Genomic DNA, 126,594 nt, shown 5'->3' with positions numbered 1-126,594 from the left:
TAAATTTCTAAAGAGAGACAGAAATTACAGATGCAGGGATTCAAATTCCCTGCTGCTGAATTCATCAAAATGAACAGATTGTAAATTGCCCATTGGAAATATGATGTGCAGTAATTCAGTATCATGTTAATACTTCATAGCCATGGTTCCTTACATTTATATGACTTTTCTCTCTAGAAGCTTTCTGAAATTGCTTCTGTAGTCATTACGTATCCCAGAACAGTCCACATTTAATAGGAAAATTATAATAGTTCGTTGGCTATGTGTCTTTGAAGCCTTTTATATTTAGCTATTGTTTAAAATTATTATTTCCTCTCTTGGGGTCATCTCTTCACCTGTAACTCTTTTCTCTTTGGAATAGTTGTACCTTCCTGGGAAAAGCAAGGAAGTAAAGCAGAAATGAAGGGGGTGGTTAGCTTTATTTGACAAAAAAATCTTTGTTAGAAATAATTGTCGAGAAAGACGCACGTACACATAGCTCCGAACCCACAACCCACAGAACGGCTAGAGGGGACCAACCCAGGGCGAATTCTGTACCCAGAGACCACGGAATATTGGAGCAAGGGAGATTTCTGTTCCCGAGAGACCTGCAAACCTCTCGCCGGGGGTCCTTCGCGCCGTGGACTGGGTGCCAGGACGGGGAGCAGAGGGCAGCCCTGCCGCAGCCATGACACCATGAGGAAAAGATCCGAGAGGGCTACGGGGATGGGATCTCCAGCGGCCACATGGGTCCCCCCACCCACAGAGGGACCTGCAAACCTCTCGCAAAAGGTCCCTCGCGCTGCAGACGCGGAGCCCAGCCCAGACCTGCGGCGGCCTCGGCTCCGAGAGGCACAGATCTGAGAAGGCTCCAGAGACGGGATCTCCAGGGGTGGCACAAGCCCCCCCACCAACAGGTGACTGACGGGGGTAGGTGAGAGAGTCTCTTTGGCGGGTTGAGAGGGGAGTGGGGTGCCCCCATGGCTCGGGCCCCCCGGGAAATAGAAGCTGAGAGGCGGCTGCAGACAGGGGCTCCCCAAGCGGGCGGGAGCCTGGATCCATTGTGGAAGGTCTGCGCATAAACCCCCAGAGGGAACTGAACCAGAGAGGCGGCCCTTCCCCTGACCACCTGAACTTAATTCTCACACTGAATAGCAGCCCTGCCCCCACCAAAAACCCTAAGGCGGGAAGCAGCATTTGAATCTCAGTCCCCAAACGTTGGCTGGGAGGACCAGGAGGTGAGGTGGGTGTGAGGAGAACATTCAGAGATCAGGTCACTGGTTGGGGAGAATGCCCAGGAAAGGCAAAAGAAATAAAACTATTGAAGGGTATTTTCTCGGAGAAAAGACACTTCCTCCCTTCCTTTCTGATGGGGAGAAACAATGCTTGCCATCAGGCAAAGACACAGAAATCGAGGATTCTGTGTCCCAGCCCACCCAATGGGCTCGGGCCATGGATGAGCTCAAGAGGAATTTTGAAAATCAAGTTAGAGAGGTGGAGGAAAGACTGGGAAGGGAAATGAGAGGGATGAGGGAGAAGCATGAAAAGCAGATCAGCTCCCTGCTAAAGGAGAACCAAAAAAATCTTGAAGAAATTGGCACCTTGAGAACTAGCCTAACTCAGTTGGCAAGGGAGGTGCAAGGGGCCAATGAGGAGAAGAATGCTTTCAAAAGCAGAATTAACCAAATGGAAAAGGAGATTCAAAAGCTCACTGAAGAAAATAGATCTTTCAAAACTGGAATGGTACAGATGGACACTAAGGACTTTATGAGAAAGACAGATATCTTAGAACATACCGCGCAGATTCGAAAAATGGAAGATAATGTGAAATATGTTATTGGAAAAACAACTGACCTGGAAAATAGAATCAGGAGAGACAATGTAAAAATTCTGGGACTACCTGAAAACCATGATCAAAAGAAGAGCCTAGACATCATCTTCCAGGAAATTATCAAGGAAAACTGCCCTGAGATTCTAGAACCAGAAAGCAAAATAAATATTCAAGGAATCCGCAGAACACTGCATGAAAGAGATCCAAAAAGAGAAACTCCTAGGAGCATTGTGGCCAAATTCCAGAATTCCCAGGTGAAAGAGAAAATATTGCAAGCAGCTAGAAAGAAACAATTCAAGTATTGGGGAAACACAATCAGGATAGCAAAAGATCTGGCACCCTCTACATTGAGGGATAGAAGGGAATGGAATAGGATATTCCAGAAGTCAAAGGAACTAGGACTGAAGCCAAGAATCACCTACCCAGCAAAACTGAGTATAATACTTCAGGAGAAAAAATGGTCTTTCAATGAAATAAAGGACTTTCAAATTTTCCTGATGAAAAGACCAGAGATGGAAAGAAAATTTGACTTTCAAACACAAGAATGAAGAGAAGCATGAAAAGGTGAATAGCAAAGAGAAGTCATAAGGGACTTACTAAAGTTGAACTGTTTACATTCCTACATGGAAAGACAATATTTGTAACTCTTGAAACATTTCAGTATCTGGGTACTGGGTGGGAGTACACACACACACACATGCACACACGCACACACACATAGAGACAGAGTGCACAGAGTGAATTGAAGAGGATGGGATCATATCTTTAAAAAAAAATGAAATCAAGCAGTGAGAGAGAAATATTGGGAGGAGAAAGGGAGAAGTTATATGGGGCAAATTATCTCTCATAAAAGAGGCAAGCAAAAGACTTATTAGTGGTTGGATAAAGAGGGGAGGCAAGAGAAAAACATGAGGTCTACTCTCATCACATTCCACTAAAGGAAAGAATATAATGCACACTCATTTTGATAGGAAAACCTATCTCATAATACAGGAGAGTGGGGGACAGGGGCACAAGCAGGGTGGGGGGCAGGATAGAGGGGAGGGGAGGGGAGGAGAATGTAATACGAGGTCAACACTCATGGGGAGGGAAAGGACCATAAGAAAATAGAAGTAATGGGGGACGGGATAGGATGGAGGGAAATATAGTTAGTCCTATACAATACAACTAGTATGGAAATCATTTGCAAAACTAAACAGATATGGCCTATATTGAATTGCCTGTCTTCCAAGGGGAAGGGGTGGAGAGGGAGGGAGCCAAAGAAGTTGGAACTCAAAGTATTAGGACCAAATGTAATGTTCTTACCACTGGGTAACAAGAAATGCAGGTTAAGGGGTCAAGAAAGCTATTTGGCCCTACAGGACAAAAGAGAAGATGGAGACAAGGGCAGGGAGGGAGGATAGAGGAGAGAGCAGATAGGTCACAGGGGCAATTAGAAAGCTTGGGTCTGGGGGGGGGAGGGGATAAAAGGGGAGAAAATTAGTAACCCAAAATTGTGTGAAAATAAATGTTAAAAGTTAAATAAAAAATTAAAAAAAAAAAGAGAAATAATTGTCTTACCAAGAATTCCACCTAGCCTTGAGTGAATTTAGAAAAAAAAAGATTTTTATTTCACATCATCATCTGATGAGTGACTTGACCTCTACCCCTTCTGAAAAAGGGTCAGAAGCAAGCACATGTTAAGCTAGTTACAAAAATCTTTTTATAATTCATCTAGATTTGAATATTGTATCTTGCTCTCCATTGGCTAGATGCAACTTGCTGAACATCCCCCTTCATGTTCTCCTCCCTGATAGGTTCTCCTTCAAACAGCTCTGAATGCACACAAGCTTCTGAATTTTTATCTGATCAGAAGCCTGGTTCTGCTAGTTCACAACTTGATTAGAACCAGTCACCTCTGACTTATCTGATTGCTATCACTCAAATCTGGAAGAAGTTTTAATCCTATGGAAACAGAATTCTTCCTTTTGTTTCCCACATCTTGATGCAAGGGAAAGCTAGAAGGCTAATAGAGACTGAAAATATGGTTTTTTTCTATCAATCTAACCTTAGGTTAAAGTGGAATCAAAGTCAATTCCAGCAATCATAGATTGAGGGACAATTCCTATTTGATTGTAAACTCCCTGAGGGCAGAGATTTTTTTCTATTTTGTGTTAATATCTCTATACCTCCAGGACCTCGTACATTTAAGGGAGGTTCAGATCCATGATTTCATCAGTATGGGAATTAATGCAGGAAGGGTCAGAGGTGGGATTTGAATTCTTATCTTTTAATAAAGAAAGAGTGGGAGAAAAGAGAAGGAGAAGCTGAATAAGAAAAAGGGAATCATGTAGATAAGTTGAAAGTAATGGACAATGGAAGTAAATCAGAGGCTGAATTTATGGAAGAGAAATTTGGTAAAATTTAGGAGAAAATGAAAAAGATCTAGAGAACAATCTCCAGACCCACATACTAGACCAATTTCTAATTTTTCTCCCAAATTGAAAGAGGAGCAGGACTAAGGAAATTTAAAAAGGATAGAAAAGTATTAAGAGAGACCAAGAAAGATTAGAAAGCAGAATTTGAAGAATAAACTTTAGGAGGATAAGGAAAAAGTAGTTTGCAAGGCAAGAGAAAGGTAGGAAAGAAAATGTACGTGAAAAAATTAAAAGGCAAAGAAAATTGATAGGTAGGGTGCTTTGGTGAAACCAACAGAAGATTGGTTCAAGGCTGAAAGAAAAGTGAGCATGGCTATGGGGTCACTGAAACTAAAGAAATCAAATTGAGTACAGTTGTCAAGTCATTAAAAGGTGATAACTGGTTGTAAATTACTTAGGGTTATACTTGCTTAAAGTTAAAATGCAAACACCCAAAAGTATTTTTTTAAAAAAACTCACAAAAACTGAAAATCTCTCCCATTATGTAGAATAGTTAATGGAGTAATGACTTGTATTGAGTGTGCAGTATTTGTATTTTTTATTTCTACTAGACTTGAGCGTTTTCTATAGAGGTACTAGACCATGCCTGACCAAAAAAAGGAATAAATGTAGAGTTTGGGAAACAGATTGTAAGCCTGGTGTTGAGGCATCATATTGTAGTGATAGGGCACATGACATAGTAGTTATGAAGATAATTTCAGTTATCTAGACTTTCTGGAGCTCTCTGCCAAAAACAGAGTAGCTAATAAGTTCTTGACTTGACAATGATAATTTGACTTAGTGATAATTTTATCCTCCAAAAACTAGAGGATAAACAAGGAGAAGTTTGATTTTGTATCTTACTGCCATTAAAAGAGAAGAGATGATTGTTGTAATAAAAACTATGGGAATCCTGGGGAGAAATACCTGCTCCCTTCTGGAATCTGTGAAAAGAGAAAGAGGAAAGCCATGCATAATCTCTCTAGTTTTAAAGGTCCTGGGGTGAATGCTGGGTCAAGGAAGAGAATCTCAGAATTACCCCAAGTGCCTGCACCTTGTACTTTGTGATGTTTTATAAGAAATTCTCAAAAGTATTCATTTTCAGTATCTAATCTCTTTGAGACCAATAGAACAGGCAGGTCTGTCAAATGAATCAGCAGTGACTATAGTGATGACAAAATCTTATTTCTTTTTGTCTGATAGCTCTTGGGGAGAAAAGTGTTCTGTGATCTAGGTCAAGGTAAGTACATTTAAATGCAGAATACAGGATTTGGTCCCTCTACACCCAGCCCCTGTGCCCAAACTGTTTTGATTATAGATGCTAGTCATGTTATTGGAGGTACCGTTAATAAAACTACTAATACAGGTTGGAGTCATTTATTGTAATGGAAAAAAAGACCCATGTAATTATGCAGAAGACTAATTGAACAGGTTGTTTGAAGAATTCAAGAAAAAATGAAAATAACAGCTCCCTTATTCAGTTTTGTTCAATCGACATGGTACAGAATAAATTATAGAGAAATGTTCAAGTCCAATCAAGTCAACAGGCATTTATTAAGCACCTTGTATGTGCTAAGATAATAGGGCTGCAAGTACAAAAAGTGAAACAAGTCCTGTTTCCAAGGAACTTACATTCTAAGGGGGGGTGGCATTTGGGGTAAGGGGGGAATATATCTAGTTATAATACTTCTGGAAAAAAACAAATCATTAACTTAGTGTGTGTTCCCCTTGTGCTGGCCTCCACCATTTTGGTGAAATAATTTTAAGTATAAATGAGAGAGATGATTCATGTCTGGCAAAACTTTTTTTCAAATCAACTCCCGTGACATTTTGAAATTTGATCACCTAAAAGAGATGTCATGAAGTATGATTTTAGAACGTAGAGAACTGCTTTTGATAATGTGTTTTTTTAAAACCCATTCTCAGAAGCAGATTAGTAAGCAATACTTTTTGACACCTAATAGTAATGATAATGTTTAATATAAAATTTTGGAATAATCTCTTTGTTCTCTCTGAAGTAAACTCAGAGGGTGCCTCCTCCTATATCAACAAAGCCAGCCAAGGCTGACTCTACATTCCTTAAGAGACCTTTAACCTAAGACACTATCTTGAATAATGGGATGTTGTCCATATCTTAATATTTGTAGACATATACTATGTTATGGCATGTTAATGGTAAAGAAAATATAGACATCTTAGGTCATAATTTCTATTGAACTTTGTTTACCCTTTCCTATGTCAGTTATCTGTTTAGGGCAGGAAGCCTGCCACTCACTACTGGTGGGATTTCCTTATCACCGAGACGTATGTTTATCCAGCCTGGAATCCCAAGGCCTGACCAACATTGCTTTGTTAATTGTCCTGTCTCACTGAATTTATGATTTGCTCAGTTAGGAGAGTTCCTTTCTCACGGCAAAATGTATATAAGCCAGAAGATTTCTGCACTGGGTAGCCAGAACATTTCTGGCTCCATAATGCATTATGTAACTGTTTTCTTTATGGGGAATTGATCAATTAATTAATTAAATCATAAAATGTATGCATTTAGCCTGTTGCCTTTCTTAACCAAATTTTCAGGTTAACAGTAAGAAAGCAAGATATAGCTGTAAGGTATGATTGAATTTTGTGTCCATAGAAATTATATAAAGTTATAATTCATACTGATAGCCAACATCGGAGACAAAAATTGCTTGTACAGAGAGCAGTGGGGGAGGTTGGCTGCTTGAAAATCAGCGTATCTAAAAGGTCTCTCCCTGAGTACCAAAGGATACAAAGGATAAGGATTAGAGCCATAAAACTCACCTTCATTATTGATATCCTAGGTTGGGACAGCTATGTGGTGCAGTGGATAGAGCAGGAGTCAGGAGGATCTGAGTTCAAATCTCATCTCAGACACTTGACACTAGCTGTGTGACCTTGGGCAAGTCACAACCTCAATTGCCTCATCCTGGGTCATCTCTAGCTATCCTGATGCATATCTGGTCATTGGATGACCTGCATAGCCCTCTCTCACTCAAAATAAAGTCAAGTGCAAGTAATGTAATTATTTCTCTGGTGGCATCATCTTCCTCTGCAATGAAGGATGAACACACCTGGATTGGAATCTTCTTACTCACTCTTTTGTCAGTTCTCTTAGCAATTGAAAACTCCTTTAATCATGCTATCTGATGTAGACAAAAGGAGAGGGGACTAAGAGTACTCCTTTAAAGAATAAAGTAAATGAAGATGTAATCAAGGGGTGGGATTTAGTGAATCCTAGAATGCTAACCATTGGGGTTCAACGCCCGAAATTTGAATCAGGATGATTATAAAGACTTATGTAATTAGCATTACGTACGTTTGGGCTAGGCTCTGTTTGGGGGCCAAGTCACTGATCTTTTTAAATGTGAAATAAAAATCTTTTTTTTTTCTAAATCCACTCATGGCCAGATAAAATTTTTGGTTATTTCCATTGTTTATAAAATTCTGGGTACTTGGTAGGGGAGAGTAGTGTGGGATACAACAATCCTTACTTAAATTAAACTCAGAGGATTCTCAAGGTAGAAGGCAAAAAGAAATTAATTACAATCTCATGAGAAGGGGCACTTCTTGTGAGACCATGGGTGGTGTCAGCAAGGGATTGCACTTGAGCGGAGCAGAGTACAGCATTATATAGTCCTAACTTGGGAAGCCCACTAGCCTCTCTTCCCATTGGCTGGGAATTCAGGCATACAATGTAAGCGCGGGAATCTACCCCAGAGACAAAGAACACAGAAAGGATCGTTGCTCACCAATGAGGATTTTTGTTACCAATTGTGGAATTTAAAGGAAGAATGCTGATATGGCAGTGGTGAAGGGGAAGGGTACATCAGGTCACGTGACTGAAACTTTTGTGGTTCTCCATCCTGGAGCATTTTATTTGCCTAAGGGGGATACTTAGTTATTTTAGCTTTGGCAGGAAGGGTGGGGGTCATGCCTGAGGGGGAATTCACTCCAGAAGGGTCTTCACTTAACCTGATTTCACTTAGTAGGGTAATTGACTTCAAAATAGAGCACAATCTGTGGTACATAACCCTGTACCCCTAATGGGGTACAGACTCTGGGAACCTCCTGGAACTCTCCTTGAATCTTCATATCCAAATCTGTAACCCTTAGCCTAGCCTGGCCCTCCATTATCTGTTACCTCTGGACTGTCCCACCTGCTTCTCACCCCAGTCCTCCCTATTGCCTCCAGCCTTTTCCCACCCTTGATCAGGTACCCCAGTCCCATTAAGATCCTCTTTGGACTCCTCCTCAAGACCTTCCCTAAATCCTTTCTTCCATCACCCCAGACTACTAGACCACCCCCAGATCCCTGCCCCAGTCTTTCTGTATATAAGTTCCATCTTGAGTTCATGAAGGTGCTCAGATTCAATCCAGCTCTGATTCTGTGTAGCTGATTCAATGTGGTCCACTTGTTAATGCCCAATATGGCCAATCTTTAATAAACTTTGTTGTACTTTAGCTGAAAGGAAGCTTGAGTCTAATTCATTCAGGCAGGATCTGGAGTGTTGGTATGCCTCAAACCTCAACATTATGGTTCTCTGACCTCAACACCCCTAGTATTTTCCAAGCCCCAGTGATCGTTCTTTCACCCTTGAAAAATATGCTGCCAAAATAGTTCTTACTGGTAGAAAGTTCCTATTTTATAGCTAAACATGTTGTTCACTTAAAATTGAGGTTAGGAACAGAGCTTTCATAGTTGGAAATGACCTTAGAGGTCCCATAGTTCAACTCCTTTATTGTACAGATGACAGAATTGAAGCCTAGAGAGGACCAAGTGACTGGTACAATGTCACAAAAATCAGTGGCAGAACTAGGATTTGAAAACCAAATCATATGATCCCACCTCCAGTGCACTTTCCATTATACTATGCTGTTTAAAACATCTTTGTGAACTAAACCCAGTAATAACAGATAGTTATATTGTCAGCAGGAGAGAACATTTCCATCGAGGTATACTGCTTTAATGCCCACCCTGTGTTGAACTCTGCTCATTAAACCTGTAAATGTATGCACCAACACCCAAGAGGAACTTTTCTTGAATACATTTTACTTTGAATTGGAAATATGCTGTTAAAGGTCTTCATTTAATAAGGGTAAAGCACAGAGCACACGCATAATTTAGACAAGTGGAAATTTTGCATTAGATGTAAGGAAGACAGGACATCCTTGTTCAATGTTGATGGCTCAGAGTAAAGTGAGCCAAACACATTTAAATCCAGAAAGGATTACTGAAGAAATAGAAAGTGCCAAAGGAATAAATCCTGGATATCCCATCTATTTAGCAACTGATCGTCAAAATGTCAAGACCCAGATTGCCAAGATCTGCACCCTGAATGTTACTGACTTGAAAGGCTCAGAAAAACAGATAATTAGGGGATAGAAACTGGCTGTGTGATTTCACTGGCAGAGAGGACTCCAGGTTGAAGAAGTTCTCTTTGCCAGGGTAGATTGGTACTTTCTCTACAAGTTATGGTCTTAGGGAATTGTTCCGGGCACTGAGATCTCAAATGACAGGCCCAGAGTCACACAGCCAGGATGTGTCAGAGGCAGGACCTATACACATGACTTCTTGACCCCCAAACCAGCTCTCTATCTGCTGTGTCTTGCCTCCTCTCTCTATAGTAACCATGACAAGAGAATCACAAAAAATAAGAATGTGTGGAGGGGTCCAGATCTGCTTCCGTGGATGGAATGCCTATGTCAGTTACATCATGGATCTTTCAAAGTTTCAAAGTAAATGACAAATGGAATGAAAAGAGCATGATTGCTTAAGAAGTATAGTATGAGAAGTGACTACATTTTAAGTGATTCTTCACTTTATAATCAAAATCCATAAAACTGGATCCCTGGAAATTGTTATGCATTTGATTGCTAGCCTCTTATCAGTAGGAATATATTTTGAAGTCAAATTTTTGACTTTTAGAATGATACACCACTTTTGCAATTCCCAAAGATTTTTTTTTCTTTTCTGCATATCAGGTATTTAGGCTACATTCATTATTACCACTGAAAGTAGTCCTTGACCATGAACTTGAAAATCTAAGTAGTGAAATCTTGCTTGTGGCTACAACTTTCATTTTAAAATTTCACACTTCATTAATTTGTCTGTAAAGCTCTTTGGAGTTGCAATATCTTATATACAGTAAACATGATTCTCCATATATTCTTCTCTTGAAGTTGTAAATTTACAAAAGAGGCAAATACAAAGGTTTCATAACCCTCATACTATTCTGCAGGACGCAAGTAAAATAAAAATGTAACCTCCCAGCCTGTTTCATCATCTATAGAACAATAAGCCTACCTCAAAACATTTTGTGGTGTTAAAATGAGATCATATTTGTAAAACACTTTGTAAATCTTAAAAGCACTATATAATGCAGTTATTATGATAGAAGTTTCCCACAGAAAAGCATGTTTTTCAGAACCTATAGCAACACTTTTTTATAGTTTCCTCTTCTGAGCTTTCCAGGCCATTGTACCCTCAATACATGACGTTCTGAGGAATAGGATACTACACAACAGGCGTCTGTGAGGATGGGAGAATGTGTGGACTGGAGAAACCCTACCAGAAAGATAAATAAAGGTATATGTGTGGACAAAGGACTCCACGTAGATCTGAGAACATTTGTAAACCAGCTGAGCTCACGTTTACTGGACAGACAACTCCTGAGATAATCCTTTCTGCATTTTCAATAGATCCAAGAGGGAAGAGTGTAGACTGAATATGCAGTTACTGCTGACACTGAGCTTCATAGATGTGAGCATCCACTTGCCGTGATGACTTGTGAAGATCTTCCAACCTGCTTAAATAATATTTTATTTTTTCCCCAATTACATGTAAAAATAATTTTAAACATTCATTTTTTTTTAAGTTTTGAATTCCAAATTCTATCCTTCCCTTCCTTTTTCCCCTATACCCTCCTTGAGATGGTAAACGATTTGATATAGTTTCCTAAGGATTTTACTTATTATTCAAGTCATGTAGCATCATCTCCACATATAAATGAATTCATAAATGGATACTTTAATTTCAAAGACTATGATACTGATGTTGATTCAATTCATGTTTATTGTGTACCTTTTTTTTTTAAGGTACTGTGTTAAGTTCTGGGGATAAAAAAGCAAAATAAGTAAAATAAGACACAGTCCCTACCCTCAAGGAGCTTACAATCTGGTAAAGCTATGTTGTCATGCACTTATCAAATCAATTCAAATTTATTCAACTTAATATCTGAATAGCTAAAAATTTTTCTTACAGTAAAAAAATCATTTAACAGCTCCAGACTGATATGTTACATGTCAATTAGAAAAAAATACATAGTGAACAAGAAACTAAGTATTAAAGATAGTCTATATTTTCCTTACTTACTCTTTAATTTTTTGTAGGAATACCACTAATATTTTTGAAATTCAGTAAATATAGTAAAACTCAAATGGAAAACTCTTTGCTATTTATTACAGATCTGATTAGATCTCTTGAGTAATTAGACACAGTGTATATTGTCATAGAATTTTAGAACTGGATGGAAACTTAGAATTCATCTGGTACAAGGATTCCTAGTCTGGGGTCTGTAAATTTTTTAAAAAAATATTTTGATAATTGTGTTTCAACATAATTGATTTCCAATGTATTTTATGTATTTAAAAACATTCTGAAAATGAATCCATAAGCTTCACCAGACTGGTAGCAGAGTCCATGACACAAAAGAGGCTAAGAACCTATAATCTAGACTAATTACCTTATTTTTATGAATGAGAAGCCTGAGATTTGGAGAAATTAAGTGACTCACCCAAGGTTATACAACTGGCAGAGCCTGAATTCCACTGTATTTCAGTATCAGGTCCACTCTATTTCAGTATACTGGTAGTTTTTCCACTCTACTATACTGCCTTACAATCTAAGATGAAAATTTCATGATATATGTTTTCTACATTACAATTTAGTATGAAATTTAAGTTAATATTTTAAAAATTAATTCTTGAAGAGTGGGAAATTTGAAACTATTTGCATTTAAAGAGTTCAAGATCATGGGATCTCCTGACACAGTGTGATTTACCAATTAAAGGAATTATTTTTTATGAACGGAAATATAGTCAAGCCAACATTATTTTGAATATATGTGTGGTTTCATTTTAAATTAATATGAAGAAAATATTACTATTTGCAAAAAAAAGCTGTTCTAACAACCATATACATTAAGAAAAATGTCTTTAAACATTTATTTTCAATACTGTCTGTGCAAAACTGCTATAGTGTCCTATGATGGGCCTTCTGGAGCCAGTTTTCTTTTAAGACATCCCCTTAACCACAAACATTACAAGAATGTGGCTGTGGCTTCCTTCTACATGGTGATAGATTCTGGCAACTGTCACTGCTCCTCTTTCAAACAATTGGTTTGGATATGTGAAATCTGCAGAACAGGAAGCAACAGCTGGAAAGCATCCTGGATGTATGTTGTACTATTGGCGCCCTAATGAAGGAGGGAAAAAAAAAGTGGTTGAAGAACTATTCTTAGAGTTCAATGTTGGCATTGTCCCTTTAAATTTGATTGCTTACCACCATCTCCCCTCCCCCACATGATGCTTAATTCAATTCCTCAACCATTTTGGAATATAAACAAAAATCTAAGTACATCCTGTCTAACAGAGTCAGCTCTTGATTATGAACTCTATCAGGCAGAAAGATTTCTATAAAATGGAAAAATAATTAATACAAGCTCCTGGGAGATAGTTAAAGAATTACACATTCACTAGCCTCTATACTTAACCTCTTCCTCCATCAGTCCAATTGTCTAGAAATCAAGGCTAGGAAAATGTCTTAGTTTGCCAGCAACAAAGCAGATAGTTAACTGATCTGAGGAGGAGATCAGGAGCAAAGCCCCTGAATGTCTTGGAAGTCCCAGATAGTACCATCATCTTCATCTCCTCTGTTTTCAATTAGGATACATCATAGCTCAAGTTGCAAACCAGATTAATATCCAGTGTTAGCCCAAGGGACACTTCATGAAAAACAACAACCCTCAGACAACCCCAAAATAAAATCTCTCCTAAACTCCAAATCCAAATACTTGCAATACGAATTCATCTTTGATTTCCTAACCTTTTTTACCCTCATCTGATTTGTTACATCATACTGTCAGTGCCTTTGAGGAATGGAAAGTAGGGAAGATTTTCTTAATTTACATTACTAAACGAAAAACCAGTCAATGCCTTAGCTTAGTCTAAGACATTAGTCACATGCTAAAAATTACCTGCAATACATCTAACTGGCCTGAATATTGGCCACATTTCCTTTTCAAATCTGGCATATACAAAATCCGAATCTGAATAAAGACAAAGTGAGCAGTGGGAACAAAAATAAATAAAACATTGCTATCTGAACTGGAGAAAATTATTTTAAAATCCTTTCATTGGAAATAAACATTTTAATAGGGTAATTTGGCATGACTATTTTGGACACATTTCAAAGAGGATCTCATTTCAGGAGGGGGTTGGGACTATATTTGGGGGAAGTTTCTATTCAGACCAATAGAATATAATATTCTTCTTATTCTTCTCTTATAATATAATATATAATTCTTGTTGTTACTTTTCTGTATCTATATGAGAACAACTCAATCTTTTGGGATAAAAGAAAGGAGGAGGTAGAAAGAACTTTCAAAGTCCAACATTTTACAGATGATGAGAAAAATAATTAAGCATGATCTCCAGGAAGCACAGCTACATATGTGTAGTAAACTTTTCTGACTTACGGTATGGCAATTTAAATATCCATAGTACACATAGTATCAACATATACATTCAATGTGGCAGGGGGTATGTATGTGTGTGAAAATATATATACATATATGCACGTACACATACATATATACACATTAAACATATACATATATACGTGATATATATGACATATTTTGTACAGATACCTTCAGTTGAATTATAACAGAATTGAGAGGCAAATATATTTAGTGAAAAGATAGGTAAATTGTGTAGTCAGGAAACTTAGGTTCAAATTCTACTTTCTCCCTCTACTTTCTATGACTATGGGTTTAATCTCTCTCTCTGAGTTTCCTCTTCTCTGAATTGGGGATAAGAATATCTGTACCAGCAACTTCAAAGGGTAGTTCTGCAAACTTAAAAGCATTGTATAAATATACACTATTATCTTGTTAAAGCTCTGTAGCTCTAGGTACTTGCCTACATAATAGCTCAAATTTTCCTCATTAAAACCTTTACCTACCACAGTACAAACCAATGTGCCAGTAGAGAATTTCCAGAACTCTCTAGAGTCCACCCCCATAAATGAGGAAAGGCTGCTATATTTCCCTTATCCTCTCACACATCACAGCTCCTAGCAAGGTCACAGATGACATTGGGCTAACATTAATTTAGTAATTCTGTTACAGGAGATGATAGTTAGGGTCTGAGTCGGCGAAGAGCAGGCCTCTTGAGTTCTGTACACAGATAGACCAAGCTTGACTACTGTACCATTTTTTAAGCCAAAAGGCACCTGCCACATCTGCCGACCTGGACTGGACCTCACTGGCCAAGAGGATCCAGTGGGTGTGAAGAGAGAAAGAGTTCAGATTTTCAGGGGATCAGTCGTGAGTTTCAGAGTGCCACAGAAAACGGTAATTAACAGTGTTAAAATTAGTGTCAAACTTTACAGCACCAAGAGCCATTTGATAAGCCTAAGGCAACAGTTGCAGAAAGAAGTGCAAGGCTAGCATTTCTTTTTTACACTCAGAAATCCTTGGAAATTTAGGTATTGTTGATTTACTTCAGGATTTCCAACTAGCTGCTTGGCTGTTGATGAGATAGTGGAGAATCACAGTAACACTTTCTTCTTAAGAGAAAAGCATGGGAAATGTATCCTTCATACATGTTTCTTTTCAAAGGCCCTTTATCAAGCCATCTCCAGGTGACAGTGAGAAGCTTACCTCTAACAAAACACTGTTGATCATTGGGTTAAGGACCTCTGCCTTCTGATTGCTCTGTGAAATAAAAACACAAATCAGGTAGCTTGAAGTCTATACCACAGGCCCAAATGCACTGATATTACTGAATAGAAATCAATTTGCTTTGTTAAGGGATCATTTGTGAACCATGGACTGGTGAATCAAGAACAAGAGAGGTCCTAAGATATCACAGGAAAATATCATTTTAATGCCTCCCATCTTCCTGATAAAAAAAAATCCTGGGATGAGAATAAGAAGATCTAGAATCTAGTCCCAGCTCTGTCACTTATAAGTTATAGGACCTCAGGTAAGACACTTAACATCCCTGCGCCTTTCTTCCCTAATCTGTAAATTGGGGCTACACATCAATAATCAGTATATTTTACAGGCCTGTTGCATTTTTGAAATGTAATCTTTATTGTCAGCTTAACTGAGAAATATGTTGAAAACTATATATGATTTTAAGTTAATATTGTTCTTAGACCTGATGTTATGATTTTTAATTAAGCATTTCCATTACAGACCTTCAAAAACTATGTAGTTTATACATTAATACACAATTTGACTGAGGTCAGCAGATATTAGCTTTTATACTCTCACATATATCACAAGGTGCTAATAGTACAGTGCAAGGGATAGAGTAAATGAATAATTCATTCAATAAATATTTATGGAGTACATATCATATGTGAAGGGCCATGTACGTAAAATTATACAAGATACAGTATCTTCCCTCAAGACATTTACAATTTAATTGAGGAACTTCTAATCAAGTAAGCAAATACTTGTTGAATGATGGATATTTGACAGTATCCCTAATGTATATATGAATTGGAAGATGATACTAGTAGCTTTAGGAGTATGTTACTATACTCAAATAAAAGCCATTGCTTTCTGTGATGAGTCAAATTATTTTGATTTGATTGGGAAAGGGTAGGTCATAAAATAAAGACAGAGATAGGGGCTAGATCTACGATGTGATTGGAATAGGAAATTCCTGACATAGAGAAACTCCATCTACCAATACAGGCAACTTCTCTGCATTTTATGGTCTTAGAGAATTTCCCAGAGTGCCAAGAGGTGAAGTTACTTGCTCAAAGTAACAAAGCCAGTATGCGTCAGAGATGGGACTTAAACCCTGGTCCACATTAACAAATTATGGAAAAAATGATATGTTTGGTTATTTACTCCCTCTTCTTCTTACACTTTTTACCACCTTTGTTTATGAAGCCAAGTTACAATTGCTGAATTAGATGTGCACTACAAGGAATTAAAACATGAGTGTACTTGTGAGGGGTAGATGATAACCTTAAATAATGATGGTAACAGGATCACAAATGGGAAGGGACCTCAGGCATTACCTAGCTCATTTCTTACATGAGGAAACTGATGCAGGTTAAATGACTTGCCCAAGATCACAAAGGTAACAAGTCTGAGAAACAGCATTTGACCCAGGTCATCTGGATCCAGAGGAAATGTGCTCTGTCCACTGTATCATGAAATATGAATAGATCTTTGTTAAGATAGTGTGTTCGTCCTTCGTTGCCAAGGAAGACCATGCCATCAGAGAAATAATGACATGACTTGCACTTGACTTTGTTTTGAGTGAGGGAGGGCTGTGCAGGTCATCAGACTCACTTCTCCTCCAGAGTCATCTGAATTCAGTGACCAGATATTCATCAGGATGACTGGAGATGACCCAGGATGAGGCAGTTGGGGTTAAGAAGGTCACACAGCTAGTGAGTGTCAAGTGTCTGAGGTGAGATTTGAACTCAGATCTTCCTGACTCCTGCACTGGTGCTCTATCCACTGCACCACCTAGCTGCCCCACTGTTAAGATAGTGGCTTTCTACTAAAGAGCCTAAAGCACTTTCACTTGTCATCTGATCTATTTTTACAATGGCATAGCATTTATGAAGTGGTTACTATTCTTCCATTCTGTGGGGGGAAGGGAAAGGATCTGGAGACATAATTTCATTGGTATAGGAGACTCCTGGGTGAGAAAACTGTCTCTACTAAGGCAAATTGACCCTTTCTCTACAAGCTATAGGTTAAGAGCTATCCAGCGTACTGAAAGGTTACATGACTTGACCAGAGTAACACAGTATATTTCAGAGGCTAGAATTTAACTTATTTCTTCCTGGCTCCAAGGTTAGCTCTTTGTCCACTATGACACAGTGTGGCTCAGTGGCAAGAGAAGTAGTTTATATGTTAGAAGACCTTGGTTTTAATTCCTGGTTGTGCTGTCTATGTGACCTTGGACAAGTCCCTTTCCTTCTTTGAACCTGTTTCCTCATCCATAAAATGAAGGCGTTGGACTAGGTGGGTCTAAGGTCCTGTTGACCTTTGAAATTATTCTATCATATGGAAATAGGATGTTAGTGCCCCTAGATATTGGTGAGGCTGAGATTACAATTAGGATCTCCCCACCAGTCCACTGCTTGCTATCTATCACCACACCACTATATGAAAAAGGGAAAATAACCCAAAGGGTTTTCCTCACTGCATCTAAGATGACAGTCACAAAATTTACCCCAACACAAGAAGCTTCACATGGCAGCTGGTTACAATTATTCCAATATAGGCAAAGTAGCATATACTGCATATTATTTCTAGGGGTTCTAAAATGGAGTCTGCGGAGAAACTCTTTTCAGTAACCAGAAAATCCAGTATGATACTTGCTCTTGGTTTATTTGATTATCAATAAGCTGCTGAAATATAATCAAAATGAGGATAATAAAATGACATTGATTTTGAGAATGTACAAACAATCTGAAAGGAGTCTGGAGAGCAATATAAACCCATTAACTTCTAGTTATCAATAATGGCTGTATTTTAGGAGCTAGAAAAAACTCACAGAAACGATGACTTAAAATTCATGAATAATAACTTTACCACACAAATACCATTATACTGTGAGATGGTACTTTCATAGTAGCCACTATTTTAGATTTTTTTCCTTACTTAAAATATAAAAATCCCCCAAACTCTAACATCTTTTGCTGAAATTTATTGCCCTATAATATTTTTAATTAACATTTTATTCAGGTATGGGAAAATCTATAAAACCTAATTTTATGCATATAAAATACATAAATATTCTATTGATCTATTGTCACTATCCTTCCCCCAAAAGAATACAAGTTCCTCAAGGACAGAGGCTCTTTCACTTTTGTATTTGTATCCCCAAGACCCATTATAGTTCCTACTACACTGTAAGCATTTAATAAATGCCTGTTGATTGGTTGATATGATAGTTAGAGAACTACAGAAGATGATAAATGGTCATTTGCCTACTGGACTGTGAAATAATTTGTATAGGGTCATTAACAAACTGGGGAATATAAAGAATTGGTGAAAATAAAGAAACCAACCAAGCATGACTATAAAGCAATGAGGCTGTATTTTTCCTGTGGTTTGTAAACTGGCTCTGAAGGCCAATCCAAAGCAGAAGAAGCAGTAAAAACATAGCAAAGAAAAGTATTCAGATGAAATAAAAAGTAAATGACATTAAAGAGGAATCCATGGACCTCAGACCATAGAATGAGGAAAGTAAGCTCTGCAAAGGTTAAATAATTTGCCCAATCATGTAACTAGCTACAATAGTAGCCAGGCCAGAACAAGAATTCCTGTGCCCTGACGCCCAATTCATTTTTTCTTATGAGTTTATATGTTGCCATGGAAAGAGATAAATTTGGAGACAGAATAAATCTGGATCCAGATCCCAATTCTGACATTTACCTATTATGGGAGTGACTTCTGGTAAGTTAGTTGATCTCTCTAAGCCTAATTTTTCTCATCTGCAAACTGAGGATAATATGACATGTAGTACTTATGTTGTAGGGTTGTTGTGATGAGAGCACCTTGTAAACCTCACAATGTTATACAATGTGAAGGATTATTACCTGCCATACCACTCGCATGGCCTCATTACAGAGAAAACTACTAACCCAGTTTTTCTAAACTGAATTTTAGAAGTATTATTTGGTTAAATCTTGTTGGAGGCATAAATTTTGGTCTTGCAACCTCACCACTCCTCTCATTCCGTTACAAATACACCTTACCATTTATATATCCAGGATAAATCAATACCAGGAAGTATGGTGCCATCAATAGAGATTTGGCCTTAGAGTCAGGAAGGCCTAGTTTCAAGTCCCAGTTCAACCATACTGGCAACAGGACTGGGTAAATCACTTATGTTCTCAGTGTCTCCAGGTAACTCTACAGGACTTTTAAGTTGTATGACAGTTGTAGATTCACATTAGTGCAGGGGGCACCTAACTCTCGTGAAGTCACAGGACCCCATCCCCCTTCTCCCTATAAAAAAAAATTATTATACTCTTACCCCAGTGGTGGTTAAAAAATCAGAAAACTTCTTAGATAAGGAGGCCACTTCATTACACATTGCATTGGTTAATCTGAAGGAAAAACACATGAGACCATTAGATTATTTTAAAGTTAATTTAAAAAAAATCAAAATGCTGAGATTATTATCTAAAAAGTATTAGATTCCATCTTGCCATTGGAGATATGTTCTTCATGGAGTTCTGGCCATCTAGAGGTTTACTATGGATTTTGGCTTATTTTAACATAAATATTATAAAAATACATTTTGATTTAGATGCATTTGCCCCATTGAAGTGGGAGAGAAGGTTGGTATATTCACTTGCTGATATTATTTGCTATGGGGATTAGAGTGGTGGGGAGGTGTGATAATACTCTGGTGATAATATTCTGTCCTATCATTCATTATAAAGGACACACTTCTGATGTGTATAAAACATGATTATATTCCATAATTGATGTTATTTTTTACTGTGTACCCATTTTTTCCTTTCAAAGAAATCTTTTTCTTAAGGAATGGGCTCCAGTCAAGAGAGGTAGCCCCTTTGATAAGTGAGCAAGGCACCTTGGAGGTGAGACAAGAGGTACCATGTGCCAGCTGAGTCACATCATTGTCACTAACTTAACCATTATCTCTCTTCAGGCTCAAATGGAGAAAGCCAAGGACCTTGAGGATAAGAGCCCTAGGAAGAACAGACACCCTTTAGACTATTGGCCCTGATTCCAGCCCAGTCCCCACAGCTATCATCCAGGAAAGCATGCCTTTGGGGGACTAGGAGAGCTATCCTCACCCACTATCACCCATGGGACAGGCAAGCCAGTCTAGCTGAGACATCGCGGTACCTTGAAGGGGAGATAGGAATCCACATCTGCCAGAAAAGTCAAACCACCATTGCCACTGTCACCACTTTGACCACTACTACTTCCTCTCCCATCTGAATGGAAATAGCCCAGGATACTGAGTATAAGGACCCAGGTAATAGCACTGCTTCCTCATTCCTTAATTCCTGCCAATACCACCATTCCTATGTCCAGACAGGCTCCTTCCTGCATTTGTCATCCAGGGAAGCAAACCCTGTGACTTGGCAACTGCTTCTGCATATGCCAAAGCACTCAGGGGACATAGCTATGAAGACCCAGAGAAGAATGTTCTAGCACCAAAATCCTTGGCACTGTTGGCTCAAAACCAGAAACTAGTAAGGTTAAATTAATGGAAAAGATGCTAAGGAAACGCTAAGGAAATGCTAAGGAAATTTGTTTTGCTACTGAAACCTAAGACCACTGGACTTTCCATCTGACTTACTTCTGCAACCTCATCCATGTGTTGCTTTCTGCATTAGAATGTGAGGATCTTGAAATCCAAGACTGTCTTAATTTTTTTTTTGTATCCTCAGCAGTGCTTTACAAAGAGTAAGCTCTTAATAAATACCTTTTTAAAAATTAATTCATCCACTCATACAGGTAATTATGGGGTTGCTACACCTGCTTATAGCACTTATACACATTCTGAGGAAGATGAGATGGTGGTTGCTGCCAAGGCAGAGGGTTTATTGGCTGTGCATTTTCCAGAGGATCCATTCTGACTGTGTGTGGTATTTGAGGAGGCTTCCCCATGCTCCTTAAATGTGGAAGCTGATTGCTATCACATAGGCAGAATCAACGGAGACTTTCTAATAGTGGCTAGGAGACCAAATCATTGTCTCAGAGTAGTCTAAGTTGGAGACTGGAAAGTTTGGGGAATTTTCAAGAAAGGGGAAAGGACAACATTGCCCTGAAGTTCCCTGAGATAAAGAACTACTTCATTTATTTTGTTTTGGTATTTTTAGTACCCAGCACAGTACCATGCACACAATAAGCACTTAACAAATGATTGTTGACTTTATTTGACGTTGTATACCCCTAGAAGAATACAGAAGTGAGGGCTGGGATGATGTCCTTTATCTCACAACATGCAGCACATGAAGAGTAAAAGCACATTTAGTAAATATTGAATAGAATTGAATCACACTGTGAGTGAAATGAACTGTCTTGGTGAGTTGTAAAGGAGGGACAAGGGACACTTCTACTGTCTAGCTTAAGACAATTTGTAGGTCCTTTCCTTTGGCTCCCTTGAATGTCTTAACTAATGACTGGCCAAGAGTAACACAATGGGGCTGACTCATCAACCAAGAATCTGGGGATGGAATCTGCTGGAAACTGACATGAAAATCTGCGTACTCTGGTGGATTTTGCCATTCCAGCCGTAAGACTAAGTTAAGGGAGTGAGTTCTCAATTTCTTTGTTGAAAACTTATGATGCCTGCATTTCAAAGCATCTCATCTCCTGAAACAATAAGTGATGTTGTAAATATGGCCAAGATCACGTCTTCTAAGATACTCCAGGTAATCTTGATGTAGTAACTCCTGGAAGACAGCTATTATTTCTTATTTCCTCATTGCATTTCCTATGGAATTGCTATAAGCATTTATTTTCACAGCAAAATGGAGCTTTGTTGATATAGGATGTTAATTTTTATGAACCTTGAGATGATGATGGGAAAAATACCAAACTGTTACAAAAGGCACTGAAAATTTTAAAAAAATAATTAAAGTTACATTTACTTTGTAAGAACTTTTGCTTGGTCCTGGGCTGGTTTTTCTACTTCTTGCCCATGAAGAATTAGCTCTGCTACCTTATGAAGTTGTTCAATACAGCGCGCAGTTACTTCAGCAAGACTTTCAATCGATAACATGTACACTTCCTGTAATGAAATGACAAATAAGTAGCATAAATATTCGGGTGGAGTCTGAGAGACTACTATTCATATTGAGCCCAGGGACAACACAAAATAAAACTTTGACACTTTGAATGATGAATTTCTAGAACTGACTGAATATTATCTGGTATAGCCTCCTGAAATACCATGAGAAATTATAAAACTATTTACATGTAGAAATACCAGTAATTTGAACTGGAAATATTGTCCTTGGTGTTATCAAACTGAAAAATTATTTCACCTTAAAATATTTATATTTCACAGCACCAAAAAATGGTTCAACAACAGAACTTGATATGATTTTATCGGAAGAAACGACATTAAAGAATCAGCATTACTATCTGCTTTGCCACTGCAACCTAAAAAATCATAAGACTTTTCCATCTGGCTTGCAACTGAAATCTTCCATGTATTATTATGCCCCTTACAATATGAGCTCCTTGAGCACAGGGATTGTCTTACTTTTCTACTTGTATCTCCAGCTCTTTAGCATAGTGCTTTGCATATATTAAGCACTTAATAAATTCTTTATCAATTCATTCACTTTTCAATAGGTTTGCAAGCTCATACAAGTGTGAGTACTTGCTTCTCTATGGAGATTGTAATCCATCCATGAATTTTCATCTTCTGCATCCATGTTCTCTTGCAAAAATTTCATTGAATAAATTATTACCTTCAACATTTAAGTACAGTATTAAATAATTATGGTAAATAAGGACATTGAAGACTATGCTACATTATTTATAATGTATAAAAGACATATGTGATATTTTATAACAATTAACTTGTGTACAAAATTGGACCTTTCCTTGAGGGTAAAATTATTATGTCCTTAATACAAAAATATTTTTCCTTTACAATTCTCATAAATCCATGAAGAAACTATCAAACTTATAAGAATATGCAAATTGACTTACCCTAAGAAATTTGTTATATATTTATGAAATTGCTACAGTTTCTTGGAATGGTGAAAAAAACAACATTATCATAACTTAAAATAAGAAGTGTTGATTCCAAAAGTTGTTGTTCAGTTGTTTATCAGTCATTTGCAACTTTTCATCACCCCATGATTTTCTTGGCAAAGACACTGGGGTGGTTTGCCATTTCCTTCTCCAGGTCATTTTATAGATGAGGAAACTGAGGCAAACAGGGTTAAGTGACTTGCCCAGGGTCACACAGCTAGTAAGTGTCTGAGGCCAAATCTGAACTCAGAATGAGGAGACTTCCTGACTAAAAGTCCAATATTCTATCCACTGCGTCACCAAGCTGCTCAATAGATTAACACAAGATAACTGTTTAAAGGATAGAAAAGTTATGTTTACCTCTAGTGTCTTGGTTTTCTTTTCTTCTCCTTTATTTTCATGTTCAGGGACTTTAGGATTCTCTCCTTCATCATCTAGAGTTTTCTCCACTGGCTGTTCTACCACATCAACTGATGTCACAGGTTGAGCTTCTTCCACCCAGTCATGAGCCTTTTTTCTAGCCTATAGTCATCCCCACCCAAAGAAATATATTTACATTGTGAGAATGGAAGATGATGAGCTGCTGTTAAACACAAAGAGGTAGACAAAAATTCATTCAGCCTAATTCTCCAAACCCTACTCTAGAAGTCAGGATGTAACAAATCATTGGAGGGCAGTCCTCAAGGGCACACATACCAGATTCTTTTACTTCTTTAAAACATTCCTTTGAGACTTTGGAAGGAAAGATTTATTTCCTTTTAGGCTTCATTGTTTCCTAACATTTCCATAGCATATGTTAGTAAATAGTATACAACTGGGGAGAATATTGTGTTTTAAAAAGGAAAAAAGTTAATAACAATTACATTTATTTTTAAAGAACTTTTACCACCCTCTGGGCTGGCTCTCCTGTTTCTTGCCCCATGAAGAAACAATTCTGTTGCTTTATGAAGTTGTTCAATACAATGTACAGAATAAAGAAAAGTGAACATGTCAAAAGAAGGAAATCAGAATGGAACAAAATGATCTGTAGAGACTCAAGGACTCACAAAACCCCCAACAGTTACGTAAGAAGACCATTTGTGGTTTTATTAATTTAGGCAACTCCCAGGTGGGAAACTGCCCCCACTGATGCAGTTAGGTAAGTCATCTGTAACTTGCAGCCTTAGAGTTGCCTGTGTGTGCTCAGAATGCAAATGACTTTGTCATGATCACTCATCTGTTATATCCCAGAGCCAGGACCGGAACCCAGGTTTTTCTGATTCTAAGGTCAATCTTCTATTAACAAATTATACTGCCTCTAGAACTAAGATATAATAAAGTAAAAATGATGGGCACATCCAAAAAAGTAAAACGCAAATATGGCTGTTTTTTCCTTTCCCTGGCCAAATATTTTTTAAAATTAGCCCTTTAAAAAAAAATCAAGCAGAAATTTAGCCATGGTCACTACTGAAGAAAATTTCCTTATCGGACAGATCTCATGAAGCTGCTAATGTTTCATGAGCCTAATAATATCTGTCAGAGAAGACGAATAATGGCTCAGAGGCTTTTGTACTCATGGACTTTCTTTTCAAGGAGAGGTAAAATTTTTTTGTTGAAGTTCTAGGGCCAGATCACTCTTCCTTGTATTCTTGAGAGTCATCTAAATCATGCCTGGCCTTAGCTACTCCCCCTCAACCCAACCCCTACTATCCGTTTGGGTAGAGGGTGTAGATGAAGGAGGAAATTTCTAGGCTCTTTGAAGTCCTGGAGCTTCTAGAAGTGATGCCTGATGAAGAAATCACTGACTTAGCATCTTTTTCCTCATTTCCTTACTCACTTAGCTGAAGGAAATAAAAACAAAGAAATAAATAGATGAATGAAGAGAGAGAGAAGAAGGAAGGGAGGAAGAAAAAGAAAGGGGTAAAAAGAGAAGAAAGGAAGAGAGGCGAGAGGGAAAAAAGAAAGGAAAGAAGCAAAGAAAAATATACAAACAATTAGATTAAATAAAGTTGAAATGGTAATGATCTAGAAAATATTTAAATTTTTGTCAGATGTATCTACTCAGTAAAAAAGTTCCTCAGTGGGAGTAAACCTCCAAACAATTATAACATTAACCCAGAATCACAGAATGAAAGAGGTGGAAGACACCCTGGAGTTAGCCTAGGCCAGGTTCTGGTCTCAGAATGCCTTTATACTCAAAAATTATTGAGGACTGTCTCCACACTGCTCCCTCAGAGAGCTTTTGTTTATGTGGATTATATCTATTGATATTTGCCATGTCAGAAATTAAAACAGATAAATTTAAAAATATTAATTTGTTAATTAATTTACAAAGCAAACCCATAATATTCCATTATATGTTTTCCTATTTAAATAGTACCCATTGAACTCAATATCCTGCCCTGCCCTCATATGATAAAACCAGGCTACTGATATTCTGGGTTTTTTTAAAGGACCTCTGGGATATAACTAAAGTAAGATTTTTATTCAAAATGATTTTGATATGACCAACCTTGTTGAGTTTGTCAGGAGTCGCTGCAACATGTAATTCAAAGAGAAGTTCTGTCAGCATGCTAACAAATTCTCCTTTTTCCTCTACAAGTGGAAACAGAAAAAGGCAGAAATCAGAAACAGCTTACTATTCTCCTTTCTGAGTGCAGGGACTCCCTGTAACTTTATGTTAGGACAAAGGCAAATAAATTGGCATCTGCAACAACTTTCCCTCCTGCTGCTGGGTGAATTTTCCCTCTTTTGACTTTGAAGTGAGCAAAGCAATTTTCCCAGTAGAGCAGTAATGGATAGAAAATTATCACAGTTACGCCGTGATAGGCTTTGCCTGTGGACTGTACTAATAGTCTGGAAAATGTCCTTTCTCAGGGCTCTGTGACCTAGAAATGACTTAGTTGCACATTAGGACATCATTATATCAGTCATATATAGAAGGCTTAGGGATTCCTTTTAAGGTGATATTTGGCTCTTTCAAATCAAACGCTTTTTCATAATCAACAAACAATAAACACAGTGGGAACTCGTATTCCTTAGATTTCTTTTCCAATTGTCTACTGTTAATGCTACAGTGTACTATAGAATAATAGGGCTTGGAAAAACCTGCCTGCTCCCTACTAATACCCTAATAAAGGATGTGTCTGCTGGGCATGTAGATGAATCTCAAATCAATTTCATATGAATGGAAAAGTAGGCATATGGGTCATTAACTGTTGATGGTTTCTCAGTCACATTTTTCAGTATTAAGGAAGAAGCATTTTTATAGCACCTACCACATGCTAGCCACTGTGCTAAGGACTTTTTACAAATATTATTTCATTTCATCTTTACCAATAACCCTGCAAAATAGGAGCTATTATTATCCCCAATTTACCATTGAGAAAACTGAGGCAAACACAGGTTAAGTGACTTGCCTAGGGTCACAAGCTAGAAAGTATCTGATGCTGGATTTGAACTTAGGTCTTCTTGACTCCAGGCCCAGATATCCATCCATTGTGCCATCTGGTATTAACAAGGTCTGACTTGTCCATGATTTTTGGTGTCTTCCCTTCCTTAGATATTTAATTACTCAATCCCTTAATGCCTTCCTGATTATGTTTCCTCCAGCATGGATCTCCTATATGTACAATTGGTTTCAATCAGGATGCTTTTCTGGTTTTTATTCCCATTAATGCATTCTTGCCTGTATTAGCATGGGGGGAGGGGTCTGGGGACAATTAGGTTAGAATCCACATGTACTGACTCTACTATTCTTGATGGTGAAAATGGTTATAAAAACCTTAGCAGATAATTTCCATTCTTCTTCTGTCTTCTACCTTCATTTTTTGCCCTTCAATGATCTAGTGATGACATCTTTTAGTTGGGTCTTTCATAAAGCTTTTTTTAAACTAGTTTTGCCTTACTTGACCCTGCTTCATAAAGTGACATTGCTTATTATCTTCCATTATCTTTTCCTATGAGATTTTTACAAAAATTTCTGATTTTAAACTGTTAGTATTTTTCACTGTCAAGTCCTTACTGACTAAGGTGCTTTTTAGGCTCTTTGGGTCCCTTCAAATGTCCCTTCAGTTGATTGCCTCCTCCTAAATATTATCTCCTCTCCAGAGTTTCATGACATTGGTTCCTTCTGGGGCTCCTCCTACCTGATGGACCACTCAGTACTCAGCCTCCTTTGCTGGTTCTTCATAAAGGTCATGTCCACTAACCATTAGTGTCACCTAAAGCTCTGTCTTGAGCATTCTTCTTTTCACTCTTTTACAATGTCTCACTTGGTGAGCTCATAAGAGGTGATACAACAAGGGAAGAAGGATCCAAGAGAAGAAGACAGTGCAGAAGGTACTACCTCACACCAATCAGATTGGCTAACATGACAAACCAGGAAGATGATCAAAGCTGGAGAAGATGTGGGAGAGTTGGAACACTAATTCATTGTTAGTGGAGCTGTGAGCTGATCCAACCATTCTGGAAATTTTGAACTATGCCCAAAGGGCTACAAAAATGTGCATACCCTTTGATCCAGCCATATCGCTTCTAGGACTGTATCCCAAAGAGATGATAAAAATGGGAAAAGGTCCCACATGTACAAAAATATTTATAGCAGCACTCTTTGTGATGGCCAAAAACTGGAAATCAAGGGGATGCCCATCAATTGGGGAATGGCTGAAGAAGTTGTAAATGAATGTAATGGAATACTATTGTGCTACAAGAAATGATGAACAGGAAGACTTCAGACACGCCTGAAAGGACTTATATGATCTGATGCTGAGTGAAAGGAGCAGAACCAGGAGAACTTTGTACACAGCAACAACCACAGAGCGTGAGGATTTTTTCTGATAGACTTAGTCCTTCATAGCAATGCAAGGACCTAAAAAATTCCCAATGAACTTGAGGCAAAATGCCTTTCATATTCAGAGAAAGAACTATGGAATTGGATCGCAGAATGAAGCAGACCATTTTCTCTGGTGTTATGTTTTGTTTTGTTTTATACTTTCTCCCATTCACTTTAATTCTATGCAACATGACTAAGGTGCAAATGTATTTAATAAGAATGTAGGTATAGAACCTATACAAGATTCCATACCATCTCAGAGAGGGAAAGGGAAAATATCTAAGATATATGGAAGCAAATGTAGAAAACAGAAAACAAATAAAATAATTATAAAAAATGAAAACAAAAGGAAACAGTGCAAAATGGAAATGGCTAATTATGGGATTGAGATTGGAAAGTCAGATCAGGAACTAGTTGCCTGGGAAAGTACTGAGGGGTAAAGAGATTGGAAGTCTTGATGAGAGTCAAGAAAAGGTTTAGGAGGAGGGAGGCATAGGTAGAAATGGAATAATAAATAGGAGGTAATGGCTTGATAGAATAAATAGATAGGTAAACAGAATGTCAGATTTTCTAATTAAGGAATTGGAACGCTTATTGGCACCAATAAGAATCAGCATGTAGCCATCCCTCTGTGAGGATGAGGGAGAGTGAAATTTATGGCATAAATCATGGGATTTATGGCAGCTGAGGAACTGGGAGACAAAAGGGTTTGAGAGAGCATCAATGTGAATTTTAAAGAACCCTAATAGAAAGGCAGGAGTTAGGGAAGAGAGGAAGCTGATAATCCACATGCTGAACTCCTTTGAGAAAAGAGGGAAACTGACCTCAGCGTACAGCCGTCCGTTGGTTAAGTCCTGTCAATTCTTCCTAAACATCCCTCATGTTGGAATATTGTATTAATGCCCTAACTAGTCTCCTCATTTCAGGTTCTCTAGTCAACCCATCCTAGATGTTCTTAACAAAGTAACTTTCTTATAATAACGTTCTATGATGTTATCTTCCTATTTAGAATCCTTCAATATCTTTCCATTGCTTACCAAAGTCCAAACATTATGACATTCAATGCCCTCTAACATCTTGCCTAACCTGCCTTTCCAGTCTTACTTCCCACTATTATCCTTTATTCACCTAAACTTGTCCACTCTCTATTTCCTGAAGAGGCTTTGTGCTTGTCATATATCAAAATCACAGACAAGATGTATGGAACTTAACATTTTATCAATTGTTAATCAGTCTTTGATAATAGTATCAACTTTAGGTAGTGGCAAGAGACCATGCATTGTATCCACAGCATTAAAAAAAGAAGAATATTCTCCTTCTAAATGATGGTTTAAAAGAAACACGCATAGATCTACACTTCCACAAGAGAAGCAATGGGTTCTATTTCCATTAGATTGTGGTACTCCTTGAGGGCAGAGACTTGCCTTTTGCATTCCCAAGGTTTACCACAGTGTCTGGCACATGGGAGGTGCTTAATAATGGTTAGTCTCCTTGATGCCTAAATCTCTTCGGAGAAGTAGAATGGTTAAGGAAGTACTAACTCTTTTAGGTCATTACAGTGGCCTACATCTTATACAATTCCATTACAAATAAATGATAGAAACCTCTTAGTCTTGCATTTTTAAAAACTGAGCAAAAAAAAACTCACTTAAGAACATCCTAATGCTTAAATGCATAACTTGAATTCATTCTACAAGAAAAATCCCACCTTTCCCAAAAGAAAATTCCCCAAAAGACCCACCACTCAACACTAAGTCTTCTACTTCCTTCTGTTAACATTCATACAAATACTGGAAGCTGGTGAATAAACAGCGTCATGTTCTTAAGGTTTCATTTATGATGCTCTTGTTCTACTTCTGTTATTTAACACATCTGAAAGGTTTTTTTTTAAATCAATTTTACAAGTGAATACAATAGCAGTATATCAGGTTATAAGTTGATATTTTTTTCTCTTACCTTTCTCCTCTAGATTCTCTTCAGTCTCTGATTCCTTTGGTGTAAAGATGTCTTTAATAGAAATTAGGTCATTTTTAAAGCTCTCCAGTTTCTCTCCATTAAGTGATGCTAAAAATGACTGAACCTGCAAACAAAATGAGTCAACTTAATGTCCATCTACACTGTTTCTCTTTATTAATAAGTATCAGCTTTACCTCTCCTTCCTGAGTCTCATGTAGCTGACACTCATTGTCATGAAGTAATTTAGTTAGTGGGAGGAAGTTAGGGTTTGGGGAATAAGGAAGACAGTTGTTAGGATTTTCAGCCATGAGGTTACTGTTTAGTAAAAGACTATCAATATGGTTTTGTTGAGGTTTAGGGGTGCTGAGGACCCCAAAATACCGACATGCCAAGTCCAGCTCAAATGATTTCAATTTGTCTTCTTTTTTTAAAATTATTAATTTATTTTAAGTTTTCAACATTCATTTCCACAAAATTTTGAGCTCCAAATTTTCTCCCCATCTCTCCCCTCCTCCCACCCCAAACCCCTGAGCATTCTGATTACCCCTTCCACCAAGCTGCCCTCCCTCCCTTCCCCTATCCCCATCTTCTCTTTTGTCCTGTAGGGCAAGATAAATTTCTATACCCCTTTACTTGTATTTCTTATTTCTCAGTTGTATGTAGGAATAATACTCAATATTTGTTTCTAAAACTTTGAGTTACAACTCCTCTTCCTTCCTCCCTCCCCAGCCATCCCCACTGAGAAGGCAACCAATTCAATATAGGTTATATATATGTAGTTTTGCATAATAGTCATGTTGTGTAAGACTAACTATATTTCCCTCCATCCTATCCTGCCCCCCATTTCTTCTATTCTCCCTTTTGACCTTGTCCCTCCCCAAGAGTATGGACTTCTAATTGCTCCCTCCTCCTATTTGCCTTCCTTTCCATCATCCCCCCAACTCTGCTTATCCCTTTCTCCCCTACTTTCCTGTATTGAAAGATACGTTTTCATACCAAATTGATTGTGCATGTTATTCCTTCCTTGAGCCAAATGTGATGAGAGCAAGCTTCACTTTTTCCCTCTCTCCTCTCCCTTTTCCCCTACATTGAAAAGGCTATTTCTTGCCTCTTTTATGAAAGATAATTTGCCCCATTCCATTTCTCCCTTTCTCCTCCCAATATATTCCTCTCTCACCCCTTAATTTTATTTTTTTAGATACGATCCCTTCCTATTCAACTCACCCTGTGCTCTCTCTCTTTCTGTGTGCGTGTGTGTGTATTATCCCATTATCAACTACCCAGACACTCAGAAAAGTTTCAAGAGTAACAAATATTATCTTTCCATATAGGAATGTAAATAGTTCAACTTTAGTAACTCTCTTATGATTTCTCTTCCCTGTTTACCTTTTCATGCTTCTCTTGATTCTTGTGTTTGAAAGTCAAATTTTCTCTTCAGTTCTGGTCTTTTCATCATGAATGCTTGAAAGTCCTCTATATCACTGAATGACCATTTTTTCCCCTGAAGTATTATGCTCAGTTTTGCTGGGTAGGTGACTCTTGATTTTAATCCTAGTTCCTTTGACTTCTGGAATATAATATTCCACACCTTTTGATCCCTTAATGTAGAAGATGCTAAATCTTGTGTTATTCTGATTGTACTTCCACAATACTTGAATTGCTTCTTTCTAGCTGCTTGCAATATTCTCTCCTTGACCAGGGAACTCTGGAATTTGTCTATAATGTTCCTCGGAGTTTCTCTTTTGGGATCTCTTTCAGGAAGTGATCAGTGGATTCTTTCAAAATTTATTTTGCCCTCTGGGTCTAGAATATCAGGGCAGTTTTCCTTGATAACTTCATGAAAGAGGATATCTAGGCTCTTTTTTTGATCATGGTTTTCAGGTAGCCCCACAATTTTTAAATTGTCTCTCCTGGATCTATTCTCCAGGTCAGTTGTTTTTCCAATGAGGTATTTCACATTATCTTCCATTTTTTCATTCTTTTGGTTTTGTTTTGTGATTTCTTGGTTTCTCATAAAGTCATTAGCCTCCATCTGTTCCATTCTAATTTTTAAAGAACTATTTTCTTCAGTGAGCTTTTGAACCTCCTTTTCCATTTGGCTAATTCTGCTTTTTAAAGCATTCTTCTCCTCATTGATTTTTTTAACTTCTTTTGCCAATTCAGTTAGCCTGTTTTTAAAGGTGTTATTTTCTTCAGCATTTTTTTGGATCTCCTTTAGCAAGGTGTTGACTCATTTTTCATGATTTTCCTGCATCTCTCTCATTTCTCTTCCCAATTTTTCTTCTACCTCTCTTACTTGATTTTCAAAATCCCTTTTGAGCTCTTCCATGGCTTGAGACCATTGAATATTTATTTTGGATGTTTGGGATACAGAAGCCTTGACTTTTATGTCTTTCCCTTGTGGTAAGCATTGTTCTTCCTCATTCAAAAGGATGGGAGAAGATATCTGTTCACCAAGAAAGTATCCTTCTATAGTCTTATTTTTTCTCCCTTTTTTGGGCATTTTCCCAACCAGTTACTTGACTTTTTGGTTCTTTGTCAAGAGTAGGGTATACTCTGTAAGATCTTAGTTACACCAAGGTGGCACAATCAAGCCTGCACACTGATCTGGGAGCCATCAGAAACTTTTGTGCCCAGAATCTGAGAGTAGTAGAATTTCCTCTCCACAACAGCCTCACCTCCAGTTACACCATGCCAGCATTCAGGGCTGAGGTTCAGATCAGCTGCTCAATTCCCCCAGGGGCTTTATGATGAGGCCTCCAAAATTGGATGTTGGCTGCTGCCTGCCATGGGAACATGCTGAGGCCTCTGCTGTAGCTGCCTGGGGCCAGAGCTATGGGGGGTACCCTGCTCCCTTCTCAGTCAGCTCAAAAAGCCCTCTCACTGACCTTTGGCACCTGTGGGTTAAAGGATTTGTAAACCACAGCTGCTGCTGCTGGGGATTCCACCCCCCAGGCCTGCTGCAATCCTACTCCCTGCACTTTGAGGTCAGGGCTGAGCTGGGCTCCACTCTGTGTTCAGTGTGACAGACATTTTCTGTCAGCCTTCCAGGTCACCCTGGGTTGGAAGTCTCCTCCACTCCATCATTCTGTGGCTTCTGCTGCTCTAGAATTTGTTGAGAGTCATTCTTTACAGGTGTTTTATGGGCTGTGGGGGAAAACCTAGTGTATATGCATCTTTCTACTCCGCCATCTTGGCTCCGCCCCTCAAGCCTTCTTTAAACCAAAGAAAAACAAAGTTTATTAAAGATTTGCCACCTTGGGTTGACTCTTAAGGAGCTGAACCATTTGTAATGCTCGTATTGCAAAGCAGGCTAGATAAAATCTCAGCTAGACAGAGTCTGTGCTGGATTAAACCTGAGCACCTTCATGGAGGCAAGATGGAACTTAAATACAGAAAAAGGCTGAGGGAAACATCCAGGTGTCCCCAGGTAGTCTGGGGTCCTAGGAATGGCCTTGATAGATCAAACCCAGGGAGGATCCTGATGGGAGTGGCTGGTAGTCCAGACAATCTACAGACCAGGGTGGGCAACTTGCACTTCAAGAGAATGTTCAGTAGTTGGGAATATCGAAAGGATGCTAGGATCAAAGGAAAAGAATGCTAAATGGTCATCAGACATGGAGTATCCAGGCTGAGAGAAAGGGAAGGGGAATCCAAGGAGCACCCCACCCCCACCCCCCCACAAGGCCAGACTTTCCGGGGCCCTGCAGACAAACGTGACAAAAGTCCTCCTGATCCAAGTGGAAAAGATCTTGGCTTGGACTTGTACCTCATCAGTGTCTTATTCTAATTTAGAAACTTAAAATACACTCTACCTTATCTACAAAACTGAGAAGGGACAGGTCAACATAAGATCTAAAATTATTGATTTGAACACTTGACAATAGCACATAAGTTACTAATAAGACATTTATACCAGTTTCCTCTTTAACATAAGCCTGATCCACATTTAATAAATACTTACTTTACCACCAGGGAGGAACTGTGAATAATGAAGCTTGAAAATAATCAGCAAGAAACACATTAACTGTTAGCTTTTCATCAGCTGGAATCAAATTTAATTGCAAGTCAATAGCTGAAAGCAAATCCATACTTGGGGATTTTTGAAACTAACTCTTTTTTTGGATCGTAATGCAAAGTCTTCATTTGTTTGCAATAACTATCACTCATATTTAGATGGTGAGCAAACAAACATGCACATTACCATCCCTAAGTACTGTCACATTTTCAAAATGGTGGTTTTTTTTTTTTTTTTACATTTACAAACATAAATTTTATATTGAGAGACAGTGAGGAAAAACAGTGGATAGAGAGCCAGCCTTGGAGTGAGGAAGATTCATGTTCCATTCTTACCTCAAACACAGGCTGTGCAACTCTAGGCAAGCCAATTAACCTCACAATGCTCTTGGAGCAATTGTTTTAGGAGACAAATTTCGGGTAAGGTGCCAATTTGCATTGATATGAGCTTCCAAAACCAATGCCCTGGTCCAGTCCACAAAGAAAAATTTAGGACTAATGCATTAGGATATAGCATTTTTAAGGGCAAAAAAGGATGTAGTAATCCCCACATTTGTATCTCACACTAAAAAACAGCATGACAGTTTTACTCAATTCCATCATTTAGTTTCAACTGAAGAAATACTAAGTGTGTACTTAAATGTACAAAGTACTGCTCTGTTAGGATCTGGGAGTACAAAGGAAAAAAATGAGTTCCGATATTCAGGGAGCTTACTTATGTTCATCCTAGTTTTGAGATGGACATACTTCTTAGGATGGTACTAACTGAAGTGCCACTCAAGTTTTATGCTCTCTGAACTAAACACTACTTTCTTTCAGTTCTTCGGATGCTTCTTGGGTTACAGGGATCTGACAACAGCTCCTTAAACTACCTTTTTGTCCTTTCAGGGTATCATATATCATCATTTTTCTTTTCTGCAGACAATCAATCCAAGTCAATAAGGAAAGGTATGGTAGAAAGACCTCTAGGGTTGGAGTGAGTTAGACAAAAAGAGTTAGGATACAGGTTCTGTCACTTAATAGTTAGGTTGTTACATGGAAATATGAAAATTAACATCTCTGAGACTATTTGCAAATGAGGAATAATAATATTTGCACTTTGTACCTCGGGATTGTGGCAAAGAAAACATTTTATAAACTTTAAAGTTTTATATCTATGTCAATATATGAGCTATTATTATTTATCAATTCATTTGACACACTTTTTTTTGGAGTTTGTTACATGCAATATACTGTGGGGAAATATACGATGATTTGTCATCATTGTTAGTCCTAATAGAAAATAAGCTCCTTGAAGACAGAAATTATTTTTCATTTTGTCTTTGTATCCCCAGTATGGAGCATAATGACTAGTATATAGCAAGTACTAAAATAAATGCTAGTAAAGTGTTTGTGATCTTTATTTAAATCCAACTCATTCATCTGCTTAACTTATTTATTCATTCACTTATGCAATAAATATTTCTTGAGAACTTACTATCTGTCTAGCAAAAGCTAAGTTCTATGGGATACTCCTTGCTCTTAAAGATCTTACCGTTTAATTGGATAGACAAGGCAAACTACAAGATAATTAAATAACAGGAATAAAATGATTATGTAATGCACAATTTTATGAGTTATAATGAGGCAGTAGATGGTTAGATGGCCAATGAGTGATACAGTCTTCTTTTACTGATCAGGCTGTTTCATCTACATTTCTATTTTTTTTTAGGATTTAGGATTCCAGGTGGTACTAGAATCTTGGGATCTTTTGTCTTAGTATTAACCATTGTTGAAGACCACCAGTGTACTTGGGGCTGTTTCAGATTGAGCCTTGGAAACAAACAACTGTAAAAGAACATGAATGAAGAGCACCATGAAATACACTGAGATATTCCAACACACACGTATAACATTTTATAAAATATAAGTAGTAAATAGAACAGCTTTATAGAATCTATAATGGCTACAAGTATATAAAGGCCAATGTGGTATGATAGAAAGAATAGCTAAGAATGGAGCCGGAATATCCCACCAGTGTAATAGGAGGTGATGTGATACAGTAGAAGGTTCTGGTCAGAGGACCTGGGTTCAAATCTCACCTCGGACAGTGTGTGATCTTGGGCAAACCAGTTAACTTTCCTGGGCTTCCTCATCAGTAAAATGAAGGCCTTTGGACCAAATGGCTCCTGAGGTTCCTGCCAACTCTCTATCTATGAGCCTAAGAGAAATGTATTTCTGCTTGAGGTTACCAAGCCCTTCCCTGGCTGTGGCTTCAGCTAATGGAGTTACAGCCAGAGGAAATAACTCCAGGAAAAAGCTGTGTTTTGTCAACTTAATCTCAGACTAGCAGCTTTCCTTTACCAGCTTCTCTGAAAGGACTACAATCACTCTAGATAACATATGTAAATATATTTTATATAACATATGTAAAATATGTGTAAAAATGCAAAGAAATCTTGAAGTGCTATATAAATTCTTGCTATTATTTTATTACTAATATTATTTACTAAACTATTTTCTAATATACTATTATTTTATTACTACTATTAAATTAATTTTCTAGGTTCTTTTCTGTCACAAACTTGTATAAGGAGAAGAGCTCTTAAAAAAAAGTGACAATAATATTGGATCTAGAGTCAAAAGACCTCAGTTCAAATCCTACAAGTTAGGGTGTGACCTTGGGTAAGTCAACTAACCTTTTGGGGCCTCATTTTTTTTTTTTTTGTAAAATGAGTAGATTAAACTAGATGATCTCAGAGGTCCCTTCTAGCTCTAAGTCCTATCATGCTGTTAAAACCTGAATGTTTTAGACAAGATAATACATTATGTGGGAGAGTCCTTGCCTTAAAATGTGAGTTCCCTGAGGGCAGGGACCATGTGCTTTATTTTCAGAGTCCCTAGCTTAAGTTCAGTCATTCAGTCATGTTCAACTCTTTGTGGCCCCATGGACCCTACCATGCCAGTACTCTCCACGGAGTTTTCTTGTAAAGATACTGAAGCAGTTTGCCATTTCCTGCTCCAGTGAATTAAGGCAAATGGAAGTAAAGTGACTTGCCTAGAGTCACACAGCTATTAAATGTCTGAGGCTAGATTTGAACTCAAAGTCTCCTTCTCCTTTTTCTTTTAAATTTAGAAAACTATTCTGTTTAAACCACAAGCTTTATAGAGATATATTTTAAAACAAAGGCAAAAAAACCCCAACAAAAACAAAATAAAGCATGGAATAGGATATTCCAGAAGTCAAAGGAACTAGGACTAAAACCAAGAATCACCTACCCAGCAAAACTGAGTATAATACTTCAGGGGAAAAATTGGTCTTTCAATGAAATAGAGGATTTTCAAGCATTCTTGATGAAAAGACCAGAGCTGAAAAGAAAATTTGACTTTCAAACACAAGAATGAAGAGAACCATGAAAAGGTGAACAGCAAAGAGAAGTCATAAGGGACTTACTAAAGTTGAACTGTTTACATTCCTACATGGAAAGACAATATTTGTAACTCTTGAGACATTTCAGTATCTGGGTACTGGGTGGGATTACACACACACACGCACACATGCACACATACATAGAGACAGAGTGCACAGAGTGAATTGAAGAGGAGGGGATCATATCTTAAAAAAAAAATGAAATCAAGCAGTGAGAGAGAAATATGTTGGGAGGAGAAAGGGAGAAATTGAATGGGGCAAATTATCTCTCATAAAAGAGGTAAGCAAAAGACTCATTAGTGGAGGGATAAAGAGGGGAGGTGAGAGAAAAACATGAAGTCTACTCTCATCACATTCCACTAAAGGAAAGAATAAAATGCACACTCATTTTGGTAGGAAAACCTATCTCACAATACAGGAAAGTGGGGGACAAGGGGACAAGCAGGGTGGGGGGATGATAGAAGGGAGGGCATGGGGAGGAGAATGCAATTTGAGGTCGACACTCATGGGGAGGGATAGGATCAAAAGAGAATAGAAGTAATGGGGGACAGGATAGGATGGAGGGAAATATAGTTAGTCCTATACGACACAACTATCATGGAAGTCATTTGCAAAACTACACAGATTTGGCCTATATTGAATTGCTTGTCTTCCAAGGGGAAGGGGTGGAGAGGGAGGGAGGTAAAGAAGTTGGAACTCAAAGTGTTAGGATCAACTGTAATGTGCTTGCTACTAGGAAATAAAAAATACAGGTAAAGGGGTATAGAAAGCTATCTGGCCCTACAGGACAAAAGAGAAGACGGAGACAAGGGCAGAGAGGGATGATAGAAGAGAGAGCAGATTGGTCACAGGGGCAATTAGAATGCTTGGTGTTTGGGGGGGGAGGGGATAAAAGGGGAGAAAATTTGTAACCCAAAATTTTGTGAAAATGAATATTAAAAGTTAAATAAATAAATTTAATTATTAAAAAAAAACAAAATAAAATAAAATAGTGAAAATATGGCAATATCCAAAGTTGAGACATTTCCACTTTTCAAAAGCAAGAACTCTGAAAGTTCAGTCTACCAACTAGAAGAACCCTAACAAGACAAGAATCATGAATGGGGCAGTGATGTCATTTCACAAACAGAATTTTAAGTAACTGAAAGAACCTTTCTGGGACATAATTGTCCTTACAAGCAAATTGAAGGCGGTGAGATGCGGGGAGGATGAGGGGGACAAGACACAAAAAAATTAAATTCCTTCTTGACTCCAGGCCCAGCACTCTATCCACTGAAGCATCTAGCTATCTCCATATAGCTGACATATAGTAGGTGCTTAATAAATACACACTGGTTGATCTTGTTGACTAAATGAACAGAGAGGAGACATGTATTAAGAAATAGTCCCTTCAAGAACTCTAAATCACTTTCTTTCAGGTTCTAGACTATATTTATTATCACAGATGATCAGATAGCACTGTCTAGTTCTTCATTAATAAGAGTGTTGTTTTCCTTAGTATACTGTGGCCAACATGTTTTCAGATAGGAGAGTATTTGGCTCTCTTATAGGATGAATTTGCCAGGTTTCTATTAATCTGAGAAAACTGTAATCTGGCTCTGCATGCCACAGATATTTATTTCTAACACAACAGTGATGCAAATACTGAGACAATTGGCAAAACCAAATATTTCTAAGATCTGCAGTCCCTTAGTGAAGCCTAAAAGGGTGTGAACCTCTCTGTTTTATTGAATGTCAAAATAAGGGCATGGGGAGCAGGGTGAGAACAGACTCCGAGAAGGCCCTTCATGCCTGCTTGGCCATGTGTCAGCTCCCAGATAGCAAAAGCCTGATCCTTAAAGGATTTATCTACCCCTGAGAAGAGGAGATTGGGGTGGGGGGTAGGGGTAGTGGAGAAAAACTTTTTGCAACAACCCATCAAATGCCACCAGTCATGGTGACTTCTATCTTGCTATTGTCTCCTTAGGGGCCAAGTGTTGGCAGCAGAAGAAATAAAAATTGGAGAATTCAAGTAAGTGGTGAGCATGGGAGGTTCATCACTGTCAGTAACAGAGACAGTATCATAGAGACAAATGAGACTAAAAAATGAGCTGATCCTTATGGTGGAAGTTCTGGTCTTCTTAATGCTTAGGTGAAACATTTAAGCAAGTACTGTACTGAACATTCCAGGATAAACTATATACCTTGATTTCGCTTTCATTAGAGAGGATTTCTAGGGCTTCCAGATGTGACAAGCCTTGATATTCATCAAAAAGCATCCCATAGTGTGCCGTTCTTTCTGCTGTGAGCTGCTGAGCCAGTCTCCGCTTCTCTTTTTCTTTGGCTTCCCTTAACATCTGCAGAAATACACAATGATTGCAAGCTTGACTGCTTATTTCAATACTCCTCTGATGGAAGAGAGAAATTTGAAAGAATTGAACTTGCATTTGATTACTCTGGCCTTTCTCTGAAGGCTTCCTTTTTGTTCACCACTTTAATAAGATAGTTAGGCTGTGTTCTCCTTTTGATTTTCCATGTAGCCATTTGTACATGTCTTTATTTATGGACTGCTTTTTAAAAAATTGTTTAAGCTATAACCTATAATTCTAAGAATATTTTCATCATCAGGACTGGAATATAAATGAAAACCCTAGTTTATAAATCTGTTTTAAAGATTCTTTCTCCAGAAATATGGCTGTGACTGTATTTGTGACAATATTCTGTATCGATGGTTTTTGCTCTTTTTTTATTAATAACATTATCAAGTAAAAAGACAATAAAATAAACACAAGGATCGCAGGCAGTTTCAATATGTTGCACTTTCTTTCTTTCCTCCTAAGCATGCTCTATTTGACTCCTCGTTAAATTTATGAGGGTGTTAGGTTTATAGCTTTTATTCTACTACCCATGACAGATACTATAAAAACACTGGGCCCAAGCTCTGGCTCATACACAGATCACCAGGGGAAGAGCTTGGCTTTCGTTGTTTATTTTATAACCAAGAAATAAAAAAAAACAAACCCTAATCAGCTTTATTGCCTTTTATGTACACAAGAATAGTGGCCAGGATCTTTTTTTAGTGCACAGATGATTCTTTCTCCCATCTGTCTTTGAAGCCAAATTAGTGCCAGCTTTTTGAAAGCTTTTTGTCTAAACCAGTCTAGTTATTGCTGGGAATTCCTTTTAACTCCTTCAGTATAACCTAGTATGATCACTGAGCTCTGAGCCTAAGGTTGCAAAATGAACAAACAAAAAGGACGATAAATGGCTGCCCAATTTTTCCAATCCTTCCCTCCACTGACTTCTACCTAACATATTAAAATTTAGAGAACAGTAGCCATAAAGAGAAAGGAAGCTGGGGAAAAAAGGTCAACTAAAAGGGGAAAAACTAAGATCATTACTTTAGGATGGTTTGTACCACTCAGAATTGGGATACTTCAGCTTTGATACATCTATGGATCTGCGGTCTTCTCAATAGAGGTATACCCCTTCAGCAGTGTATATCACAATCCACCCATGTTTTCAACTCCTGTTTGTCCATATAATGTGATAAGTTCCTTCCTGTTCTATGATTGACATTGTACGCATATCAATGAGTCTCCAATTAGTCAAAGAATATGAAAAGGTAGTTTTCAAAGGAAGAAATACAGGCTATCAAGAGCCATTTTGAAAAAAAAGTTCCAAAATCTTCAACAATTAGAGAAATGCAACTCTGAGGCTTCATTTTATATCCAATTGAGTGGCAAAGATGATAAAAAAGGAAATTTTTAAGTGTTGAAGGGGTTATTGGAAAACATGCAGATTAATGCACTGTTGGTGCATTAATGGTTCAGCCATTCTAGAAAGCAATTGGAGCTATGCCCCAAAGTTACTCAGATGTTCATACTTTTTGACACAAGGATACTACTATTGGGCCTATGTTCCAGAGATATCAAAGAGCATGGAAAACGACCTATATATCAAAAAAATGTTTAAATAGCTCTTTTTATGGTGGCAAAAACTGCAAACTAAAGGGTAGCCATTAGCTGGTAAGAGAAAGAGAAAAGAAATGTAACCAAGGAAAACCAGCTTCATTGAAGCATTTAAAAAAAGACCAACATCTCTCTTTCTAGGATGATCTGCATTAAATCTTACTATGAATTAACAGGACACATTGTCCAAGACTCATTGAGGTGTTTGATATTAACTGGGCCCTAACCTTTTCTGTGTTAATTAAAGCTAGAGAATGGCTAGCATGTTGAACTCCTGACCAGTCTGTTTTGTCCCACCTAGTCTTTTGGTTACACTGTTGATGGTTTCTATTTATACTTTACTTCTCCACTACTGCCTAACCCTTGCTGGTATAAGCAACTGCTTATCAACTGTCCCAGAAGCTGACTTTTTACTCCCCAGCCCTATTCCTGGCTCTGCCCCTTAAAAAAGCCAGGTTGGATCAGAGAGACTGCCCCTAGGTTCTACTACAAAAGGAACTCTGAGCCCCTATGGCTGAAATAGATGTGTTGAGTTGTTGTTTAAGTCATTTCAGTTGTGTTTGACTGTGACCCTATTGGGGGTTTTCTTAGAGATACTGGGGTACGTTGCCATTTTCTTCTCCAGATAAGTTTACAGATGAGAAAACTGAGGTAAACAGGGTTAAGTGACATAGGTAGTAAGTATCTGAGGCTGGATTTGAGCTCAGAAAGATGAGTCTTCCTGATTTCAGGCCTGGTACTCTATCCACTGAACCACCTAGCTGCCCAAAGTTTGGGGGTATTGCTGCTAATATAAGACCAATAAAAGCACTTAGAGAAAACAATGCTTATGAAATTTCAATTATTGAATCATGAAATTATCTATTTACCTGCTAATGCTGGTACTTACATGGAACATATCACACCAGATGGTTCTTGGAACAAAACCATAAGTCCCTAAGGGTAACATTTTTGATCTCAGGTAATTAACATCTTCGTAGATGAGGCCCTCTCATTAGTTTACATGGAGTACACTAATGCCACTGGGAATGCTGACCTCCTGTCTAGATGATGGGCATGCTAATAAGATTCACATTACTTCACAGGAGAAATGGACTGGGGAAATTACTGTGTCCACTCCAATGCAAATAAGCCAATTTCTATTATGATTACCCAGCAAAGTGATAATAGTGTGGTGGTTGTGATTACTACCTCAGTCTACTGAATGTGTATCTTATTTATGGGAAATGATGTACTCCTCTAGTCAATCTGTAGTGAACCTTGTGGTTTTGTATGGCTTACTGAATTGAAGGTTCACTGGGATAGCTAATCACACCACAAACTGAGCAAAGGGTGTAGTGCTTGAAAGCATTAAGTTCAATGAACTGGAAGGAGGGACTGGAGCCTTGGGGTGTTCTATTATGGCTCATTTTCTGTCTAGTCAAATCAATGCAATTTGGAGCTGGACACGAATTCAGGAAGACCTTGGTTCATACGCCACCTCTGACGTTTAGTAATTATGGAACCAAGAGCATTTTACTTAACCTTTCTGAGTCTCAGTTTCCTGATCTGTAAAGTGAAGATAATGCCATCTCCCAGAGTTGTTATGTGACTCAAGTGAGATTATGTATCAAAAACACTTTGCCTTGCAAATTTTTAAGGTATTGTGTATGTCATCACCATCATCACTGGAGTCTTCTCCAATAAAAATTCCTCTAAACAAAGAAAGATTTGATGATAATGTGAGGATCAATGAAATAATGAATGCAGATTATCTTTAGGCATTTGGATGTTGTACCAGTTAACTTTTGTTATTATTTGCTAAAATAATAATTTCCCTCTAACTGACTTTATTGTTTCAGATGCAAATCTGACTCAGACATTCACAACCCTGTATTAGCAGCGGCTAGATTGCCCAGTGAATGGGGTACCAGATTCAGAGTCAAGGAAGACCTGAGTTCAAGTTCTTCTAGACGGTTACTAGCAATGTGAGCCTGGACAAGTTTCCTTATCTGCAAAAAGGGGCTACTAATAGTACCTACTTTATAGGTTGTTGTGAGAATCAAGTGAGACAAAATATGTAAAGCATTTTGCAAATTGTAAAGCATGGTATAAATGACATTATTATTTATTAGTAAGAAGGTTCGACTAGATCAGAGGGTTTTAACCTTTTTGGTGTCATTAACCCACTTGACAATCTGGTAAAGCCCATGAATCCCTTGAGAAAATAATATCTTTTAATGCATAAAATAAAGCACATGATGAAACACAAAGGGAACCAATAATATTGAAATTCAGTTATCAAAATATTTTAAAAAACAATTTCATGGACCTTAGGTTAAAAACATGGGACTAGGTGGTCTCTAAGGTCCCTGTTAGCTTTAAATCTATGATCTTACCTGAGATAGAGAAACCGTTCTTTCCATCAATATTTTGGTCCGCTTAAAACCCGGATCACTTTCTGCAAGGACATTCATGGTTTTTTTGCCAATGAATTCCAAAGCATCCAGGCCACCAGTTAAGACGCTTTTACCCTACATGGGAGATGATTCAACATGATTAGATTTTTACTCTGTGGTTTTGCAGGAGTGACAATTCAGTGTCGGTTATTATCTTTAAATGTTAAACTCAATATAAATCCTCCACTTTGCCTCATCATCAGGTTTATCACCCACCTAATTATCTCTTTTCCTAAGGGATCTCTATAATCCATACAGTGACTGTGTGGATAAAATGAAGAATAATGCTCAGTAAATATCAAAACCTTACAGGTTAATTGTGCTGAATCCCTGTGTGTATTTAATACATATTTATGACACTAAGCACTAATAAGTCGTAGAATTGACTTAGTAAAAAACAAATTTGAACAAAACCAAAAGAATCATGTGGAGTAATCTATTAACATGTCACATGCTCTCACTGACTTACTGTAGTATTCTCTAAACCATCACTCTGGGTAAAAGACCCTCTGGCTATTTTTGATGGTCTTTGTACATCTTGGAAGTTAGCAAGATCTGCATGTAATTAGTGTATTCATGAGCTAGCTTGAATGCGCTGATTTCCAAGTGCTTTTAGGTTCAGAAGCCATTGTGTTTTTGTACACAGTTTTTTCCCTATACATTTCTGGTGTTTTCTCTGGTAACGTAACACTGACCATCTCAAAGCTTTGTCCCCACCATCACCACGTTAAAGGCTAGTCAGGGAGCTGTGTAACAGATCAGAACAGGCCAGCATATCCACTATAGTCTATATTATCCTTATGACTCAGCTAGGATGGTTGAGGTCAAGTCTAGGAGCACTAAGGCATACTCTAGGGCAGATCTGAATGGTCCTGGAATGTTAGAATCATTCACTTGGGCTCAGAAATATCCAAAATTCTCCTGGTTCTTGTAGATTGGATGACTGCCCTAGGTCTATAAGCCCTCATAGAAAACCTGAGCCCAGATTCATAATGGGATGAACTATTCCTAGAGGTCGGAAGTAGTCCTGGTAGTAACTGTAAAGCAGATTGTGGTGCACACTATTAGACACTCATTAAGAGCATCTCTCTAGGAGTGCTAATGTTGGCACTCCTAGAGAGATGCTCTAAAGGGCATGTTCATGGCCACATTCACACCAAACATAGGGAGAAGAAAGAAAGAAAGAAAGAAAGAAAGAAAGAAAGAAAGAAAGAAAGAAAGAAAGAAAGAAAGAAAGAAATGTGCATATATATATATGTACATATATACACACACATATACGTACATACATGTGTTTGTATATGTGTGTGTGTCTGTGTATATATGTATATATAAATAAATATATGGAGATGTATACACACACACACACACACACACACACACATATTTATGTATACCCTATACCAAGGGTGGGGAACCTGCAGCCTCAAGGCCCCATGTGGCCTCTAGGTCCTCAAGTGTGGCCCTTTGACTGAATCTAAACTTCACAATAAATCCCATTAATAAAAGGATTTGTTCTGTAAAACTTGGACTCACTCACAAAGCCATACCCAAGGACCTAGAAGGTCATATGTAGTCTCGAGGCTGCAGGTTCCCCACCTCTGCCCTATACTAATTAAATCATAGGTCCAGTCCCTATCCCTACCCATATCTATTGTCATAACCATTCCACTCCCAGTTCTCCAACTCAGGTTTGAAACTGTGGATCTTAAGAGACAGACCATCTAAGGGAAAAAAAAGGCCTCTCTACTAACTGATAAGAATGACCCCACTGGAGTTAAGTGTTGCCTCATCCTAAGGCTCTCTCTTAACTTCTGTAAATTGATGAATCTTATGGTCTCCTTTTCTTCCTCATTTCTTTTTCCATTTTTCTTATCTCCTTCCTTCCTTAATATATGTCAGTGCATGTATATCCTGTGTCGCTGAGTAATTTGAGTGGAGTCTGTATTCAAGGGAAGGGGGACCTACTTCCAGGAGATTTTGGAGTACAGGGGAAGGTAGTAAATGTGAGTGAAAAGCTGCGAACTTAATGTTAGGGATCTCTACCAATCCTGAAAAAAAACCCATGGAAGAAGTGAAAGATTAAAGTTAGGTCATTTTTCAATAAGAACTTAAATGTTACCCCTAAACTTATCCTTTCTTCCTGCATAAAGGTAATTTTTATTTTATTCTTATTATTTCTATATCAAGGTCACATTTTCTCTGAAGTAGAAATCATACAAAAATTATTTCCCACAGAGTTATGAGCAAGACCTTCTCTTCTTGGATGTCTCTGATCTAAGTCACAAGTAAATAGAAGTACTAAAAAAAGAACAGGAAGGTATAAAAGAAAACAGAGGAAACAGCCAGATGACTGACCGTGTTATGGACAACGGTGGTGAGAGTTGACAGCATCCCTCGGGATCCTGATGGGGAAGAGGGTGAACCTTCTCCAGGGCTCTGATCTGTGCCAGCTTCTGTTACTAAAGAGACATAAAAAATTGTTTTAGGGGATAGATCTAATGGTCTGGACTAGACATCCTCTTCATTATAAGCACTACCTATTGAGAGATCCGCAAAGACAAGAAATTGACTGGACTATATTCAGTGAACGACAACAGGAATCAAGTCCTTTCCATATGAGGACTTGCTGAAGAAAAGACTCGAGGGAAACAGCTTAGCTGTCTTCAAGTATCTGAAGGGCTAACACATGCAAGTAAGGTTAAATTTATTCTGCTTGGTTTCTCAGAGCAGAACTAGAAACAAAGTGTGAAAATTGTGAAGAAGTATATCTTAGATGTACGTGTGAAAAACTGTCTGAACAATCAGCGATGTCCAAAAGCAGAGATAGATCCACTGGGAGGTAGTGAGTTCCACACTACTAGAAGTGTCTCCAGAGAATGGATGACCACCTGTCTGGAATATTGTAAGGGGGATTCTTTTTCAGGAATGGGTTGGATTAATTGGTCTCTGGCATGAGGTAACTGCTAAGGTATGGCATACCGCATTCATATTTCTCTTCTAGAAGTAAGTCCCAGAGTTTGGCTTTCTCCTGCAGGCTTTGGATTTCTACTACTCTGTAGGTTCCTCACCTTTCACTTCTACCTGAAATTATGTTATCTATTCCCCACATTCAACACTATCTCCTCATCTTTACACAAGCTTGCCTAACATGTCAGGAAGGATCCTTCCTCATCTCCATCTTTTCGAATCTTTATCTTCTTTCAGACCCACCTACGAATATTTCACACCTTTCCTGGTCCACAGATGGACTCCATTCACTTCTCTGCTTTCTGAATTTCCTTCCCCAAAGGAGTTCTTTAGACTTTAGGCGCATAATAGAAAAAAGATTCCTTGCACTCATAATATTTAGTAGTCGTCCCTTCTCCTCCACCAATAAGAGGAGTGAAATGGTACCATACCTTGGAGTGTTTTATCTGCATCCACCTCTTCACCTTCAGATGACCTAGAATTTGCATTATGAATCCTGAGGGTGGCCCCTGCTTTTTCTTTAACTGCTGTTAAGCCTTGACCTGTCAGGGAGTAAGAACATGATCGAGGGAGGAATTTAGACAATTTTAGTTTTTTTAGAAGGGAATTCTTGGTATTACACACTTCAATACTACACTCAAGGCTCTTTAATTTGATCAGTATGGATACTCCAGTGATTAGAACTGTGACCTCTATAAGTCATAGTCAAAAGCTGCCATAGCTGAAAAATTTATCACTTTAGATTGCCATGAGGGGAAAATCCATCTAATTATAATAAAGAGAAGCAACATAGCAGAGTAGCTAACCAGCCAGCCTTGGAGTCAGGAAGACTTGGGTTCAGTCTGGCTCCTGGCACATGTTAGCTGTGTATTCATGGGTAAATCATTTTATCACTCAGTGCCCCAGGCAACCTTCCAAGGACTCTGAGGAATAAATCCTGACCTACAGTGGAGGAAAGTTTCTATACTAGGATCTCTCTAGACTAAAGAAATAAGGAATATAGTTAAACTAACAAGAGCCTAACAAAGTAGAGCCTTTGATTACCTGGAATTGCTTTTCTGCATTTTATTTTTTGGAACAAGCAAGTCATAGAAAAAGAACTTAATATAATATATTAATTATTAATTAAAATGTAAAATTATTAGTTAACTATATTAATTAATATAATTTTATTAAATTGTATATTCTAAGGAGTACATTTCCATGAATTCAGACACAATCCACTATCCTACACAGTGGGGGAGGTGGTAGTAGGTACTGTTTGTCTAGCATTGGCAATATGGCACGCTGGAGTCCTTTTGACCCCCATCTCCAATAAGTGATTATTTGTTTAATAACCATTTGATTTGCCCTAATTGATGGAGAATACCTCCTAAGGCAGATCATTCCATTTCTGAACAGCTCTAATCATTAAAAATCTTGTATTTAGTCCAAATCTGCCACCTATTCATCCCAGTTTTCCCTTTTGGAGCTGTGCACAAAACAAAACTCTTCAAATACTTAAAACCTATTCCCATATGACACAGATTCTAGTGTCCCAAGCACTCTGGGCACCAATGCCCTACTATGAGTTATGGCACTGGGTACCAGAGACCTGTCTCTGAATAGTAATTATGTCTTTCTTTTATCTTCTCATGACAGGCCTGGCTTCTGGAAAAGCAAAAAAAAAAAAAATAGAGAAGAGTCTTTTACTCTTCTCTGTCCAGAAGAATGCTTAGCACAGTGCCCAGCACATTACAGTTGCTTAATGATTGTTAAATTGGATTAGGTACAGTCAAAACTCTTTATAACGTAGGTAAGGCAGGCAACATATTTACCAATGCTGCTTAATTATCATAGAGAAGCAAGTTGATTCAGAGTTTAACTGCATCTAGAGATCATTGAATCTATGGTATCTGTTTTTATTTTTGTCCCTGCTTATATAACTTCAGAAAAAAATTACAACTCCTTGTCATGTCAACTTTTTTTTTTTAATGTAGAAAGTGAAGGTTACCAAGTAGATGAGAGAATGTCAAGAAACCAAGAAATCATGAACTTGAAATGCTTTGCTATATACTAGACCTCAGCAGAAATAACTAGCAATGATTAATATTCTATGACATGGAATTTTCATTTATCTTTTTTGTATGTGATATGCACCTCTCTCTCTCTCTCTCTCTCTCTCTCTCTCTCTCTCTCTCTCTCTCTCTCTCTCTCTCTCACTTCCTCTCCCTCTCTTTGTCTCTTCTCTTTCCTTCTCTCTTACTCCTACAAATATCAGGATCAAGATTCATAAAGTGGTCACTGTTCCATTTAAGGATGCTTGGGTAGAGTTCTTTCTTCCCCCACCTCCTCTTGTCTCAGTTATTTATAGAATACTGAAAAATATATTAGGTAAAAGCTTGAGGAGTAAGTGGTATTGGCTATCACTCTAGCGATCAAGAAATAATAGCAAACATTTTGCATCCCCGTATTTCTACCTGAACCTATTTTTTGTATTGAATCAATACAATGGAAGAGGGAAAGAAAACATATCCCATATATGTCAATGATCCTGCATCCCTTGTCATAGGATGACTGACTTATCAATCATCATCAAATCATCCAGGGATAGTATAACAACCAATTAAAACTACAACTAGCTTTCCTAAGGCTGATTAGGATTAGGATTAATTGATTGCTTCAGTCAGTCACTGACATTGTAAGCAATAAGAAAAGGGTTTCTATTTTTTGCAAAGATATAGCATTTCAGATTGTTGCATGGAAAATGTGCAGATTTTTATGTGCCCTTTTTTTATGTATCTATTTATGGTGTCTTATTAATACAAAATTCCTGCATAGAGCCCCATTTTGATATTTTAAAAAATAATTTCTAGGTATCAAGAGCACACTAAACAAAGAAAGGAATGGTAGGAAATTACAATATAAGTAACAAAAATATCATTTTATACTTTTATGGCACCATCCATTAAAAGAATCTCTCTAAGTCTCATTTGGCAAAAATTTATTTCCTTTTAGGTTTGGACAAAAGTCAAAAAGCAAGTTAATAGTAAAGCCTGTTTGCCTCAGTTTCCTCATCTGTAAAATGAACTGGAAAAGGAAATGGCAAACTCATCCAGTATCTTTGCCAAGAACACCCTCAAATGAGGTCATGAAGAATTGAACACGACTGAAATGACTTAACAACTACCACAAAACTAAGTCTTATTTGGTAACAGTTTACTTCCTTTTAGGTTTAGACAAAAAACAAAACACATGGTGACAGTAAATCCTGGAAGAAAATCCAATACATCATGATGCCATAGCTCTTACCTTTCACTTTCTGACCTGCCTTACTCAGTGAAGAGCAGTCGTCCGGTGAGAGGGACATTAGTTTCACATGAAATGTCCTGCTAGAGACTGTGAGACAACTGTACACTGGGCAAAACTAACCTAAAGTTCAATGGAGAAGTTTTATTTTGGAATTTTTCCCTCTCAGAGGACCTCGTGTCAGATATCAACCTTGCAAGCAGTCACAGGTCTAAAATTTTTCTAAAAGTCCAACCAATGGGAATTGATTACGAAGTGATAACCTTAGATATAACCCCCAGTTCCCTACACAAACATAATAGACTAACAACACTTATTCTTCCATGATGAGAACAGAAAGCAAGAGAGATTTTGCCAGCTTCTGGATAATAACAAGACAAAGTTTTAACAAGTTGATAATGGGATTTTAATTTTTTATACATTGGCAATAATGCTCATGTTGAGAGGAAAAGTCATAAGCCATCAATGGATTTGAAAGCTAAACTGTACCAGCCTTTTTATCTTACTGAGTTTGTGATCTGTAATCAACATTCCACAAGCTAAACAAAAGGAAAAACAACATGGATGAACTGAAAACCCAAATAGAGGTAGCTTGCTGAATACATCATTGTTCACCAATAAGATCTAAAACACAGATTGTGCCCAAAATGATATGCTGAGTATAGGATTTCCAGTCTAAGTCACCTAAGCACTCACTTATTAAATGATGAATCCATTAATGTCAGAATAAGTCAATTTTATTCAATAGAAACTTTTGTATCTTGATTCATTTAATTAATACTAACACTCTTTCTACTGGTGCAGATTGGAATCCATTCACACATTCTCATCTCACGCTCCTCTTTACCTTATCCTCCCATAACCCCTCCATAGACCTAACCACTCTAGGTCTTTTAATAGTCCATGGGTACTTGTGCAGTGCTCATGCTATCCATATTATCCTTTGTGCTTGATATACGGCTAGTCCTCTTCCTTCTCTAATAATGACTGATTATGATTAATTAATTATAATTATTAAATTATAAATTTAATAAATATAAAAAATATAAATTTAATTATAATAATTAATGAAGATTTGAATATTATTCTTGCACATGCAATATCCCTACCACTATATATGTTGATGTAAATTTCTGTGGGACAGGACAGGTGCTATTAAGGGAGATTAGGGACTTTGGAGGAAGGTGAATAGGAGAGACGAACATGGTAGTCAAAATGGAACCAACTAGCTTGGTTTTTTAGTTATTTATCTGAGTTAAGACTTTAATAGTTAGGTCACGCCCTTTTGGACATGAACAAAATGTTGGCATGGGAGTGAATACAGAGAGGAAATAGTTCAGAAAAGTCTAGAAGTGGTGGAATCCATGGCAGCTTTCGAGCAAGATCAGAAACCACAATGATCCGAGTTTCTGTGACAAGGTTAATCAACTTAGATACTCTGCAGATGCCATGTTTCCTATGGTGACAAGAAAAATGGGTCTCCCAGCATTCCATCTATACTTATATTCTCCTAGCCTTGTTTAATGGGTTGTGCAGAATGAAGCAGTTTGCACTAAGAGATTAAAGCTTGTGATTATATGAATGAATAAATAAGAATTCATGATAACCCTCCTTAATCTTTCTGCTTTGTTATGCTTTTATTGATCCAATTAAATATTTGTTATAGTTATACATGTTAATGCATTCATTATCAGAGGTAGAACTAGATGAGACCTGAAAGACCAGCCCTCTCTTTTTATACATGAGCATTTTAGGCTTGAGTAACTGGAAACTGCATTCTGGGAAGGAGACGAAAGGGAATGATCAGTTGGTGAGGAGTAGGTATTGATACACTTACATCGAAGAGCCAAGGAGACAAAATGAACAGGGCAGAGCTGGTAGATAATTGACAGCCAGCACATTCCTGATTGTTAATAGGTTTACTAATCAGTAAGCTGACTGTATACTACTACAGTGCTACCTAGTGGTTACATACTGGTAATATGTCATATCGATATCCACTATGTACTCCATTGCCCTTTAGGTCATGAGCATAACTTTGATTCTTCAGAGATCAAGGCATTCCATGATTCATAACCATAAAGCATCACTGAGATAATACTCAAGTGAAAAATATGGACTTTTTTTTTGGCCAGGGAGACACTTGACATCATTGAAAGGGTGATACTATTTCTCAAATGCAATTCAGCCTGCTACTTTCTTCCTATTTAATTTTGGAACTAACTTATCATCCTGATAATAATGATAATAACTTCAAAAGCTAACATTTATATAGTACCTACTATGTGTCAGACACTGTGCTAAGTGCTTCACAATTAGGGTCTCATTTGACCCTCACAACACCCCGGGAGGTAGGCCATTATAATTTCCATTTTACAGATGAGGAATCTGAGGCAAACATGGGTTAAGTGACTTGTCACACAGCAAGTAAGTAACTGAGAATGAATTTGAACTTGGGTTCTCCTTTCTCTTGACTATGGGCTCAGAGCTCTAACCACTGAGCCATCTAGCTGCCTCAGATACAATGCTTCTTCAAAATATATGTACTGCAGGGGTAACAAACAAGAGGAGTGGATTGGGAGTAAGGAAGAGTGGGAATGGGCCAACTTAAAGAGGTTAAGGTTTAGTAACTGAAGGAATAGAATGCTGTGTTTATTAAAGAAATTATTAGAGATAGATGAAGAAAAATAAAAACTTACTCATAACTTTAAATGTGAATGGATGAAACTTACTCTTATGACTTTAAATGTGAGTGGATGAAGTAATCCAAAAAAACAAAAAAGTGATAGATTGGATAAAGAGCAAAGCCCCATAGGATGTTGCTTACAAAATATATGTACTAATGGACTCACTAAAAAAGATGCTTACCTACCTGGGTAATATGCATTTTTCATCCACTTTGTCTTGGGTAACTTATTAGACTCATTTCTATTGTTTGGCCATGAATTTCACTGAGAACACCCTATAATATCTTACAGCTTTGTACAATTAGTACAATGTTTAAAAACCTAGAGGAGTGTCAGGAACACTTTAGCATCCATAAAGTCAGTTTGACTTCTTCAAGATAGCCTCCAAAGTAGTGGAAAATACTATTGGAAACATATGTCCCTATTTTATACCTTAACATAAAAAGAAAGAGGATTACTGAACAGTTATCTCTAGCTGCCTCTATCAAGAAATATTGTTATTTTAACATTCATGGCAGACACCTTGCTGGGGCATTATTTGTTGTACTAAGTTGTATGCTTCTTTTAAATCAGTAAACAATAAATAATAAAAGGTATTTTCCTGTACCTTTTAATAAACTGTATAAGGATACGATCTGGTAAAGAAATATGTCTACAAAAGGTTACTCCATTCCATTTTATATTATCATTAAGGATAATCTTAATATATCCATGAATAATTTTAAAAGTTTTATGCGGCTTAAAAATATAAACAAGTAATATATATGAGTAGTTTCTGATGTCTTTACTTCCCTTATTTTGGTAATACTACAATCTGTGCTTTGTTCCCATTCCTTTGTTATAACTGCGAAAACTTGAAAATCATTCCAACAATGCCTTCAAAATTGTATTTCCTCCAGCACAGATTTCTTTTGTATGTACTAGATCTGGTGAGTCTTTCTCAATTTCATCTTTTTAGTGCTACTTCTTCAGGTAGAATATTGGATATTCAGGTACCAAGTCCACATGTGGGGGTTCTACTATCAGTATTAAGACTAGACCACTATTATATAAATACAAGCAGATGTGTTCCATTTCACATATGTTTGTTATCTTTCTGCTTTTCCTCTATAAATGTTCTTGGGGTAATCTGGTTGGAATGGGTCTCAAGAAAAGCTTTTTGCACTCATTTCCTACCCCCCTATTCCCATGCTTTTCATCATTTTGTGATAAGATACTGCTTTTAGCCTTCTACTATCCTTTTCTATAATGCTGAACAAATGAGGTTTTACTGTAAATTGGTCATTGCCTTGGCAGCTATTTCTCTTCAACTAGCAAAAATTCAGTATTTGCTAGATAAAGCAGATTCTGGGTTCTTCGGTGCTTCACCTTCCATCGAACAGTTCACCCCATCACCAACATTATCATCTGCCTTGTGCTCCCTCTGGATCACCAGCTCTCCTTAGACCATAACCCCAGTAACTCAATCCATTCACCTTTGGAGTCACTCCCTCTGGGGCCATATTTTCTAGATTAGTGAGTTAGCTAGCACTAGTGGACATGGTCCTCTATATTTAGTTGGTCCTAGACTACAGACCACACCTCATATTCCTTTTGACTGTCTAGCTCAATTATTTTCCTGCCATCAGCACCGTAGCACTTCTGTAGATCCTCACCCAATCCGTAGCAGTAATCAAATTAATAATATGATTTCTTCTAGAGAGGGCACATCAATTAACTCTCCTATGGCCCCACTCACTATCCCAGTGGTTTTTTTATACCAACACACCCTTCTCGAGTTCTTATACATAAAAATGTAAGTTCCTGGAGAGCAGGGACTTGCTCTTAAAGTCATATACTAAATACTTAATACTTTTCCTTTTTTCTTCCATTCATCTCTCATCATGGCAATTGCTCATCCATGGCTAAACTCTTTTCTGAAGATATTTACTTACAATTTTTTTTAGGGGGCAGACTTGTGTTTTCATCATTGTGAAGAGCTCTTGGTAAGGGGACTCTTATGAATTTAGTTCAACAATTCCTCTACTATTTAGCTCCAGAGAGTTGCTAGGAGCGCTGAGTGACTAAGTGACTTGCTCAGGATCTTGAAGTCAATATGCATCTGAGGAGGGCCTTCACTCTAAGTCTTGATTCTGAAGCTGGCTGTCTATCTGCTACACCATGCCACCTTTCTACACAGAAATTAACTAGGTAGGCACATATGTCTGCTCACAAATAAGGCAGCTAGCAGTACATTGGATAGAGTGCTGGGCCTGAACTTAGGAAGATATGAGTTCAAATCTGGCCTCAAACACTTACTACATATATGACTTTGGGCCACTTCACTTCTGTCTGTCTCAGTTAACTCAACTGTAGAAATACAGATAATAATGATACAGCACATAAGGGGCAACTAAATGGCACAATGGATAGAAAACCTGACATGGAGTCAGGAAGACTCATTTTCCTGAGTTTAAATCTGGCCTCAGATATTTACTCGCTGTGTTACCCCCAGAAAGTCACTTAACCCTTTTTGCCTCTGTTTCTTCATTTGTACAATAAGCTGGAGAAGGAAATGGAAAACCACTCCAGTATCTTTGCCAAGAAAACCTCCAAAGGGGTCATGAAGAGTTGGACCCAACTGAACCCAACTCCCAGGGCTGTTGTGAAGATCAAATGAAATATTTGGAAAATGCATTGTAAACCTAAAAGAACTAAACTGGAATAATAACAACTCCTACCTTCCAGGGTTGTCATAAGGATCCAGTGGGATAATATGTATAAAGCATTTAGCACATTGCATGGCTCATAGGAGGTGCTTCATAAATACTTGCATAAATTAACAGGGGTATAATGCTTAATAACGTAGTCTAATTAAAATGTAGTACAATTCCTTGCATTTCATTTTCCCTTGCTTTATGTGAATTTTAATGGAATTCAATGGAAACAAGATTGGCCTCTTACCAGTATTCCAGAAATACATTCACGTAATGCAGTGGAATAATTATCATTTTCTCGTTAACTTACCTATTTAACTACCAAATCTACATTCCAAATCATCTCATATATTTTCCAGAAAGAAATTATCAGAATGCTTAATGAAAGATTTTTAGCTAGATTACTGAGATGTAAAATAGCAGAGTTATCTAATTTCAGCAGCATTAGAGAGACCACACAGTTTACCCCTTTCTTACCTCTAGGCAATCCTATACAGCTATATCATTATAGAAAGGTGAGGTTTTCAGCTCATTAAAAGGCTATTCTGTACTCACCCTGGCAAAGCATTCTAGGATTTAACTTTCTTGGCTATTTTCAGTTCTCAGTCTTCCAAATCATGGGTGTTTAGGATCATATAATATTAAAGCTTGAAGAAACTTGAGAGATGCCCTAGCTCAACTTCCTTCCTTTTTCTTTCCCATTTCACAAAAAAAAATTCCTGCAAATCACTGTGACTTTGGTAAGTCCCAAAGATGGGCACCTATATCAGCACCATTCCACAGGTAGTGAGTGACAAGGGAGGATAACTAGAATCCTGACTGGCGGATGAGAGGGAGACAAAGTAATGACACCAGAGATCAGAAAGTGACCTTCAGGTGCCCTGGATTTTAAATAGCTCAAACCTCCCCCCTAGATATAATTTTATCAGTGGAACAGATATATTATATCATATCTGTTCCACAGATATAATTATATCAGTCAAAATGATAGATACATTACAATTAGCTTTGTACCCAGAGCCTAGAGATCATGGTGGATCCTTTCCACCATGTGCAACTGAAACTTCCTGTATGTGTTGTGCAGGGATTTTCTCTGTTTTCCTGTTTCTGTTCCCAGTGCTTAACATAATGTTAGTACTCAGTAAAACCTTTTTCATTCATTAAGAGAGGATAACTTGTTGGGTTTCCGAAAATGAGTGATAGATTTTATACGTGCATGGATAAGCTGCTATCTTAAAAATCCTTCTGTTCCCAGAAGCAAATCCCATGTATGAAAATGAATGCTTAGAGATGTAACTACCAATGAGTAAAGAGATGACTGAAGTTTATTCACTGATGATACTACTCTACCATCATCACTTTTTAAATGATTAGTAAAATACTTTTTTTCTGGAAAAAAAGTCAAGAGATTTATTTTTCTTTAATGGACTATTTTAGATACCTTAATAAATCTTCTCCATTGGTGGGTCATAGATCTTAAAACTTTACTTAGAGTGACATCTAGTGTTTTTAAAATGAAGCAACTAAGCCTAAGGCTATACAGGCAGTCTTGGATTTCATAGTGATTAAAAATTAGTGAATTTTGTTACTTGTTTACACATACGTCTTTCTCTACAAACTGTACTCCTAACTCTCAGAACTTTCTTTGCTATGCCATAGAAACCTTTTTACCCTGGAAGTTCATTTCTTCCAAAGACCTCAGACATTTGAAGTGCTCTCTAGCCCAGGGTGGGGAATCTGTGGCCTCGAGGCCACGAGTGGCTTTCTAGGTCCTCGGGTGTAGCCTTTTACTGAGTCCAAGTTTTGCAGAACAAATCCTTCTATTAAGGGGATTCGTTCTGCGAAGTTTGGATTCAATGAAAGGGCTGCACTAGACCTAGAGTAGAGGGCCATATGTGGCCTCGAGGTTGTAGGTTCCCCACCCCTGCTCCAGCCCCTGTGGCCTCGCTTCCTGATTCCAAGTCCAGTGTTCTATTTATACTGTGCCACCTAGCTCCCCAGACTATTATATTAGCCTCCCAACTGATTCCCTTTCTTTAGCCTCTACCCCTACTGCCCAATACACCTTTGTACCTTTGCACATACACACATATATACACATGCAGTACTACCACACACAGAGACACACATGTGTATACATATATACACACACATACATATATGTATATATAAGATATTTTACATATATACATACATATGTTAATAGTTTGTTGATGTCCTTTGATGTTCTTTGACCACTTATCAATTGAGGAATGGTTCTTGGTCTTATACATTAGTGTTAGGACCATATGTTGGTCTCCCAAAAATCTTAGTGCAGTTTTAAGCTATTAAAGCCTTTCTTTAGGTGACTATCATTCCCAGATGGATGCATTATCTCCTATTGTCCCCTCTATTTGGTCCCAGTTGAATTCACTGCATGCTATTGGTCCAGTTTCTCTGATGAAATGATCAGTGGGTGGTGGTTGAGGGTGAAAGAGAACAAAAGAAAAACTCTTTCACTCCTAAGAGTAATTCTCCTTGACTGTAACTCTCATAATGAAATCTTTCAAACTGGAACTCTTCCAGCTTTGGACTGGTTCACTACTTGATTATCGCACCAGGGAAATTTCTCCAGCTACTTAAAGCCCTCAGAAGTACAGTTGATTTGTTTGATTAAGAGGTTCAAAAGTGATCATTTCTATTAAAAAAAAAAGCAATCAAGGCATTAGGTCAGAAAACCAATCTCTTATAATACTGTTACAATGGAAACAATCAGATTTGATTTAGATTTTATAATCGCCTGTTAAGTAGTGCATTCCACTATACACATAAAGATTCCTGGCTTCGCTCCGTACAGCTGGCGAGCAGCAGGATTTAAATTTGAATCTGGGCTCCATTTAGATGAGTCATTTCACCTTTCTAGACCTCAGTTTGGTCAACTGTAAAACCAAGGAACTAGAAGAACTAGATGACTTTTGAGTTCCTTCCTAGTTCTAAAGCTACAAATAAGCTTTTTACCCAAAACAACAGCTCACCCTCTCTCCCTGGAAAAAAAAAAAGAGGGAAAAAATATTCAATTTGGCAAGAATGGGAGAGGAGTTGCCGCATTAAGCCACTGACTCTAAGAGACAAACCTGTGGACTAGAATCCTTTTATTATTTGGACAATCTCAAAAGCTGTCGTTGAAAGTTCATGTAGCTGTTGAAACTGGAATTCACAGCAAACATTCTGTACATGTTTTTCTGTGTTGCTAAGATTCCCTTTGATTGCTAGACTATTATTCTTAAAATGTATATAAAGAGCTGGTCATCCACAAACAAGATCACAGAAAAGGGGCTGGATGAGGAAGTGGGCTGAGTCATCTGCCACAAAAGCGGCCAGGAAACTGGGAATGAAGTCCCAGAGGCCCACCCAGTCCATACACTGCACCATCTCTTGCCAAATGGGTTTGTGATACAGAAAGGTTAAGAAGCCAGGCTCTATTGTATTAACTGAGTTTGTGACAGCTGTTCACCAATAAGGACTTTTCACGCTTTGTATCTGCTTGTTTGTCTCTGAGGTCTTTCGCTGATGATAGTCATTCCTTTAATACAAGCAGGGAAAGAATCTTACAGAGGAAGAAGCAGCATTTAGGTGATCTTACTATAAGGAGAGAAGGAAAAAGGGAGGAAGGAGGACAGGGAGGGAAAAGAAGGAGGATGGGGGAATATGAAAAGAGAAGAGGGATTGGGAAGAAGGGAGGATGAGAAGAAAGAAGGGAAGGAAAGAAGAAAGGAAGGATGAAGAAAGGGAGTGAAGAAAATGAGGAAGGCAGGGAGGGAAGAAAAGGAGGAAGGGAGGAAAGGAGAAAGGAAGGGAAAGAAACAAGGAAGAATGAGGAAAGGAAAGGAAAGGAAAGGAAAGGAAAGGAGGGAGGATGGGAGGAAGAGAGAGAAAGTGTGGGAAGAAAGGAAAAAAGGAGGAAGGTAGAGAAGAAAGGAGAAAGAGAGAGAGAAATGGAGGAAGGAAGGGAGGGAGAGAGCAAGGAGGGAAGAGAAAAGAAAAGAAGAAATATGAAGTCTTTAGGCCTAATGACCCATTGAAGGAGAATTATAAATAGAAATGGGTGAGGATAAGGTTATGCACATCAGACTTTCATTTCAATTTCTAGAGTAATGGGAAGAAAATACCTTAATACCTTTTAAAAGTCATTATCTTTTCATAATCAAAAAGGAAATGGTAAAGTGGACAGTAGCAACTATCATGTGGTCTCAAGGGCAAGATCCTACCCAGAGTTCTTCTGGATGAATTACTACACATACACACACACACACACACACACACACACACAAGTACACTCGCACCCACACACACACACACACACACACACACACAGAGTTTTGTTCACTGTGAGTCCTCTGGAATTTTCAGTGCTATGATACACTGAACATGATCTTTGTGGTGTATCAGAGACAGAAGTTCAGTATTAACATGAAAAGTGATTATATACAACATATATGACATCAAACTACAGGTCAAGATAAATGTCTTTTGGACCTAAGAGATCAATGGAGAAGATACAACAGAAACTCTGTCTGGCATCTTGAGTAGCTTTTGTGCTCCACATCAGTTAGCAAAACATTGAGACCCTGGAATTGAGCCAGTCTCCTGATAATGAGTTGCACCAGGCCAAGTTCAGATGACAACAGGATATCTAAGAAGGGAGTGAATAGTAAATCCAAGAGAGAAAAGCACCCATTAGATATCACCCACCTCTGGAAGTTTAGAGAATTTCCCCAGAGAGGGCATAATGAAACAAGCACAGATTCAATACTAATAGTAACTTCTTTGCTTGAAGCAGTAAAACACAAGAGGGAGACACAGGAAGCAGTGCACGCCAGGCAAGTCAAACTACTACTACCAGCTTGACCTTGATTACCATTGCCCCTAAGATTCTGATAGGGACCCCCCAGGACCCTAAACCCAAGAGCCTTGGGAAAAGCAGTGTTTCTAAAACCTCCAGACCTGCTTCTAGCCTAGCTCCCTTGGAGGGGAGATATAAGTGTGGAGAGAGGGCCTACCTTCCTCATTACTACCAGAACAACTGTTGACCAACGACCACCAATGGGTAAACAGGCATGGGAGCCCTGGGAGTGACAGCATCCTCAAACCACTCTTTCTGCTTCTAGTCCAACCGTCATAGCCATCATCTAGGGAGGAAACTTTTGTAGAGAAAGGACCAGCCCTCCACACCAACTGCCAACTAACTGCCACACACAAGGCTGACAAACTAGCCTTGTTGAAGCAGCAAGGTACCCTGAGAGAGAGACAGGAGGTGGCATGTGCCAGTCATCAGAACTGTGCAACCCCACTGTTTTGCTGAGACAAGTTCCTTTCAGATTCCTCTCACGACGTACTAAATTTGCATGCCCTCTACAAAATGTCTCTTTTCCAGAGACAGGTGATTTAACTCAGCTACTAACTTCTGACTAAGTTACAACTGTGATATTTCTGAACTTGGATATACTTTGAAAATGGCATAACAAGATGGCTGCTGGAATGTAACCCAACCCCAAAGGGGGTCTAGAAGAGTCACCAGATCTCTTGCCTACTTCTACACAGCACTCATTAAAGTCACCTAGAATAAACTTAGAGCATAAGAGCAGTGCAACCAAAACCCCTCCAGAGGGAACATCTTCAGAGACTGGTCAGTTGGATCTTCATTCGTTAGTGCTAATTAAAATGCCATTCTTGCCTGAATAATAGCTCTTCTCTCAACAAAGTATACAGGAAACTATCAGCATTCATCTTTAATGAATGACCCCAGCTTCAGATGTGAATTGAAGAAAGGATGGAAAACCATCAGACTGTACAGCCATAACCTAAATATCATCCCTTATGAATATTAAGTAAAAGTGAAGAATAGATTTTAGGGATTAGATCTGGTAGACAGAATAAATTATGAACTATGGACAGATGTTCACAATTTTGTGCAGGAGGCAGCAACAGAAACATCCCAAAGAAAAACAAAAGCAAGAAAGCACACTGGCTGTCTGATAAGGCTTTACAAATAGTTGAGGAAAGAAGGAAGGAAAGGAAAAGGGAAAAGAGAAAGATAGACTCAACCGAATGCAAAATTCCAGAGAACAGCAAGAAGACATAAGATTTTCATAAACAAACAATAGAATGGAAAAGGCAAGAGACCTTTTCAAGAAAATTGGAGATACCAAGGGAATGTCTCATGCAAAAATGGGCATGATACAAGACAAAAATGGTAGTAACAACAGAAATAGAAGAGATTAAGAAGTGGTAGCAAGAAAATAAAGAACTATACAAGAAAGATCTTAACAATATCAATAATCATGATGGTGTGGTTACTGGTTTAGAGGCAGATATTTTGGAGAATGAAGTCAAGTTTAGAAAGGATTGCTAACAATAAGGCCAGCAGAGATAACGGAATTCCAGCTGAGATACTTAAATTCCTAAAAGATAATGCTATTGAAGTGCTGCATTCAATATACCAGCAAATTTGGAAAACTCAACCATAGCCTCTGAATTAGAAAAGATCAGTTTACATCCCAATCCTAAACAAGGACAATGCCAAAGAATATTCAAATTACTGAAAAATTGTGCTCATTTCAAACACCATCAAGTTTATGCTGAAGATTCTGCAAGCTAAGCTTCAGCAATACGTGAACTGAGAACTGTCAGAAGAGCAGGCTGGTTTTCAAAGAGGCAGAGGAATGAGAGACCAAATTGCCAACATTCACTGGATTATGGAGAAAGCAAGGGAGTTCCAGAAAAATATCTATTTCTGCTTTATTCACTACACTAAAGCGTTTGACTGTGTGGATCACAACAAAATGTGACAAGTCTGCAAAGAAATACCAGATCATCTTACTTGTCTCCTGAAGAACCTGTTTGTGGGTCAAGAAGCAATGGTTAGAATCAAACATGAACAACTGATTGATTTAAGATTGGAAAAGGCATACAATAATATATCTTGTCACCTTATTTATTTAACTTACATGCAGAGCATATCATGCAAAATGCCAGGATGGACAAATCAAAAGCCAGAATTGAGTTTTCCAGGTTCTCCTATCAACAATCTTAGATAGGTAGATAATACCATTCTGATGGCAGAAAGTAAAGAAGAATTAATAAGCCTCTGGATGAGGATGAAAGAATTAAAAAAAGAGTAAAAGCTGGCTTAAAGCCTAACATAAAAAAGCTAAGATCAGGACAACTGGTCCCATCATTCCCTGGCAAATGGAGAAGAAATGAAAACAGTGTCAGATTTTATATTCTTAGGCTCAAAGATCACTTCAGATCAACTGCAGCCATGGAATTAAAAAATACTTGCTCCTTGGAAGGAAAGCTATGGTAAATCTGGATAGCATACTAAAAAGCAGATATTAGCTTGACAACAAAGGACAGTATAATCAAAACTATACTTCTCCTAGCAGAAATATATAGCTGAGACCTGAACTATAAGGAAAGCTAAGTGCTGCAGGATCAACACTTTCTAATTGTGGTTATAGAGAAGACTTTTGAGAGTTCTTTGGATAGCAAAGGGATCAAATCAGGCCATACTTAAAGAAATTAATTGTCATTGCAAGGTCAAATGCTAAAGCTGAAACAAATACTTTGGCCACATAATGATAAGACAAGACCCATTGGAAAAGATGCCAATGTTGGGAAAGATTGGAGGCAAAAGAAGGGGACAGCAGAGGATGAGATGGATAGCTAACATCACGAAAGCAATGAACATGAGCTTGGACAGACTTTGGTAGATAGTGGAGGATAGAAAGGCCTCGAATGCTATGGGCCATGGGGTCAGGAAGAGTCAGATATGACTGAATGACTAAATAACAAACAACAACATGGGGTAGTGGAAAGGATGCTGGTTGTAGTCTGAAGAGACCAGAGTTTAAATTCTCTCTTTGACACATACTGGTCATGTGATCATGGATAGGCAAGTCACAACATCACTAAACCCGTTTCTTCATCCACAAAGTGGGGATAATATCTATAGCATCTCCCTCACAGGGCTGTTGTGAGGACAAAACAAGAGGTCTGTAACCTTCAAATGTTATAGGATTATCAGCTCCTATTATATTCTCTAGGTTGAAAAGGTTAGTGGTTAGCTAGATCTTTAGCTCCTACTGACCTAAGAAGGCCAATATCTGCTCCCATTTTCCCTGGACCATAAGAATACAGTGGCTAGTACAAAAATGGAGGTGCAGGCATATTCCCCCAGGTAGCACCATACAGGCTGTACCTGCTACATCACAAGTCAAGCAACCACCTCCTGATGTATCTGTTCCTATTGGGGGAGCTCCCCCCACAAAAAAAGTGGAGGGGGCAGGCGAGTGTTAGAGGGGAAAGGAAGAAGGATGAGTCATCTTTATGCATTATTGCAGTTGTCTTTGTCTTGTGCTCTAAGGGAGAATAACTAGCTTGTCCCTTCCCTGTGCAGGTGAGTAACTTTGTGCCTTGGTCAGTTTAATCACCCTACTGGAAATACTTCCCTTTCTCTGGTGCACTAATTTCTATTTATATACAGTAGGGTCATAAATTTAAATAAATACTTAAACTTTAAGGGGATATCACAAGAGGAAAAGAGTTGATGGAATTATTGTTTAACTCTATCAGTCAACTTATCTAGTCCTATTTCAAAAGAATTTCAATCTCTGTGAATCCTGTGCATTGTATAATACTTACCAACTGTAGCAGATGCAGATGACAACAGGGATTTTCCCCAGGATCCCCATCCTGTCCACCCACTTCCTTGAGAAGAAGAGTCCTCAGCCTATAGAAGGGCAAATTAATCACATCAGCCACCAGTTTATTTCCCCAAAGAAAAAGAACAGCAAAGTTTCAAAATGAAGATGTAAAAATCACTAACAGTCATGACTTAATGGATTAAAATTTAACAGGGTCATAAAAGTGTCCCAACATACCTTGCAATGTGCACTTTGGTACGAAATTGACTAGTTGTGTGAATGGTTTCTGAGATCCTGATTCAAAATAGAAAGTAACTAATCTATTGCTCCCTGACCCCCAGTTCTCTGAATCCCTGGCAGTTAATGGCTGAGAATATGAGGCTTGGGTGAAAGTCATGAATATCTTAAATTAGAATTGAATGATCACTTAAAAGTGTTTCCAATGACTTTATCCCATGTAATATTTATGGAGCAGACTTTATGTGCCCCACAAAATACAGTTAAGTTTCAAATCTCTAGGTCCAATGGGAGCATGAATATGAGAAAATCATAGGTAAATGGGCAAGTGAATTGAATGGACCTTTGTACCTGAAAAAGATTAAAAGCAGGTAATCAAGAAGTGGCTGTGGAAAATATCAAATTCATTAACAATGACCTCCTACCCAAATTTTCCCACTTTGATAATTTATCTTTTTAGTCTATCTGCATTATTTGTTCACAGAATTTAAAAAAAAATTATGTAACTGATGTTATTTACTCTTTTACATTCACTTTATTCCCCTACAATAGAATGATACATAATTTACACAATAATTCATATTTGTAAAAGGTACTTTCTTCCTTTCTCTAATTTTTTTGTATGATGTGACCTTTTATAGTCAGGTTGCATATCCATCTGGAGCTTACTGTGGTATATAATGTAAAATAATGATCTATATCTGATTTTTTACAATCTGCTTTCCAGTTTCCTAGTAGTTCTTGCCAAATGGGGAGTCATTCTCCCAACAACTTATGTTCTTGGATTTATCAAGCTAATTTAACTATGAAAAGAGTGGTTTAAAAAAAACAAGAGAGGAAAATTAAGACATTTCTAGTGAGGTTATAGTTTCTATATTTTTTCCTGAATAAATTTAAAAATACCATCTGTCTATAAACAAATATGATATTTTCACAACTAATATGCTATAAAAATTGAAATACTGATTTTTTTATGTAAGAAAAGAGTGAGAAACATTCATAATGATTGGCAGGGGAAAGCTCATCACTTCTGAAAATGTAAAATGTAAAATGGTTTATACTTTGATTTGACTCATCAGAATACTGGAGCCTAGCCACAATATTTTGCATGGTAAGGACAGATGCAAGTATGATAACAACATCCTTTCATTAGAGCAAATCACTATCCATGATCAGGGAGTGCTAATATTGGCATGGGAGTAATAGCTTTTGACTCAGACTGACAATATACTTAATATGATCTGACAGCTGGTAGTTGACTAGCAAATGGAAATAAATGATACATGAATCTAGGACTAGGTTGTTGTTCTTTTTCCCCCCTATATAAAGACTGCTTATATCCTCTTGCTTAGAAAATTTTGGTGAGCTATTCCTCCAGTTTTACACACAGTCTCCATCTCTTCCTCACCATAGCCCATCTGTTTTCAATGCCTAAGATATACCTAAATGACAAAGTGGAAAAATTCTGAACTTAGAATCAGGAGAAACTGGGATTAGAAACCAATGGTTATTAGCTGGTTAAGTCACTTCTGAGTCTTAGCCTCCTCCTCTTTAAAATGGGTTAATGACACTTGTGCCTTTTAAATCAGTTATTAAAAAAGGGCTTTTTAACTCTTAAAATGCTGGAGAAATGTGAATTATTACTTCTAGCACGCAGTATCTGGGGGTGTTTAGTCTACAGAAAAGAAGATTCAGACCATGACAGCAGTCCTCAAGCAGAATCAGTATTATCACTCTGCCACATGGCAGAGTGATAATACTGATTCTGCTTGGTCCCAGAGGGCAGAACTAAAAATCATGGGTAGAAGCTGTGCTTTAGTGTAAAGAAATCTCTAAAAATTAGATTTGTTCAATGGCCTAGATGTCTCTCTTAGTAGAATGGCTCAAGTAGAAACATGCTAGTCACTGGTCAGAGATTCAACACTGGGAATTCCTGAATCAAGAAAGGGGGTGGACTAGATGACTTCTGTGATCCCTTTGTACTCCAAGAACCTATTATAATTCTAAATAAACATTTGTTTCTTTTGATTTAGGGTGGGAGGAAGCCTGAGAACTTGAAAATGTTTTTTTATAAAATAAACAATGTACTATCATTCATATTTCACTGATGCGGAAACTGAGGTTCAATAATGCCAGCAAGACAATAATATTAATTAATTAATGATATTAGTAATTAATGATATTATTAATTAATTAATGATAATAATAGCTAACATTTATATAATACCAACTATATGCCAGGCATTGTGCTAAATGATTTACATATATGATCTCATTTGATCCTCAAAACAACCCTGGGAGGTATGTGCTATTGTGATCCCTATTTTACAGATGAAGAAACTGAGGCAAGCAGAAGTTAAGTGATTTCCCCAGGATCACAAAGCTAATAAGTATCTGAAACTGGATTTGAACTCAGGTCTTCTTCACTCCACACCTGGTGCTGCCACTTAACTGTCTCTAATAAATATAAGAAATACTAAGGAATCTACAGATTTCTGCATCATTCAAAATATTGATGGAATGGTGTCAAGAGAAAAATAAAAAGTATAATCAAAGGAGCAAATTACACAGTAAGATCCCATATGTATTACCAAGGCAATATTCACAGCACTGATGGCAACTGTGAATATGATGGTGTAGTTCTGAATCACAAAGTATAACAGATTCTCCATATGGAAGGCAGAAGAAAAACATTAATTAAGACACCAGGAAGTCAAATCCCAACACCAGAAAGCCAAATCCATCATGGTAACCAAAAAGTTAATACACATTATCACCACAGGGGACAAAGTCATTCCCAAGCTGTACCCCCACCCTACTGTGGCCTTCCCACATTCACAAGACTAGCTGTCCCTGCCTATGTCCTCCCTCTCTGCCCTAACTGCTCTCCCAGTTCTGCTCCACTCTTTCTGTTCCATCCGTTCAGCAAGCTCCTCCCACCACATGTGACTTAGGCTTGCATGGAAACTATTAATGAATGGAAAAAAGCTTTCCATTTAAATGACCATTACCTGTAAGAGACCAAATGAATGAGAAAGAATGGACAAATGGGATACTGTAACTGAAGTTACTGAACTGAATTGAAAAGTTGTTAGACTATTTTAGCATTCAAATAAGTAAGATAAGTAGCTTCTAATCAAGTTAACGTTTAGCACTGATTCAATATTAAATGTTAAAGAAAAGAAACAAAAAAAAGACTAAGACTTTAGCTTTTGTCTGTATTCATATCACATAGCTAGTAAGGAGGGGTTGTTGTTGAGTCATTTTTTTAGTTGTGTCCAAATCTTTGTGACCCCTTTTGTGGCTTCCTTAGCAAAGATACTGGAATGGTTGGTCATTTCCTTTCTCTAGTTCATTTTACAAATGAGGAAACTGCAGCAAACAGGGTTAAGTGACTTGCCCAGGGTAAAACAACCAATAAATGTCTGAGGTCACATTTGAATTCAGGTCTTCCTGACTTCTATCCCAGCACTCTATCTACTTTGTCACCTAGCTATCCTAGCAAGTGGAGGACCCAGGACTAAACCCTAGGTCTCCTGATTGCCACACTGACTTTCATATATTTCCTCAGGGATAAGAGCATAAGGAAAAAGTTATGAGACTTCTGTGGTGCCCTTCAGTAGACCAGGGAGAAGTTAAGTCCTGATCAGAAACAAAAGTTGATGGCAGTAGGAATGGAAGCAAGCTGGCCAATCTTTTTGGAGGCTGGAGAATGAAAAGAAAGGAGGTAACCCAGGAATTAGCCAGGCTCTGAAGCAGTTCCCAAGAAGATACAAGATACAAGGTACAAGCAGTTCCCAAGAAGATACAAGATACAGGGGCAGGACACCCAACTCTACCTACCCATCCCAACTCTCCAGGTCTATATTGCTTCACTCACCCCTTAGGCTCTTGGTCCTGACTCTCATTCTACTCCAGTCCCTAAAGAGTCTTATGCTCAGACCAGCCATATCCTTGAGCTATGAGTGATGGGGTATTACCAAAAAGTCAGAGGAACTCAGCTAGGGCAATATATTAGAGATATACATCCAGGCAAGACCTGGGAGGTATATAAATTAGCCTTCTGTTGTCTTCAGAAGATTATACACTTAGAGCTGAAAGCAACCTCAGAGGCCATCTTGTCCAGCTCCCTTATTTACAGATGAGGAAACTGAGAGCTAGGGAGATTGACTTGCCCAAGGTCACAAAGGTAGTAAAAGTCAGAGGTGGACCACAGAGCCATAGAAGTAACATAGTAAATTCCATAATAACGTACTGAAGTTCTAGAGTGTTATGACTCTGGTTGACCAACTCTCATGGACATTCTTGTGCTCATGTACAGTACTGGAAAGAATAAAGAAATGGATGGCAGGCAAGGCTCCAAGAGGCCTGTAGTGTCATGACAGCCCTCACAGATTTTTTTCTCCTTCTTGTGTGCCCTGGTGTTAATGTGTGAGACATTGGCTGCCATATCTCCGTGAAGGCAGCTAGTAAGGAGATTGTGTGATTTATCTCTGTTTCCCTAAGGGCCTTGTGTGATCTAGGATCCTATACCACTTGGGACATTGAGACAGATGTTAAGTGGCTTGTCCTGGGACTGGGTCATATAGCTAGTAAAGTGTCTGAAGCAGGATTTGAATTCCAGTCTTCCTGACTCTAAGTCCAGCTCTCTATCTACTGTACTACCTAGGTAGTATGATCTTGTTATAAATGTAGATGTTTTAGAGGGTACTCCTGCCTCAGATAAAAGGTAGAATGAAATGTCCTCTGACAGTCTTTTATTAACAGTGTAGACTTAAATTTTATCCGAGGGGAGGATAAGCCCTTCAGTCACAGCCAGCCAGCACAACTCTGGATGGGTTGCACAATTCCACTTCAAAGCAAATAATGATAGAATGTCCTAGAGTAGTGGGGTCCTGGTTGCATGGCTTTTAAACCCTTCTCCACTCCCCCCACCATTCCTTCTACTTAGTTACCCATACTCAACTCAAATAAAAATAAAGCCCATGGAGTGATTTCCATGGAAATGTCAGTGATAAAATCCTACATGAAAATGTAAATATTTTAAAAGAAAAAACATTCAAACATACTATGTATTATTATACAATCCAAATGGCTATAGCACATTTCCTGAAACTGACAGGTTTTTTAATAAGGCAAATTGTCTTTCTGTAACTACTGAGAAAATGAAAAAGGAAAGAAAAACACTCATTTTCAAAACTCATTAATTTCTGATATGACTTAAGATATTCTTTTTGTGGGTCAATAGTAAGAATGTTTTTCATTTTTTCCCAGAGGCTAGAAGAATGAAAAAAGACTATATACATATATACACATAGTATACACACACACACACACACACACACACACATATATGTACAAAAATAAGATCTGTTTCTTCCAAAAAAGCTTCTCCTCTACCAACACAGACCGCAAGATCACAACTTCTCCCCCCAAATGGATGGTTTCATAATATGTCTTCTTTGCAGCATTTGCCATTGGTGAATACCCTTTCTTGGATACTGTCTCTTCTCTGGGTTTTTGCAACACCGCTATCTCTTGGTTTTTCTCCTAGCTCCCTGACTGTAGTTTCTCAGTATCTTTTGCTGGATTATCATCTATGGCAGGCCCCCTGACTGAGGGGATCCTTGAGGATCTATCTTGAGTTCTTCTCTTTCTGTCTATACTGTCTCCCTTAGTGACTTTATCAGTTTCTGCAGGTTCTCTATGTAGATGACTCCCAGATATAGCCAGCCCTAGCCTCTCTCCTAAGCTCTAGTTTCACATCTATAACTTCCTAGTGGACATTTCAAATTGGATGCTTTTATAGGCATCTCAAACTCAAGAAGTGCAAAATACAATTCATCATCTTTCCCTTCAAACTCACTCCTCTTCTAAATTTCCCTTTCTGTCTGAAGGTACCATCATCCTTCCAATTACTCAGATATATAACCTCAGAGTCTTCCTTGACTTTGCTTGCCTTCTTACTCCACATATCTATTAACTTCCCAAATATTGTGGTTTCTAACCCTACAACATCTCTTGCATACATTGCTATGTTTCCACTCATGTAGTGACTACTCTAGTTTAGGCTCTCGGCCCCTCTCACCTAGATTATTGTAATGTCCTTCTAAGTGGCTCACTGCCCTTTCCCTTCCCACTCCAAGTCATCTGCTGCTAAAGTGATTTTCCTAAAACACAAGTCTGATTGTATGTTCCTTTTATTTAATAAATTCCAGCAGCTCCCTATGATCTCTAGGATCATATAAACTCCTCAGTCTGGCATTTAAACATCCTAGCCCATCTTGCCTTCCCAGAATTATTACATATCACTCTTTTCCACACATACCCAATCCAACCAAACTGGCCATCTGGCTATTGCTCACTCACAATATCCTCTCTCCCAGCTCAGTGCTCTTGCACTGACTGTCCCCTATGCCTGGAATGCACTCCCTTTGTCTCTTGGAATACCTAGCTTCCTTCTAGGCTCAGTTCAAGCACTACCTACTGCATGAGGTTTTTCCTTATTCTGCCATCTGATATCTTCTCCCCAGGCTATCTTGTATTCCTGTGCTACATGTGTTTTGTATATGTTTATATGTCTCCCTCAATTAGAAAGTAAGCTCCTTGGGGGAAGGGACTATTTCACCTTTGTTTTTGTATCCTCAGCACACAAGACAGTACCTAGAGATATAATAAATGTTTGTCAATTGGTTGATGCTATGGTCAAATTGCTTTGTTTTTTTTTTAAGGAGGGGAAAGAGGCTCTACAGGCTTAATTATAATATGCAAATATATTATTTTACTTACTTTTCTCTAACCACTCAAAAAAAAGTCCTGGGGGGGGGGGGGGGAGTGGAGAGAAATATGCTAATACTAAAAGTAGTTGCTTTTTTCTCTTTTTGTTGGTTCCCAATAAAAAGGGCAAATTCTTTGAAGGTAGGAATAGCATTCTCCACCTTTTTTGGGCGGGGGGGGGGGGGGTGGGGGGCATATGATTTACCACTCCTGCCAGAGCATGAGGGACACACTATGGTAAAAACTTAAGTTGAATTATATAAATTCCACTTACCTGGTTACTTTGCTCACTCAGTAACACTTCAGATGCAGGGTCTGGCTCAAGGCTTACAGACTCAATGCACTCAACAAGTACATCTTCTGTTACTCCCCCATTAGAAGGAGGTTCCATTGCAGCTGTGTCTTCTGCCAAAGAATTGGTAGGATGTTGGATACCAGCTTCCTCTTCATTCTGTACTTTTATGGTTTTGCCTACCTCTTCTTTCAGTCCAATTGATGGAGATTCATCCAAAATTTCTGGTGTTTCATGGTGTATTGCAGCATCCCCAAGTAAAGAATCCGTATCAGGCACCTTGGTTATTTCAGTTTTTTCTTCAGGTGCTATAGTGTTACTTGTGTCTTCAGACATTTTTATTTCTGTTCAATATATAGATTCAAAAAAATTATATTAGTTAATCTGTGATTGTAAAACTTTTCATTGGAGATCTCTAATCATGTCACTTTGTGGCAGAAATATATATATATACCCAGAAATGAAACTTGGAAACAGCAAATGTCCTTCAACAAGTTAAAAAAAAGGATCACTGGATCATGGATCAGAGTTAGAAGGGACCTTAGATGCCATTAAATTCAATCACTTCATTTTACAGACAAAGAAACCTAAGCATAGAGTGGTTAAATGACTTGCCCTAGGTTACACAGATAATAAATATCTGAGGCATGAAGTTAAAGCAAGTCTTCCTTACACCAAGGCCAAAGCCATATCTACTACATTATGCTGGCTCTCAAGGTTTCTGTTATATATAGTATAAAAATCTTGGAACTTTCATAGGACTTTCTATTTGGTGAAAAAGAAAATGTACTTGGAAACTTTATTTACATGACTTGAACACATTCCTAAGGAAATTATTATCTGTACTAATAAGTGGGAAAAATCAATATAGATAAAAAAAACCAAGCAGACTGACACAAAATAACTTACATAAAGCTTTGAAATACAGTCAGAAACAACCACACATTTGCTGTGACGCAAACTTATAACATCCAATGCTCCCAAACCCATTCTCCTATTTGTAGCATAAGATTTGATGAAAGAGGCAGAGGGAAAAAGCCAACTCTTAGATTTTACCAATACATATTTTTTTTTAAGTCAGCAAATCCTACTTCTTGTGGTACACATGCAATTTTTTTTGGTGATGTTAAGCTTCATATTATGGTGACAAGTCAAAATCACTGTACACAATGACACACACAGGATGCAATTTTCAAACCTTGCCTAAGATATACAAATGCCTTAGCCCTGCTCTGATTGGAGGTTTCTCCAGAAGGGGATGATATGGGGATAAATGAATTGTGGCAAGTATGGCATATGGTCATTGACAATGTTCTTGATACAGAATCACAGAATCTGAGTTGAACAGGATCTTGAGGGTCATCTAGTACAATCCATATCTAAACAGGAATGTCCTCTCCAATAAATTGGGCAAGCAATGTAGCCCCTGCCAGAAGATTCCCCTAGTGAGGGAGAAGTCACTCATCCCTTTGAAACAACCAATTCCACATTTGGACAGCTGTAGAAAGAAACTTTTCTTTATATGAAGTCTAAATTTGCCTTATTGCAATTTCTACCCATTCCTATCTAAGGATAAAGAGAATATGTCAAAGGCTCCCTCTCCTTGATAACCCTCCAAATATTTGAAAACCGCTATTGTATTCCTACCTTTTCTCCCTCCCCAGTTTTCTCTCCTCCAAATTCCTTCAACTGATTCTGATATGGAATTTTTTTTAGTCTTTTTATTATCTTGGTCACGCTCCTTTGAATGTTTTCCTGGTTATCTATGACCTTCCTAAAATGGGGTGCCTAAAACCAAAAACAATTCTTCAGATGTTGTCTGATTACAGCAGAGTGTAATGGAACTATCACTTCCCTCCTTATTTATGGATGCTAGGCCTCTCAGTACAGCCCAAGATCACATTAGCAGTTCTTTGGCTGCTGTATCAATCTCACTGGTGACGGGATATGAAAGATGTTGGAAGTACAAAGCATCAGGACTGTCCAGTGGAATGTGTTTCCCAGGTTTCTAAGTTGGGGTGAAAACTGAGAGAAATTAGATTAATCTCCCTTTTATAGGCTAGGATGCTAGTAGAACTTGGGCAGCTTGAATTAAGCCATTATCCCAACTACAAGCATTATAAGCCAGGATACTGCAGAACAGACCTGGGGCAGTTTGAGTTAATTTTGCTGCAGGGGGATTGACCTGAAGCCCAGATATGTACCTTTTGGAAAAAGAGTATATGAAGACTGCTCTCTAGCTAGAACAGCCTTCCTCTCCTCCCCCCATCCAACCTTGTGGCAGGCTGTTTTTACATGACGGTTGCCCAAAATATTTTGAGTAATTATTCCTCTGAACCCTCAGGTTCTGGGTGGTACATCATACTGGATATTGAAACTTCTCCTATGATGCCCTCATAAGTTAAGCAGGATCCTTCCCATCACAGGTACCTCTGGCACAAAATGATAGGAATATTGATCTGACTATGGTATAGATGAGCTTGGGAAGTGTAAATCAACTAGTAATTATGGAATGTCTACTACCTACAAGGACCCATTTGTATGTTGTTTAAAGGTTTATGTGTAGGCTGAAGTAGGAGATTCCTATACTGTTTTTTATTTCATTTTCTTTTCTTTTTAATATTATGTATTTATTTTAAGTATTCTTTCTTTTTAAATTTTGAGTTCCAAATTCTTTTCCTTCTTACCCCCCACCCCCACTCCCATCCCTTGTGAACAGGCAAGCAATATATCAATTATACATATGAAATCATGCAAAATATATTTCCATATTAGCCAGGTTGCCAAACAAACAATGCAAGAAATTATACTTCAATTTGCAGAGTTCATAAGTTCTCTCTCTGCAAGTGGATAGCATTTTTTTTCATTATGAGTCCATTAGAATTGTCTTAGATCTTTGTATTGATCAGAGTAGCCACATCTTTCACAGATGGCATCATTACAATACTGCTCTCACTGTGTACAATAATCTCCCATTTCTTCTCACTTCACTTTGCATCATTTCACACAGGTCTTGCCATGTTTTCCTGAAACCACCTCATCATCATTTCTTATAACAAAATCATATGCCACAGATTGTTCAGCCATTTCCCAACTGATAAGCATCTTCTTGATTTCCAATTCTTTGCTTCTACAAAAAGAGCTGCTATAAATATTTTTGTACATAGACATCATTTTCTTTTCCTTTGACCTCTCTGGGATACAGCCCCAGTAGTGGTATTGTTGGATCAGGAAAAAAAATCACAGTTATATAGCCTCTTGGGCATAGTTCTGAATAGTTCTCCATAATAGTTAGACCAAGTTTACCATTCCGACAGAATTCATAGTGTCCCCGTTTTCCTTTATCCCTTCTAGTGTTTATCCTTTCTGATAGGTTTGAAGTGGTACCTCAGAGTTCTTTTAATTTGCCAATAGTGATTTAGAGCATTTTTTCATATGACCATAGACAGTTTTGATTCTTTCTTTGGAAAACTGTTCATTCACATTCTTTAACCAGTTATTAATTGGGGAATGGCTCTTATTTTTATATTTTTGACTCAATTCTCTATATGTTTGAGAAATGAGACTTTTCTCAGAGAAACTTGCTGTAAAAATCTTTGGTACTGCTACATTGTCCATGGTATTTTTAGCAAAAATGTAGTTTCCCTGATTGTCTCTTTTAATTAGGTCTATTTTTGCTTTTGCTTTGTCTGAGATCATGATTGCTATCCTGAGGTTTTTTTTTTACTTCAGCTGAAGTATTTTAGATTCTGCTTCAGCCCTTTATTTTAACGTTGTGCATGTATTTCTATTTCAAGTGTCTCTTATAAACAACTTATTGTTGAATTCCATCTGCTCCTGCTTTATAAGTGAGTTCACCCCATTCACATTCATAATTACGATTGCTGCATATTTTCCTCCATCACATTTTCTTCTGTTTCTTCTTCTTTTCTCTCTATCTTTATCCTGTCCCTCCTCAAAAATCCATTTGGCTTCTAACCATTCCTACTTTAATTGATTTTCCCTTTTATCATCTCTTTCCTTTCTCTTATTGTCTTCCCCTCCTTTTTTCCCATTGGGTAAGATAGATTTCTATGCAGAACTAAGTGCATGTATATATATACATACATACATACACATACACACACACACACACACACACACATATTCTTCCCTCTTTGAACCAATTCTGATGAGAGGGAGGGTCAAGCATTGCCTGCCACCCCTTATTTCCCCTCTACTCTAAAAGCTCTTCCTTGTGTACCTCTTTTATATAAGAAAATTTCCCCCATTCTGTCTTTCCCTTCCTCCTTCTCCCAGTGTATCTCCCCTTTCCATTTTTTTTTTTTTTTTGGAGAACATTTCAACATAAATGACCCATGCCTTCTGTCTATGTAAACTCCTTTTAGCTGTCCTAATAATGGCAAAGTTCTTTAGGAGTTACATGAATCACCTTCCCCTATGGAAAGATAAACAATTTAACCTTATTGAGTCCCTTATGATTTCTCTTTCATGTTTACCTGTTTTAATGAGTCTCTTGGATCTTGTGTTTGAATGTCAGTTTTTCTATTCAGCTCTGATCTTTCCATCAGGAATATTTGTAAGTCCTCTATTTCATTAAATATCCATCTCCTCCCCCTGAAAGATTATACTTAGTTTTACTGGGTAGGTGATTCTTGGTTGTAATCCTAGCTTCTTTGCCTTTTGGAATATCATATTCCCAAGACCTGCTCTCCTTTACTGTAGAAGCCACTAAATCTTGTGTGATCCTGACTGTGACTCTATAATATTTGAATTGTTTTTTCTAGCTACTTACAATATTTTCTCCTTGACCTGGGAGCTCTGGGATTTGGCTATAATATTCCTAGGAGTTTTCATTTTGGGATCTTTTTCAGGAGGTGATTAATAGATTCTTTCAATTTCTATTTTACCCTCTGAATCTAAGATGCTGGAGCAGTTTTCCTTTGTAATTTCTTGAAATGTGATATCAAGGCTCTTTTTTTGATCATGGCTTTCAGTTAATCCAATAATTCTTAAATTGTCTCTCCTGGATCTATTTTCCAGGTCAGTTAATTTTCCAATAAGATATTTCATATTTTTCTTCTATATTTTTATACTTTTGACTTTGTTTTACTGTTTCTTGATGTCTCATGGAGTCATTAGCTTCTAACTGCCCAATTTCTTGAAATGTGATATCAAGGCTTTTCCCTCCACCACTCATCTCTTTCTTTAAGTTCTTCCAGGAATTCTTGTTGGGCTTGGGTCCAATTAGCAATTTTCTTTGAGACTCTGTACTTCCTTTTCCATTTCTCCAATTTTCCCAGTTAGGTTTTGTGCTTCCTTTTCCATTTGTTCAATTTTCCTTTTTAAAGAGATGTTCTCATCAGTGAGTTCTTTTTTCATACTTTTAAACTCATTGGCCAGTTTTTCTTCTATTTCCTTCTTCAGCTGTTTCAGGAGAGCTGTTTGTGCATGCAAGCAGTTCATAGCCCCTTCTGAAGTTTCAGAGGGAAGTACAGTCTCACCACTAACCTCTTTGGTATTTGTGTTTTGGTCTTTGTCCCCATAGAAAGATTCCATGGTTTTTTTCACCCTTCTTTTGCTTTTTCTTGTTAATGATGGTGATTGTGTGTTGTGGCTTCTGGTAGAAGCTGCAGAACTTGGTGTTGAGCTGACTGGTATGAAAAAACTAAGGGCAAGTGTCTTTTTATCTTTTTGTTTTGTGTTTCCCCTATTCCCCTGTTAAGTGTGGGGAGGGGTGGTCTGGTCCCGGGAGATCTCCTCAGCTGAACTGAGGCAAAGGCAAGCTCAGGGGATGGTGATCCTTGCTTCCCTGTTGTCTTCCCATTTCCCCTGTAGTGCTGAGGCACACATAGATGCTAGTTCGAGTTTCCGCTCCTCCTGGGGCTCCTCTCCTAGTGCTGAGGCTTGCCTGGGTCCTAGTGCGACTTTCCACTGCCCTGGGGCCCCTCTCCTTCTGGTTCGCCTCTGCCACAGTAGGAGGAATCCCCCTTAGCTATTCTCCTAGCCTCAGGTGTTATAAGACTATTTGCCCCCTCTGCTGTTCCCACTGATCCAGGATTTTTCTGGGGAAATATTTTATGGTTCTTTTGAGGTCATCAAGGGGGGAGGTGAGGGCATTTACTGAACACTCCGCCATCCTGGCTCCTGGAAGTTCAAGTAGGTGACTTACAGACGTTTAATCTGCAGGCTGAAAGTCTCAGGAGCTGCTGCGGCTGATATCTGGTGCTCAGCGGCTGTCATTCGCTGGGCTCTGCTGGGCTCTCACCCTGGGCTGCCACTCTGCTGGTTCCACCTCTCTTTGAGACTTTGGTTGTTGTCTTCTAAGTTTCTGCCTTGTTTTTTCTTGCCACCATAGAAGCTTTTTATGGTCAAGTTTTTTTTTTCTTTTTGCCCATTTTCCTAGCCTATTTTCTTGACTTTGAACTTTATCTTAAAGTTGGGTTCTGCTCACTTAGGGTGGGGAGGCACTTTCCCTAGTTTCAGGCTTTTCTCATGCTGCTGTTTTAAGAGCTAGTTCTAAAGGTCTGAAAGTTTTTGGTGTTTCTAAGGAGGTGTAATATAGTGAGAGGTGTACTCACTACTCTCCTGGTCTGCACTTTGGTCTTTATCCAGGAAGGGTCCTAGCTCCTCTACAGCCACAAGCACTAGCATTCCTTTTGGTCCTGGAACTGTGGTCAGATTGCTTGCTCTCTTGCAGCCACATGTGCAAGCACTCCTTTCTGCCTTGGAACTAAGACCAGCGCCCCTACTCCCTTGTGACTGACCATGAATAATCCTCTCTGCCCCAGAACTGGGACCCAGAATGGCATATATGTAATAAAGTTCCCAATTAATGCCAGTTGCACCCAGTGCCCCCAAAGGGTCCCTTGCAATCTCTTTCTGACCAGTTGTCCAACCTCTTTTCCTTCTCTGGGCTGAGAACTCCCAAAGCTGCTACTGTTGCTGCTGCAGTGGCAGCCTCCTCTCTGTGGAGGAGAAGTGAGGCTGGTGATCTCGCACAGCCCTCTCTCACTCAAAACAAAGTCAAGTGCAAGTCATGTCATTATTTCTCTGACAGCATGGTCTTCTCCGGCAACAAAGGATGAATACAACAATCTGTAAGTAGACCCAGCTGCCTGAGTGGGGACCCAGCTAGCTGGGTAACTCACTTCCTCCTCTCTTGTCTATCTCCCCCTCCCCTTCTTTCTCCTATCCAAAGGAAGGCAAATTTGGATGACCAGAGAATGCCCTGTTAACTTGGGGTTTACTGGCTACACCCCTTCCCTTCCCTTCCTTTCCCTTTCCCTACACCTTAAACCTACTGCACTCTGAAGCCCATAGATTGTATCACACTAGACCCCTGCCCAAGCTCCACTTGAGGGCTGTTTTCTGGACCTTTCTGGCTTGAGTGATTATCAATAGTAACTGTTGCTATTTCCCTCCCAGGCTTATTTAGTTATTTTTCTTTGCCTCAATCAAAGGGGCCATCTCCTCATTACTTCTTAAACAGGCCTATTCACTGAATAGGTGTTACCTCACCCTAAGTGAGTACCTGAATAGGTCTTGGCCTAAAGGGGCCAAGGTCTCCCACTGCATCCTGGGTCATCTCCAGTTATCCTGATGAATGTCTGGTCACTGGATCCAGATGGCTCTGGAGGAGAAGTGAGGTTGGTGACTGCACAGTCTTCCCTCACTCAAAACAAAGTCAAATACATGTCATCATTTCTCTGATGGCATGGTCTTCTTAGGCAACGAAGGATGAACACAATAACAGTGGCAGCCTCCAAAGCCCACTGCTGGTGCTACTGCCTCACTCTGTGTCCACCTATCACAATGGACCTCTCCTACTGACCTTCTAAGTTGTCTTAGGCTAGAAAAGGTCTCACCCTGACCTTTTATTGGTTCTGCCACTTCAAAATTTTATTTGGGGTGTTAATTTAAAGATATTTGGATGGAAATATTGGGAAAGTTCAACTGGTTTGTTGCCTCTGCTCTGCCATCTTGGCACCACTATATCTCTTATTCCATTTTCAAGGAAATCATGGATGATTGATATTCTAAAAGCCAAACCTGCATGGTATCTGAAGATACCATGAAATGCAGGCACCTTCTCCAAGCCACTATTTACATGCTTTCCTTGACAACCAATGGAAATTCTAGAACAAAAATCCAAAACAATCATAACATAGTCAACAACTCTACATATCCATGTAAAGAAATATTTTTATAGGATTATTTTTCCCAAACATGTGATTTTATAGATATAGGGAGCTGCTACTAAGAAAACTCCCTCTATAAATATAGATATGTAGCTTAGTCTTAGAGTGTTAAAAGCAAAGGGAGACACCATGAGATTATATGACCTATTTAGGGTCATACAGTCAACTTGTGTCACAAATGGGAATTAAACCCAGGTCTTCCTGACCCTAAGGCTTGTTCCTGATCCCATGGCCCCTTTTATTCTTTTTAGGGATAAAATAGGTAAATCTATAGTTAATCCAAAGACTCTTTCCAAACTAATAGTAGCAGTTTTTCTCTTTCATTAATGTTTTTTTGTCCATACCTAACAAGTGACATGGACAGGCAGTGCCATGTTGGGAACAGCAAACTGGCCTTAGAGTACAAAAGTCAGGGGTTAAAATCCTCACTTTAACACTTAATACCTGTGTGACTACTTAACTTCTGAGCCTCAATTTCTCATCTGTAAAATGGGGATAATACTATCTTTCAGCTTCCCAGGGTTGTTGTGAGACTCCAATGAGATTCATAAAAAGCATGATGCAAATTTTAAAATACTTTAAGAATGTCAGTAATTTTCATTCTCTCTCTCTCTCTCTCTCTCTCTCTCTCTCTCTCTCTCTCTCTCTCTCTCTCTCTCTCTCTCTCTCTTTCTCTCCAATGTACAATGACCCCACAGCAATACAGAACTAGCGAAAGAGAATAGTATATGAAAACTTGCGACTAAAAGGGCAAATACTTCTGAGGTACATAAAAATTTAAGAGAAGTAGACTCTTCCTTCTTCCTCCCTTCCCCCCACACTATGCTGGTTTTAATTTGTTGCTAAACCAATGACACCTGGATTGATACTGATTGACAGGTTAGCCAGCACAGAAATGCTAGCATGTGATGGATACAAACTTGGAGCATATGAAGGTACAAGATCTATTTTTCTCCAAAGACAGTAAAACAATTCAGATACTCCTGAAATTTTAGACTGATACTTAAAATATCCTTTGCTACCACATAAGAAATGGCTATCAATGGAAATTCTAGAGGGACTGACAATGGAATTGAGGGGTTGACAGTTTATAGCGGGGGACAAATGTGTCTTCAAATGGTGAGCAACGTGAGTATCTATTCTAACCCTGCAAGAGCCAAAAAAAAAAAAGAAAAATCTGGGCAATTGAATAGTCTAACTCAGAGTAAAGAGTTCGTTCCTTCAACTCTCAGCTCATATAACCTTCTGCATTAGACCTTTCAGGATTCCCCCAAGGGATAGTTTTTCTTCCTTCCCTTCAAAATTGCCTTGTGTTTACTTTACATGAGGGTCAACCATGTTGTTGGGAATAAAGATCCAAATTTGGAGCCAGGAAACGCGGGTTCAAATCCCACATTTGGAACATAACTATTTCATAATTCTGGGCAAGTTACTTAACCTATCAGCCCTCTAGGCAAACTCTGTACCACCATAATTATAGACCAAGTGCCTACCTGTGATGGAGGAGGAAGTTGCCTTATCTAGGAGGTCTCTGTATCAATGAAATCACAGGTTCAGTCCTTATCCTTTATTTACTTCGTATATACTTAAGTATATGCAAATATTGTTTCCCTCAATTCAGCATCAACTCTTTGGAGGCAAGATTGTTTCATTTCTGACTTTGTATCTCTAGTACCTAGAACAGTCTGGAACATAGTAGGCAGTTAATAAACAGTTTTTGATTGATTTTAGGTAAAGAAATTGTTAGAGACACAGTATTGCATAGTGGATAGCGGGTCATTTTAGTGTCAAGAACACCTAAGTTCAAGTCTTGTGACTTATTGTGTCAGAAGTCACACTTATTGTGTGACTATGGCCACTTAAATTCTCAGGGACCTACCAAATTTTCTAAGACGGTAACTTACAGAATTGCCCCATTTCTACTCTGGGAGTTCCCTATACAGATGAAATAAAAGGTCTAGAGTCTAGAGATTCCACACTAAAAAAAAGTGGGAGGTGGTGGGTGGTGGCGGTGGTATTGGCGGTGGAGGAAGAAGAGGGGGAAGGGTTAAGACTAATTCTTTCACGTCTTTTTAATACAGATTGGTACCAAGGCCCTCAACTAGTATTAGCTAGTACTCCCCCAATTTTATCAGTGAAATTCCTAATTGTAGAACCAAATTTGCTACAGTAAGCAGCACACTAGAGTAAACGTAAGCAGTATACTTAAGCTAAAGTAAGCAATATACTAGGACCTGAAGAGGGGTAAGAGGAGAAGAAGCTACCTGATCCCTTCTCTCTCTCTGCCAGCTACATATATACTTCCCACAGGCAAGAAAGTACCAGTTCTAGGCAACTGATAATAACCTGTCAACCAATTTTTACTTTAGCCCTTCCCAGGACTAATGTAATGTGCACACACACTCACACACACACACACACACACACACACACACACTTTTTAAGGCTACATTAATTATGATTTAAAAAATACTGGCACTTTCAAAAGAATCACAGTTAAAATTTACCAAGGTATTTTTGATGACAGTGACTGCAGTAAAGCAACAAATGATACAGTGATGACCTTATAAGAAGGCAAACAGGAAAGCACCAATCTCTGCTCCACCTTTTAAATAATAACTTTCCTATTTGTTTCTTGATACTTGAAATTGTGCCATTAGAAATTCATTCCCTTGGCTTAAAATGTATGCCTTAGTACAGGGTTTCTTAATTTTTTTGTGTCATTGTACTTTTTTGGCATCTGGAGAAGCCGACAGAACCTTTCTCAGAGCTATTTTTTTAAATTTATATAATAAAATATATAAGACAACAAAGGAGACTAATTATATTGAAAGAGTCATAACTTTTTAAAAGTCTATAGGCCCCAGGTTAAGAACCCCTGCCTTAGTATGAGCAAATTTATCAGAACTTTTCCTAAGAGCAGGTATTAAAAGAAGAAAGGGAGTTGAGAGCACTTAGTGGAAGGTCACTGAAGGACAAGAACAGATGAAAAATAGCGGGATACAATGGAAAGTGCTAGATTTATAGTCAATGGACTTGGGTTCACATTCCCAATTCTGCCACTTACTACCTTTTGGAACCTTTGTCAAGTCACTTATGATTTCTGAGCCTCAATTTCCTTGTATGTACAAAATGAGATGGTTGGTCTTTATAATCTCTAAAGTCTGTTCCAGTCCTAAATCTACGAAGTAGGAAGGAAATACTGACAGTATATTTTTGACAACAAAGTTTGTCTAATCCACAATTTTGTCTAGGAGTAGCATAATATTCACATACATATACATCCATACTTATGTATATACACACAGACATATACGCACACCGTTTGCATCCCTCAGCATTACTGGTTGAGAATTCCCTGTTGGGGGAAAGAGACAGACCAGAAGAATATTCTCCACGGAAGACCCTCAGCAGTTTTCAGTATCCTCGAGAAGGGACAGAGTGGGAGTTGGCAGCAGGAAGGCCCTACCTGACCAAAACTTCCGGCAGAGAGGGACTTTCCAGTGAAAATAACTAGTTCCAAAGAAAGTCTTTCTCTAAGACATCCGGAAATACTCATCGGATCCCAGAGCAAATTTGATGGGGAGATGCAGACTACAAGGCGAGGGACAGCAAGCAGACAAAAGACCCCAGCTCTGATCACTCGAGCCCGAACCTGGCCCGCAGCCCAGCCCACTCAACCTTTCCTCCCACCTCTTCTCCTCTCCTCCTTTCCTCTGCTTCAGCAATGAAGGTCTCTCTGACTCTACGAGCACCTGTTTCTCGTCTGCGCGCTAGAAGCAGGGAACTTTGTCAAACTCTGCTCCAATGGAGAGTCTGGAATGGCGCGGTCCAGAGAGGCTGGGATGGGCACTGCAGACTAGTGGGCAAAGGAGATCCGGGGCGCGTGCTTCTGCCTGGGTATTCACCCACAAAACTCCCGCTCCCGAGAGGGTGTGGAGCTGAAAGAAATGCGCCTCTGCCATCACCTTTGCCCCAGTCTTCCCTTCTTTAATTATCCTCTGTCCAAAGTCTGAGCCTCGACACTGGGAGCATCCCCGTCCTTGCCCAGGTACCCTAGCTGCCCGGCTAGGCACAGAGGGGTGAGAGCAGCGCAGCGACAATCTCCCTGCCCTTGATGCCATGCCAATGGCATGTAAGACATGGCAAAGGATCGTGCCCGGTTCGGCGCCAGAGCCTCTGTTGACACTGACCAGATAGCCCACCCCCTGGCCCTCCTGCTGTGCCCAGCCCCGGGGCGCCTGGGACGAGGCACCAAAGCTCCTGCAAAGGCCCTGGAGCGTTGGGACGAGTGACCTCCTCGCGGGGGCCGAGAGAAAGAAAAGAGAGAAAGGAAATAAAAGGGAGCTTTGGGCTCCTTACCGCTCGAGCCGGCAGAGCTGGTCCCCCGAGCGCCCCCTGGCCCTTCCCCGCTCCGCCACGTCGGCAGGGCCAGGGAGAAGCTGGGAGGACCCGGAGGGGGCGGGGCAGGGGTGGGGCCGCGGACGGTCTGGGTCTGGATGGGGCAGCCGGCCCCACCTCCCATCCCCAAGGCTTCGGTGAGAACCCTGCCCGGCCGGCGGGCCGGGGAAGCCCTAAGGAGTGGGCAAGGCAGTCAGAGGCCGGCGGGTACAAGCCCTTCCCAACCCTTCGGGAGAAGCCTTCCGCCGCTGTCCAACAGCCCTACAGCCCTCCTGTCACTCCTGGGAGGTTTGTTAGAACCCTAGGAAGGACTGTCCCCTCTCTGCACCCCCAGTCCCCCAGGAGATCCAGGAGGAATCCTTCAGGCGGAAGATGCGGTTCTTTCTCCTCCTCCTCCTCTTCCTCCTTCTCCTTCTTCCTCCCAGGGAGAACTTTCAGGCCATTTTCTACCTAAGGAAATTCTGGCCTTAAACTGAAGGAGGTCAAACCAGCTCGGTAATGACAGAACCTCACTCAGCCCTCCTGCTCAGTATTCTTTCCGTTATATCATGTCCCCAATTGGAAAATTTGCCTGCTAAGCTCCGTTACTATTAGTTATCTTTTCTCTGGGTTCGCTTCTTCCTTTTCTTGTATAAAAAATACTGATAATTTTTAAATGGCCAGCTAGATAGAGCACAGAAAAATTTCACTGGATGTTAGGAAATACCCCACTTTGTTGTTATGCCTGATTTTAATTGGGAACTGTCCCTTCAGAGCAGGAAAATACTGTATTTTAGTCCATGGACTTAAATCTTAGGAAACAAAAGTGAAATTGTATACGTTAGAACCTCTTTGCGGTTGTAGAAAAGTAATAAGGATAACATGTTTTTTGTTAAATTCTGTTTATACTTAGAGGAATATCCTTCAATCTGGCGCAGATATGGAGGTGTAAGCAAGTCCAGGTCTTCAGAGTGTAATGTTCTAAAGCAATGGATTGTTTTTGGGAGAATATAAACTCCTTGAGAGGGTGAACTATTTAGTTTTTGTCTTTGTGATCTGAGCACCTAGTACTGTGTAAGGGTTTGATAATTGCTTTATGAATTTTTAATTGATTTTGATATGTGACATCTTGAAGATTCAATATTTTATGTTCATACCTGTCGCCTACTAAGTGCATACATACATACTCAGTATGCATGCATACATACGTATATTTGTGTGTGTGTGTGCGTGCGCGCGTGTGTGTATACCATAGTAACAGCTACATTTATTATTGGTTCAGGGTGGTCTCATGGGTACCATAAGGGTATTACCAAGAATAATTGTTTTTTATTGAGGATTCAGAATCCTCTCAAATTTATTGCTAATTGTAAATTAGCTCCTTTTAATCAGAAAAGGAGTTGGAATAAGAGTGACCCACCCCTTTGTCTTTGGGATTGGTCTACTTGGTGCTCTTCAAGAATGAAGGACAAACCACAACTTGATCTTAGTCTGGGTGAACTCTCCCTATCTATTGATTACTGGGTCTATGAGGTTGAGAATCAGTGGTTTTCTAGACTGTACTCCTAAAAGAATCAGCTCATGATGGAATCTGAACTGTTTCCCCGCTAAGATATGATGTTTCTCCTCTTTCCACACTGTGCACAGCCTCGGATTGTGTATTTTGCTATTTTCACCCAAACTTTGATTCTATCCCTCTAGCATGCAGTGATATCAGAGGGAAACAATCTGTTTGGAAAGATAGTAAAGAATAAAAGCCATCAAAACAAACTTTTGCGTCCATATTTTTTCTTTATTATGCCTTTAAATGGTAAAAATCTCATTTAATTCAGAATTACACTATTTTAGTAATTGCTATTTTAGTAAAAAACCACAAAAGTGTTATACCCTTATTCCTTTATGGGAGTTTTAGTTGGTAGTGATTTTTTTTTTCGTATACAGCAATCTTCCTTCTGTAGGGTTAGCTTTTATTTTTCTTTTTAAGAAAAGTCCAGTATCTCAAGAAATCTCAAGAAGTTAAAATATATAGCACTTTCTCAAATAGGTTTACTTTGCCCTACAGATGCTAGCCTCTCTTAAGTCAGTCCTGATATGCTATGAGAACTGCTAAAAAGGCCAAACTGTGTTTCTTGCTGCCACCTGCAGAGAACTGAGAAGGCTCTTACATTTTTATGAGTAAGAATGAATGAGAGGAAGAAGCTAAGCCTTGGTCCTCCTAATAAATGCATAAGTGATGAAGCCCAGCTGCAGGGTACTATGTGTGTTTTTTCATTAGTGACCTTAGGAAAAAATCATTTAAAATTTTGTGTTTCCATAAAATTAGGAAAATACTGATTCGTAAGATTGATTATTGAATGGTCTCTCAATTAAAATATAAAGTCCTATGTGCAGTAAAATTTTAATCGGAATGCTTACAGTATTTTGTTTAATTCACTTTTCTTTTGATTTTGACCTTTGTTCATTTGAAATTCAACAAACATTTTTAATGTCCTACTGTGTGCAAAGGCTCTCCTAAATTGGATGTAGTTCCTATTGCTTAGTAGGGAAGATAAGATGCATGTAATTTATTATAACACAAAATTATGGGTGGTACAAAATGCCATGTGAGATTATTATTGCTGTTGTGTTTGTCCTTCGTTTTGGAAGAGGACCACGACATCAGAGAAATGATGACATGACTTGCACTTGACTTTGTTTGGAGTGAGGCAGGGCTGTGCAGGTCACCAGCCTCACTTCTCCTCCAGAGCCATCTGGATCCAGTGACCAGATATTCATCAGATGCCTGGAGATGACCCAGGATGCAACGGGACACCCTGACCCTTTTAGCCTAAGACCTTTTCAGGTACTCACAGTGAGGTAATGCCCATTATATGAACAGACCTCTTTAAGAAGTAGTCAAGGCATGGTCCCTTTCATTAGGAAAAAAATCAAGCTGGGAGGGCAAGACCTGAGAGTTACTGTTCCAAACAGAAACAACTACCATTGATATTCACTCTAAGCCAAGAGGGTCCAAAAAACATCCGTTAAGTGGAGCTTCTGCAGGGATCTCTTGTGGTCCAATCTATGGGCTTCAGAGTGAACTGGGAGAAAGAAAGAGAGAGAGAGAAGAAAAGAAAGAAGGCAGGAAAGAGAGAGAAAGAAGTAAAGAGAAAAAGTAAAGAAGGAAAGAAAAAAGTAAAGAAGGAAAGGAAGGAAGAAAGGAAGGAAGAAAGGAAGGAAAGCAAGAAAGCAAGAAAGAAAGCAAGAAAGAAAGAAAGAAAGAAAGAAAGAAAGAAAGAAAGAAAGAAAGAAAGAAAGAAAGAAAGAAAGAGAAAGAAAGAAAGAAAGGAAGGAAGGAAGGAAGGAAGGAAGGAAGGAAGGAAGGAAGGAAGGAAGAAAGAAAGAAAGGAAGGAAGGAAGGAAGGAAGGAAGGAAGGAAGGAAGGAAGGAAGGAAGGAAGGAAGGAAGGAAGGAAGAAAGAAAGAGGGAGGGAGGGAGGAAGGGAGGAAGGAAGAAAGAAGAAAGGAAGGAAGGAAGGAAAGAAGGAAGGAAGGAAGGAAGGAAGGAAGGAAGGAAGGAAGGAAGGAAGGAAGGAAGGAAGGAAGGAAGAAAGGAAGGAAGGAAGAAAGAAAGCTGGATAGAAATCTAGCCAGTAAACCCCAAGCTAACTGGGCAGCTTCTGGGCAACAAAATTTGCTTTCCTTTGGAGAGGAGAACGAAAGGGAGAGGGAGAGGACAAACTGAGGAGCTGAGTTACTCAGTTTACTGGGTCCCCATTCAGGCAGCTCATTCTACTCAGGTTGTGTTTGTCCTTTGTTTTCGAAGAGGACCATGACAGCTCCGTGTGAGATCATAGGGAGAATCATGGAAGGCTTCATGTAGGAGGTACCATTTGACTCAGGCTTTAAGGTGTGGGAAGGACTTCAAAGGGTAGAAAATGGTTGGGTACTCAAGATGCAGGGAATAGTGTGAACAAAGGCATGGTGGATGGGAAAGCATCGAGCATTTAGTGGAAGTAAAGTCTAATTTGTCAGAAATGAAGTATATGGAGGGAAAGAGTATGAGCTAAAACTGGGAAGTCCAAGTGCCACTAGGTTGTGGACTCAGGCTAAAGAGTCTAATGTTTATTTAGGAGGCAGTCTGGAGCCAATCAAGGATTTCCAGCAGAAGAATTACGTGATTAAATCTCTGAATGAGAAAGAAATGTGGCAGTAAAACAAAGAGTAAAAATCTTTTCAGACTGTGTTAATATTGAAAAGAACTGATCCTCTCTTGAATGATTCAGGATTTTGCAATGTCTCTAGCCATCATTCTGAACTGGTTGTATAGTACTGTAAATTAAGTGCAGAAGGGCTAGGCTATAAGGATAAATATGCACAGATCTTTGGAGAAATCCTGCAAGATACTTTTTAAAGAACACTATCTTATATGTCTCCATCTCCTCAAATGGGACATAGGGAAAAAAAATTCTAGTTAATTAAAGGTTCCAGTAAATCAAAATTTTGCTGAAATGCTAAATGTGGTAACAATAAATCAAGAAAAGGTCAATCCCCTACTCCAGAACTCAGATTGCCCAATGTAAGGACAATTTAAAATCTATTCTCCAAACTTAGATAATGTTAGATAGATAAATGTTGCTGTAAGAATATTTGTCTTTGAATGGTTATGGCTCTCCCCAACAGGGGGTCAAATATAGTAATTTACTTTCTGAAAAGAATTTTAAAATGTAATCATTTAAAATCTGCTTTTGTTTAGTAGGGAAAGAAGAGATGATTTTTTTTTTTTTTGCCTGGCTCAAGTTTCTGCCTAAATTACACATTTTAATTTTATAAGATCCACAAGATCATATATTCAGAACTAGAAGTAACCCTACAGGTCATTTAGTATAGTGGAAACAGCTCTATTGACCTACAAAACCACAAATTCACATTATGTTGTATTTTTATCTATTTTGTTAAATGTTTTCCAATTACCCTTTAATCTGGCTCCCATTCATCTACCAGTTTAACACTTTTAATCTAGCCTAACTTCTTATTTTGCAGAAGAAAAGTACTGAGGCCCAAAGAAGTAATGCATTGTTCGTAGGTGATAAAGGGCCAAAGCCTGGATTCAGCTGTAGGTCCCCCAACTCTAAAGTCAGTTTCTTTCTCTGATAATAATAGCTTTCAGTTAAAGAAATTGGCTTAGCACATTCTGCAACCCATTCCCTGGTTATGTATTTTGAACCACAGGTTATGTGTGTGTGTTCATCCTTTGTTGCCGAAGAAGACCATGCCATCAGAGAAATGATGACATGACTTGCCCTTGACTTTGTTTTGAGTGAGGGAGGGCTGTGCAGATCACCAGCCTCCCTTCTCCTCCAGAGCCATCTGAATCCAGTGACCAGATATTCATCAGGATGACTGGAGATGACCCAGGATGAGGCAGTTAGGGTTAAGTGACTTGTCCAAGGTCACACAGCTAGTGAGTGTCAAGTGTCTGAGGTGAGATTTGAACTCAGGTCCTCCTGCACTGGTGCTCTATCCACTGCACCACCTAGCTGCCCACAGGTTATGCAATGAGTACCTGAAATTTCAACTAGAAGTGTTAGATGTGAAGGGTATACTGGAGCTAGCTCAAATCAATTAGAGAGAGCCGATTGTTAAATTTTCAATGAGAGTGTTTCCACCTTGAAAACTGGCAAATACTACAAACCAGGGTTTGATTTATTAACTTACTGACTATCAAGATTTAAAGTGACAAAGACAATATAAATAATGATGATTAAATGCAAAAGTGTACATTTCCTCTTCTCCTCCTGCTGCCCCCAGATCCAATTATTAAACATTTACCACCATACCCCTGGCAAATATCTCTTTACTCTCCTTTTCAGTTTCTCAGAGTGGCAGAGTAAGTTTTCTCCTTAGGTCTGAAAAGTCACAAATAGTTCACAAGATTCCTTTTCTCATTCTCTCCTATATGCTTCTACTTACTAGTTGAAAATACAATTTTAGAGAAAAATTGTTGTGCCAACAATGCTGAAAGATATCACAAAATATTTTGCCTAATTAATCTTTTGAGATCCCCGAAACAAGCACATTATTATTATATTTTTGTAACAAACAGGGTATTTGAAATGACATCTGCTACCTCAAAAACATTAGTCCCAAGCAAAAGCATGACCAATAATTCTTGTGTTGTGGGCAAGCATCACAAAATAAGCTTGGAAGCCATACAAATTCAGTTAGGCTAAGATTGTGGTGAGAGACCTTGGACCTTAGAACACAAGGCTTCATGTGGGAAGGCAGATCATCCCGGGTTGGAGAGACAGGAACTACAACTTAGCTACTTAAGTGAGAGAGCAGGGTGAAAACAAAACTGGGAGAAAGTCAATTAGAATGTGACCATGGACTGAATTATCCCTGCTAACTAGCTGTTAAACTGTTTTTTCTACCTGTTAAAATAGCTCAAGTGTTATAAGTGTCTGATACATTTTAGCACCCTGGGACAAATCACCTCCCCTAGCTTTATGCCTGTACTATTGAGAAAGGCGCATGTATGGTTTATAGATGAATGTAGAAACTTCATTTACAAGGTGTAGTTCCATTAAGGTTCAATAGATGGCACAAAACCCTTCAAGATTTTTTTTTTTTAGTTACTTCCTGTAATTTGACCAGTCATTTTTTTTTTTTTTAGGGCAGTTAGAGGAAACTCTTCTTTTCCTCTGAAGAGAAAGCTGGATAAGAAGGATTGCTCTTACACCATTTTTCAAATCAAAACTATGAAAGATGAAGAAGGAAATGCTGAGGATTATGCAGGAGACAGGTAGGTTTTCTTTACAATCTCTGTGTTACTTGAATTCAGGAAATTCAGTTGCTTATAGACCTTTCCTCTGTGTTGACAGAGAAGAGGGTGTGTATGTAGTTGGGTGAAAACCAAATACATTTGTTCATTTTACCTGATGACTTTATCCTTTCCCCGGGACTTGTTAGTCTGGCCTTCTCTCGTTTCCTATTGGTGTTCTCTTTCTGTATTCTATTTTCTTTTGTGATTTCTTTCTTTTCTTTTTTTGTGATTTCTTAGAGCAGGTAGGTAATTCAGACACATAGGGCTTATCACATATGACTCTGTGTTGTGGAAATCCACGTGGGTCTTATCTTCTCAACTAGACTGTAAACTTTACATGTCTTGAACAGCTTTGCAGTCATACAGTGTATAGTACTTTGCCTGCAGTCAGTATTTCTCAGTAAATGTTTGAATGGATAAATGAGTTGTGGTTTCTTTTGAAGGGTCTTTTTTAAAAAAAAATTCATTTTTCTTTTTTCCTTTTTATTGTTTCTCCTTTTTCTTATTATTCAGTATCTTCTATCTATTGTTTCTCCCTCTGCTTAATTACTTTTTTTGCCTAAAAACTTCCCCCTTTTTTCCAATCATTTTTTTCTATTGCTGCCCTCCCCACCCCCCTTGTCTCCCTCTTGTTTTATCCCTCTTTCCTTGTTGTTAAAGTGTTAGTGGTTTATGGTGTCCAGTATCAGAGAAGTGTGTTGGCAGCAGAAATTTGGGCCAGGATGGAAGCAAGAATTTCCAAGTCAGATTGACTGAGGACTTGACTGCATTCCTCTATTTTGATTAATAATAACTGCTGAATTTGACCTGTGGTATAGTAGACCAATGAGGGGAATCTCTGTTGGTCTGTGCTCCCCATCTCTATATATAGATGTCTTATTTAGATGATTTCAGAGGTATCAGTTAGCTGTGGGAGCTTTTCAAGGAGAATACCTTGGCTGTTAGGCTTGTGTTTTATAAAAATTACTTTTTCAACTATGGAGTGATAGGAGAGGGGTGAAGCTAGAAGCAAGGAGATGGCCATGACAAAAACAAAATCATCAAACTTCTGGTTAATTAACATTTGTTAAACATTTTCTTGGAGTCCAACACTGAACTAACTGGGGTGCAGGTATGTGGCACCCATAATTCAGTTGATCTGTGATCTCACCTATGTGGGTGCTCTCTCAAGTGGTACAGACTATAGCTTATTCCTGCCTCTCCCACAACCCTCAGACCACCCTTCTTCATCTCCTTCCATAACATGTAGGAGGAGAAGGAGAAATCAGTTGGACGACTGTGCTGAGAGACTTCTTCCCATTCTCCTGACATAGTGTAGATATCAGTGGAGCATCCAGTTTATTAACTACTTCCTGGTCTACACTCATGACTAGTTTGCTGTGGTTATGTATCATCTACACTCTATGATATTCTTTGCGCAATTCCTCTTGCCCAATTCTTAGTTTGTAATATAATGCAACATAACCACACCCTGTGCCCCTTCATTTCCTTTTTGGTGACCCTCAACTTTAATTCTTTGGAGACTTAACGTTTCCTATACATCTCATTAAAGAAAACTCTCATTACAATTCTGCTTAGTGCTTCTAGTCACAAAACTATCATCACCATCTTCCCCTGAAGATTAATAAAGTGTAGTGGAAAGGGGACTGATTTTGGTGCCAGAGGATCTTGGGTCCGAATCCTACCTAGACTAACTACAATGACTGCTACTACTGGTTATAGCTAGCACTTAAATAATACTTTAAGGTTTACAAGCCACTTCACAAATATCATCTCATTTGACCTTCACAACAAGCCTGGAGATAGGTGCTACTATTTTCTCCAAAGAGAAGTTGTGGCTTGTTGAGATTACACTTGTTGTACTTGTTGAGATTAGATGTTTTGGCATCTTGCTTTGGCAAGATTTGAGCTCAGGTTTTCCTAACTCCAAGTCCAGCACTCTGTCTACCATGCCACACAAAAGGCAGCTAGCTACATGCACAGTAGATAATACGCTAGACTGGGAGTTAGGAAGACCTGAGTTCAAATCCTAGAAAATCTGCCTGCCTCAATTTCTTCAACTGCAAAATGAGTGTAATATTAGTACGATGGTTTTTGTGAGGGTCAAATGAGATAATATTTATAAAGAGCTTTGCAAACCTTCAAACACTATATAAATGCTCTTATAATTATTATTTTATGCCATTTAGCTGCCTCAGTGCCACTAGTTCATGGCCTTGAGCCAATCATTTCTCCAGGAAATTTCTGTAAAATGAAGGGGCTAGACTGGATGAACTCTAAGGCCCTTCCTGCTCAGTAACAACTATATATTTTTTAATGCTGTTAGCTCTTTTCCCATGATTCTTGAAATATTTAGGTCATTTTTATAGATGTCAGGAGCCAGAAACTCTCCTGAGGAGGGTTTATAAAGGGCTATACAGTGAGGTGAGAGGTGAGCAAAGGGAAATAGGTTTAAATTGATAAATTCTGTTAGACATAAAGAGGCACTTCTTAACTGTGATGTGATTCTATCTTAGAATAAATGGTTCCTGCCCTCTCAAGCAATTCTTATCCCTCACCACCTTAAAAACTGTCTCCTTAACTTGGTTTCACTGAGAACTTCCCCTGGTCAATCCTATCTGACTCTAATGGTCTCTTTCTTGGGTAATCAATAGACTTGTCAATGAATTAGGGAGATATCTACCCTAAGCATGTAAAGACTATCTACACACACACACACACACACACACACACACACATACACTCACATACACACACACACACACACACACACACACACACACACACACACAAACACAGAATGGCAGATGAGGACAATTTATTCCAGTGACCAAGGAGGTGACTGAAGCAAGCACTTGTGGGGTGCTTAGAGATTGTTTAGACATCAAAGACACCAAGGTCATCCACTACATCCTGGCCATCACCAGTTGTCTTGTCTTCTGTCTTGTCACTAGACTTCAAGGACTGGAAGAGAGAGTGAGGTTGATGACTTTGTGCAACTCTGCCTCACTTAAATCCAATTCATAGGCAAGTCAAGACAACAGCCATGATGTGATTGGTCCACTTCAGAAATGAAGGATATCCCCTCAATGCATGTGTGTTGAGCATATGGAATATTATCCTTTGCTTGTTGACCAATTACTTTCTAATAGTCTTAAATCATTCTATGTGTCATCGTCTCTCCTAGCTAGATGGCTGTAAACATTTTTGGTATTACTTCTTTGATTATTGTACCTTTTGCAAAATGTGGTTTCCCTGATTATCTCTTTTAATTAGGTCTGTTTTTGCTTTTGCTTTGTCTGAGATCATGATTTCTGCCCCTGTCTTTTTTTACTTCAGCTGAAACATATTAGATCCTGCTTCAGCCTATAACTCTTCGTATGAATTTCTGTTTCAAGTGTATCTTTTATAAACAATACATTTTCTGGTTTTGAATCCTTTCTGCTACCTGTTTCTGTTTTATGGTCTAGTTCATGCCATTTATATTCACAGTTATGATTACTGTGGATTTCCTTCTATTCCATTATCTTCTGTTTCTTTCTCTCTCTCTTTTTATCCTATCCCACCTCAAAAATCTATTTAGCTTCTAACCACTGCCTCCCTTAATCCACCCTCCCTTTTATCGCCTTCTGCCCTTCTCTTATTCCCTTCCCCTCCTATTTCCGTATTGGTAAGATAGATTTCTATACATAACTGAGTATGTATGTGTGTATAGATATATTCTTCCTTCTTTGAACCAATTATGATGAGAATGAGATTCAAACATTGCTCATTACCCTTTCCCATGTCTCCCCCTCACTGCAAAAGTTCTTCCTTGTGTGTCTCTTTTATGTGATAAAATTTTCCCCATTCAAACTCTCCCTTCCCCCTTCTCCCAGTGAATCCTTCTTTTCCCCCCTTTCATTTTTTTCTTTTGGAGAGTATTCCAACATAATCATCTCATTTGACCTTCACAGCAAGCCTGGGAGATAGTTCCTACTATTATCTGCTTTTTACAGATAAAAAAACTGAGGCAAGAGAAGTTGTGACTTGCTGAGCTTACACAGCTGAGATGTTTTGGTATCTTACTTTGGCAAGATTTGAGCTTGGGTTTTCCTAACTCCAAGTCTAGAACTCTGTCCACCATGCCACACAAAAGGCAGCTAGCTACATGGCACAGTAGATAATATGTCAGACTGGGAATTAGGAAGACCTGAGTTCAAATCCTGACTCAGATACTTACCTAGAAAATCTCTGCCTGCCTCAATTTCTTCAGTTGCAAAATAAGTATAATATTAGCACCAGGGTTGTTGTGAGGATCAAATGAGATACATGTAAACTGCTTTTAACTGTCCTAATTATGGTAAAGTTCTTTAGGAGTTACATGAATCATCTTCCTCTGTGGGAATGTAAACAGTTTAATGCTATTAAGTCTCTTATGCTTTCTCTTTCATGTTTACCTTTTTTATTATTCTCTTAGGTCTTGTGTTTAAATGTCAGATTTTCTATTTAGCTCTGGTCTTTTCATAAGGAAAGTTTAAAAGTCCTTGATTTCATTAAATATCCATTTCTCTCTTGAAAGATTATACTGAGTTTTGCTGGGTAGGTAATTCATGGTTGTAATCCTAACTCCTTTGTCTTCTGGAATATCATATTTCAAGTTCTGTTCTCATTTTTCCTTGGGAGCCGCTAAATCTTGTGTGATCCTGACTGTAGATTCATGATATTTGAATTGTTTCTCCCTGGCTGCTTCAATATTTTCTCTTGATGTGGGAGTTCTGAAATTTGACTATAATATTCCCAGGAATTTTCATTTTGGGATCTTTTCCAGGAGGTGATTGGTAGATTCTTTCCATTTCTGTTTTACCCTCTGGATCTAAAAGTTCATCTGGGATGCTGCTTTTAATCCTCCATCTTGGCTCCACCTTCCCAGTTTTCCTTTATGATTTCTTAAAGTATGGTGTCTGGGTTTTTAAAAAATTCTTCCTTTCAGGTAGTCCAATAATTCTTAAATTATCTCTCCTTAATCTATTTTACAGGATGGTCACTTTTCTGATAAGATAGTTCACATTTTCTTCTATTTTTTTCATTTTTTGGAGTTTGTTTTATTGTTTGTTGATGTCTCATGGAATGGAGTTATTAGCTTCCACATGCCCAGTTCTCATTTTTAAAGGGCTTATTTTCTTCAGTGAGCTTTTATAACTTTTTTTTTTCCCATTTGACCAATCTTGTTTTTTAAGGAATTGATTTTTTCAATGACTATTTGCACCTCCTTTTCCATTTGACCTGTTCTGCTTTTTAAGGAATCCTTTTCTCAGTGATATTTTTTTTTCTTGCCTCATTTACCATTTGGCCACTTCTGTTTTTTCAGGTGTTATTTTCTTCAATATTTTATTGTGCCTCTTTTACTAAGCTGTTAATTCTCTTTTCATAATCTTCTTTCCTTTCTTTTCTCACTTTCATTTCTTTTTTAATTTGTCATCTGCTTTGATAACCAGATAAGACTGCTCTATAATTACAATAACATCTCATTTATCTGGCATTGTTGGATAATTTGATAGTGCAGAGAAATCAATTTCAGCATAACTGAAGATTATCATTTAAGTACTGAATCTTTTCTTTTAATGTCAACAATTGAAAGTGTCCAACTCTAGTGCCAAAGAGACTTTTCAACTCTGAAGTCCTTTTAAAAATGCATTCTACATTTCCCTGTCTTTATGAGTAGAGTATACAAAACCTCCTTGTGTTTTGCTACAGTACATTGACGTGTTCACAGATTATTAAAGTGGGTTGGACCTGTTTAGCTCCTTGCTATATATTCCAAGACTTCTAGAACTTTCTAATTTGCTATTTTTCAGAATAGTAAAAATAAATAAATAATAAAATAAAGTAATATTTAGCATTTACAAAGTATTTTATATACGTTATCTTGTTTAACTCTGAAGCTATTCTCTTATGTCACTTTATATAAGTAGCTTTCCCTTCAATCACTATGGGTATTTCTTCAGTTTTACGATTCCAGGGTTCAAGGAGTATCCTGTGGGACTACATTCCTAAAATTATGTAGCTCATGAGACTCTTCTGCTACTTTTAAAAGTCAGTTAGTAATGAACAAATAACTCAAAGCAAAGGTATTTACTAAGATGGCATAGTAAGATCTGGGGCCCACTATCTCAGAAATGTACACAGTGCCTATGGAAAAACTAGGCACAAATTGTGGGAGTAGTGGTAGCGAGGTACATGCACAGGGATACAACTGGTTGAGGCAACTCATACCTCCAGTATTTCGGGATCCCAACGTCCTTTCTTTTCTTAGGGTTGTCCTCACAATGGATCAAGAATCTCTGTGGGGGAGGTCCCTCAGCTGGGCTCCATGAGTCTTCTCCTCTCAGCATTTCAAGCCCAAGCTGTCAAGGCTAATTCTCCTTTTAATCAATGACTGACTCTCTTTTCTGCTTCCAGGGGTCACATTCCTTAAAACTGCTTCTTGCCCTGAATGCTTTTCTCTGTTTGTGTCTCCTGACAGAGTATGTGTCTGTGTTCCATGCTGGATGTATCAGTCTCTTCCTGGGTAAGTATCTGCACAAAAAGTTTAGAGATGAGGGAAATGGGAAGGCAAGAGGAGAGAAAATGTTTCTTCCTCATCTCCTCACTCTCTGCTGTGCCTTTTTGTACTTATTCAGGGACCCTACACCACCAAGCTGCTCTCTATCTTGAACTGGCAAGTCTGGCAAATTCATTTTTTAAAGGCCACAATGGGCATCACCAATATTCAGCTAGCTAGTGGCCAGCTGCCCTTTTCGTTTTATCTTGGAATCTCCTTCATGCTTTGTAAAGGGATGCACACACTTAGACTGTACTTTGTTAACATGTTACGATCACATTACCTCTGTTATTCAGAGAAGGTAGTAGCTATACCCGTAATCTCTACCTCATAGTGTTGTTGTAAGGTAAGTACTAGAGATATAATTATTTCATTTCCCCCATGAGGAAACTGAGGTTTGGAGAGGTTCAGTGTTCTTTTTAACCTGTGTTTAGGCAGCATCAGAGGTAGGATTTGCACTGAAGGCTTTCTGACTCTAAGACAAACTTCCTATCTGCTAAGTAATGTTGCCCCTTTAATTTATAGATAAGGAAACTGAGGCATAACTTGCCTAATATCATTTAATTCTTAAGTTAAATAGAGTACTAGATATAGAATTAACAGGCACCTGGGTAGCTCTGACACTTTTTAAATGTGTAATTATGGGCTAGTCACCAGAGAAATAGTGTGGCATAGAGAATAAGATGTAGACCTGCAATCAGGAAGACCTAGGTTTAAGTCCCACACCAAATATATCCTAGCTGTGTGACCCTGGGCTAATCACATAAACTCTCTGGGTCTCAGTTTCTTTATCTATAAAATGAAGGAGTTGGACTACCTGGCCTTTGAGATCTCTATCAGGGCTAAATTTATTATCCTCTGAAGCCACTTAACCTCTTTCCACCTCAGTTTTTCTATACACAAAACAGGGTCATCAATGCCTTTGTTCTCTACTTAACAGGGTTAGGAATCAAATGAGCTAGTGTATTGTGTACACTCTGTGGGCTTTAAATTGCCATATAAACACCAGCCATTATTGTATTAGCTGGGTTGGGGGTAACATACCAGAACTTTATTATGATTTAGTATTCATCCAACACATGTCATATGGATTTTGTTCTAGAATGTGGACCTGCATTAAAACACTCTGAAGAATGACAATGACATTTAAAGATGTCCATTGCAATATGGCTAATCCCAGGCCACCAATCATTAGAACATTTCATTTTGTTCACATCTTTATGTTGATCTTTGGAAATGGAATCCAACACTCTTTGGAAAATGAATTTGTGGGCAACTATTCAAACAACCATCTGAGTCATGTTCCAAGACTCCTATCATCAAAGACAACAGTCTTAGATCTGTCACTAAACAATATAACTGGACTTCAGATTGAAGACTTCAAACCTCTACCAAAGCTGAGAGTTTTAAAACTTTCTCATAACAGGATCCAGCACCTTGATATGAATGTGTTCAAATTTAACCCGAATCTGGAACACTTGGATGTATCCCACAATAAGTTATGGAAGATTTCGTGCTATCCTCTCATGAATCTCATATATTTAGATCTCTCCTTCAATGAATTCGAAGCCCTGCCTATCTGTGAGGAATTTGCCAACATGTCCCAACTAGATTTCCTAGGACTAAGTGCTGCAAGAATCCAAATATCAGACTTACTACCAATTCAGCATTTGAATCTAAGTAACATCCTGCTAGATCTAGAAAGATTTTATGGAAAAAAAGACAAGTTGGAGAGCTTTTCAGTTTTGAGCACAAAAAAGCTACAAATTATTTTCCCTCCAAATAGAGCATTCTCCATGCAACTGAATATGTCAGTGAGCAACTTAAGAAGTTTAGAACTAACTAATATTAATTTGCATGATAATAATTGTTTAATTTTTGCTGTTTTTTTATCAAAAGTAATGAATAATTTAAGATTTCTGAATCTTACCCTCTACCATATTGAAACTACTTGGAAATGCTTTGTGAAAATTCTTCAGTGTCTTTGGTACAAATCCACAGAATATATTTATATTTACAACTTAACACTGGTGGAAAAAATTGATTTTGAGTCATTTAAATATTATGAAACTTCACCGAAAGGACTAAAAATAGAATTTATTACCCTTAAAGTTTATATATTTTCACAAACGATTTTGTATCGTATCTTTTCAGAAATGAACATAAAAATGTTAACACTCTCAAATACCCGTATATTGCATATGCTTTGCCCTTCTCGCCCTAGCCCATTTCAATATTTGAACTTTACTAACAGCCTTTTCACAGATAGTCTTTTCGAAGACTGTGAAAACTTAAACCTCTTAAAAACGCTTATTTTACAAAAGAACAAATTTAAACATCTTTCCAAAATAGCTCAAATGACAGAGAAAATGAAGTCTCTGAAACATCTGGATTTAAGCCAGAATTCCATCAGCTATGATAATAAGGGAAAGTGCAATTGGACTGCAAGTCTCTTGGTCCTAAATTTATCTTCCAATGAACTCACTGACTCTGTGTTCAGATGTTTACCTCCCAATATCACAGTGCTTGATTTACACAGAAACAATATCGGAAGTGTTCCTAAAGATATGTCCAATCTGGAAACTTTGCAAGAGCTAAATATTGCTTTTAATTCTTTATCTGATCTTCCAGGGTGCAGTACCTTTAGTAGCCTTTCCCTATTGGTCATCACATATAATTCAATTTCCCATCCATCTACTCACTTCTTCAACAGCTGTAAGAATATTAAATCATTACAAGCAGGAGACAACCCATTCCTGTGTACCTGTGAGCTAAGAGAATTTAGAAAAAATATAGCCACATTTTCGAACAAAGTGGTAAGTGGATGGCCACATTCATATAAGTGTACCTTTCCAGATAGCTATAAGGGGACACAGTTAAAGGATTTTCACTTGTCTTCCTTCTCATGTAATTTAACTCTGTTGATCATAACTCTCGTCATCATTGGCTTAGTTCTGGTGATTGTTACAACTTTTTTGTGCATCCACTTTGACTTGCCATGGTATCTGAGGATGATATTTCAGTGGACTCGGACACGACATAGAGCTAGGAACATCCCCCTAGACAAACTTGAAAAAATGTTCCAATTTCATGCTTTTATTTCATACAGTGAACTGGACTCTGCCTGGGTGAAGCATGAGCTGCTTCCAAACCTAGAGAATGAAGACATAAGGATTTGCCTTCATGAGAGAAACTTTGTCCCTGGAAAGAGTATTGTTGAAAACATTATAAACTGTATAGAGAAAAGTCACAAATCCATCTTTATTTTGTCCCCCAACTTCGTTCAGAGTGAGTGGTGTCATTATGAGCTTTACTTTGCACACCACAATCTTTTTCATGAAGGTTCAAGTAACTTAATCCTTATCTTACTGGAACCAATCCCACAACACAGCATTCCTGCTCGATATCACAAACTGAAAGCTTTCATGGCACAAAGAACTTATTTGGAGTGGCCCAAGGAGAAGAGTAAGCAGGCGCTTTTTTGGGCTAACATCAGAGCAGCATTTAATATGAAATTAGCATTAGTTAAAGAAGAGGATGATAGATAATTTAAAATTTTTCATTTTGTAAAATTACTATGAATCAAATATATTTTGTATCTAATTAATTGTGTGATTTGTGTGGTGTTTTTATGTCTGTAAAATTATTATAGTTGATTTCATCTTGCCTATTTAGTTTAATAAAGTTGGACTGGACTTATGATTTAAGAGATGTAGGGAACTCCATCTACATGTTGACTGGGAGCAATTAGAGACTAAGCGACTGGCTTGTGGTCACACAGTATTTTTCAGAGTTGGGACTTGATTCTAGATCTTCCTGTCTCTGAGGCTCTCTATGTACTACACAATGCTTCCCCTGAGATTTCATTTAACACTTTAAAGTATTAAATTTAAAGTCTGTGTTTTGGATAGTGTGAGTAACACTGTCTCTACTGGTGCAGATTCCAATTCTACCATACTTTCTTAGTACATATGATTTCTCCATATTTTTCATAAAGCCTTCAAAGTATATATGCAGAAGGCCTTCTAATTTTCTTTTTAGTATCTGGGGGCACCAGTGTGTCACTAACAGAGTACATTCAAAGTTTCTTGTTTTCACTCAAACATATCCCGAGTAAAGTATTTTATGTAGATTCTTATAGATAAGTTATCATGATTAATGTGCTCCAAACTCTTCAAAATCACCATGTGTCTTTCCATTATCCTTTGGGTCAATTGTTGTGTTTCTTTTGTGATTATTTCATAATTTGCAGTTATGATTCAGGAAGGCCTGGATTTACTTTCAACCTCTGAAACTGTGTGACCATAGACAGGTCACTGAATCTTTCTGAAATGGAATTATCTGCAAAATGTGATTAATAAAGTCACTATTACTGGCTTCAGAGTGTAGTTGTGAGGCTTAAATAAGATTTTTGTAAAGTACTTTGGAAACCTTAAAGCTCTCTCTCTTTCTCTATATGTCTCTGTCTCTATTTCTATGTATGTCTATCAAAAGCAAGTCAAATGAGATTATGTGTGTGTATGTGTGTGCGTGTCTGTGTGTAGTAGTTATAAGAGGAAGAATTTAATTCAGGCCTTCCTGATTCCAAGTCCTCCACTCTGGTCAACTTCATCAATAATAAATATGCTTAAAAATATGAATAAGGAGGACAATGTCAAAATACCTAAGGGCAAAACCCCAAAGGAAAATGAGAAGTGGTCTCAGACCTAGAAAGAATTTATGGAAGAGCTCAAAAAGGAGCTTAAAAATCATATAAGAGAGGTAGAAGGAAAATTGGGAAAAGAAATGAGAGTGATGCAAAAGGATTATGAAAAAGGAATCAACAGATTGGGGAAAAAACAGTTATTTAAAAAGGAGAATTGGCTAAATGGAAAAGGAGATACAAAAATCCACTGAAGAAAACAACTCCTTAAAAAGTGCAATTGGCTAAATGTAAATGAAAGTATAAAAGCTAATTGAGGAAAACAACACCTTAAAAGTTAGAATGGGGAAAATGGAAGCTAATGACTCTGAGACAACAAGAATCAATCGAACAAAATCAAAAGAATAAAAAAATGAAAGAAAATGTAAAATATCTCATGGGTAAAACAAGTGACCTGGAAAATAGATCTGGGAAAGATAATATCAGAATCAGTAGAATACCTGAAGGCCATAATGAAAAGGAGGAACTGGACAGCAACTTTCAATAAATTATCAAGAAAAACTGCCCTGGTGTCCTGGAACCAGAAGGCAAAATATACATTGAAAGAATCCACAATTGACCTCAGGAAAGAGATCCCAAAATAAATACTACAAGGAACATTATGGACAAATTTTAGAACTATCAGGTCAAAGGAAAAATACTACAAGTGACCAGAAAGAAACAATTCCAATATTGAGGAGTCACAATCAGGATTACACAGGACTTAGCAGATGCCACATTAAAGGACCAGAGGTCCTGAAACATGATATTCTGGAAGGCAAAGAAGCTAGGACTACAACTAAGAATCACTTGCCTGGCAAAATTAAGCATAATACATCAAGGGAAAAAATTGTCATTCAACAAAATAGAGGGATTTCAAACTTTCATAAGGAGAAGATCAGAACTAAACCAAAAATTTGACCTTGAATATCAATATTCAAGAGAAGTATAAAGAGGTAAAAGAGGGAAGGAAAATGAGATTCAATGAAACTGGATTATTTGCATCCCTACATGGAAAGATGATATTTGTAATTCTTGAAAATTGATTTACTACTAGTACAGCTGGAAGGAATATATATAAACAGGGTATGAGTATAAGGTGAATTGGGGGGAATGACATAAAAAAATTTAAAGGATGAGAGAAAAGAGTGGAATGGGGGCAGAGAGAAGGGAGAAGAGGAATAGGGTAAATTATTTCATATGAAGAGACGCTAAAGACCTATTTCAGGAGGGGAAAATGGGAGGGTGGGCAAAGAGCAGTGCTTGAACCTTGTTCTCATCAGTAGTAACTCAAAGAAAGAATAATAGACACCATCAGGTTAATACAGCAATCTATGTTACTCAACAGGAAAGTAGAAGGGAAGGAGATCAAGGAAGAGGAGGTGAGAACTGACAGAAGGTAGGGCAGATCAGGGGAAGTCATGGACAGAAGCAAAACACTAGTGAGGAGGGAAAAGGTGAATGAAGAGAGAGGACAAACAGGAGGAAGAATAGGATTCAGGGAAACACATAGTAATCACAAATGGAAATGGGATGAACTCTCCCTAAAATGGAAATGGATAGCAGAGTGGATCAAAATCCAGAATCCTACAATTTGTTTTTTTACAAGAAACACACTTGAAGGAGAAGCCAAGATGGCAGAGTAGAAAGACACATATACACTAGCGCTTCCCCCATAGCCCACAAAATACCCATAAAAAATGACTCTCAACAAACTCTAGAGCAACAGAAGCCACAGAACAACACAGTGAAAGAGGTTTCTAGCCAAAGGTAACCTGGAAGGCCGACAGGAAAGGTCTATCTCACGGGATCCTGAGCGTAGCAGAGCCCAGCCCTGGCTGCGTGGCACTGGGAGGAACAGGAACTGAACAGACTTCCAGGGCAGAATTCCCAGCAGGGAGCATACCAGATCCCTCAACCCACAAGTGACAAAGAAAGCTCCAAAGGTCAGTGTGGGAGGACTTTCCCAGCAGGGAGAGAGGGAAACGGGGTCCTCCCAGCACTGGCCTCAGGCAGCAGCAGTGGGCAGCAGGTGGTTGCAGTGGCTGCAGGAGCAGCCTGGATCCATTGTCCAGGCAACTCAGGTTAAAGTCTCTGGGGGAACTGAGCAGTTGATCTGAACCTCAGCCTTGAGCGTGGTACTGGAGGGAGGAGGAGCACTAGGACCCTCCCCTTGACAAAGGATTCAGAAGGCAAGTAACTGGCTGGGAAAATGCCCAAAAAGGGGAAAAAAAATAAGACCTTAGAAGTTTACTTTCTTGGTAAAGAGATGTCTCCTTCCATTCTTTCAAATGAGGAAGAACAAGGTGTACTGTCAAAGGAAATCAAGGCTTCTGCCTCTAGTACCTACAAAATGAATTTGAAATGGGTCCAGTCCATACAAAAGCTTGAAAAGCATGTCAGCAGCCTGCTAAAGGAGAACCAAAAAAATACTGAGGAAAATAACACCTTTAAAAATAGGCTAACTCAATTGGAAAAAGAAGTCCAAAAAGCCAATGAGGAGAAGGAGGCTTTAAAAAGCAGGATTAGTGGCTCAGATTCAATCCAGCTCAGACTCTGTCTAGCTGGGATTCTACCTGGCCCGCTTGTGAATACAAGCATTACAAATGCTTAGGCTCCTTAAGGGGCAATCCAATTTGGCGAATCTTTAATAAACTTTGTTTTCTTTGGTTTTAAGAAGGCTTGAGTCGAATTCATTCGAGCACGACCCGGACTGTCAGTATTTTGGGGTCCACGATCACCCCACAACCTCTTCATTTGTGGTTCCCTGACCAGGAAAAGCTGCTAATCTCAAGTTCTTCTACTCAAACTGGAAGGTATGTAAGCCTCCCTCTCTCTCTTTCCCCTACTTGCTCTCCAAGCACCTTGGAAGCGGATTTTCGGACCTGGCTTCAGGTCCCAGTATCAGGCAAAGTCTCTGAACTTTCTGGGTGCTAGAGAGTTAGAGACTCAGGTTTTTGGTCCATTGGTTAGGCAGTGGACCTGGGAATTCTCTAGATTTCTTGGGCGCAAGGAAATCGGGGAAAACTCAGTTACTTTCTAATGTATGCCTAAGTCTCCGAACTTTCTGGGCTCTAGAGAGTTAGAGACTCAGGTTGTCGGTCCAGTGGCTGTGTTTGAGGCTGTGGACCTGGGCATACTCTCCAAAGCATAATTCTCTGAACTTTCTGGGTGGTAGAAGGTTAGAGAAACGTCAGTTAAGTGGGTGTCCAATTCTCTGGATTTCCTGGGCACAAGGAAATCAGAGAAAACTCGATTATTTTTGTCCTCTTGTTTTTTTCTCAAGGCTTACTTCCACATCCTCCTTTAAGGAGGGGGGGACTTCCAGCCCCAAAGGAAAAAAAAATGGGTCAAAATTCATCAATTCCAAGGAATTCGCTTTTGGGCTGTCTTTTACAAAATTGGAAAAAAATTAGCTTCTCTAAAGACCTTAAAAAGAAAAAGTTGGTATTCTTTTGCAACACACTTTGGCCTCAGTATCACCTGGAGGACAATGCAGTGTGGCCCATATTTGGGACCTTACAATGTAATATCCTTTTACAATTACAATTATATTGTCTCCAACAGGAAAAATGGATAGAAATACCTTACATAAGGGCCTTTGTCAAACTCTCTCAGGACCCCATTCTCAGAAAAGATTGTAAGATGCTTGTAACTAGAGCCTGCCCCACAAAAAGGAAATGGGGGTGAATTAGATGTTTGGATGACCCCCTGTTTATGTCTCCTAGGGTCTCAGCCTCACTTCCCCTATCTCTGTTCCCAACCCCCGCTCAGTTCCCAACCCCCATTCAGTTCCCAACCCCTGCTCAGTTATTTACTCAAAATATATTTTCCTTGTTCTACATACCTATGGAGCAATCTGGAAAGAAAGGGGATATTTGACAACAAAAAGCTCCCCTATCAAACAAGCCCTTCTATGTTTTGGCCTTGCCACGGTCATCTTTAATTCTCTCCAGAGAAATTATCTTTTATGCCAGGGAAATTGTCTTTTCTTTATACTCCCTTTGTACCTGTTTGGTGTGTGTGCATAACCTCTTTGCCAGGTTTGTCTTTTCCAGGGTGCAAGCCATCAACTTCCAGATGACAGCCCAGGCTATATACCAACCTCTGCCTGAATCCTAGGTCTCCAGCCCACTGGACCTGGTACCACCCAGATCCTGAAGTCTGACCCCTTGAACAGGACCCATCGAGGCAGGGACAGCTCTATGCTCCTTGCCAGCAGGAAGAAGTTTCAGAAACTGAGACCTTCGCCCTTTACCCCCCAAAAGAATTTGGGTTCAATCTGTTTGAGGGGGCAATGATGGGGTTCAGACTCTGGGAACTTCCTTGAGCTCCCCTGGAATCTCCTCACTTAACCTGACCTTTCCTACTCAAATTGAGCTCTCCTTGTATCTCTTCACAGAATCTGGCTTTTCATACTCAAATCTGTGACCATCGTCTGTTATCTCTCGATTGCCCACCTGCTTCCCACTCAAAACCCTCCATTGTCTGCTATCTCCTGATAGCCTCCAGCTGTTTCTAGCCTTTGACTCTCCTTGGATCCCCTCCTTGGACTTCTCCTCAAGACCCTTCCTAAACACCTCCTCCCATCACCCTGGACTACCAGACCACCACCACCACCCCCCAAGACCCCTCCTATACTCTTTTCTGTATTTAAGTTCCATCTTGCCTCCATGAAGGGGCTCAGATTCAATCTAGCTCAGACTCTGTCTAGCTGGGATTCTATTGGGCTGCTTGTGAATACAAGTGTTACAAATGCTTAGGCTCCTTAAGAGACAACCCAATTAGGTGAATCTCTAATAAATTTTGTTTTCTTTGGCTTCAAAAAAAAACCAGGATTAGCCAAATGGAAAAGAAGATTCAAAAGCTCATTGAAGAAAATAGTTCTTTAAAAAAGAGACTGGAGTTCAGGGAAACTAATGACTATGAGATAAACCAAGAAGTTAAAAAACAAAACCAAAAGATTGAAAAAATAGAGGACAATGTGGAACATCTTTTTGGAAAAACAACTGACCTGGAAAATAGATCCAGGAGAGACAATCAAAAAATTATGGGACTACCTGAAAGTCATGATCAAAAAAAGAACCTAGACATTATTTTTCATGAAATTATCAAGGAAAACTGCCCTGACATTCTAGAACCAGAGGGCAAAATAAATATTGAAAGAATCCATGGATTTGAAAGAGACCCCAAAAGAGAAACTCCTAGGAATATTGTGGCCAAATTCCAGAGTTCCCAGGTCAAGGAGAAAATATTGCAAACAGCTGGAAAGAAACAATTCAAGTGTTTGGAAATACAGTCAGGACAACACAAGATCTGGCAGCTTCTCCATTAAGGGATCAAAGGGCTTGGAATAGGATACTCCAGAAGTCAAAGGAACTGAGATTAAAACCAAGAATCACCTACCCAGCAAAACTGAGTATAATGCTTCAAGGGAAAAAAATGGTCATTCAGCGATATAGAGGACTTTCAAGCATTCATGATGAAAAGACCAGAACTGAAGAGAAAATTTGACTTTCAAACACAAGAATCAAGAGAAGCATGAAAAGGTAAACAGGAAAGAGAAATCATAAAGGACTTTCTAAAGCTGAACTGTTTACATTCCTACATGGACAGATAATATTTGTAACTCTTGAGACTTTTCTCAGTATTTGGATAGGTGAAGGGATTGCGCGCGCGCACACACACACACACACACACACACACATATCTATACTCTCTGTCTAGAGAGTACAGGTTGAGTTGAATCAGAAGAGATGATATCCATAAAAAAAAATTAAATTAAATTAAAGGGTGAGAGAGGAAAATATTGGGAGGAAAAAGGGAGAAATGGAATGGGACAGGTTATCACTTATAAAAGAGATTTTTAAAAAATCTTGTTCAATGGAGGAGAAAAGGTAGGAGGTGAGAGGGGAAAAGTGAAGCTTACTCTCTTCACATATGGCTTAAGGAGAGAATAACATGCTCACTAAATTTGGTACGAAAATCTATCTTATACTACAGGAAAGTAGAGGAGAAGGGGACAAGTGGGGTGAGGGGGATGATAGAAGGGAGGGCATATGGGAGAAGGGAGTAACTAGAAGTAAACACTTTTGGGAAGGGACAAGGCCAGATGAGAGAATAGCAAAAAAAAAAAAAAAAAAGGAGGGACAGGGTAGTTTGGAGGGCAATATAGTTAGTCTTGCACAACATGACTATTATGGAAGCCTTTTGCAGAAGGAGATATATATAACCTGTACTGAATTGTTTGCCTTCTCAGTGGGGATGGATAGGGAGGGAGTGAGGGAGAGAAATTGGAATTCAAAGTATTAGAAATGAATGTTGAGAATTATTATTGCATATAACTGGGAAATAAGAAATACAGGTAATGGGATATAGAAATTTATCTTGCCCTACAAGAAAAGAGAGAAGATGGGGATAAGGGAAGGGTGGGGTGTGATAGAAGAGAGGGTACATTGAGGGAAGTGGTAATCAGAATGCAAGGTATTTTGGGGTGGGGGAGGGGAGAGATGGGGAGAAAAGTGAAACTCAAAATTTTGTGGAAATGAATGTTGAAATCTAAAAATAAATTAATTAATTAAAAAAATAACAAAAAGAAGAAACACACTTGAAGCAGAGACACACACAGAATAAAAGTAAGGGGCTGGAACAGAATCTATTATGCTTCAGGTGAAGTAAAACAAAAATCAGGGGTAGCAATCCCGATCTCAGAGACAGTAAAAGCAAAAATAGATCTAATTAAAAGAGATAAGGAAGGAAACTACACCTTACTAAAAGGTATCATAGATAATGAAGCAATATTAATACTAAAAATATATGGACCAAGTGGTATAGCATCCAAATTTTTAAGGAGAAGTAAAGTGAGTTACAGGAAGAAATAGCAAAACTATACTAGTGGGGGACCTCAACTAGTCCCTCTCAGAATCTGATAAATCCAATCAAAAAATAAGAAAGAAACACAGGAGGTAAATAGATTATTAGAGAAGTTAGATATAACAGACCTTTGGAGAAAACAGACTAGAAACAGAAAGGAATATACCTTTTTCTCAGCAAACAATGGCACCTACACAAAAATGACCATGTAATAGGGCATAAAAAACCCTCAAAATCAAATGTAAAAAGGCAGAAATAGTAAATGTACTCTTTTCATATCATAATGCAATAAAATTACATTCAACAAAGGACAGTGGAAATCTAGATTAAAAATCGGAAATGAAATAATCTAATTCCAAAGAATAAGTGAGTGAAAAAAACAAATTATAGAAATAATCAATAATTTCACTACAGAGAATAACAATGAAGAGACAACACAGCAAAACTGATGGGATGTGGTCAAAGCAGTACTTAGGAGAAAAACTATTTCTCTAAATTCTTATATCAACAAAGTGGCAAAAGAACAGATCAATGAATTGGGCATGCAACTAAAAAAACTGGAAAAAGAACAAATTAAAAATCCCCAGTTGAGCACCCAAATGGAAATCCTGAAAATCAAAAGTAAGATTAATAAGATTGAAAATCAAAAAAAAACCCAAACTATTGAACCAATAAATAAATCTAGGAGCTGCATTTATATAAAAAAACCCAATAAAATAGATAAACCACTGGTTAATTTGATTAAAAAAAGAAATAAGAAAATGAAATATCCAGTATCAAAAATGAAAAGGGTGAAATCACCACCAATGAAGAAGAAATTAAAGCAATCATTAGGAAATATGTCATCAAATTATATGCCAATAAATCTGACAATCTGAACAAAATGGATGAATGTTAACAAAAATATAAATTACCTAGATTCACAGATCAAGAAATAGAATGCCTAAATAACCTCATCTTAGAAAAAAAATTGAAGAAACCATTAATGAACTCCCTAGGAAAAAATCCCCCGGGTCAGATGGATTCATGAGTGAATTCTATCAAACATTTAAAGAACAATTAATTCCAACACTCTACAAACTATTTAGAAAAATAGGTGGAGTCCTGTCAAAGTCCTTTTATGCACATATATCGTGCTGATATCTGAACCAGGAAGAGCTAAAACAGAGAAAGAAAATTATAGACCAATTTCCCTAGTGAATATCAATGCAAAAAATTTTAACAAAATACTATCAAGGTGCTTACAGCAATGTAATACAAGTTTATGACCAAGTGGGATTTATAGAAGGAATGCAGCGTTGGTTCAATATTAGGAAAGCTATCCATATAATTGACCCTATAAATAATAAAACCAACAGAAATCATGTGATTATCTCAATAGAAGCTGAAAAACTTTTGACAAAATAAAGCACCCATTCCTATTAAAAGTACTAGATAAAATAAGAATAAAGGGAACATTCGTTAAAATGATAAGTAGTATTGATCTAAAACCATCAGCAAGCATTATCTTCCCAATAAACAGGATGCAGCAAGGATGCCCATTATCACCACTATTATTCAATATAGTACTAGAAATGTGAGCTATAGCAATAAGAAAAGGAAATAAAAGGAATTAGAATGGGCAATAAGGAAGCAAAACTATCCCTCTGCAGATGATATGATGGCATACTTAGGGAACTCTAGAGCATCAACTAAAAAATTACTTGAAATAATTAACAACTTTAGCAAAGTTGCAGGATATAAGATATACCCACATAAATCATTAGCATTTCTTTATATGACTAACAAAGCCTAGCAGCAAGAGATAGAAAGAAATTCCATTTAAAATAACTAAAAATAATATAAAATACTTAGGAATCTACCTGCCAAGACAAACCTAGAAACTATATGAGTACAACTAAAAAATATTTTTCACACAGATAAGATCAGATCTAAACAACTGGAAAAATATCAATCACTCATGTAGGCCAAGCTAATATAATAAAATTGACAATTCTGCCTAAACTAATTTTCTAATTCAGTGCATACCAATCAAAGTACTAAAAATTATTTCATAGAACTAGAAAAAACAACAAAGTTCATCTAGAAAAAGAAAAGGTCAAGGATATCAAGGGAATTAACATAAAAAAAAATTAAAAAGGGAGGTGGTTTAGCAATACCAGATCTCAAACTAAATTATAAAGTAGTAATCATCAAAACTATCTAGTTCTGGTTAAAAAATAGAGTAGTGGATCAGTGAAATAGATTAGGTACACAAGACACAGTAGTCAAGCATCACAGTAATCTAGTGTTTGATAAATCCAAAGACCTTGGCTTTTAGCAAATGCCACACCATATTCATTGGAAAGCCACAAGCATACTAAACAAGAAAAAATTGTTTTGCTTTATTCTTCTCCACTTTTGGTAGAAAATTTATATTGACTTTGCAAGTACCTCCTCACCTTTTTCATTGCTGTTGGATTGGACTTGTACATCTGCCAAACAAAATATTGAGAGTACTACCTTAGAATCGCACAATTTAAGACTCATAGAGGGCTTCAGACATCATTGAGTCCAACTCTCTAACCCAGATCAGACTTGCTTTTATTACCTCTCTGGCTTCTGGTCATCCAGCCTCTGCTTGAATGAAACGAAAATGAACTTACTACTTCCCAAAACTATCCATTCCATTTTTGAACATTATTTATTATTAGAAAATTCTTCCTTATGTGAACTAAAATCTGCTTCCTTAAAGCTTTTATTCAATCCTCCTAGTTCAGTCTGCCACAACTAGAATATATCATTTTCTTCCTATTAGAGAATCCTTCAAATATTTCAAAATAGCATATCATTTCAAGTAACGTAATCCTAATTCATTCAACAAATATTTAGTAAGTGCTACTAGGCTTGATGCACTGTGCTAAGACATTGGATATACAGACTTTTAAAAAAGTGATAGATCTTGACCTCAAAGAATTTTCATTCTACTAAGTGAGGTATGTGTTGGAGAAACTATGGCATATATGACGTAAGCACAGAGAAATATGATATAGTCTAGTTAGGGAGTGATTAGTGAAAAGAGAGATCTAGACTAAATGTTTTAGGAAGATGGAGAATCAACTTGGGGATCATGGACTGGGGGATGTTTGGTGGGAAGAGAGGGTATAAAGTAAAGATTCCTAATTGCTCCTACTATTTCTCATCATTCTCCCACCATAATCAGTCTCCTCTAGGCACACTTTCTTTTCTCTGTGGTCCTCATATAATATGGTGCCTAGAATTGAACACAAACCCACAGGTATGATCTGATCAGTTTAGAATACCCCGGGACTTTCATTGTTTATTGTCCTGGACGCTGTACTTCTATCAACATAGTCTAATAATATTAGCAAATACAATAGCTTATAGTTACAAATTGCTTTATATACCTTCACTTGATCAAATGTTATTTATAATCTTATGACACACTACTGACTCATTGAATTTTCATTATATTAAAACCTCAAATCTTTTTTAATATAAACTACTAACCAAGTTAATCTTCCCCAGTCTGTACTTAGGCAGTTGATATTTTGAATTTACATAAAGGAAAGGCAGCTAGGTGGTATAGTGGAGAGTGCTGGGCCTGGAGTTAGGAAGACTCATCTTTGTGAGTTCAAATCTGGCTTGAAACAAACACTTACTAGCTGTAATGACCTTGGGGCTTAACCCTGTTTGCCTCAGTCTCCTCATCTGTAAAATGAGCTGGAGAAGGAAATGGCAAATCACTCCAATATTTTTGCCAAGAAAACCCCAAATGGGATCAGGAAGAAATGGACAAGACTGAAAAATGACTCAACAACAAAAGGAATTTGCATTAATTCTTTTTCAGTCCAACACTTCATCCTGTTAAATTTCATTTGATTCCACCCTTTCTGTTATAATCTCGATGTTGTTATCTACCTTACTATGAGCCATACCTCTCAGTTTGGGGAGGATGAATTCCTTCATCTAAATTCCTTCATTTATTAGTACAAAAAAACTGAGCAAGATGAATGAATGGATAGATGGATGAAAAAGCAGTCATTAGGTTGCTGAGTATGTGCAGAGGCATCTAGAAGGCTCAGTGGATAGAGGTTGGGGGAGAGGGGAGGGTTAGGGAAAAGAACTCTGTAGGGCACGTAGGGTTAGAGAACATGATCTGGATAAGGATCTAGCCAAAGAGACTGAGGACTGTTTCTGGTAGACCTAGCCCTCCACAGCAATGCAAGGACCTAAAATATTCCCAAAGGACTCTTGAGGCAAAATGCCATCCACATCCAGAGAAAGAACCATGAAATTGGAACACAGAATGAAGCAGAATATATTCTCCTCTGTTATGTTTTGTTTTGTTTTTTCTCATGGTTTCTCCCATTTGTTTTAATTCTTCTATGCCACATGACTAATATGAAAATGTGGTTAATCAGAATGTATGTACAGAACCCATATAAAGATTGCATGCCATCATGGGGAGAGAGGAGGGAGGGTGAGGGAGAAAATCTAAGACTTATGGAAGTGATTGTAGAAAACTGAAAATGAATTAATTTTAAAAAAAGAGACTGAGGAGTGGTCTGATAGATGGGTCCACTTTTTACAGATGAGGAAACTGATGCTCAGAGAAGAACTGGCTAGTCCAAGGTGACACACACTGCTTCCACAAGAGGTGGAGGTGGTCTTCTGATACTCTGTTTTTCCCATTATTATATGTGCCCTTGTAATGTTAATGGAATGGAAAGATCTTTCCTGCCCATTAATAGGTCTACATGACCTGCTTTGAGCTCTGGCCCAGCTGACTGCTATGATGGAGCCCGAGTCACATGAAACCTGAGTCACATGGAGCCCATGGTAGGAAGAGCTTGCCAAATGGATGGAACAGGAAGTGAGAGTGAGACAGAGCTGAGACAGAGCAGCTAGCTTGAGTGTGAGAAGGAGGAATTTTGCCTAGGGGAGCTTGTTTCTGGGAAGCCTTGAGGGAGGGAAAGCTTGGGGATGTTGGTGCTCCCTGGATTGGTGATATATGTATATACACACACACACACACACACACACACACACACACACACACACACACACACACATACATATATATACTTCTTTGTTAACATGGTGGAATTGACTTTCTGGTATCTGAATAAATGTCTTGGTTTCATCTTTGAGGAAGAGAGTTTGTTATGTTTTTCTCTTCAACCCTGGAAATATGTCTGCATATTCATAACAGCTGCTGGGGGTATTGCAATGGTGATATAACCCTCTAATCTAATAGCATGAAGTACTTTGTCTTGACCTCTTCTCATTTCACTAATCTGTCAGATGGTATCAAAAAACAACCTATTTCTTTTCATTTTATTTTGTTTATTCATCAAATTCCGAATAACTAAACAGTACTGAGTAATGGATTCATGAAAATCTGGAAAAAGGTATTCAGTGAACCACAACAATAAAAAAGAAAGTTCTTCCCAAGACTTACATGAACTGATACTGAGTGAAATGAGAAGAGCCAGGAGAACATTGTACACAGGAATAGCAACTTTGTACGATGACCATCTTTGATAGACTTAGCCCTTCTCAGCAATATACTGATCTAAGGCAATTCCAAAAGATTCATGATGGAAAATGCTATCCACATCTAGAGAAAGAGAACTATGGAGTTTGAATGCAGATCGAAGCATTCCACCTTGATTCAGACCTCATGCCTGCACTGTTGCAATAGCCTGTAGGTTGGTCTGCCTGCCTCAAGCCTCTCTCCACTTCAGTCCATCCTCCAGCTACTAAAATGATTTCCTAAAGTTAGGATCTGATTATCACACACACACACACACACACACACACACACACACACACACACACACACACACACATGCACACACCTCCTTCTCCCCCACCTCAATAAACTCCAGTGGTTCTCTGTCACTTCTAGAATCAAATACAAAATCCTCTGTTTGGCATTTAAAACCATTCTTTACCTAATCCCCTCCTACCTTCCCAGTCTTCTCATACCTTTCTCCCTTCTCTGTAACTCTTTAGTCCAGTGATACTGGCCTCCTTGCTGTTCCAAGACACTCCATTTTTTTCTGGCTGCCCCTCACACCTATAATACATGCCTAGAATTCCTCCTCATCTGCTAGTTTCCCTGATTTCCTTTAGGTCCCAAGTAAAATCTCATCTTCTCAATCCTTCTCACTTCTAATGCCTTCCTTCTGTTAATTTCTTCTTGTTTTTCCTGTTTATAGCTTGTTTGAATATGTAGGGTGAATTCTTCAGATGATGAGCTTGACTTCAAACCCTGGAAATAATCAAGAATATATTTAAGGAATGAGTTATGTGCATTTGAAAAGGAAACAGTGATTTTCCCAAATTCATTATGAGCTTATCAAGAAAAAAGTCATGCCTGGCGAATTGTATTGCCAAGACTAGAGTCACAGTAGACCTGGGATTGAATCGTGCCTTTTATACTTTATGTGTAGTATGACCATGGGTAAGTCACTTAACCTCTTCTATCCTCAGTTTCCTCATATGCAAAATAGAAGCACTCATTCTTATACTCACTACCTACCTAAAAGGTTACCATAAGGAAAAATATTTTGTTAACCTTGAATTGCTATATAAATGTTAATTGTTACTATTTTCTGATGGGGTAACTGAACTGATAAATCAAGAGAATAAAGCCAGCATAACATGATGGAGGAAGACATTTGTCATGTATATCATGATATCCCTGTCTGCATTATGGAAAGACGTGAAATAGATGATAGTAGACTTCAGTAGATTCATAGTTGACTGCACCACATAACTGTATTTTCTCCTTTGGCCCAAAGAAAAGTAGATAAAATCTACCTAGCTCCCTTTGTTATAGAGGTAAGAGCTATAGGTGTAGAATATTGTATATATTATCAGAAATAATTGATGTGTTGCTTAGAATTAGAATGACTTTCATGACTTTCTTTAAAAATAATTTGCCATAAGGGAAGACCTTCTGGGTAGGGGAAAGAAGAGGGACATATTAAAAAAAAGGGGGTAAGTCATTTGAGGAATAGAACTAGATTGTATTGAAATTTAATTGGAACAACATATACATCTACTAGGGGTATAAAAGCCTTCTTAACTTACAGAAAAATAGGAGGGCAAGGGAATAGGATGAACAAATCATAGAAACAATAAATAATTTTATTAAAGAAAATGATAATGAGACAACATATAAAAACTTATGGGATGCAGAAAAAATAGTAATCAGAGGAAAATTTATATTTCTAAATTCTTATATCAACAAAATAGAGAAAGTGCAAATCAATGAATTAGGTATGCAATTAAAGAAACTGAAAGAACAAATTTAAAATCCCCAATTAAACACCAATTTGAAAATACTGAAAATTAAAGGTAACAATAAAACTGAATGCAAGAAAACCATTGAATTAATATATGAATCGGTTTTATTTTTTTAGAAATAAAATTAACCATTGATTAATATGATTTTAAAAAGGGAAGAAAACTAAATCACTCTTATTAAGAATGAAAAGGGTGAATAAGAACACCACAAATGAAGATGAAATTAAATCAAGTACTAGGAGTTATTTTGCCTAATTTTATGCCAATAAGTTTAACAGATTAACAGAAGAGGAAATAGAATATCTAAATGAACCTATTTTAGAAAAAGAAATTGAACAGGCCGTAAATGAGCTTCCCAAGATAAAAAAGCATCAGGACCAGATGGATCTGCAAGTGAATTCTATGAAACATTTAAAGATCAATTAGTTCCAATATTAATTAAATTATTTGGAATAATAGGCAAAGAAATCTTACCAAACTCCTTTTATGAAACAAATATGTAGCTGATACCTAAGCCAGTAAGAGCAGAAAGAAAGAAAATTATAGACCAATTTCACTAATGAATATTGATGAAAAATCCTAAATAAAATACTAACTAGGAGACCACAACATATTCCAAAGATTATACATTGTGACCAAGTGGGATTTGTATTTGAATGCAGGGCTGGTTCAGTGTAAGGAAACTATTAACATAATTGATCAAAACAAAAACAAAGATCATATGAGTATATCAATAGATGCAGGAAAAGGTTTTTAACAAAATATAAAAGTCATTCCTATTAAAAACATTTGAAAGCCTAGGTATAAATTGATTTTTTCTTAAAATGGTAAGAAGTATCTATCTAAAGCCATTAGCAAGCATTATCTGTAATGGGGACAAGCCAGAAGCCTTCCCAGTAAGATCAGAAGTGAAACAAGGATGTCCATAATCCCCAATATTATTTTATATTGTACTAGAAGTGCTAGCAATAGCTAGAGGAGAGGGAAAAGAAATTAAAGAAATCAAAACAGAAAATGAGGTAATAAAATTATCTCTTTTTGCAGACAATATGATGGTATACTTGGAAAATCCTAGAGATTCAACTGAAATGCTAGCTGAAACAATAATTTTAGCAAAGTAGCAGAGTGTAAAATAAACCCACACAAATCATCAGCATTTCTATATATCACCAACAGTGCCTTGCAAGAAGAGATATTTCACTTAACATAACCATAAACGATATAAAATACCTGGGAATATATCTGCCAAGACAAACTCAGGGACTATACGAACATAATTATAAAACACTTTTTAAGACAAATGAAGTCAGATTTAAACAATTAGAGAACTACTACTTATTGGTGGGCAAAAGCCAACATAATAAAAATGAAAGTTCTACCTAAATTAATCTACTTACTCAGTGCCATCCCAATTAAATTACCAAAAAATATTTTTGAACTAGAAAAACAATAACAAAATTCATTTGGAAGAACAAAAATTCCAGAATATCAAAGGAATTAATGAAAATGTAAAGGAAGGAGGTCTAACAGTGCCAGATCTTAAAACCATATTATAAGGCAATAATTATCAAAACTATTTGGTACTGGCTAAGAAAAAGAATGGTGGAATAAAGCAGACATATAATACACAACAGTAAATGATTATAGTAACCTTTTGTTCAATAAATATAAAGATTTAAACTTTTGGGATAAGAATTCAGCATTTGTTTAAAAAAAATTGTTGGGAAAACTGGAAAGCAATAAGGCAGAAACTAGGTATAGGCCAATATTTTGCACTATTTACCAAGATAAGGTCAAAATGAATATATGTCATATACCTAAAGGGAGATATTGTAAGTATAATAGAACAATATGGAGCACATTACCTATCCAATTTACATTTAGGAAAAGATTTTATGAATAAAGGAGAGAGAGCATTGTGAGATGTAAAATGGAAAATAACATATATTCTAAAATATTTATAGCTGCTCTTTGCAGTGGCAAAAAACTGGAAATTAGGGGATGCCCATAGTTGGGAAATGTCTAAATAAGTTGTGATATGTGATTGTGATGGAATACTGCTGTGCTGTAAGGAATATTGTTATTATTATTGAATGATTTAAGTCAGACTCTTCAAGACCTCATTTATGGTTTTCTTGGCAGGGATACTGGAGTGATTTGCCATTTCCTTTTCCAGTTCATTTTACACATACAGGAGCTGAGGCAAACAGGGTTAAGTGACTTGCCCAGGGTCACATAGCTAGTGAATGTCCCCACAAAGAGGAGTCTTCTCGACTCCAGTCTCAGCACTCTATCCACTGAGCCACCTAGCTGCCCCTAGAAAAAGATGAGTAGATTGATTTTAGAAAAAATAGAAAGATTTGCATGAAATTAGTAAAAGTGAAAGAAATAGAGCCAAGACAACACTGTATACAGTAACAGCAATATTATTCAAAGAGTAACTAAACAACTAAGTTATTCTAAGTTATATGAATATTCAAATCATCTACAAGGGACCTATAAGGAAAAATGTTATCCACCTCCAGAAAAAAAACGAAACTGATATATGGAAGTATGTATTGCATAGTTGCACACACAAATGCACACACACATATATGTTAAATATTAACTTTCTCTAGTGCAGTTGTTGGAGGGAAGGGGAGAAACAACTTTAATACAAAATGTAACCAAAAAAGGAGAAATATATAAAAAAAGTATTTCAATTGAAAAAATACCAGGTGAAGCACCAGGTTATATTTTTTTTTGTTTGTGTTAAGGCAAGAGCAGGCTAAAAGCCCCAGTAAAGTAGCATGGGCCCTTTGTGATATTTAAATCTGGCACAATTGTTGCATTAATCAATCAACAAGCACTTATTACAATAGATACAAGTTATCTATTGTATGTCAAGCAGTATGCTGGGCACTAGGGATAGAAACAAGATAGTTCCTACTCATCAGGAAGTTGTATCCTCCCAGGTCACATTTAGCATAATTATTTATTATTTGTCATTCTAGATGCAGATGCTCTGAAGAATATCATTCACTTTCAGATGGTCCAAAGACCAATATTCACCTTTGGGGAAGTCCACTGCAACAACATTTTTAGATCAAGGCAACCTACCTTCAGAATCTTTCATTTTGTTCCCATCATTATGTTAATCCTTGGGAATAAAATTCAACACTCAGTAGAAAATGAAATTGCTGTCAACTACTCAGTTTTCTCAGTCATGCACCAAGACACTTACTATTAGAAACAAGTCTTAGATTTGTCATTTAACAAGATAACTAGGTTTCAGCCTGAGAACTTCAAATCTCTACTAAAGCTGACAATTTTGATTCTTTCTCATGATAGGATTTCATACCTTGATAGTAATATTTTCAGATTCAGCCAGGATCTAGAATACTTGGATTTATGCCACAATGACTTGTGGAAGATTTCTTACATTGTTGAACATCTCATCCAAAGAATTTGATTCCTTTTCCATTGGTAAGCCATTTGGCAATCTGTCTCAACTGGACTTTCTGGAACTGAATGCCTTACGAATATGAAAAACACATTTACTATCTATTGCTCATTTGCATCTAAGTAATTTTTTGCCAGTATTAGGAGTCCTTTATAGGAAATAGGAGTCATGAGAAAGCCTCCACTTAAGTATCAAGAGGCTGCACAGTGTTTCCCCACCATATAAGCCATTCTGTTTTATTTTGGATGTATCTGTTAAGACAATGTTAAATTTAGAATTATCTGATATTAAATGTGGACAGGATGGGGATGAATGTTCCTATTTCATAAATTTCTTGTCAAAAGTGAAAAAATTCAAATTTGCTAAAACATGCTCTGAACAATATTGAAAGATCTTGGAAATTAAAATTATTCAATTTCTTTGGCAAACACCTATTGTATATTTCCCTATATCTGGTGTGAAATTGATGAAAAACTGGAAGAACTGGAACTTCTCTGAAAGTCCTGATTGTGGGACATGTTATTATTGATGTTTGCATTGTTTTTACACATTGACATCTGTAGAATTTTCCAGATGTGAACATAAAAATGTTGACAATATCAGATACACATCTTACATATGCTTTGACCTTCTAATCCTAGCCCATTTCAATCATTGAACTTTTAAAATAATCTAATAATTTCTAGTAATCTAATAATTTCCCAAGATTGTAAAAATTTTAATCTCTTGCAAACATTTATTTTATAAAAGAACATATTGAAACACCTTTCCAAGAGTTCACATGATGGAAAAAATGTAGTCTCTAAAATATCTGAACTTAAGCCAGAAATCCATCAGTTAATGAAGATAAGAGAAACTGCAGTTGGACTGAAAGTCCGTTGGTTCCAAATTTGTCTTCTAGTGAGCTCACTGACTGTCTCAAGCACTATACCTAGCAATTTGAATGCCTAAGGCGAGCACAAAAAAAGTCACCCCAAGGAAAAGATCATGCAACTTTTACAAGCAAATTCATTTGATAAGGGAGTAGTGGGAAGTAGCACATCTATGATAAGAGAAAATTCAAGATACCACAAGACCATTGTTGGGAAGGCTGCCCCTGGGTCAGTAACAAGGAAAGACGAGGTTAGGAAAGAACTCAGCTCGAGAGTAGCTACCATGGGAAGGAAGTAGGAGGAAGGAACTTTCATGTAGCTTCTACTTTCAAATAATTATTCTTGAAAACTAATAAATCACTCAGTCAATCAACAAGCATTTCAACAAGAAGCATTTCCTATATGCCAGTCATCATTTATACAAAGAAGTAAGGAAAAGTCCCTTTCTTTGGAAAGGTTACATTCTAGCAGGGAGACAACATATAGAAATATGGGTATGTGCCAAATATCTGCCAGGTGATCTCATAGAGGATGGCAAGGGCAGTTGGTAGGATCAGGAGCAAACTTATTTAGAAGGTGATGCTGAAGCTGAGTCTTGAAAGAGAAGAAGAATTCTTAGAGGAAGACATGAAGAGGAAGTGCTTTCCAGTCATGGGAGACAGACAATGCAAAGGAACAGAGACAAGAAATGGAGTATTTTCTACGAGGAGCACTAAGATGGTCAGTTTTACTGGTCTTTAGAACTTGTTTATGAAAAAGGAAGTAAAATGTAATGAGACTGGAAAAGAAGATTTGGGCTAGGTCATGGAGGACTTTAAATGTGAAACAGAGGAATTTATAATGATATTTAAGATAATAAGAAGTCACTGGTACTTATTGAGAAGTGACATGGTTAAGCCTGTCTTTTAGGAAGACTAGTTAAACCACTATATGGAAGGTGGATTGGAGTGAGGAGAGACTTGAAGCAGGTAGAACAGTAAGGAGATTATGGCAATCATCTGAGTGAAAAATGATGGAAGCCTTGTCTAATATGATGATAGTGTCAGTATAAAGAAAGGCATGGGTGTGGCAGATGTTGTGGAGGGAGAAATGACTAGATGTAGAACTAAGGACTTGTGAGAGGGAGGTATTGAGGATGACATTGAGGTTGTGAACCTAGATAATTGGAAGGGTGATGGCTCCCTTGATAGTTAAAAAGGGAAATTGTAGTGGACGGCCTGTGTCCCCACATGGCTTGGTGATGTAGCAAAGAAGAAAGACATGGAGGCAAGAAAAAAAAGACCAACTCCATTTATTGATCTGAGGGTCCAGTATTTATAGACAGAAACTGCAAGCCTATGTGACATTCTGCTTGTCTCCTGCCCTAGTGATTTAATCAGTCTTATATTAAAGACTGTTAGCCTAGGAGGCAGCTATTTTACATATCCCTTGTTTTCTGTAATTCTCTTGTTTGTCTCACGGAGACAGCAACATCTGGGGGGCCTGGAGAGCCATTCCGGAAGATAATGAGCACAGTCTCAAAGAACAGTTTCCCCGAAAGTCTATCCTGATCTTGTCAACTGCACTCCACCCTGGCCCTCAACAGGAAATTCAGAAGAGAGGCTCATTTTTTTTTTTTATTAAATTTATTTATTTAACTTTTAACATGCATGTTCACAAAATTTGGGGTTACAAATTTTCTCCCCTTTATCCCCTCCCCCCCCAAACACCAAGCATTCTAATTGCCCCTATGACCAATCTGCTCTCTCTTCTATCATCCCTCTCTGCCCTTGTCTCCATCTTCTCTTTTGTCCTGTAGGGCCAGATAGCTTTCTATACCCCTTAACCTGTATTTTTTATTTCCTAGTAGCAAGCACATTACAGTTGATCCTAACACTTTGAGTTCCAACTTCTTTACCTCCCTCCCTCTCCACCCCTTCCCCTTGGAAGACAAGCAATTCAATATAGGCCAAATCTGTGTAGTTTTGCAAATGACTTCCATAATAGTTGTGTCGTATAGGACTAACTATATTTCCCTCCATCCTATCCTGTCCCCCATTACTTCTATTCTCTTTTGATCCTATCCCTCCCCATGAGTGTTGACCTCAAATTGCATTCTCCTCCCCATGCCCTCCCTTCTATCATCCCCCCCACCCTTCTTGTCCCCTTATCCTCCACTTTCCTGTATTGTGAGATAGGTTTTCCTACCAAAATGAGTGTGCATTTTATTCTTTCCTTTAGTGGAATGTGATGAGAGTAAACTTCATGTTTTTCTCTCACCTCCCCTCTTTATCCCTCCACTAATGAGTCTGTTGCTTGCCTCTTTTATGAGAGATAATTTGCCCCATTCAATTTCTCCCTTTCTCCTCCCAATATATTTCTCTCTCACTGCTTGATTTCATTTTTTTTTAAGATATGATCCCATCCTCTTCAATTCACTCTGTGCACTCTGTCTCTATGTATGTGTGCGTGTGTGCATGTGTGTGTGTGTGTAATCCCACCCAGTACCCAGATACTGAAATGTTTCAAGAGTTACAAATATTGTCTTTCCATGTAGGAATGTAAACAGTTCAACTTTAGTAAGTCTCTTATGACTTCTCTTTGCTGTTCACCTTTTCATGGTTCTCTTCATTCTTGTGTTTGAAAGTCAAATTTCCTTTTCAGCTCTGGTCTTTTCATCAAGAAAATTTGAAAATCCTCTATTTCATTGAAAGACCATTTTTTCCCCTGAAGTATTATACTCAGTTTTGCTGGGTAGGTGATTCTAGGTTTTAGTCCTAGTTCCTTTGACTTCTGGAATATCCTATTCCATTCCCTTCGATCCCTTAATGTAGAGGGTGCTAGATCTTGTGTTATCCTGATTGTATTTCCATAATACTTGAATTGTTTCTTTCTAGCTGCTTGCAATATTTTCTCCTTGACCTGGGAACTCTGGAATTTGGCCACAATGTTCCTGGGAGTTTCTCTTTTTGGATCTCTTTCAGGCGGTGTTCTGTGGATTCCTTGAATATTTATTTTGCCCTCTGGTTCTAGAATCTCAGGGCAGTTTTCCTTGATAATTTCATGAAAGATGATGTCTAGGCTCTTCTTTTGATCATGGCTTTCAGGTAGTCCCAAAATTTTTAAATTGTCTCTCCTGGATCTATTTTCCAGGTCAGTTGTTTTTCCAATGAGATATTTCACATTATCTTCCATTTTTCCATTCTTTTGGGCTTGTATTGTGATATCTTGCTTTCTCACAAAGTCATTAGCCTCCATCTGTGCCATTCTAATTTTGAAAGAACTATTTTCTTTAGTGAGCTTTTGAATCTCCTTTTCCATTTGGCTAATTCTACTTTTGAAAGCATTCTTCTCCTCATTGGCTTTTTGAACCTCTTTTGCCAATTGAGTTAGGCTAGTTTTCAAGGTGTTATTTTCTTCAACATTTTTTTGGGTCTCCTTTAGCAGGGAGCTGATCTGCTGTTCATGCTTTGACTTCATGTCTCTCATTTCTCTTCCCAGCTTTTCCTCTACCTCTCTAACTTGATTTTCAAAATTCTTTTTGAGCTCTTCCATGGCCTGAGCCCATTGGGTGGGCTGGGACACAGAAGCCTTGATTTCTGTGTCTTTGCCTGATGGTAAGCATTGTTCTTCCTCATCAGAAAGGAAGGGAGGAGATGCCTGTTCACCAAGAAAGTAACCTTCTATAGTCTTATTTCTTTTCCCTTTTCTGGGCATTTTCCCAGCCAGTGACTTGACCTCTGAATATTCTCCTCACACCCACCTCGCCTCCTGATCCTCCCAGCCAGCATTTGGGGTCTGAGATTCAAATGCTGCTTCCAGCCTTAGGGCTTTGGCTGGGGGCAGGGCTGCTATTCAGTGTGAGAATTAAGTTCAGGTGGTCAGGTTGGGGCAGGGCCTCCTCTCAGGCTCACTTCCCTCAGGGGGTTTATGCACAGACCTTCCACAAGGGATCCAGGCTCCTGCCCCCTTGGGGAGCCCCTGTCTGCAGCCACCTCTCAGCTTCTACCTCCCGGGGGGGCCCGAGCCATGGGGGCACCCCACTCCCCTCTCGACCCGCCAAAGAGACTCTCTCACAGACCCCCATCACCTGTGGGTGGAGGGACTTGTGCGGGCCGCTGGAGATCCCATCCCTGAAGCCTGCTTGGGTCTGTTTCTCTTGGTGCTGTGGTCGCAGCAGGTCTGGGCTGGGCTGGGCTCCGCGTCTGCAGCGCGACGGATCTTTTGCGAGAGGTTTGCACGTCCCTCTGTGGGTGGAGGGACCCGCGTGGCCGCTGAAGATCCCGTCCCTGAAGCCCGCTCAGATCTTTTCCTCTCGGTGCCTCGGCCACGGCAGGGCTGCTCTCAGCTCCCAGTCCCGGCGCCCAGTCCGCAGCGCGAAGGACCCCCCGTGAGAGGTTTGCAGATCTCTCCGGAACAGAAATCTCCCTTGCTCCAATGTTCCGTGGCCTCTGGGTGCAGAATTCGCCGTGAGTTACTTCCCTGTAGCTGTTCTATGGGTTGTGGGTTCAGAGCTATGTGTATGTGTGTCTTTCTACTCCGCCATCTTGGCTCCACCGCCAAGAGAGGCTCATTTTGTGAGAAAGATGATGAGTTGTATTTTGTCTATGTTGACACCTGGTTTCAAAAGTCCAATGAGCAGTGACTGAAGTAGGTGTGAAACTCAGGAGAATAATAAATAATGAAAATAACAATAATAGCTGTCATGTATATAGTAACTAGTATGTGCCAAGCATTCTGCTAAGTGCTTTACAAATAGTATCTTACTTGATCTTCATAAAAATCCTGAGAGGGAGGTGCTATTATTATTCCTATTTCATCCTTGAGGAAACTGAGGCAGACAGAGGTTAAGTGACTTTCCTACGGCCAAATAGTAAGTGTCTGAGGCTGGATTTGAACTCAGCTCCTTCTTACTCTAAGCCCAAAGCTCTACCTTCTCTATCACCTGGCTTTCTAACACACCAAGGATTAGATATATAGATCTAGGAGTTACCTGCATAGAAATGATAACTAAATCCATCGGAGCTGATGAAGGCACCAAATTTAAAAGTGTAGAGAGAAAAGGAGGGCCCAGAGTAGAGTCTTGGGGGGCATCCATAGTTACAGGTGTTTGACGAACCAGAAAAGGAGACTAAGAAGAAATGATCAGATATGTTGGAGGAAAACCAAGAGAAAACTCTGTCACATAATCTCAGAGAGGAGAGAGTGTGTTAAACAGCATCACATTTTTGCCAAAAGGTCAAGAAGGATGAGAAATGACCAAAAAGGTCATCAGATTCTACATTTAAGAAGTCATTGATCACTTTGGAGAGAGCAAAGGTTAGGCTCTCCATGTCCTACAGTACTACAAATGCTGTCAGCATCCGCAAAACTTCAAAGCCTTGGAGTAAAGCACCAGTCATCGTGTTCTGCAAAACTACCTTGTTATGAGAAACTATTTGCTTTTCTACCTTAATCATTCATTCATTCAATAAACACTTGCTGAGCTCCTACAGTCAATAATACATAACACTTCCACCAGTATGGTCATGTATTTCAATAGTTCTGACACTGTAGCTGTTCCACTTTGATTAGTTGGAGTTTTCTCTTTGTGGTGATAGGGTGATTAGTTTTGTAATGTATTTTGTTTCTTAAGAAAAAAACCACATTTTTGCAGTAAAAATATAATTTTTTAAAAGTGCTTGAGAAGTGTAGTCAAGATGGTGCAGCAAAGGCAATGACTTGCCTGAACTCTCCCCCAAACCCCTCTGAACACCTGTAAATAATGCCAAAAACAATTACTGGAGTGGCAGAATCCCCAAAAGGATGGGGTGAAATAATTCTCCAGCCAAAGAAAGCTTTGAAGATTGGCACAAAAGGTCTGTTGTACCTGGGTGAAAGTGGAGAACAATTCAGTGCAGGCTGTATCAGTACAGACTCAGCCCCAGCAAAGCAGGAGCAGGCTTTGGGAGCTACCAAATCAGCAGTAGTTGCTTCTGGAGCTCCCAGCTCACAGA

The 126,594-nt window shown here is 38.3% G+C and overlaps 2 protein-coding genes across 9 annotated transcripts; one reads left to right on the top strand and one right to left on the bottom strand.

Moving 5' to 3' along the window:
- Positions 1-11,281: 11,281 nt before the first annotated feature.
- FAM114A1 (family with sequence similarity 114 member A1) lies at positions 11,282-84,130 on the bottom strand. 3 transcript variants are annotated; one of them, XM_072620491.1, is made up of 14 exons: positions 84,027-84,130; positions 71,446-71,807; positions 64,156-64,243; positions 47,234-47,344; positions 46,191-46,294; positions 43,773-43,907; positions 39,628-39,780; positions 30,019-30,142; positions 25,741-25,823; positions 23,610-23,771; positions 22,133-22,272; positions 19,534-19,606; positions 15,171-15,224; positions 11,282-12,701 (listed from the first exon to the last, which is right to left on the bottom strand). In XM_072620491.1, exons 2-14 carry the CDS (start codon positions 71,797-71,799, stop codon positions 12,600-12,602), a joined length of 1,683 nt encoding a protein of 560 aa, XP_072476592.1. In that variant the 5' UTR covers positions 71,800-71,807; positions 84,027-84,130; the 3' UTR covers positions 11,282-12,599. The 3 variants fall into 3 exon arrangements, with proteins under 3 accessions (XP_072476592.1, XP_072476593.1, XP_072476594.1); XM_072620492.1 differs by lacking the exon at positions 84,027-84,130 and adding an exon at positions 81,158-81,349; XM_072620493.1 differs by lacking the exon at positions 84,027-84,130 and adding an exon at positions 78,998-79,018.
- A 6,568-nt stretch (positions 84,131-90,698) lies between these two features.
- TLR6 (toll like receptor 6) lies at positions 90,699-107,919 on the top strand. Of its 6 annotated transcripts, none has more exons than XM_072620486.1 (4): positions 90,699-90,827; positions 97,354-97,398; positions 104,793-104,928; positions 106,515-107,919. In XM_072620486.1, exons 1-4 carry the CDS (start codon positions 90,791-90,793, stop codon positions 106,612-106,614), a joined length of 318 nt encoding a protein of 105 aa, XP_072476587.1. In that variant the 5' UTR covers positions 90,699-90,790; the 3' UTR covers positions 106,615-107,919. The 6 variants fall into 6 exon arrangements, with proteins under 6 accessions (XP_072476587.1, XP_072476586.1, XP_072476589.1 ...); XM_072620485.1 differs by having other exon boundaries at positions 104,790-104,928; XM_072620488.1 differs by having other exon boundaries at positions 104,790-104,928; positions 106,171-107,919.
- Positions 107,920-126,594: the final 18,675 nt, after the last annotated feature.

This window comes from Notamacropus eugenii, chromosome 6 (assembly GCF_028372415.1).
Source record: "Notamacropus eugenii isolate mMacEug1 chromosome 6, mMacEug1.pri_v2, whole genome shotgun sequence".
Lineage (NCBI taxonomy): Eukaryota > Metazoa > Chordata > Mammalia > Diprotodontia > Macropodidae > Notamacropus > Notamacropus eugenii.
Note: the sequence above shows the minus strand (reverse complement) of the source record. Positions and strands in the feature narration are given on the sequence as shown.

Coding starts and splice junctions, on each gene's coding strand:
- TLR6 (XM_072620484.1), top strand. CDS start 98,565: ATGACAATGACATTTAAAGATGTCCATTGCAATATGGCTAATCCCAGG.
- FAM114A1 (XM_072620491.1), bottom strand. CDS start 71,799: ATGTCTGAAGACACAAGTAACACTATAGCACCTGAAGAAAAAACTGAA. Junction 46,295..47,233: donor TGCAGATAAAACACTCCAAG/GTATGGTACCAT, acceptor ATGTCTCTTTAG/TAACAGAAGCTGGCACAGAT. Junction 30,143..39,627: donor CTAATGAAAGCGAAATCAAG/GTATATAGTTTA, acceptor TTTTGTTTGCAG/GTTCAGTCATTTTTAGCATC.